The 144,179-nt window shown below is 40.3% G+C and overlaps 1 protein-coding gene across 7 annotated transcripts; it reads right to left on the reverse strand.

The window, feature by feature from the left end:
* Positions 1–21,725: 21,725 nt before the first annotated feature.
* Positions 21,726–116,277, reverse strand: TAB3 (TGF-beta activated kinase 1 (MAP3K7) binding protein 3). Of its 7 annotated transcripts, none has more exons than XM_055437853.2 (11): positions 116,021–116,271; positions 80,307–80,392; positions 79,960–80,081; positions 60,624–60,734; positions 57,208–57,399; positions 49,954–51,415; positions 48,978–49,138; positions 42,960–43,053; positions 39,532–39,615; positions 33,086–33,197; positions 21,726–25,339 (listed from the first exon to the last, which is right to left on the reverse strand). In XM_055437853.2, the coding sequence occupies exons 5-11, from the start codon at positions 57,307–57,309 to the stop codon at positions 25,291–25,293; spliced, it is 2,064 nt and encodes a 687-aa protein (XP_055293828.1). In that variant the 5' UTR covers positions 57,310–57,399; positions 60,624–60,734; positions 79,960–80,081; positions 80,307–80,392; positions 116,021–116,271; the 3' UTR covers positions 21,726–25,290. The 7 variants fall into 7 exon arrangements, with proteins under 7 accessions (XP_055293828.1, XP_055293826.1, XP_088690217.1 ...); XM_055437851.2 differs by having other exon boundaries at positions 33,096–33,197; positions 116,021–116,257; XM_088834091.1 differs by lacking the exon at positions 116,021–116,271 and adding an exon at positions 114,346–114,365 and having other exon boundaries at positions 33,096–33,197.
* Between the last annotated feature and the right edge of the window lie 27,902 nt (positions 116,278–144,179).

The raw sequence follows: 144,179 nt of genomic DNA on the forward strand, positions 1-144,179 counted from the left end.
GACAGGGACCAAGACCATCCCCATGGAAAAGAAATGCAAAAAAGCAAAATGGCTGTCTGAAGAGGCCTTACAAATAGCTGTGAAAAGAAGAGAAGTGAAAAGCAAAGGAGAAAAGGAAAGATATAAGCATCTGAATGCAGAGTTCCAAAGAATAGCAAGGAGAGATAAGAAAGCCTTCTTCAGTAATCAGTGCAATGAAATAGAGGAAAACAACAGAATAGGAAAAACAAGAGATCTCTTCAAGAAAATTAGAGATTCCAAGGGAATATTTTATGCAAAGATGGACTCGATAAAGGACAGAAATGGTATGGACCTAACAGAAGCAGAAGATATTAAGAAGAGGTGGCAAGAATACACAGAAGAACTGTACAAAAAAGATCTTCACGACCAAGATAGTCACGATAACGTGATCGCTGACCTAGAGCCAGACATCTTGGAATGTGAAGTCAAGTGGGCCTTAGAAAGCATCACTACGAACAAAGCTAGTGGAGGTGATGGAATTCCAGTTGAGCTATTTCAAATCTTGAAAGATGATGCTGTGAAAGTGCTGCACTCAATATGCCAGCAAATTTGGAAAACTCAGCAATGGCCACAGGACTGGAAAAGGTCAGTCTTCATTCCAATCCCAAAGAAAGGGAATGCCAAAGAATGCTCAGACGACCGCACAATTCCACTCATCTCACACGCTAGTAAAATCATGCTCAAAATTCTCCAAGCCAGGCTTCAGCAATATGTGAACCGTCAACTTCCAGATGTTCAAGCAGGTTTTAGAAAAGGCAGAGGCACCAGAGATCAAATTGCCAACATCCGCTGGATCATGGAGAAAGCAAGAGAGTTCCAGAAAAACATCTATTTCTGCTTCATTGACTATGCCAAAGCCTTTGACTGTGTGGATCACAATAAACTGTTGAAAATTCTGAAAGAGATGGGAATCCCAGACCACCTGACCTGCCTCTTGAGAAACCTGTATGCAGGTCAGGAAGCAACAGTCAGAACTGTACATGGAACAACAGACTGGTTCCAAATAGGAAAAGGAGTGCGTCAAGGCTGTACCTTGCTTATTTAACTTATATGCAGAGTACATCATGAGGAACGCTGGGCTGGAAGAAGCACAAGCTGGAATCAAGATTGCTGGGAGAAATATTAACAATCTCAGATATGCAGATGACACTACCCTTATGGCAGAAAGTGAAGAGGAACGAAAAAGCCTCTTGATGAAAGTGAAAGAGGAGAGTGAAAAGGTTGGCTTGAAGGTCAACATTCAGAAAACAAAGATCATGGCATCTGGTCCCATCACTTCATGGGAAATAGATGGAAAAACAGTGGAAACAGTGTCATACTTTATATTTTTGGGCTCCAAAATAACTGGAGATGCTGATTTCAGCCATGAAATTAAAAGACGCTTACTCCTTGGAAGGAAAGTTATGACCAGCCTAGATAGCATATTAAAAAGCAGAGACATTACTTTGCCAACAAAGGTCCGTCTAGTCAAGGCTATGGTTTTTCCCGTGGTCATGTATGGATGTGAGAGTTGGACTGTGAAGAAAGCTGATCCCCGAAGAATTGATGCTTTTGAACTGTGGTGCTGGAGAAGACTCTTGAGAGTCCCTTGTACCGCAAGGAGATCCAACCAGTCCATTCTAAGGGAGATTGATCCTGGGTGTTCATTGGAAGGACTGATGCTAAAGCTGAAACTGCAATACTTTGGCTACCTCATGCGACGAGTTGACTCACTGGAAAAGACTCTGATGCTGGGAAAGGTTGGGGGCGGGAGGAGAAGGGGACGACGGAGAATGAGATGGCTGGATGGCATCACCGACTCTGTGGACATGAGTTTGAGTGAGCTCCGGGAGTTGTTGATGGACAGGGTGGCCTGGTGTGCTGTGATTCATGGGGTTGCGGAGAGTCGGACACGACTGAGCGACTGAACTGAACTGAACTGAATAACTAGCTATCAGAAAACAACTGAGCAAAGTAAGCCTGTGTGTGTGGAGGGGTGCGGTTTGTGTATGCGCCTATGTAAATGTTTGAATGAGAGTTCTTTCAATTTGACTTTTGCCAAAAATAGCAGCACAAAATTTGTCAGTTTAAAAAGAAAGTTAATGATATAAGGGTGTGTGTGTGTGTGCTCAGTTGTGTCTGATTCTGCAAACCCATTGACTGTAGCCCTCCAGGCTCCTCTGTCCATGGGATTTCCCAGGCAAGAATACTGGAGCAGCTTGCCATTTCCTTCTCCAGGGGATCGTCCCAACCCAGGTTTTGAACCCACGTATTTTGCGTCTCCTGCATTGGCAGGCAATTCTTTACCACTGTGCCCCAATGTAAGGGTACTTCAAGCCAAATATATTTTGATGAGCATGTGATTGAACCAAGTCTATGACTCACTTCCAATGAGGATATGCTCAGAAGTCTCAGAAGTCAGAGCCCCACTCCCACGAGATTGGCAAAGTTAAATTGTTGAGACACTTGCTTCATGCACATAGGATCTCAGGTATTTCACTGAAGTATGTGGTATGTCAGGAGGACAAAATCCTAGTGCTCGGACATTTTAAAGTAAAGAGGCTGGTCTAGTCCCGTGGTTCTAATCCTTGGCTAGAGATTACCATTGCCTAGGGAACTTTGTTAAAATACTGATTCCATTCTGATTCAGGTGGACTAGGGTGAGGTCTGACTGAGATCTAATCCTGTAGAGCAGCACTGTGCCTTAGAAGGTTGGGAAATAAATTTCTGTCATCCATGTTGGTCTAAAAAGATAATAAAAGGACTAAAACAACAAGCCATCCATCAACTGAAATTCCATAACTCCATCAACCTTAGGGGAACCAATCATCAGGTATCATCCTCCAAGCAAATGTCCTTAAAGAACAAACCAAGGACAAAGGTCATCTGCTCAAAGCTGGGGGTATAAAACTTAATCTCATTGAGTTTCAAAGATAGAGGTGGGCTAGTTCCATCTTGTTGGAGATGAACATAGGGTTCGCTCAGAGGAGACCTAGAGATCAGAAATGAGATCAGCAGGTGCTTTTTTTTTTTTTAAACAAAACTCATTTGTGAGGTATATCACATTAAGGAACATAAAAAAGCAGTCCTTTGAAGAGTCCTAACTTCTTCACATCTTGTGAAGTCATCTGCTGCCAAAGTTTGCCTAATCCTCCTTCCATGAAAAACTATAATGATTTTTAGCTTGGTTTTGAAATTGTGAGCTTCAGTTAAAATTTTGTAAACCTTTTTTTTTTTTTGGGGTGTGTGAAACAATTCAAAAGCCTTAAAAAGTAGACACACTTTAAGTGATAGCATTTTGAGACACACACACACTTTTACACCTACAGTACACGTGGCTTCATTTATTTCATTTCAGCTCCCTGGAGGAGAGAGTATGTGGAACTGATTTCCAATAGGGAAGTAAGGCATGATATGTACGAAATTGTCTTTAGGGCACACATAGTAATTCTGGGGGAAAGTAAAAATGTAAGCAGATAGGGTATATCTTTTTGGTGTCCTATGTTTCTCTATGAGTGGAACAAAGGTGCACGTTCCCAAGAGCACGTGCATGTGTGCTAAGTTGTTTCAGTTCATGTCTGACTCTGTGAAAGCCTATGGACTATAGTCTGCCAGGCTCCTTTGTCCATGGGATTCTCCATGCAAGAATAATTTAACGGATTGCCATGCCCTCCTTCAGGGGATCTTCCTGACCCAGGGATCCAACTCGTGTCTCTTATATCTCCTGCCTTAGCAGGAGAGTTCTTTACCACTAGTGCCACCTGGGAAGCCCTGAGAGCACAAGGTCATGTAATTTTTAAAACTGAAGCAAAATTGGCATACAATGTTACATTAATTTCAGGTGTACCACACAGCAATTTGATGTTTGTGTATGTTGCAGAAGGATCTCTATGATAAGTCTAGGTAACATTCATCACCATACATAGTTACAGGAATTTTTTCCTTGTGATTAGTACTTTTAAGATTGACCTGCTTAGCAACATCCAAATACACAATACAGTACTATTAACTATAGTCACCATATATTACATCCCTATTCTAAAGGAGATTAATCCTGGGTGTTCATTGCAAGGACTGATGCTAAAGCTGAAACTCCAATACTTTGGCCACCTCATGCGACGAGTTGACTCACTGGAAAAGACTCTGATGCTGGGAGGGATTGGGGGTGGGAGGAGAAGGGGACGACAGAGAATGAGGTGGCTGGATGGCATCACCACCTCGATGGACATGAATTTGATGGCTGGATGGCATCACTGACTTGATGGACATGAGTTTGAGTGAACTCCGGGAGTTGGTGATGGACAGGGAGGCCTGGTGTGCTGTGATTCATGGGGTCGCAAAGAGTCGGACACAACTGAGCGACTGAACTGAACTGAACTGATGACTTACTTATGTTATAATGGGAAGTTTGTACCTTTTGACTTCCTTCAACCATTTGGCCCACCCCTATTGCCTCTACCCCTGTCGCTGGCAACCACCAGTATGTTCTCTGTAACTATGAACTTGGTTTGCTTTTTTTTAAATTCTGCAGATATGTAAGATCATACAATATCATCTTTTTCATGATGATAAATGCTTACTTCATTTAGCATAATACCCTCAAGGTCCATCCCTGTTGTTGTAAGTGGCAGAATTTCCTTGTTTATGGTTTAGTATCATTTATGCCACATCTTTACTCATTCACCCATCAAAGGACACATAGTTATTTTCATATCTTGCTGTTGTAAATTTTACTACAATGAACATAGGGGTGCATATATTTTTTCAAAGCAGCATTTTATATTCTTCAGATAAATACCCAGAATTGGACTATCTGGGTCAGAAGGTAGTTCTGTTTTTAATTTTTTAATTCTATACTGTTTTCCATAGTGGCTATACCAATTTATATTCCCACTACCATTGCACAAGTGTTCCCTTTTCTCCACATTTTCACCAGACTTGTTATCTAAAGTCTTTTTGATAATAGCCATTCTAACGGGTATGAGGTGGTGTCTCATTGTGGTTTTAATTTGCACTTCCCTGATGATTAATGATATTGAGCATCTTTTCATGTACCAGTTGGCCATCTGTAGGTTGTCAGTGGGAAAATGTCTAGTGAGATCTTCTGCCGATTTTTAAATTGGATTGCTCCTCGGGGCACAGCGGGGTGGGTTGCTAGTTACATTTATGAGTTCTTTATAGATTTTGGATATTACCCCCTTATCAGGTATATGATTTTCAAATATTTTCTCCCATTCAGTAGGTTGCCTGTTCATTTTTTAAAATAATTTTATTTTTGGCTGTGCTGGGTCTTCGTCGCTGCGTGGCCTTTTCTGAAGTTGGGGTGAGCAGGGCCTACAATTCAGTCATGGTGTCTGGGCTTCTCACTGTAGTGGCTTCTCTTGTTGTGGAGCAAGGGCTCTAGGGCACATGGGCTCAGTGGTTGCAGCACGTGGGGTCTAGAGCACAGGCTCAATAATTGTGGCACACGGACTTAGATGGTCTGCAGCATATGGGATCTTCTCGGATCAGGGTTCGAACCTGTGTCTCCTACACTGCAAGGTGAATTCTTAACCACTGGACAGCAGGGAAACCCCTGCTTTATAATGTTATTGATGGTTCCTTTGCTGTGCAGAAACTTTTTGTTTGTTTGATGTAGTCCGATTTATTTTTACCTTTGCTTTTGGTGTCAGATCCCAAAAAATTATCACCAAGATCAATGTCCAGAAGTTTGCCATTTTGCCTTCTTTTAGGAATCGAGTGGTTTCAGGTCTTAATATTCAAGTGTTTAATCCATTTAGAGAAAATCCTGTGTACAGAGTAGGACAGTGTTCCCATTTCATTCTTTTGCATATGGCTGTCCAGTTTTCTCAATACCATTTATTGAGTATTGAGATTGTCAATCTCAATGAGTATAAGAGATTGTTCTTTTCCCATTGTATATTCTTGGCTCCTTTGTCATAAGTTAATTGATCATGTATGCATGTATTACTTTTTGAGCTTTGTCTTCTGTTGCAGTGATCTGTGTTTTATTTTTCTGTCAGTACCATACTGTTTTGATTAACATAGATTTTTTTTCTTTTATTTATTTATTTTTCAAGTACCACTGGCTTGAATGCAAGGATTACTTAGAAAGAAGAGTGACCTTTTCCATTAATTTTATTTATTTGGCCATGTCGGATCTTAGTTGCCGCGTGCAGGCCCTTAGTTGCGGCATGTGGGATCTAGTTCCCTGACCAGGGATCCATCCCAGGCCCCCTGCATTGGGAGTGCAGAGTCTTAGCCACTGGATCACCAGGAAAATCTATACTATAGATTTTTAAAATAGTTTGAAATCAGGATGTGACAAAGACATATCCCCAACAGAAAAACTACATGCAAATTTTAATGCCATAGATTTAAAAAATGAATTAAGCAGTGTTTCTCTTTTTTTTTGAAAAAAATTTTTACTTATTTTTTATTAAAATATATTTTATATGCGATGTGTCCATTTAAGGGATACAGCATGTAAATTTGATAAATTTATGGATATATATAGTAATATGATTGCCATTTTAGCACTAACTAGCACCCTATCATGTTATATAATTATCCCTTCCTTTTGTGGTTGGAATAATGCCATTGTTTTTGTTTTGTTTTTGCATTTGTTGAGTTATCAGGTAAGCTTTAGAAATTTTTTTTCAGGTGAGTTTTTAATATTCAAGTGTAGTTGTTTTAGAATGTTGGGTTAGTTTCAGGTGTACAGCACAGTGATTCAGTTATGCAACACACATTGTTTTTCAGATTCTTTTCCCTTATAGGTTATTACAAAATACTAAGTATATTCCCTGTGCTATGCAGTAGGTCCTTGTTGGTTATCTATTTTACATATATAGTAATGTATATATATTGACCAAAAACTCCTAATTTATCCCTTCTCCCACTCTCCTTTCCCTTTGGTAACCATAAATTTGTTTTCTACATCTGTGACTGTCTATTTCATAAATAAGTTCATTTGTATCATTTTTTAGCTTCCACAAATAAGTGATATCATATAACATTTGCCTTACTTTGCTTAGTATAATAATCTCTGGGTCCATTCATGTTGCTGCACATGGTATTATTTCATTCTTTTTTATTGAGTAATATTCCACTGGATATATACCACACGTTCTTTATCCATTCATCTCTTGATGGATGTTTAGGTTGTTTCATTGTCTTGGCTATTAAAATAGTGCTGCAATGAATGATAGGGTGTGTGTATTTTGTCAAATGATGGTTATCTCTGGATATATGCCCAGGGATGGGATTGTTGGGTCATATATTAGCTCTACTTTTAGTTTATAGAACCTCCATACTGTTCTCCATAGTGACCGTAAGAATTACATTCCCACCAGTAGTGTAAGAGAGTTCCTTTTTCTCCACACCCTCTCCAACATTTATTATTTGTAGACTTTTGATGATGACTGTTCTGATTGGTCTGAGATGATACCTTATTGTAGTTTTGATTTGCATTTCTTTAATATTTAGTGATGTTCAACATCTTTTCATGGGACTTTTGGCCATCTGTATGTCTTATTTTTGTTCTGAGCTTTTTCTCTTTTGTTACAGTTGATTTACCATGTTGTGTTAGTTTCAGGGGTGCAGCAAAGTGATTCAGTTAGATATATACATGTATCCTTTTTCAGATTATTTTCCCATTTAGGTTATTATAGAATATTAAGTAGTGTTCCCTGTGTGATAAAGTAGGCCCTTGTTGATTACCAGTTTTATATATAGTAGTGTGTATAGTAGTGTGTATATATTAATCCCAAATGCCTAGTTTATCCCTCCTCTTATGTTTTCCTCTTGGTATCATAAGTTTGTTTTCTATATCTGTGAGTCTATTTCTGCTTTGCAAATCAGGTCACTTGTATCGTTTTTTACATTCCACATAAAAGTGATATCATATGATACTTGTCTTTCTCTGTCTGACTTCACATACGTTGATAATCTCTAGGTCTATCCATGGTGCTGCAAATGATATTATTTCATTCTTTTATGGCTGTATAATATTCCATACACACACACACACACACACAGATACATACACACATCATTTTTATGTATTGATCCACTTGTGAAATTTAGGTTGCTTCCATGTCTTGGCTATTGTAAGTAGAGCTATAATGAACATTGGGATTAATGCATTTTTTTGAAATAGTTTTTGTCTTTTCTGGATATATGCCCAAGAGTGGGATTGTGGATCATATGGTAACTCCATTTTTAATTTTTTAAAGGACTTATATATTGTTTTCCATAGCAGCTGCACAAATTGTCATTTGTGTCAACAAATGGAGGAGGATACCCTTTTCTGCACACCTTCTCCTGCTCTTCCTAATTGTAGAGTTTTTGATGGTGACCATTCTGACTGGTGTGATGCTTCCCTGGTGGCTCAGATGGTAAAGAATCCACCTGCAAAGTGGGAGACCTGGGTTCGATCCCCAGGTTGGGAAGATCCCCTGGAGAAGAGCATGGCAACTCACTCCAGTATTCTTACCTGGAAAATCCCCATGGACAGAGGACCCTGGTGGGCTACAGTCCATGGGATCACAAAGAGTCGGACACGATTGAGTGACTAACACAGCACAGATGAGACCAGATGCATTTTGACTGGTGTGAGGTGTTACCTCATTATAGTTTTGATTTGCATTTCTCTAATAATTAGTGATGTTGAATTTCTTTTCATGTGCCCTTTGGCCATAAACATGACTTCCTTTTTTTAGGTTTTTTATTTTCTCCCAGTTTTTAGAAAATTTTATTTTATACTACAGTATAAAATATATACTAGAGTTGATTTATAATACTGTGTTAGTTTCTAGTGTACAGCAAAGTTATTCACTATACATATATATGTATCTTTTCTTTTCAAATTATTTTCCCATTTAGGTTATTATGGAATATTGTGTAGTGTTCTCTGTGTTATTGTTGTTCAGTCGCTCAGTCATGCCCAACTCTTTGCGACCCCATGGACTGCAGCACTCCAGGCTTCCCTGTCCTTCACTATCTCCTGGAGTTTGCTCAAACTCATGTCCATTGAGTCAGTGATGCCATCTAACCATCTCGTCCTTTGTCACCCCTTCTTCTCTTGCCTTCAGTCTTTTCTGGCATCAGGATCTTTTCCAGTGAGTCGGCTCTTCACATCAGGTGGCCACAGTATTGGCGCTTCAGCTTCAGCACCAGTCCTTCCAATGAATATTCAGGGTTGATTTCCTTTAGGATTGACTGCTTTGATCTCCTTGCTGTCCAAGGGACTTTCAAGAGTCTTCTCCAGCACCAGAGTTCAAAAGCATCAATTCTTTGGTGCTCATCCTTGTTTATGGTCCAACTCTCATATCCATCCATGACTACTGTAAAAACCATAAATTTGACTCTATGGTCCTTTGTCAGCAAAGTGATGTCTCTGCTCTTTAATACACTGTCTAGGTTTGTCTTTCTGCTGTATGGTAGGTCTTTGTTGATTCTCTGTTTTACATATACTAGTGTGTATATGTTAACTCCAAATGCCTAAGTAATCCATCCCTTAACCTTTCCCCTTTGGAATCATAAGTGTGTATTCTAAGTCTGTGAGTCTGTTTCTGTTTTGAAATCAATTCATTTATATAATTTTTAAGATTGTACATATAAGTGATATCATATACTTCTTTGACTTTCTTCACATAGTTTATAATCTCTTGGTCCATCTTTGTTGCAGCAAATGGCAGTTTTTTTCTTTTTATGGCTGTATACTGGAAAAGACTCTGATGCTAGGAAAGGTTGCGGGCAGGAGGAGAAGGGGACGACAGAGAATGAGATGGCTGGATGGCATCACCGACTCTGTGGACGTGAGTTTGAGTGAACTCCGGGAGTTGGTGATGGACAGGGAGGCCTGGAGTGCTGTGATTCATGGGGTCGCGGAGAGTCGGACACGACTGAGCGACTGAACTGAATATTCCTATATATATATATGTGTATGTGTGTGTGTGTATATATATATATATGTGGTGTATATATATATATGGTATATATATATATACCATATCTTCTTTATCCATTAATCCATTGACACTTAGGTGGCTTCCATGTCTTGGCTGTCGTTAATAGAGCTACTATGAACATTGGGCTGCGTGTATCTTTTTGAAGTTTTTGTTTACTCTGTATCATATTGTAACTTTAGTTTTTTAAGGGACCTCCATATTGTTTTCAATAGCACCTGAACCAATTTACATTCCTATCAACAGTGTAGGAGAGTTCCTTTCCTCCACAGCCTCCCCAGCACAGTGTTGAAGGGTTCCCCTTTCCCCACACCCTTTCCAGCATTTCTTATTTGTAGGCATTTTTTTTTTTTTGGATGATGGCCATTCTGATCAGTGTAAGGTGATACCTCACTGTAGTTTTGATTTGCACTTCTGTAATAGTAATGTTGGACATATTTGTATGTGTGTTATTGCCAATCCCATGGAAGGAGGAGCCTGGTAGGCTACAGTCCATGGGGTCGCCAAGAGTCAGACACGACTGAGCGACTTCACTTCACTTATGGCCATCCCTATGTCTTTTTTTAAAAGTATTTTTCTCTTTTGTTAGTTTCTTTTTTCTTGTGTTTTTTTTTCCAAAATTTTATTGGAGTATAGTTGATTGACTATGTGTTAGTTTCCCTTGTACAGCAAAGTGATTCAGTTATACACATATGCACTCATTTTTATTTTCATTTGCCACATAAGTCATTACAGAATATTGAGTAGACTTTCCTGTGCTATATAGTAGGTCCTTATTCATTATCTAACTTATTTATAGTAGTGCATATATGTCAATCCCAACCTCCCAATGTATCCCTCTAGTAGTCATAAGTTTGTTTTCTACATCTCTAACTGTAGTTCCGTTTTGAAGAGCAGTTCATTTGTACGGATTTTTAAGATTTCACATATAAGTGATACCACATGATAGTTGTCTTTGTCTGATGTACTTCACTCAGTATGACAATCTCTAGGACCATCCATGTTGCTACAAATGGCATTATTTCATTTTTTATGGTTGAGTAATATATCACATCACTTCATGGGAAATAGATGGGGAAACAGTGGAAACAGTATCAGACTTTATTTTTTAGGGCTCCAAAATCACTGCAGATGGTGATTGCAGCCATGAAATTAAAAGACGCTTACTCCTTAGAAGGAAAGTTATGACCAACCTAGATAGCATATTAAAAAGCAGAGACATTACTTTGCCAACAAAGGTACGTCTAGTCAAGGCTATGGTTTTTCCAGTGGTCATGTATGGATGTGAGAGTTGGACCGTGAAGAAAGCTGGTCACCGAAGAATTGATGCTTTTGAACTGTGGTGCTGGAGAAGACTCTTGAGAGTCCCTTGTACTGCAAGGAGATCCAACCAGTCCATTCTAAAGGAGATCAGTCCTGGGTGCTCATTGGAAGGACTGATGCTAAAGCTGAAACTCCAATATTTTGGCCACCTCATGTGAAGAGTTGACTCAGTGAAAAAGACTCTGATGCTGGGAGGGATTGGGGGCAGGAGGAGAAGGGGACGACAGAGAATGAGGTGGCTGGATGGCATCACCGACTCGATGGACAAGAGTTTGAGTGAACTCCGGGAGTTGGATGGACAGGGAGGCCTGGCGTGCTGCAATTCATGGGATTGCAAAGAATAGGACACAACTGAGCGACTGAACTGACTGAGCATTGGATAGGACTCTGTCTAGGGGCATCTGTGGGCTCAAGGGGTCTTCCAGCAGCCTGTCTGATAGTGGGTATGGCTTTGTGGTCACCTGGCTAGTTGACTGTACTGAGGTTTCTCAATACTGGTGCCTACATGCTAATAGGCAAGGGTAGGGCAGAGTCCTGAGGCTCATAAGGTAGATGGGGGGGATCCCAAAATAGCACTTGCCAGCACCAGTGTCCACATGATAGAACAAGCTCCCCCAAATGGCTGCCACCAGTGTTTATGATCCCAGGTTGAGTGCCACTGGCCTGCTGCCTCTCTGGGAGACTCACTAAAACCAGAAGGTAAGTCTGACCCAGGCTTCTTCAAAATTACTGTTTCTGCTTTGGGTCTCAGAGTGAAAGCATTTTTTGGTCTTTTAAGAGTGGAGTCTCTGTTTCCTACAGCCCTTTGGGGCTCTCATAGGTAAGCCTTTCTGGCATTCAAAGCCAAGTGTTCTAGAGTTTAATATTACTGGTGCAGCACCCTCAGGCTGGGGAGCCTGATGTGGGGCTTTGACCGCTCAGTCCTTGGGGAAAACCTCTGCAATTGTAATTATCCTCTTGATTTGTGGGTCAGCCACCTGGGGTTTGGGTCTTGACCATACTATGGCTCTACTCCTCCTACCCATCTTGTGGTTTCTTCTTTCCATCTTTAGTTGTAGAAGCTCTTTTGCTGGTAGGTTCTACTCTTTTTTTGTTGTTAGGTATTCTTAGATATAATTTTCGTGTGCCTGTGCGAAGAAATGAATTCAAGGTCTTCCTACTCTGCCATCTTGGCCAATTTCTTTTCCTTAGACTTTTCAATACTTGTGATTACAAAATTATTACATGCCCGGGTTTCCCTGGTGGCTCAGCTGATAAAGAATCCAACTGCAATGTAGGAGGCCTGGCTTTGATCCCTGGGTTAGGTAGATCCCCTGGAGAAGGGAACAGCTACTCACTCCAGTATTCTGGCCTAGAGAATTCCATGGACTGTATAGTCCATGGGGTTGCAAAGAGTTGGACACGACTGAGGGACTTTCACTTTCACTTTTCATCATAAAATAAGAACAGTCCAATGATTTTTTTTTTAACTTGCCAGAACTAGACCCACATTCAGTTTTTAATTATTTGTTTTGGGTTGCAGTGGGTCTTTGTTGCTGCATGTGAGCTTTCTCTAGTTGCATTGAGCAGGGGCTTCTGTTTGTGGTGGTGTGTGGGCTTCTCATTCTGATGGCTTCTCTTGCTGGGGAGCACAGTTTCTAGGCTCACAGGGTTAGTAGTTGTGGTGCACAGGCTTAGCTGATCCTTGGCATGTGGGATCTTTCCGGATCAGGGATGAGACCTGTGTCTCCTGCCCTGGCAGGATTGTTTACACTGAGCCACCAAGGAAGTCAACGGACCCACATTTAGACTTAGTTTAAATGTTGCAAACTGATGTCTAGCAGTGTGGGAAGGCCCCCAAGTTCTGGGTATTACATTTTTCATGTATCTACTGTAGTATTTGTTCAAATAGATTACTGTTGAATTCAAGCTATCTTAGATTGATTCTTTTGACCTGGACCTCTAAACAGAGAAAATTACAATTAAAGAAATTGCCACCAATAGAAAATACACTAACTTTATTACAGGTGTAGTTTAAAACTAGGAAATAAATAAACCATAGGTAATGCTGGGCAGAAATAAGAAATACTGTCACTAATGGTTTGGTCAGCAGTATAGGAACTGAATTTGTGGAACTGATCACTTAATGAAGAAAGATCAGGCAGTGAAATGAATCACTGCGGGATCAAAGAATAAAGGGGAAGGGTAATAATTAACACTGGATAATCCTACATTTAAAAAATATCCTTTAAGCAAGAAAAGGGCCCTGTGAAACTATAATAACAAAATGCTATGTTTTAATACATGAAAATTTTTAAATGTACAGCTTTTAGACACTCAAATGTAAAATGAACTTACCTTCTAGTAGCTCAAAATATCATAATTAATTTCTCTTTCTTTATAAAAGATAATGCATTCAATTCAGAAAAAAAGGGATTTCCAATTATGCATTGTTTATATTTAGATTTTAATATGCATTTTAAAAAATGTGTAACAGGTACACCAAGGGATTCTCAAAACATTTCAAAACTCAGTATATTTTCCTTATCTTCATCAAATTAATTGATTAAAAATGAAACAAGTTGAATTTTGAAATTGGCAACATAAAACCACCAGATAGTTATTTAAAATTAATTTTGGAAAATGTCTCAAACCAAAACCAGTGTCTTTGAATTTTCTCTATAATACTGAGTTCTGTACAAGCATATCCATTATACTTCAACAAAACAATGTTAAAACTTATATACTGTTTTGCTTTTTATGAGAAACTTTTCTATTCTAGTTGAATATGTTAAGAAAAATAGCCCAAGTATTTAATTAGAAATGTGAAATTTCATTTTTTCTCCGTTGGTTACATATTGGTCTATTGGGCTTACAAACAGCAACACTCTTGGGTTGAGATTGTTAAGAATTTTGCTTACATTTTGAGGAGAGAAAAAAATTTCCTAGGTCAAAAATGAATCATGAATAGATTTTATGTTGATACCCATAAGATAGATTCTACTTAAATAAATGAAAGGCAATAGTGAATGCAAAATAAAAATGGAATGAAGGCAGCTTGAAAATTAACAAATTAAAAAGTAAAATAGTACTCTATGCAGATGTATTGCCATAGTCATTCATTCCTGAAAAAGCTGTGTGTATAACTAGACTTCAAAAGCAAAACGTCGAAACAAGCATTTCACACTGAAGATGCAGAAAGTTTTACCGGAGATATTTTTGTTTCCTAACACCTAACAGAGACATACAAACAATTTTCTTTTGCTCACAAAGTCAGTTAACTGTGGCCACCACCTCCTCCAAATTAACTCTTATTCCAGCTAACCAAATAAGTATCTGATGAGACTGATTATCATCTGGTTAAGTCATTTCACAAAGCCTCCCAGCTATAGTTTTTTTTTTTTTTTTCAAAAAGCCTCCCAGCTATAGTTTCCAATACTGGATGTTTCCATATGGAATCTAGCACTGGAATATAGAGTTCTGCCTTCACTGGACTTGGATTTTATGATTCTTTCCATTTTTAATAGCTTTGTGTTTCTTCATAACAAATGGCCTTACTCATGAGATCGAAAGTTTTTTTGTGCTGAAATGTTCCCACAGACAACTGGCTATTAGGGTTTTCCCCTGTGCATTTGGAGAGTGTGGGATAGGAGAGCTAGAAAGCACGGGTCTCCTTGAGGCCTGGAAGGCTTTCCCTCAGTAAGCCTGCGACTGTGAGAGGTCAGTCTTCTGGGCTGGGCCAATCTTCGTCCACTCCTATCTTAGACTTACAGCTTCTCTCCTCTATCTGTCCATGTGTGAATCTTGAAATTGCAGAAGCTATAATTGTCGATCACATAAATCACATTTAAAGGGTTTTTTCTTCACCACAATGAATGATGAGTAACGTGGCATTTTTGAGCAAAGCCTCTGTCACATAATTTTCATATGGTTTCTCACCAGTATGAGTTTTCAGCTGGTTACACTGGGTGAATCTCTTCCCACACATGTAGCAGAGGTAGACTTTGAGTCCTTCATGTATACTCACATGCCTTCTCAAGCTGCTGGCTTCTAAAACCACTTCTCCATACATGTTGCACATCAGCTTGCCCTTGGAAAACCTCCAATCCAGCTCTTCCTAAGGATTCTTAACACTGGCTGTATTAGGTACAATGTGTATTTTCTCCTCGAGTACAGTTGAACTGACTTTGCACATTTTGGTTTCACTATTAGTTCGCACAAAGACATCTAATCCTGGAAATGTATTTCATCAACTGAAGTTCTGAATAATTTCTTTGTGCAGCTTGTTCTAAGTGTGGACGATGTATTTGCATCTAGAAATATTTCAGTAGATGCATTTTCTAAAACGTCACTGAGATACCACACTTTTTAATCTGCCATTTTCTGGGAGTTCAAAGCTTGCTTTCAACATAACATCTTTGCCAAAGCCTCTTGTTGAGGCCTGCACTAAATCTGACTTTGTTTTCAATTCTAGTTTTTGGATGAAGAGCTTTAGCTTTTTTCCTTTTATGTTGTTCTTGTTTAGTCGCTCAGTCATGTCCGACTCTTTTGAGACCCCATGGACTGTAGCCCACCAGGCTCCTCTGTCCATGGGATTTCTCAGGCAAGCATACTGGAGTAGGCTGCCATGCCCTCTCCTCCAGGGGATCTTTCCAACCCAGGGATTGAACCTGGGTCTCCCGCATTGCAGGCAGATTTTTTTACCGTCTGAGCCACAGAGTTGACTCAAATTCATGTCCATTGAGTGGCTTGATTTGATTAAGTAAATGTTAAAGCTTTAATGTCTTGTAATCAGAAAAATGTGGCCTGTATAATTATTGTAAAAATTGAGGTTTTCTTGATAAATCTTTTTGTAAATGGTGAACATTGAAAAAACATTCAGTTCACATGAGATAGAAATTTTGATTATATGGAGATTTAATTATACTGATTATAATATGTACTAGTCTGTTCTGCATGTCAAAATTAGGTATGTTCAAGTTTTACCAATTTAGAATTCTGATGCCGCCTTTGTTTATTGCTTATCTTGATAGGTACTGTTTTAAAACCCTCTCATCCCCATGTTTCTTCTGTATTTCCTGCCTCTCCTCTATCTGCCGTGTTTATTCCTTCTGGCATGCCTTATTGTATTTCTTGGATCTAGAAATCACATTTTTTTGTGTGTTAGCTCTGAATTTTGACTCAGTTCTGTGAAGTCTCACTACCTACATTTTTGGTTTAGAACTTCAGAAAACATTTTATTCAAAAACAACCATTCCTGATCTAATTGATACTTTTTGAGAGATATGACATAGCAATAAATTTTGTTTTGAATTGAAATCAGGTATCAAAGTTTGCTCTTCTGCTCTGATTCTGGTTAGAATGAAGTCCCTTTTCCAGGAGACTAAATGTTTTCATCTGTTGACTGATTTTTAAGGAATGTTTAAAAAGATAATGTGGTCATACTGCTTAAATCTTGTAATCCTAAAACAAAGAAAACATTAAGCTTTCTACTTTTTTCTGTAGCTTCTTCTCAGAAATTAGTTGGTTACAGAGTATAGGAAAGACGTGTGCATGCTGTCGCCTCACTCATGTCCTACTCTTGGTGACCCCATAGACCGTAGCCCACTAAGCTCCACTGTCGATGGGATTTCCCAGGCAAGAATACAGGAGTGGGTTGCCATTTCCTCCTCCAGGGGATCTTCCTGACCCAGGGATTGAACTTGAGTCTCTAATGTCTTCTGCATTGTCAGGCAGGTTCTTTACCACTAGCACCACCCGACATACAATGTTTTGCTAAGCATTTGCTTCTAGCTAGTCAATAAGCAATGGAGAAGGCAATGGCAACCCACTCCAGTACCCTTGCCTGGAAAATCCCATGGGCGGAGGAGCCTGGTAGGCTGCAGTCCATGGGGTCGCTAAGAGTTGGACACGACTGAGCGACTTCACTTTCACTCTTCACTTTCATGCATTGGAGAAGGAAATGGCAACCCACTCCAGTGTTCTTGCCTGGAGAATCCCAGGGATGGGGGAGCCTGGTGGGCTGCCATCTATGGGGTTGCACAGAGTCAGACACGACTGAAGCAACTTAGCAGCAGCAGCAGCAGCAGTAGCAGTCAATAAGCAAATGCCAGTGGGTGCTGCTTTTAGGTGTTTACTGCAGGGTTGAAGCTTGCTCCTTGCAATGTTGAGCTAGGCTAAGACTTTCCTCCATATTCATATGGCAGCTTGAAGTGACTGAGTGCCTCAGGCTCCTTAACAACGTGACCCAACAAGTTGCACTAAGTAAACCTTTCTTAGTCAACTGTGGTGCAAGTGAGACAGAAGGCAGTGGCCACAGTCTCCCCACTTTCTGCTCAGCACAGATCCATGTGCTACTCAGAATCTAGGGGTCTTTATAGCCTCCATTTGGGAGCCCCAAAGACTTGATTTATAGGTTAACCTTCACTGGCAGCTGGCACTGTGTGCTGCTAGACACTGGTTGCTAGCACCCTCAGTATAGCCCCCATCTGCATCCTTTGGTCATCTGATGCAAAGAGCCGACTGATTGGAAAAGACCCTGATGCTGGGAAAGATTGAGGGCAGGAAGAAGGGAGCGACAGAGGATGCGATGGTTGGATGGCATCATTGACTCAATGGATATGAGTTTGAGCAAACTCCAGGAGATGGTGAAGGACAGGGAGGCCTGGCATGTTGTGGGTCATTGGGTTGCAAAGAGTTGGGCATAACTGAACAACATCTGCATCTTGTCATTTCCTACCTTGAGTGCAGCCTGCCCTGTTCTCCATCCCTTAAAAATGTTATCATTAGTTATTTCAGTATAATTTGGGAAGAGAAACTCAAATGATACTCTCAAAACAGGAGTACCCCTGCCAGCTGTGACCATTTGATTCATTGTGAAAGTGTACAGAGAATGTAAGATATTTCATTATGCTAATCCAATTTTCTCCTCCCCCAACCTCAAGTGCCTTTTTTTGAGTCATGTACACCCAGACTATTTTTAGTGGCTTAAAATAAATCATAACTGAGGGATGGGATTTAGAAATGGCTGTTAGTGGTTCTTGGTCAAGGGGAACAGGAGGTCCCCTCAAATCAGGTTCAGTTTCCAAGTGAAAAGTTAGTAGTTTATTGTTCCCAAATCACCATATGAAACCGAGTAAGCTAGGCTGCATCACCTGATGTTCCCACATTCTCTTTCTTACCACTAGAATGTCAGGAGAGGCTGGCTAAAAGTACACCCACTGCTTTTCCGAAGGCAGGACAAGTGAGATGGTTTGAACACTGAGTCTGAAACTGTTGAACCCAAATCCCACCCATACATTATATATAATATTAAAACCTTTGAAAGCTCCACCTTGACATACCACCTGGACAGTGTCTTAGGAAAAGGCCTCTTGGTCCAAGTGAAGTCAGGAAGTCTTTGGAAGAATTGGAATGGGAGACACATCCCACATCCAGCAGTCTTCCCCACACTTGTGTGGGAAATGGAACTGGTGAGTACCTGAAGGGAAATCTCTATATGGGTAGTGGGATTATAGGTAGATGGTGGAGGTCTCACAGATGCCTAAGTAGCAGAGTGAGCAACATAAAGAAATGACTATTATGGTATTGAGATTTGAAGTAAGTTTCTATTTCAAAACAGACCGTTTAAAAGGGACAACACAGGATGTGAGAAATGATGAGGGAAAAAAAAAAACCTCACATACTATGTTTAAAGTTATCTTTGATGTTCTATGTGTTACTTTACACTAAGATGTGGTGGAGGGTAACCAAATACTTGATGAGGTAGTTTCTTTATAACTTCTGAGAGGGAACAAAGGTATTCATGCAGGTTAAAGATGTATGATACAGAAGAATCAATTTCAAGTATTCTCAATATTGAAACCCCAATTTAGACATACTTACAAAAAATGGTGAAACCATTAGGGAAATTTCACACTGGATATTATCTTGTAAGATGTTATAACATGCTTATGTTCATTTACAGAGGAGTTGCTGTAATGTCTAGGGTTTGTTTTAAAATAATGGTGGGTGGTGGTGGCTAAGAATGTAGATGAAATGAGATTGCCTATATATGGATAATTTTGGAAATGGGGAAATGAGTAAACAGGGATTATAGGATCCTTCTGTACTTAGTGTTATCTTTTTGCCTTTTCATACTGTTCATGGGGTTCTCAAGGCAAGAATACTGAAGTGATTTGTCATTCCCTTCTCCAGTGGACCACGTTTTGTCAGCACTCTCCACCATGTCCCATCTGTCTTGGGTAGCCCTACACTGCACGGCTCACAGTTTCAGAGTTAGACAAGGCTGTGGTCCATGTGATCAGATTGGTTAGTTTTCTGTGATTGTGGTTTCTACTTCTGCTTTATTGACTATGCCAAAGCCTTGGACTGTGTGGATCAGATGAAACTGTGGAACATTCTGAAAGAGATGGGAATACCAGGCCATCTGATCTGCCTCCTGAGAAATCTGTATGCAGGTCAGGAAGCAACAGTTAGAACTGGACATGGAACAAGAGACTGGTTCCAAATAGGAAAAGGAGTACGTCAAGGTTGTTTATTGTTACCCAGCTTATTTACCTTACATGCAGAGTACATCATGAGAAACACTGGGCTGGAGGAAGCAGAAGCTAGAATCAAGATTGCTGGGAGAAGTATCAATAACCTCAGATATGCAGATGACAGCACCCTTATGGCAGAAAGTAAAGAAGAACTAAAGAGCCTCTTGATGAAAGTGAAAGAGAAGCATGAAAAAGTTGGCTTAAAACTCAACATTCAGAAAATGAAGATAATGGCATCCAGTCCTATCACTTCATGGCAAATCGATGGGGAAACAATGGAAACAGTGACAGACTGGGTTTTCTTTTTTTTTTTTTTTGGACTCCAAAATCACTGCAGATGGTGACTGCTGCTATAAAATTAAAAGAGGCTTGCTCCTTGGAAGAAAAGCTATGACCAGTCTAGACAGCATATTAAAAAGCAAAGAAATTACTTTGTCAACAAAGGTCCGTCTAGTCAAGGCTACGGTTTTTCCAGTAGTCATGTATGGATGTGAGAGCTGGACTATAAAGAAAGCTGAGTGCCGAAGAATTGATGCTTCTGAACTGTGGTGTTGGAGAAGACTCTTGAGAGTCCCTTGGACTGCAAGGAGATCCAACCAGTCCATCCTAAAGGAAATCAGTTCTGAATATACATTGGAAGGACTGATGCTGAAGCTGAAACTCCTATACTTTGGCCACCTGATGTGAAGAAGTGACTCATTGGAAATGACCCTGATGCTGGGAAAGAGTGAAGGCGGGAGGAGAAGGGAACAACAGAGGATGAGATGGTGGGATGGCATCACCAACTCAATGGACATGAGTTAGAGTAAAACCCCAGGAGTTGGTGATGGACAGGGAAGCCTGGCATGCTGCAGTCCATTGGGTCGCAGAATCGGACAAGACTAAGCAACTGAACTGAACTTGTGTATGTATGTCTGCCACTTTTCATATATGTAAAAAATGTAGTGGAAGTGATTCTGACTGTAAATAAGCCTAATCATTGAAAAAGCTATCTTCAAAAATTCATCTGCAATATTCTCTGTGCACAAGTTGGGAAGGGTGACTAGAGATTAGGAGGGTGATTATTTCCCTTTGAAAAACTAACTACAAATGATATAAAGAAAAAGAACCAGTCATTCTTTTGTAAGTAACATGTATTAACGTGGAGTGAAAAATGTAAATTCTTAACATATGCCACCTTTTATATAAAATTTGCTTATTTATACTTTTAACCAATTTCTAAGTTACAGAAATGTACAAATACTTAATACCCCAAATATAACATGACTACATTTTCTAACAGAACAGAGATGTGATGAAAGATGAGGTTTCTGAGACAGCATATTTCAGTCCAGAAATATAAATGTAGGAACTAGACTGGTTTGATGTTATAAATCTTTTCTAGCTACACAGAAAGGATACAGAATGTAGTGTTTGCTTTTACTTTATTAATTTATTTCGCAGGAATCTTTGACTTTCCGAATATGTACTGTTTGGAAGTTTGATGCATGCATAGCCTTTTAAAATGCCTTTGTCTTAATACAGTTTCACCTCAAAATAATTTGATTCACAGCATACACAGAAATCTAAAAGAGACACGGTATTTACAAGATTTAATAAGTTCTTGCTGTTGTAGGCAAGAAATTGATCAGTTCTTTTACAGTAGGGAAAGATGGACATTGGGTCTCATTATAAATAAGAATTCAGAATTGTTCAGTCTCAAAGCAACATTCCATGGCTTTAGAAATTAAAACTGAGTCGTCATCTGTTAATCTCTGAATGCTCAAGCCGTGCAAAACCTACTTGTATTAAATATTTGGGGAAGCAAATAATACAGGAAAAAAAAATACATGTCTGGTGAATGTGAAATCATCAGAATTACCTTTTACAATAAGAAAATACTGTTAATTCTTTCAAAAAGATACAGTAGTGGTGCAACAGACAGTGCCAAATTTATTCTGATTTTAAAGTTACATTTCAATTGTCATTTTTCTCTACAGATATACAGATACACACTGTAATGACTCATTCAAAGTCTGAAGAATGATTACAATATTCAAATAAATCAATTTAAACTATAAGGGGACATCTTCACATTCCAGGGTACATCATTGATATTTTCGAAGGACAATTTTTCTAGGCCTTATATTCTTGCTTTTTGTTTATACTGTCAAAAACATTACAGATACCTTTTAAAATACTATATAAAGTTCAGTTGCCACAGAAAGTTGGAATATGAACCTTAGATAACCGGGACATAGCAATGTCAAAATTTAAGGAAACATTAATTTCTTATAATAATTATAAGTACTGAAGTTGAGACCAGCTCCTTAAAAATTATTATGCTCATCACTCTCCCATTTTTTCAGGGAAATAAACAAATTAGCAACACTTTCCCCACCATCATTAATCTGCTCTAAAACTACCTTTATTACAATGCATTTCTTTTGTTTAAAACACCACGCCTCTAACTCTCTCAAACAAGGTCATTATTTGAAACATTTTACAAGGCTTAGAAAGCTTCTGGCTCCTCTTTTAAAACTTTAAACTTTTAAGACCTACCTCAAAATATAAGGGGCAATGTACTTGGACAAAATGACAAATGTGCTTTCAAAAAACTTAGTTTACAAAACAGTGAAATAATGTAAAATGTATAGTCAGGTCTATGTTACCAGATACATCAAACTGGTTGTAATTTAAAAAAACACCTTTTTACTAGAACAAGAAGTGCACCAACTGATCCAAAAAGCATAGGCACCTCAGCAGCCAGATCCTTCTGAAAAGGCATCTTGAAAGGTGACAGAATTCTTGTTCAAACTGGTCACAAGCCAGAAGTAGTCTATATATGGGACATAGTTAAACATATCAAATGTATCGGTGTCAAGTAATTTTGCTAACTTTAAAAACTGACTACAGCCTATGTTGGTGTAGGAAACGTGTGCAGAACCAGAAATGAACGTATACAAAGCTCCCTTAAACATCAATCTCTGATGTCTGAAACCCCACCCTCTACACCTATCAAATAAGACTGGTATCTCATTTTTCCTGGCAGATGAAAACAATGATTTACTAGATAGGTCACCAAAGGACTGGAACCATGCATCTACTGTGTGATAACAGTTCAATAACCTGGATGTATGTTCATGCAATAGTTTTAAGGTCATCTACATGGTTTTAATAAAGCATCAAACTGTTTTCATACATGCTACCTTCACCCTCAAATGACAACTGCCAAGTTAACTGCTGCCACTTCAGCATATCACTAAGAATACTGGGTAAACCTTTAGCTAGAACATCAAGCAATATATGTATTTTTACCCTATATTGTTACTTAATACCAAGTGGGGTTTACCATCTCTAAAGAGATATGAAACCATACAAAGGCAAAGGCATTAGCATTATTACAGAACAGTAGGATTGATAGACTTACTGGAGATTGACAGACACCAGTGCTACAAAAGCTTTTAGAGAATGAGTGTTATTTTCAGGTTAATGCTTTTAAGCCCATCTGCTTTCTCACCTTTATTTTCACAGTTTTGCCACAGTTGTTATATGAGAGATGTTTTATCAGTGTAATTACATAGCCACGCTGACTCTGTGAGACAAGTACATACTTTCAGGACATTTTCCATGTATGAAAAAAAATGTTTTCAGAGCTGCAGGTACAGTGTGAAATTGTGATTTTGATGGAAAGCTATGATAAGTTATTATGGCTTTGGTTTCATTATGCTATTAAGTGCAGCTTCTTTTTCCAGATCTGCCACAGATTACTGCTAAATAGCATATAATGACAGCTTGAAGCGAGCGTGCGTGCCTGTGTGTGAGTGAGAGAAGGGAGACAGCTGGTATGGGAGAGCAGATACTCCTCAGGTGATAACCTGAGGTAAAATCCTTTAGGATTAGGAAACTTACCAATTTTATTGCTGTTTACATGTACCCAAATAAGGGGAGATTCCAAAATCCAATTTTGAGCTTGGAAGAAACGTCAACCGCCCTAATTCAGTGTCCTATTAATAATTTCCTGGTGGTGCACTTTAGTGAATCAAATGACTTTATATGTCTTCAGTTATTTATACCCTAAGTTTCTAATTTCATAAACAAGGAGTGCTTTAGTATCATCTGAACTATCTGAATAAACTTAGTATCATCTCTGAATACAGTATGGTAAAAATTAAGTTCTTAATTTCAAAGTCCTTTGTATTCACCTTTCTCTTATTTCTTGACTAACCTTTTCTTCCTCCCCAAATAGCGCAGGGTGCAACTTTATGATATTGGCTAACTATAATTTTCCTCACACTGATTTGTTAACATATGTGCAAATATATCTTTATTGAATGAGTAATAGTAATTTTTTTTCAGCTGGATTAGGATTATGGCACAAGTGTTCTCTGTGCTGTAAACATCATGAACTCATCACAAAAGTGGAAGGCGGGGTGGGGTGGGGAGGCTCTACAGACTGCAAACGTTTCTTATAGAACCACAGCTGAGCTCAAGATTCCAAGTGGATTTTGGAATGGATTTACATTTGGCATACATTCACTATGCTATTGGCAAAGCGCAGTTTTACGAGACGGTCATTCATAAAATCAGAATTTATAAGGACTTGGTTATTTTAAAAACCAGTGGCCTAATAAAAGCATGCAGTAACTTAAAAAAATCTACCTATTCTGCGGCATAATTAGGTCTTAGTTACCAGTGTTGATATAGCTTGATGAATCATTGTACAAGCAAAAGGAATCTTATCACCTCTGATTGTACTTTCGAACAAAGGGCACGATATGCCGAATTCCTGACTGCTACAAGTCACATTTTAAAACATCTTGTTTCTGTGTTTGAAATTACCCCTGAAAAAAGCAGCAATTACAAATACCCTTATTGTTTTGCCCCCCACCAAAAACATCCTCTGAGTGCTTCTCCTGTCCTTTTCCTCAGTAGGAAGCAACAGGAAGAAGCCTGGGGAGCCTGGGTTTTCCAGAGATCTGTGACCAGGTAAGTCTGCTCTGGCAATTCACAGTTTGTCTGCATAAACTGTAACATGTTACACCATGAGTCAAAGTTCTAGTTTATAAAATAAGGGTCACTCAGCAGTAACTTGAATGATTGGGGTTTCACAGAAGAGCTCTTCAGTTCTCTGTGTACATTCTTTCAGGAGTGAATCCTTTCCCCATTTCAAGTATCCCTTTCTATCTCTAACTGCACTGAGTTAAGACAGTGGGGGGAAAACCCTCCCCATTTTTTCTTTACTGAGCACAAGTGGCTAAAGTGTCCTTCTCCCCACCCCCCACCCCATGTCATCTGAAATGAAAAGGCTGGGTAGATGAACAAGTTCCCCAGGTTTCCTTTTCTTCTAACGGGTGCTCAAAGTTACACTCTCAACCTAGTGCAGACTCTTGGGAATTCAAGTGTACCGTGGCATCTCACACTGCTCACAGCGATTTAGCGCGGGGTGGTTCAGAAAGGTGCAGCTATCACAATTCCACGGAGCCCCTTCATAGTCTTCATCTCGGGGTTGTGTCCGAGGACTCTGTTTGGAGCCACCTGGGTGCTCTAAGAGAAGTTAGGAATGAAAGAAAGAGAACAGACAATAGACTGAATATTTTTTCGAAGTATAATCCAAATGGAAATTGAAAAGTACACCCCACCAAAAGCAAGGGAAAAGGTTTTGTGAAACGAGAAAGCCAAGTTGTATGCACAGCTGCTAGAAATGCAGAACAGTAAGTTTAGGATACACAATCTAATTTGTTCTCAACAATTTATTTTATTCCTCTTAAGTAGCTAGAAGTCCAGCACAGACTACCTTCCAAGTTTATTGTCTCTAGATAGTGGACAGTTATGCTCTATTCCAGTCAAATGGGAAAAAAAAATTGTTATACAGCATGTTAAATTCTACCTTCTAAGTTCTCCCTCACCACCTCAGCCTGCCAGTGACTCCCACCACCCACAGTACTAGCCAAACTATATCAAACATCTCATAAAACATGTGCCTTCTTCCTTGAGACTTTCAGCTCCAAAATATTCATGTTTTTAACAATAATGGTTTGTCAATGGTGTGACAGTTCATAAAAGTTCCTCCCAGAAAGGTTAAAACAGAAAGATAAAATACTATGGTTTTTCATGAAGCTAAATTCATTCAATATGACTTTTATCCTCAATTCTTCCCTGCCTTTTGCCAATAAATTTAAAGATCTTTCAGATGTGAGTTATTAAACATGTCTATACCTGGCAATATAAAATGCTGGTAGCCTTATGGTGGTCCTCAGGATTTAAAAAAAAAACTTAAAATTTATATTCCTCCTAGGTCCTCATTCTCTCCGGCCTTGTACTCAAAAAGGTTCTTTGCTTTTAGAGTTGCCTTCCATGAACAGTACCTACTGAAAGTGGGGTTAGGGACTAGCAGGCTCCCCAGTTCCAGCTGGAAAACCATCCTGGAATCTGAACAAGGTCAGCAGGCTGGGGAAATCTATCCATACACCTAGAAATCCTCACTAAAAACTGCAAATGGAATTAAGATCTAAGGTAAGCAGCCTTCCTAAGCAGGTTGACAAAAGAAACTCAGATCTGGGGAAGGTTTAAACAGTTACCATCTGGGGTTAAGCACACTGTCCACTGGAAATGCGCTTTATCAGTTGGTGTTTAATGACCAATTGCTGTGTGACTATTCCCCAAGAGGTAACGAGAACTGAGTTTTAGACCCTGAACCTTTTTGCAAGTACAGTAAGGCTCAGGCTCAATCAGGAAGGTGTTCTCAACCTTCCAGTAAAACAGAAAAACACTGGCTTTTCCAGCCTATTTGTGACTATTAAAAGGAGATGGGTTTGTTGACTCTGGCTTCAGCTATTGCTCTTAACTGCCCATTAGTATCCGCCTTGTATCTTTTGGCTAGATGAAGTAATAGTTATATTTTATGGCATGCCCAGAAGAATTTAAACAGAAAATTATTTTCTGCCTGTTTGGGCTTCCTCCTTCCACTTTAGCGTGTACTCTGCATCTGTATCAACCCAACCTCCTTAGGAGATACCATTCCTTCTTAATCTTGTAAAGGGTCAGGATGACCCACTCCTCACTTTGTACATGCAGTTCTGGATTGTATACACTGTTGACACATCATCTGAAGTATAATCCTTTGTAAAACAACTTGCAGAACTGTGCTTGGACTTCTAACAGTCCTCACAGCTTTCTGTCTCCCAGGTTATAATCTTTAGGTCGGTTCAAATAAAATTTTCCATTTCTTTCTCAGATCAACTACTGATTTTTTCATTGATATATGCATAGTGAAGCTGGCAGGATATCAGAGATACCCACGAGGACAGCTGGCATCTACCCTGAATCAGCACTCAACACCAGCATGGGCCCATTAAGCCCCACCAGCTTCTTGGTACTTCTTAGGTATTCCAATGAGTTCTGATATCTGGATCTCATTGCCTTGATAATCCTAAACATTTTATTTGAGCTGTTTTTATTTAAGACTTGGACTCTTAAGAGTCCCACATGCATTTCCTACACAAGGATGGAGGGAATCTTGGGCAGGAGACACAGGGAAACACAGGTGGTTGAGGTTTTGGTAAACTGGCCTAAATAAAGGAAAAAAGTTGCTATATGGCTGGAAAAAAACTTCTGGTAGTAAAACGGGAGACTGCATTATTTAGCTCCTAAGAACACAGGACATTTGCTCCTTTCAGCCATGTGGTGTTCTTGGGTGACTGACAACCTAGCGTTAGTGTCTGAAGGTCAATCCTTGTGACTGGCAGTGGTGGTCCAGCAGGGGAACTCCACTACAACCGTAAATTAAATACTGCTCTTCTAAGGATGCACATGGTAAAGATAAATCATCCAGTGTTCTGATGACCCACAGGCATAGTAGACTGTCAGAGGGAGAAACGGAGCCAAGGGCAACTCTTTGGGGAACTAGAGACAGAAGCAGCATCTATCTGATCCACCACAATGTCCTCAGAAAGTTCAGATCATATGCATATTGAAATTTGACCACTAAATCAATACTGGGAAACTGTGCCTCAGGCCCAACAGCTTCCAGGTGGACAGCAACCTATTGGGATACCAGCTGGGTTTCTGTATGCTCACAAGTACTTACATAATTAGGAATTAAAGGAAATCCCTCCCTGGAATGGCCAAGATGGGATTCTTGGGCACTCCAAAACTGCACTGAGAGAAAGCCTAGCAGAATAGGCTTGTCATGTCACTCTCTCCTGGATCCCTCTACTGGAAATAAAAGTGATGAGTCGTTTTCTTTTCCAAACTGAGGTTGCTGCTGCTGCTGCTAAGTTGCTTCAGTTGTGTCCGACTCTGTGAGACCCCATAGATGGCAGCCCACCAGGCTCCCCAGTCCCTGGGATTCTCCAAGCAAAAATACCGGAGTGGGTTGCCATTTCCCTCTCCAATGCATGGAAGAGAAAAGTGAAAGTGAAGTCGCTCAGTCATGTCCGACTCTTCGTGACCCCATGGACTGCAGCCCACCAGGCTCCTCCGTCCATGGGATTTTTCAGGCAAGAGTACTGGAGTGGGGTGCCATCGCCGCCTCTGAAACTGAGGTTAGCAGGAGAAAATATAGGGCTAGCTCCTTGGATCCTTTAAATTGGTAAGTCTTCTAAATTGTTAACATTTTAGAGAGCTCTCATCCTGAAATACTGTATTAATAGCTATTTTTAATTGGTATGCAGAAGCCCCCAACGGCTTCAAAACTCCCAAAATAACCTCAATGAAAGATTTATTGTTGAAGGCTAAAGATTAATGATATAAAGGTACCTAAACAAAAACTTTATAAGCTGACATAATTATGCTCTCCTGTTCTTTGAGTCCTTGTATTCTAGTAATTCTCTGAGTTACCCTTCCACTCTAAAGAGAGTATTAAATGGTTATTAGAAATGAGACCACCTAAGACTGTATGCAAGCGTCTTCAGATCAAAGGCTGAACTGAGTGCTCTAGGTAAAGAATTTCTTAAACCCAGGGTGGACCCTCAAAAGTTTCTGTAAACAGATAATCAAGATGGGAGGCCACTTCTGACTAAACTGACATGTATCTGATATTCAGAGCCTGATTGGATTTTTTGCCTTCTTCCCAAAGTAAATGGGGCTTTCTCAGGTGGCTGAGTAGCAAAGAATCTGTCTGCCAATACAGGAGACACAAGAGACACAGGTTTGATCCCTTGGTCGGGAAGATCTCCTGGAGAAGGAAATGGCAACCAACTCCAGTATTCTTGTCTGGGAAATCCCATGGACAGAAGAGCTGGGTGGGCTACAGTCCATGGAGTTGCAAAGAGACAGACATGATTGAATGAATGGGCATGCGCGCACACACTAAGTTAAATGAGGAAATGAGAAACATTCTACCAAAGGTGGATGGGCATATCAGTTATTTGATGTCATTAAGGTGGTCATGCACTTCTTTGAGAAATTAAAAAGAGCTGTGCTTGTTTTACAAAACGAGTTTTTACAGAACCAGAGGTGTGGCTCCAGGAACAGTCCAAAGCCCACAATCCTTTAACATGCCCCTAATCCCTTCTCTTTATGTTAAGAGGCTTGTGTTAATAAAAAAAAGAAAGAAACTGGGTTATCGTATATGTCCAGTTTGTCATGCCAGCATTTCCTGATTGGCAAACAGTTCATAATTACTTGTTTCTTAAGTTTTTGCTAGAAACTAAGGTTTCTAATAAGGAAAACATCTTTGTATGCAAGGAAGAAAAAGGTATAAGAAATGAAAATGTGTTCTGTTAATGGAATGGGAAGTAATTTTGTCATAAAGCTGGTTATTTCTAAATGGAAAAGAAAATAAGGAACAAATTAATATGAATATAGAAAGTTGAAAGTTTATGAGAAAAGAATCTTCTATGGGTGGTCAGGACTAAGTAAATTTGAGCATATGAATTTTAATATTAAAGGGAAAAATGGTACAAAACCTGAATTTGGTTTTCAAAATTTTCTTCTAATATTAATCTGCTTCTGATAACATATTGTAAAGTTCCTTCACATTTTAAGCAATCTGTTATACCTTTCTTTATTTGGTTTTGAAGTCTTTGTCATTTTGACTAAGGGAAAATAAGTATTGCTTCACACTAATTGTGAAGCATGATCACGAAGTACTCGTGATCCTGTTTGTGACTAAGTGCTTTGAAACCTTAATATTTTTGACAAAATTCCTTAAGATCACATTCTAAGTGAAATTCTTTTGATTTCTTAGATAACTCTGAGGTTTTTTCCAAAGGGCTCCTGGAACACCTCAAGAGAAATGTGTTTTCTCTACTTATCAAAGAAAAGATAATTAATTAGGCTTATCTGGTATGGGCTTCCCTGGTGGCTCAGAGGTTAAAGCGTCTGCCTCCAATGTGGGAGACCCGGGTTCGATCCCTGGGTCGGGAAGATCCCCTGGAGAAGGAAATGGCAACCCACTCCAGTATTCTTGCCTGGAGAATCCCATGGACAGAGAAGCCTGGTAGGCTACAGTCCACAGGATCGCAAAGAGTCAGACATGACTGAGCGACTGAACGGAACGGAACGGTATGTTAAATTACATGGGAAGCATGGTCAAATGGTGACAAATCTTCTATTATATGGGTTCAGTTTAGTTCAGTTCAGTCGCTCAGTCGTGTCCGACTCTCCGCGACCCCATGAATCACAGCACGCCAGATACTCTAGAAATTATACTGAGCTCCTAAAAACCTGGTACATGGTACACACTAGCAAAATGTTATCAGTCATAATTCTAGTTATTATCATAAATTGTGGTATGCCACAGAAATAGGAAAATTTTTGTTCATTTGCATTGTAGTCAGATCTTTTAAAGATGACTTTTTAAGTCCTGTAGAGATCTTTACTGTTTTATTCTGATGCATTCTGCAAAAAAACAAAAAATGCTTGTTTCTAATAACTTTCAGATCATACCACTGAACTGGGTAAGAAATTATAAGAATGACAAGCCTGATGGCTTCTTAAATCTGATTAACAGAATAACAAGATCAAAGATTAGTCACATAGGAATCACTGAATTGATTAAGTATTTTTCCCTCTGAAATATTTTGGGTTTTAACTTATATTTTCCATATATAAGGCAACCATTCCCTTCAAGCTAATTATAACTTACAGCAACTTTCAAGCACAGTCAACTTAAGAGAGTCTGTATGATAAATTATACTTATGTAAATAATCAGGCCAAGTTTACTGAAGCCAGACTTATTTTGCAAATCTTAATTTGGCAATATTCTATAAAAATGAGGGTAATTTTAGAGGGAAAAATTCTACTAAGGACATTATGTTCTCATGTTGTCTTTAAGGTTTTTGTATTTACTGCCCAAGACTAATTACTGTAAAGGTTGTTTCAGTAATCTATCTTTGGATGAAGATCAAATGCATCATGACCTGCGAGGAGAGTATGCATACTGGAAAATACATTAAATAAAGGATTCTTTACAGCCACACTGGAAGGGGCTGTATCAGGCTCTGCAACTCCTACTTCTGACATCAAAACTGATGAAGACCAGTGGTACCATATCACCAGGATGAGAAGACATGCAGGAAGTAGACAGCTGATCCAAGATTCTGGGCCAGGCCAGTATGCCAATTAATTTAATAATTGTTCACATGTTTGCTTATGAACCCAATGGTGTTCTTATAACTGTGCTTTGACTTCAAATGGATGGAACAGTCCTCAGTACTTTCTGAAAGACTCTCCCACATTATAATTCTCAGGCTGGCTCAAATAAAATTTTTCATTTCTTCTGCAGATCAACTAATTTTTTTTTTTTTGCATCGACAGGCTCACGACTCCTAAAGATGTAAGTGTAATAGTTGTCTCTTTTGTCTTATATGGAGCAATAAAAGACACTTCTGTTGAAGCTTCTATTTGAGGAAAAATGTGCTGTATGCCATTTCCATAAAAGGTCCTCTCTCTATGCTTTTCTAGGGCAGGCAACTTGTTATTTTGTGAAGAATCATAGTCAGAAAAGTTCAGATGTTAAACCCATAAACTGTTATATTCCATCTTTCTGTGCTAACTGCAAACACAGCTTTCAGTTTTAGATTGTGGCAATGCAAATGTTTTTTGATCTCCTTTGTTCTAACCTACAGAAATAACTGGGAAATCTTTTAAACTAATCTAGGATACCTGGGGCTCTCTTCACTGTTTTGACTGTAGGGGAGAAAAATTCTTTTTCCTATACCTTTCTGAGTTCTTGGCTGAGACACCCCTGCAATAAAACACAGATTAAAGTTTATTAACATGTATACTCCTGTATACATGAGTGATACCCAGGAAAACTGAGTAACTTGCTGGGATGGCTGAAATCTTAGCATCTTCAGCTAAGACAAAAGAAGTTGGAGTGTATATGGGAGTTTACCAGCGAAAAACAGCGCCGGCTATAGCTACTGAACCCTATGGGAAATAAGGAATCTGAGAGAGAATATATTAAATATGTTATCAGTATATAAAGTTCTTATTGAGCATATTCTCTGTGTTTGATTCTACCAGATGGAGACAACGATTCAAAAATTTCAAGTTTGGGACCTGCCAGGCTTCTCCGTCTATGGAGTTTTTCAGGCCAGAATACTGGAGTGGATTGCCATTTCCTTCTCCAGGGGATCCTGCTGACCCAGGGATCAAACCTGGGTCTCCCACATTGCAGGCAGACTCTTTATTGTCTGAGCCACCTGGGAAGACTGCTACTGCTGCTAAGTCACTTCAGTCGTGTCCAACTCTGTGTGACCCCATAGACGGAAGCCCACCAGGGTCCCCCGTCTCTGGGATTCTCCAGGCAAGAACACTGGAGTGGGCTGCCATTTCCTTCTCCAATGCATGAAAGTGAAAAGTAAAAGTGAAGTCGCTCAGTCGTGTCCGACTCTTCGCGACCCCATGGACTACAGCCTACCAGGCTCCTCCACCCATGGGATTTTCCAGGCAAGAGTACTGGAGTGGGTTGCCATTGACTTCTCCCCCTGGGAAGACTAGACACTATTATAAGAATCTGTCCAATATGGTGGGCCACTAGCCACTTGATATGCAGTCACTCTGAATTGAGATGTGCTATAAATAGAAAATATATACCAAATTTTGAAAAGTTAGTATGAAATAAAGAAGGTAGAAAAAAAACACTTCACTCTTATAAAACTTTGGCTAACAGAAAATTTTAAATCATGTATGTGGCTCTAATTGTGTTGCTATTGGACTGCACAGCCTTAGAAACTCAGTAAAGAGTAATGTCTTAAAGGAAAAAAAGACTGACCTTTACTTATGATAACTCTATATGGGTTAACACATGTGTTTGGACGCTGCACAAAGTCTAGACATACAAGTACAAACCATCTGTAGCTGCTGCCTGGGTGTCATGGACGTCCTCCTGTACTCTGGAGGTCACGCTAATTCTTCGGGCTTTCCTCTCAATTGTGCAGGGGTCTGATGAGTCTGCATGAGAAGAAGCAAAGCCAGGAAGAAGGGATCAAGCCGTTCATTAGAAGAGAGTGGACAGGCTCTCAAGAATCTTTCACAGGACACATGCAGTATTTCTTCTTTGTGTTACTTGATGCTACCATTAGTTCTCCCAGGAAGGCAAGGGCCATATTTAATACTGCTTTTACAACCTATCCAGAATGGCTCTTAGAAGTTCTTCCATTACTTTGGAATGCATGCCTGATTTCACCAATTTAACAGGTTCGAGTGAGTTAGGGTGCAAACTTAGTGCTAATAATTAAACGTCAGTATGAACACAAAATTTGGGACATTATACTTTAGCAATTCCCTGATTAACCAATAGTTACTAGAAAATTATGGGTTTAAAGTCCACTATCCACATTAAAGGTAACAGTAGACTACAGCATTTTATAAATAAAGAACCAAAATAGTACTTGAAAAATAACCAACTGAAAGTAATATTATGTACTGGTAACACATACTCCCCAGTTTTTCATAAATTCCAGTTACCTATGTGTGCAAAAGTCCAGCAGCCCTCACAACATGGACTACAGGCATACCCATTTCTGGCTAGAATACTATTAATTTTTAGGTAATCAGTAAGCAGTGTTTTGTATTAAGTAAAAACAGTAGAGTCTGGCTGCAATGTGGGAGACCCAGATTTGATTCCTGGGTTGGAAAGATCCCCTGCAGAAGGAAATGGCAACCCACTCCAGTATTCTTGCCTGGAAAATCCTGTGGTCAGAGGAGCCTGGTGGGCTACAGTCCATGGGATCACAAAATGTTGGACACGACTGAGCGACTAACATATACACAAAAGTCAAAAAAGGCAGACTTCATATTATTTAACCTTAAGAAACAAAAATTTAAAATTCTGTAATCTGCTCTGAGCCTATAAGCAGTCCTCTAGTTCAACCAACCTTTGGAGATCAGTGTTTCACAATGTAAGTGTTGTGAAGCAGAGTAAACATCTCCTTTAGGCTCCAAAGAATAAGTTCTATTTCTTAGATTTGTAACCCCTTTTATAGCATCACATACCTCCTTCTCACTGACTCTTATAACAACCCCGTACAGAAGCTAAATATTTGGACTGATCACCTCTATTGGTGTACAAACTGGATATAAACAAGGTCAGGTGGCCAAGACAATCAGAACCAGTGCTAAAGTTGTATGACAGCAAGGTTAGTGCCCTCTCCAGTATAAGTCAAGGTGGGGGGATACTTTCTGAATCAGCTGAAAAGCTTACACACACACATACGTTGCTTAACTGCAAAGTCTAGTCCAAAAAGGTTTCTCTGGTTTTCCTTCTTTCTCTTAAATTATCACACTTATTATTCAGATAAACATCTATATTCCACTTGGATATTCTAAGTCTTGTGCATTTCCATATGAATTTCAGAATCATATTAATGCATACCAAAAAAAGAAAAGTTACAGTTAAAAATGGTATTTCATCAATATGAAAAGAATAGGTATCTTAACAATATTGATTAAAAAAATTCATGGTTTATGACTATTTAGGTATTGTTTGATTTCTTTTGGTAGTGTTTTATCATATTCAATGTACATATCTCTGGTTAAATTTATTAATAAGTGTGTCACTTATTCTAATTGTCATTTCTGGGTATCTCTAGATTTTCTTCATAAATCATCATCATCATCTGGAATGGCTGCTGAATTCTATCAGATGTTTTTTCCTGTATAATGAAATGATTGTATGCTCCTTTACTTTCTGAACATTGCATTCTTGAGCTAAACCCAAGTTGGTCATGATGTAGTATCTATTTTTATATTGTGAATATTTTATTCTTGTTTTTTTTTGGCTTTTATGTTCATGAGGATTTGATCTGTAAGTTTGTTTTGTTTTGGGGAGGTAGGTAATGTGCATCAGGTTTTGGAATCAGAGTCCTACTGGCTTCATAAGAAAATTAGATGCTTTCCTTCCGTCTCTGTTTCCTCAGAGTTTGTATGATTGGTATTCTCTCTTCATTAAATACTTGATTTCTATGGGGATCATTAGTGTAACCATCCAGTTCTTAAGTATTCATTGTGGGGAATCTTTTGATAATGGATTCAATTTCTTTAATTACATACACAACTATTAACAGTTATTTCATCCTATCTTTTCATTTCTGATTTTGGTAATCTGGTTTTTTTCCTGTTTTTTACCCTTCAAAGAGCAAATGTTTGGTTTTGATAACTTTCTCTGTTGTTTTTGTGTCATCAATGGTTCTTGTATTTTCCTTCTTCCACTTAGTTTGGGTCTCTTCTCGATTCTTAGGAAGAACTGTTTGTCACTGATATTAGATCTCCTTATCTTACATGGGCATTTAAAGCTATAACTTTCCTTCTATGCACTACTGTAAAGAATCTGGCCTTGCTCAAAGAGAGATCTAGCTTTGTCCCTAGCTCCTGGAAGATTACCTCTAAAATCTTGAAATTTCCCAAGAGATAGAAGTATTTTTATTAAATATGGTGGGCCCTTCAAACCATAGAATTTATGCTAATGAGGTGGTTCACACTGGATATATCCCTTAAATAGGGTGATTTTTCCATGACAGCCCTTGAATCAATTCACTGGATTACCACTAGGTAATCCAGTAGACACAAATCTGGTATTTGGTAGTCATCCATTAAGATTCTTTTTCACACTGTTTTTAGACAGCAGGCGGCTATTTTAAATTCAGGTCAGTTGAAATATCCATAGTACTATTACACAATGGAAAGAACATGTACTCCATTGCAACCTATAAATGAAATACTTGAAATACTTTGTACTGAGTGTTGCACACAAAGCTGTTCAACCAAAATTTAAGTACTGGAGTGCAGGTAACATTACTTGTGTAGAATTTTCAATTCTGCTTTAAGTTTTGAGATTATAAAATGTTACATCCTTAGGTAATGCATTTTCCAATATCATGTCTTTATGATCAGTCTATCTTGAGTTGCTTAAAGCAAAAAGAGATTAAGCAAAAAAATATTAAGATATGAAATGCATAGTTCATGACATTCTTGAGAATTACTAGAATGGAGAAGAAAATGGTTAATTGGAAGTTCAGTATATCACATAGAAATGATGTAAGAATTATGCAAAAGCGACTCCTCCAAATCTTTGTTATGTAACATTTATTTTGTCCTTGATGAGGAGACACCTAGTGTCAATCTAATTGCTATGCCTACCTGTTAAATACACAAGGATTCTTTTGTGGCCTCTCAAATAATCCTAGATTTACTGTACATCAAGGTTTCCATTTTAAAATAACACTGTTTAAGTTCCCATCATATTGTTAGAACTATCTTTTAGGACTATAGTTTAATTTATAGTGCTGACTACATTTGTAACAGTCACCACCTAACACCCTTGTGCAACTTATTTTCGGGGAAGGGAGACAACACAGCAGAGTAAAGGGACTTGAGCTCACCTCCTCTCACAAAGACACCAAAATCACAAATAACTGCTGAACAACCTGTGACAGTAAAGACTGGAACCTACCAACAAAGATATTCTACATACAAAGACAAAGAAGAAGCCACAACAAGATGGTATGAGGGACACTTTCACAACAGAATAACGTCTCATAACCACCAGGAGGGCAACCCACAAACTGAAAAATAATTGTATTGCTAAGGTTCTCCCACAGTAGTGAGGAAGTGTACGCTGTTAATATAGCAGCTGTGGAAAACAGTATGGAGATTTCTCAAAAAAAAAAAAAAAACAAAACCCCCCAAAAACAGACCTACCATATGATCCAGCAATCCCACTTCAGGACATATATCTGGAATGACTTAAATAAATCATAACTTAATAAAACAGTGCTGGAATGAACACTGGGGTGCATGTGTTTTTAACAGCTAGGATACGGAAGCAACTGAAATGTCCACTGAGAGAGGAATGGATAACGAAGATGTGTACATATATACAATGTAATATTATGTAGCCATTTGCAGCAACATGGATGTACTTAGAGATGATCATACACAGGATATCTCTTATATATGTAGTTAAAAAAAAAAACTGATACAAACCATTTACAAAATGAAAACGGACTCAAAGACTTCCAAACCAAAGATGTGGTTATGAAAGGGGAAAGGTGGGGATAAACTAGGAGGCTGGAGTTAACAGACACACACTACTGTATATAAAGCAGATAACCAACAAAGATCTAGTGCATAGCCCAGAGAATTATACTTTGTAAAGACCTATATGGGAAAAGAATGTGCACAAGAATAGATATGTGTACAACTGAATCACTTTGCTGTATACCTGAAACTAACACACTGTAAAACAACCATATTCCGAACCGGGAGCAGACTGTGGCTCAGATCATGAACTTCTTATTGCCAAATTCAGACTGAAATTGAAGAAAGTAGAGAAAACCACTAGACCATTCGGGTATGACCTAAATCAAACCCCTTATGACTATACAGTGGAAGTGAGAAATAGATTTAAGGGACTAGATCTGATAGACAGAGTGCCTGATGAACTATGGATGGAGGTTCATGACACTGTACGTACGACAGGAATAAAGACCATCCCCAAGAAAAAGAAATGCAAAAAAGCAAAATGGCTGTCTGAGGAGGCCGTACAAATAGCTGTGAAAAGAAAGGAAGCGAAAAGCAAAAGAGAAAAGGAAAGATATAAGCATCTGAATGCAGAGTTCCAAAGGATAGCAAGGAGAGATAAGAAAGCCTTCCTCAGCAATCAATGCAAAGAAACAGAGGAAAAGAACAGAATGGGAAAGACTAGAGATCTCTTCAAGAAAATCAGAGATAACAAGGGAACATTTCATGCTAAGATGCGCTCAATAAAGGACAGAAATGGTATGGACCTAACAGAAGCAGAGGATATCAAGAAGAGGTGGCAAGAATACACAGAAGAACTGTACAAGTACAAAAAAGATCTTCACGACCCAGATAATCATGATGGTGTGATCACTGACCTAGAGCCAGACATCCTGGAATGTGAAGTCAAGTGGGCCTTAGGAAGCATCACTACGAACAAAGCTAGTGGAGGTGATGGAATTCCAGTTGGGCTATTTCAAATCCTGAAAGACGATGCTGTGAAAGTGCTGCACTCCATATGCTGGCAAATTTGGAAAACTCAGCAGTGGCCACAGGACTGGAAAAGGTCAGTTTTCATTCCAATCCCAAAGAAAGGGAATGCCAAAGAATGCTCAAATGACCGCACAATTGCACTCATCTCACACGCTAGTAAAGTGATGCTTAAAATTCTCGAAGCCAGGCTTCAGCAATACATGAACCGTGAACTTCCAGATGTTCAAGGCAGTTTTAGAAAAGGTAGAGGAACCAGAGATCAAATCGCCAACATCCGCTGGATCATGGAAAAAGCAAGAGAGTTCCAGAAAAGCGTCAATTTCAGCTTTATTGACTATGCCAAAGCCTTTGACTGTGTGGATCACAATGAACTGTGGAAAATTCTGAAAGAAATGGGCATACCAGACCACCTGACCTGCCTCTTGAGAAACCTGTATGCAGGTCAGGAAGCAACAGTTAGAACTGGACATGGAACAACAGATGGGTTCCAAATAGGAAAAGGAGTACGTCAAGGTTGTATATTGTCACCCTGCTTATTTAACTTATATGCAGAGTACATCATGAGAAACACTGGGCTGGATGAAGCACAAGCTGGAATCAAGATTGCTGGGAGAAATATCAATAACCTCAGATATGCAGATGCTGCTGCTGCTACTAAGTCGCTTCAGCTATAAAGAAAGCTGAGCGCCGAAGAATTGATGCTTTTGAACTGTGATGTTGGAGAAGACTCTTGAGAGTCCTTTGGACTGCAAGCAGATCCAACCAGTCCATCCTCAAGGAAATCAGTCCTGAATATTCATTGTAAGGACTGATGCTGAAACTCCAATACTCTGGCCACCTGATGTGAAGAGCTGACTCATTGGAAAAGACCCTGATGCAGGGAAAGATTGAGGGCAGGAGGAGAAGGGGATGACAGAGGATGAGATGGTTGGATGGCATCACCGAGTCAATGGACATGGGTTTGGGTGGACTCCGGGAGTTGGTGATGGACAGGGAGGCCTGGTGTTCTGTGGTTCATGGGGTCGCAAAGAGTCAGACACCACTGAGCAACTGAACTGAAAGCTATTTTTAAAAAATAAATTATATATTCCATTTTAGTTACCCTTGACAATAACTCTCAGAGTTAGTTTTTGTAGTTTTTAGAAAGTAAAGTTTATCAATAGCATACCATTTAAAATGCTATCTCTAATGGAAATTTCTTTAGCTTTTTGGATGAACTCCAAAATTGTTTTCACATGCATTTTTGTGACGTCTGTGACATTTTGCTACTCACCTTTTTTAGGCGGCTTGGGTGGTACAACTGGACCAGGTTCTATGTTGTCATAAAAATTATTCATAGCTTTTGGATCAAAGTTTCCTATAAAGAAAATAAGATCAGCAGGCATTTAGGGGTCTTTCTCCTGTTACATGCATTTTTTTGTTAGGGAAAATATAGGAGGAAAAAAATACCTAAAAAGGGGAGCTGGTTTTCCAGGAGTTTATAATTCATTATACTATCTTACTGTTTGTTCTCTCATTGAAAGTGTTTAAGCATTGTGAGAAAAGACCCAAGTGTCTTTCTACAATCTATTACCTACAGGAACATTTTTTAACTATAAAGCTTATCTCTTTTCACAGGATTAAGTATGTGGCACAGCTTAATGAAGAAGAGAAATGAAAGGATGACTGAACTGATTTCCCTGTTTAGATGTTAATAAACAAAACCATGACACAGTTTACATTTGTGTCTGTTTTATTTACCTTAATTTTTTATGCACTATAAATTCAGGTAAAGAAGAAGCTATACATATACATTGACATAGATAATTCAAGTTGTTATGATATCAGCAGCTTAGGGATTCCAATCTTTAAGAAAAGGAGAATCTTAAATGTTGCCTATGCTGCTGCTGCTACTAAGTAGTTTCAGTCGTGTCTGAGTCTGTGTGACCCCATAGACGGCAGCCCACCAGGCTCCTCTGTCCTTGGGATTCTCCAAGCAAGAATACTGGAGTGGGTTGCCATTTCCTTCTCCAAACGTTGCCCACAGACTTATCAATAAAAAAAAAAATGACATGCTGTCAATTTTAGAATAACAGAACAATCTCATCTCTCGCATTTAAACTGTTTACTCCTTGATACAGTCTCTGTTTCAGCTCCTTTTCCTGACATGATTCCTCTAAAGTTGGTTTTGATCCAATGCCAGCTTTGGGTCCTATGTTCACATTTGTGAACCTGTCATTGAAACTTGCCAGTAGTTCTGCACAATTCCAGTTAAGCTTTTAAACTGTATCCATGCTTATTCACAGATGATGTTGTGTGGTACTGATAGCTTAAATATATTGAATCTCCTGAATTTTAAACCCAGTTTTTTCCCCAAGAAAGTTTAGTTCACCAAAAGTAAAAATAAAGCTGCCTTTTATCAAGCCATGTACTGATAACTATCAAATCCAAATGCTTCACCTCAGAAAATGTCTAGAATCTCTAGATGAAATGCTGAGGTTGGAAACTCAGTACACAATTTTCCAGAGGATGTAAGAATGGAGCTTAGTATAAAATAGATATATTTGGACCCCCTTATGAAGGGAGATTAGAATCTGCCTGCAATGCAGCAGACCCAGGTTTGACCCCTGGGTCGGAAAGACCCCCTGGATAAGGAAATGGCAACTCACTCCAGTATCCTTGCCTGGAGAATTCCATGGACAGAGGTGGGCTACAGTCCATGGGGTCATAGTCGGACACCACTGAGCAACTAACACAGCACCAAAAAGATCTCTTTGTGGCCCACTGGAGACCAAAAACACAGGTAGGTCTTTGTTTATAAAACCTTAAGAACGGTTTTCCTTGCAGGTCCTATTATAGAAGTACTTCGATTCCATTCAGACATGCTGTGTTTAATAATTTTCTGAAAACAAATCCCATGATGACTCATGAAAGCCATAATGGTACTTATTAATTATATCTTTTTATGGTTTAAGATGCTGGATATGTTATTTCTTCAATTTCTTGAGTTATAGCTGCTGATTTAATTTCTAGATCCTATAAGGCCTTTACTAAAAATATCCTAATGAAATGTTTCAGGGATTCTTGTTTATCTTCAAAGAACACAGAAACAAAATAATGGATGCAAGCTTCTAATATAGTAACAGTAGTTTGTATAATCTCCCATACAGTGTCTTTCACTGCTTACAGCTACTAGGCTGTAGAGTTCCTAGGCTTCTGAAAATAAGGGTACTCAACCAGAGTGCTCAAGTTTCACATGGAAATGTGCTTCTGTATAATGTACAAAGTTCCATATCTTTTTATTCTCCTGCTTCTACTGTGTAATCTTGCTTTAAAATGGTAATGGGGTACTTGAAAAGAGAGTAGAAGCTCTCTCAGCTGCCATAATTTAGAACAGTAAGTAACGTTGGGTTGGCTGACTTGCACACAGAATTGTTAACAGTTACACAGCAACCTTAAGGATAGAAAAATAGGACCAAAGAAATATTTCAATGTTAGACCAAGACCTTTTCTTTGTGTGCTGGCCAGACTTCTATATTGTCTTTCAGAAATAAACTCTACCTGTAATGATGATCTAAAGTGGGGGTGGGCAAACTTTTACTGTAAAGGGCCAGACAATAAACATTTTAAGCTTTGTAGACCTGAAATACTGTTGTAAGACCTCAACTGTGGTGCTGAAACACAAAAGCAGGCCCAGACAATATGTAGAGAAATGGGTGTGGCTATGTTCCACTGAAACTATTTACAAAAACAGACAGCAGGCTAGTTTGCTACACCGCGATCTATAATTTCCTGTTTTCATTTTAGAATGGAGCAAAAAAAAGACATTTTAAGAACAGTTAATTTGAGACTAGAATCCTATTAGATGTTTATGATTTTCCTTCATATCCCTTTTCAGTTGTTTTCACTATATCTAATTCACAGTCTCTATGTTTTTGTAGTGTCTGCCCTTGAGTCTTTATAAAGCATCTCCCTATCGTTTTAATGGAAAGAGCAGCATTTCTTACATCCATATCCATTTTAAAAACATTATGCCAGTTACCATCCTTTGTAATCTAAGCAGGTTTGAGAATGGGCACAACTGTCTGTTGGTAAGCAGACAATTCAACTGATGGGAGCAATAGTACGTGGACTTGCCAGAATGCAGCCTCATGGCTGGATATTTTACAGAGGAAAATGAAGCATATCTCTAACCTGGTGAGCTGAGTAAATCAAAGTAAACTCAGGGAGCTTTTACTGTAGTAGAATTCAATCAGAAAGCCACAAAAATGAAATCTCTAAGATATAGTTGAATGTTTTCATGTAACAGATAACAAAGAAAACGGCATACAGGTTTTCCTTTTAAACTGAGTAATCTGATGTTCTGAGTTGGGATCCCTGTTTGCACAGACATCTGAGATGACTATCACATAATTCTACTGTGTTTTAGAAATAAAACCCAACAGTTTATGAAATAGTCTATGACTAAAAGAGGATAAATATAGAGTGCCACCATCAAACACTCTAAATGGTAAGAACTTAATGATGAAGTTGTGAAAGTAAAATTATTTTTGATCACCCAAATCTGATCTGACTGTGGGGTGAAGGATGTCTATACCAGGACTGTGATCTTGTAAAAGGTAGTTTTTACCCATTATATCTGTAAAACCAAAATGATTGCTATTGAAGCAGCATAACACACCGCAGTATTACTTATGGTTTACCAAATAATCAAGTCTATACCTCTAGATTGAAGGAGGTCAACTTCTTTCAGTGTACAGTCAACATTTATCTGGAGTTGTCTGTTCATGCTTCTCAATCTTGTCATTTCCTCAGGCTAGTAAGAAAGGACCCAAAATAGCAATTGTGGGAAAGTCATTATCAAGCCCAACATTTAAGAACTGGTATTCATGTTAACTGTTCTGATAGGTTATTACCAAGAAAATGGCCTTAATCCCTTAAAGGGCATGTTTAAGAAGTCTTCATACTACGTTTTCCAAGGAATAGGTGAAATGGTGACATCAATATGGACACATAAAAACAAAATTCTCATATAATGTGGCGGGGCTATCATACTACACTATGTTCTCTCATACAAACACTACCATATATTAATCACAGAGCATTGAGAATATTTTCTTTCTACATTTGCATAGTAAGGGAAAATAAGCATCAACCTTGTAAACAAGCAGCTTCCATGATTTTAGTCTTGTCGAGGCTGGTAAAAACTACAATGGTACTTCTTTTAATGAATAGTTACTGTCAGCACTATGTCCACCAGAAGTCTCTCACTCTTGCCTGAACATAATCTTCCTAGGTAAGTACTGATATCACCCCCAGTGTATATATGATGAAGCTGAGGAACAAATAGGTTATATAATTTTCCCAAGGTTCTTAAAAACTCATAATGGGCAGATCCAGGGTTTATACAGAAGTCTTCTTTAGAAACTTCTCTAGAAATCTTTGCATCTTCTGTTTCTCCTACATAAAAGGACGCTAGTAACATAGTACATGAAAATTGCAGGAACAAATAGATTCCATTCTCCCCCCAAAGTCTGTTTCTTTCTGCCTTGACATGAACATGATACATTGAAATGTGAAGAGAGCCCTATTTTTCGAATAGCTAAAGCTTTTTGGAAGCCTCTACTTCCCCCAATGTTCTGAATGTCTTTACTATTCACATATATGTACAGTAAAAAATGAAGTTAAGAGTTTAGACTCTATAGAGGTAATGAAACTTTCAGCACAGTACAGCTAGGAAACCACTTACTAAGGTGACTGTAACTACATGAAGTAAAAGATAAATATCTGCTATCACAGGAAGACAGAAAAAAATCTTCTTCTACTAAACATGGTGTTTTACTAAAAAGGTAAATATAAAAGTGAAGGAAAATCTGGGAAATGGGTTAATTCCGAATGATGCAAGATACTATCCTGTTAGGACATCTCAGAATATCTGGGAATGTCCATTAAATTAGGTGGTGTCAAAAGTTTTAGAAAAGTGATGTAACAGGCAGTCTATAATAAGTGCAACAATCCCTTGGAATGATAGGGGGACAAAAACGTCATTGAGAAATACTTATGGATTGCTCTTCTCATTCCTATGTTAACATGTAAAATAAATCCTTACACCTTGTCTATATTAACTATTAAAAGTGTAAAACACATCTGAGCATTGTAGTAAAACACTTGTTCAAGGGTTTCAAAAAGTGATGCTGTCTTCCCAGGAATATATGAAAGAATCTAGTCTTTGCTTTGTAGAATTTTGGAGAAAGTCAAGTACCTAAAGGAGCAAATCATTCTAACATGATTTGCAGAGGGGGCTACTTCAGGCATAGTGGTCTTGAGCAGTGAAGCTGTGTAATCAGGTATGGAAATAACTATAATAAATGTTATAGTCAAGAGGTCACTGCACATTTGCTGGTAACAACCAAAAGGCTCTTGTCAACATGCTCATTTTCAAAGACAACAGAACCCTTGGGACTCACTAAGCTACGATTTTTCTGTCAGGTTCCTATGCCTCCTAATAGCTTTGGGGTGAGGGGACAATGGCTGTTTCTGGACCATTACTACTATTTGTTGGAAACAATACTGCATTTTCATGAAGGTGGGGTTTCAAGATGGGTTTGGTATAATTTAACCTTGCTTGTTTGCAAAGTTCCAGAATACATCTGACGTTTCTAAGGAAAAAAATAGCTTGTTGTATAAAACGTGGCAGAAATACCTTAATTCACCTGTTCTATCAGTTGGAGAATATTTGTAGGAGAGAAGAAGGTCGAAGACCAGTGATGTTCTTTCACGGTTTGGCCTTGATTATGCATCCAGGACTGTGGGTTGGTTGATGCCACCACCCAATTAATAAGAAGATCAATGAAGAGAAAAAAAACTTGTGGGATGGAGTAAGTGGAAGTACTGATGAGTAAAATCTTATTTATCCTTCGGGGTATAACTTAAATTTCCCCCTTCTCCATGCAATTGTCACATCTTTGAACTCTAAAAAGTTAGCAAAAAGCTAACAGAGTTCTATCTCAGAACTCTCAAAGTAGTTAATATCATTACCATGTAGTTGGCCAGCACTATTGATTCATTGTTACATTAGCTTTTCTTCCCCGATGTACAGGTTCATGGATCTATGTATGTCTTTTTACATACAGATGTGGTTAAGCGATGACATCTCTCACAGCATTTAATAAAAAGGCTCTGCAAACAACAGCCTGAGAGAAATGATGGCTATTAGGCATTTTTCACTTCAGTCCTCCTTGGAAAGATTATTTTTCTGATCCTCTAAGTTTCTGCAACTGTACCTATAGTTGGTCACAAATATGCATTTCAGTTTGACGAGGCACATGGGTTTCTAACCAGGTTTTCATGCACTACTGGTTAAAGAAGCCATATAAGCATTAGCAATGAGCCTCTAGGAACACAAAGGGAATTCTGACTAAATGCTTTGACATTTGTATGTTTTACAGGTTCCTAAAGTGAAAAGAAAATCAAATATTTTCAAAATATTTCAGATTTGTTTCACATATGATAATATACATGATTCAATGCCATTCTCCCAAATCATCCCGCCCTCGCCCTCTCCCACAGAGTCCAAAAGACTGTTCTATACATCTGTGTCTCTTTTGCTGTCTCGTATACAGGGTTATCGTTATCATCTTTCTAAATTCCATATATATGCGTTAGTATACTGTATTGGTGTTTTTCTTTCTGGCTTACTTCACTCTGTATAATAGGCTCCAGTTTCATCCACCTCATTAGAACTGATTCAAATGTATTTTTTTAATTGCTGAGTAATACTCCATTGCCGGTCCAAGTTCAATGCATGATACAGGATGCTCGGGGCTGGTGTACTCAGATGAACCAGAGGGATGGGATGGGGAGGGAGGTGGGAGGGGGGTTCAAGATGGGGAACATATGTACACCCGGGGCAGATTCATGTCAATGTATGGCAAAACCAATACAATAATGTAAAGTAATTAGCCTCCAATTAAAATAAATTTAAAAAAATATTTCAGATTTAAGCACATTTTTCCACTGTCTTGTAAACCAAAATTATGTAGTCAGAAGACTATTTGTTAGGCATTATATAAACTGTGTAATGTATATTATCTTAAGTTCTTCTGGAAATATAAAAAAATTCTATGAGATAGGTAGTCATAGATATTGTAGAAGAGAAACCAAATATAAAGAAAGTAGCTTATCCAAGGAGGTATAAGTGAAACAGGAGAAGAGGGATTCAAAGTCACATGTGCACTGGGACGGTTTTTTCATCATAAAATTGATTTTGAAGTATGATGAATCATGTTTGCAATCAACTATCTCCTGTCTCCATAGAGGGAGTCTATAGAAGGATAATATGTCAGGTTTGTAATCAATACAACTGTGTCATCGTCTTTCCCTGTCTCCATAGAGGGTTTCTACAGAAGGATAATGAATCAAGCTTGTAATCAATAAAAGGGTGTCATTTCCTGTTTTTTGTCTCCATAGAGGGATTCTATAGAAGGATGATGAATTAGGTGTGTAATAAATAAGTGTCGTCTCCTGTCTCCTTTGTCTGTTGTTGTCAGTCTCCTGTGACTCCTGTCTCCTGAATCACCTGTCTACTGTTGCCTGTGCCTCCTGTCTCGTGTATCCTGTCTATATACACAGATTCTATAGAAGGATACTAAATCAGGTTTGTAATCAATACGGCTCCTGTTACCTGTCTACAAAGAGGGATTCTATAGAAGGATAATGAATCAGGTTTCTAATAAATAAGTCTCCTATCTCCACAGAGGTATTCTATAGACGTATAATGAATCAGGTTTGTAATCAATAAAAGTGTCTCCTGTATCCTGTCTCCATAAAGGGATTCTAAGGAAGGAAAATGAATCAGATTTGTAATCAATAAGTCTCCTGTCTTCTGTATACATAGAGTGCTTCTATAGCAGGATAATGAATGAGGTTTGTACATAATATGCTTACTGTTTCCATAGAGGGTTTCTACAGAAGGATAATGAATGGGGTTTGCAATCCCTAAGTCTCCTGTCTCCAGAGATGGATGCAAGAGAAGGATACTGGATCAGGTGTCAACCCTTAAATCTCCTGTCTCCTGGGATGCTAGAGAAGGACACTGCAACAGGTTCGCAGTCCCCAAGTCTCCTGTGATGATGCTAGAGAAGGATACTGTATCAGGCTTGCCATCCCTAAGTCTCCTGAGATGATTCAGGAGAAGGATACTGCATGCGGTTTGCAATCCCTAAGTCTGCTGTCTCCTGAGACGATGGGAGAGGATAGTGCAAGAGGTTTGACATCCCTAAGTCATCTCAGTCTCCTGAGATGATGCTAGAGAAGGATACTGTATAAGGTTTGTAATGCCTAAGTCTCCTGTCTCCTGAGACAATGCTAGAGAAGGATACGATATCAGGATGGCAGTCCCTAAGTCTCCAGAGATGATGGGAGAGGATAGTGCATGAGGTTTGCCATCCCTTAGGCATATCCTGTCTCCTGATGCTAGAGAAGGGATACTGCATGAGGTTTGTAATCCCTAAGTATCCTGTGATGCTAGAAAAGAATATGGCATCAGGTTGGCAGTCCCCAAGTCTCCTGAGACGATGCGAAAGAAGGATACTGCATGAGGTTTGCAATCCCTAAGTCTCCAGCGATGCTAGAGAAGGATACTGCATCACCTTGGCAGTCCCCAAATCTTATGTCATCTCCGATCAGAGCTAGTGTCTTACTTCCCTAACCAGGAATCAAGCCCATATCCCTTGCCTTCGGAGGCAAAGTCCTAACCACTATACCAGCTAGCAGCTCCCAAACCCTTAGCTTCTCTTTCCCTCCTTTGTCTCTGAACTTAACCTTGGTCAAAAGACGTTAAGAATGCCTTCAGGTAAAAGAACAGAGCAAGTTGATTCCTGAAGAACACACAAGAGTTCTATACAGAGAGCTTCAGAGGACGACTAGTGAGAGCAAAGTACATGGAGGATGCAGATCGACTAGTTGAAGTGACTTCTTGCACGGCCTCACAGATCACTTACCATATATAGTATCAAGTTATTTCTTGAGGGATGGCTCGATTTTTCCCTCTAGTAGGTATACACTAAACTCCTTGCTTTGGACCACACTCATAAGCTGTAAAAATTGCTTGCTAAATCAATGTTGAAGAGTCAAATGATATTTGGGATCCAAAGTTTTTAAGAATTGTTGAACTTACAATTTGTTAACAGTATGTGGCCCAAATCTATGCATGACAGTACTCCTATAACCCCTGTTAAAACTCCTGTTCATACTGTTATCTTAGTTTCTACAATTATCTACACGTCAAAATTACTCTGCTTGATAATGATCTAGAGTCAGCACTTTCCCAAGATGCATACTGATCTTGCTCTAACTCATGTACATGAATGTACTGAGAAAAATAACTGTCTTAAATATATATGTACCTAATACACAAAAGCATAAATGAATACCTGTGAACACTTATAAAGCATTTGGTCAAGTTTTACTTCTCATTTCTATTCTAACAGAAAGCAATCTATAGTGACTGAGCTGCCATACATTAATTATCTTTGAAAATACTCATGAAACTATGGAATTCCCCCAAGAGAACAAAAGAAACTATCCATTTATTTGGCTGAGAACAAAAGGCAAACATCCTTCATGTGCTGCTGACAGAACAAAACTACCGGGAAGAGAACTTAACATCAGAAGAAAAAGCCCAGACAGGCAAAATGCCCCCCTGCCACCACCCAATACATCCTAGTAGATCCTACTTACCGTTGGGATTGCCGTGGTGCAGCTGACCCTTCTGAGCCGCCTCTGCATCAGGTCATGTTCCATACCATTAACTTCTGCCTTCAAGCGCTCGAGCTCCTCTTTCTCAAGTTTCAATTGCTTTGCTAACCTCTCCATCCTTGCTCGCTGATGTAACAGCAAGGCTATAGCATTACAGACAAAGTCATTGCAGAAAATAACATTGAACAAGTGACGGGGACATCTGTACATGCATGGCTAATGTATGAAATACCCATAAAGACCCCTGTCATTCAACTTCAGTTGACATTTATTCTAAAGTCTTGCTAATGTGATCTGGCCTTCCTATGTGCTTTAATTTGGATCCGGTTCCTTCTGCCAAAATAATATCATCTATACATTCCTCCTCTTCTATTGTCCTTAATTTCCCTAAGATTCTCTTCACTGATCCCTGGGTGTCGTTTCACATATACTTAAAGAATAGTCAATTCTCCCCTATCTTTTAACAAACTTTTAAGATACTTTCTTCTCTTTATGTTGAGTTAGGTCCACTGTGAACTACTCCAATAATGTTCTTCATTACCAACCCTACTTCCTATAAATACACAATACTTAAAACTTCCTCACCCCCTTCAGTCCATCTGCTTAAAAAATATTCAAATTTTTCCCTGTGATAAACTTTAGGTCACCCTCTATGAGTCCCTTTTTCCCACTCTGTAGTTGGCGTTTTGGACCATGTTGATTTCACTGGCCTATGATTTTCTCCCAATGAATGCACTTCTTAACATACAGTCTTTGAAGGCACTCTTACCATGACTGCATTTTTCTATTTTAAAGTAATCTGTAGATGATTCTGAAGTGCTAACCCTATTCTTAATAGCAATGCTACTGCCGAATATTTAATACATAGTACATTAATTAAACACCTAATATCTTTACTTTTGAGTAGGAGACTACCATCACCCCACAAAGACATGTCATATAAAAGGGCTGAAATTACCTTGTGTATAGGCATAGTCATCAGATCCAGAACTGGAACTTCTCTGATATTTATGGCTTCCCTTTTCTCCCCCAGAGCCTGGTATCACTGAAATGGGCTGAATAGGTTCTGGGGCTGCAGAACGTTCTTCTTGGTCCACTAAATTTAACAGATTTTCAGTTGTGGCTCGGCCTACAGTGATTTTAAAAACGGTCGTTGGGTTTGGTATCATCCGAGGAGATGGTGATGGAACACAGGAAGGTCCAGTGGGCTGTGTATATGTAATATACACAGGATTGACAGTAAACGGAGGTTTCGGTTGACTGGATATCCCTCTGGAAGGAGAACTTGATGGTGGTGTGGTGGCTGTGTACAATGAGTGCTGATTCCGTGGAGATGGCTGGTTACTGATAGGTGAAGGACTCCTATTCATAGCTGTTCCAGATCTCTGAGAGGGTTCGACTGTAATTTCTATCTTCTTCATGGATCCTTTGGGTAAGCTAGATGTTGTATATGGGAGATAGGCTACCGAATGGCTTCCCTGTTTCTGATAGCTAGGAGGTCCCTGTTGATATGGATGGGGTGGCGTTGTTGAAGGACTAGGTGGCATAAAGACATGAGAACTGGGGTGGCCCAACGGAGACGGTTGTACTTGATGCTGAGGAGAGCTGAAGGGTGAAGGACATTGAGAAGGAGGTGGTGAATGGTAAGCAGGTTGAGGGATCTGCTGTTGTTTGGGAGAATACTGAGAAGGTGGATAGTTTTGTTGATGTGGATACACAGGTAAAGGACGCTGGCTATAATGAGGCACTGGGCCCTGTGGTGAGGACTGCCATGGCGTATTCTGAGGAGTCTGTCTTCCTGATGAACTCTGAGATGTCTGTCTAATATAAATAGAACCAGGAGACCCATACAGATTGCTCGGAATTTGTGGAAGAATTTGTAAAGCTCTTGGTACAGTCTGTCCAGAAGGGAGGTTTTGGGATACTGTAACAGTAATTGGATTGGTACTATACCGAGGTATGTGCATGTAGGAAGGAGGTGGCGGCGGTGGTGGTGAAGGCCCTTGCATAGCAGATGGAGTCATTCCTGTTTGCATGGAAGATGGCTGTTGAGGTGGCTGTGAAGGAGGAGTAGCTGCACTTCTGTTCTGTTCATTCATAAAAAAAGGATTGTAGTTGGGAGTAGCAGCGACAACAGCTGGAGCTGAGTGTGGTTCCTGAACTAAACATATAAGCTGTTTACCTGCTGCATGCTGTGGATCAATATGTCCATCACTTGAGCTATGTACCAGTGTTCGACCACCATTAAGTTGCACGCCATCTCCTGGGTGGTAGCTACTAGGAGAATGAATACCCAGGTTAATATGCAAAAGGCGGTTTCTATTCATCCTGCTGTCATCTGGACTATGGTATTCCATATATAAGTATTTGCTACTCTCCTGGGAAAGGGCTCGGCAACAGGCTTCCAGATTGTTGTTATTCTAGGGGAAAAAAATGGTACACAGAACATTGGCAACATTAACAGATCCTAATAGCGGACTGAAGCTTTGCCACAGATTTATGTAAACACAACTGTCAGAAAATAAGTAGACAACAATATTTTTACACACAAAAAGCTTCACGGTCATCGATCCTGAAAGGCAGATCCCAAACTATTTGTATTATTTTACAGACATTTAGCTTACAGAACGAGTACTACCGCTACTGCTACTGCTACAGAAACGTACAGTACCTACTAATGAACCTTGTGACTCAACCCCAACTTTTCTGACTCCAAATCCAGGACTCATCTTATACTTGTTGCATCTCAACAAATTACAATGTTGGGCTAATCTTGGATTCACCACACTTGCTGTAATCTACAAGTATAAGTCATATCCATTATTAATATTTACACTGATACACAGGAAAATAACCACGCGTTAGTTTTCAAAAGGCAAACAAACCCCAAAGTGAAAAAAACAACAATAAAACTCCTAAAGATTCCAAACAGTAAAAATTCTCAAGCAGCCTATACTTTTTATTTCACCACAGTTATCCCTATATCACTTCAACTGTCTCAGTATGAAAGATTAAGTTAACAGAAGAAATCAGTAAAACAAACAAACAAAAACAACAAATCCACTCTTTGAATTATGTTTCCAGGAGTCTGCCAAACTTACAGTAATTTAACACAAAACCCACCCAGTCTTGACTGCCTTAATGAAATTCATTCACATTCCCACAGTCTCAAAAGTTTTTACTTGCTCAGAAGTAGCTTGGTAAACTTTCAAAATTTCAATTTTTAGAATTACATACACACAAAGATGGTAATAACAAACTGCCATTTTAGATGTTCCAATCAACAGCAATAAAGCAGTATTCCATTAAATAGAATTCAGAACTATTGTATTAGTCTAAAACACATGTATTCATGGCTTTTGAAGTAATCTGTTAAAAGTTTCTCAATTATCATGACCATCTTTGTATTTCATAAATATATATACAAATATGCACATATACACGTATTACTGTACTTTAGGGAGAAGTACATTTTATTGAAAGCAATAAAAGCAAACACTTCACTTCTGCTGAGAACTGAATACAGCTAAATAAAAAGCATGACATAAAATGCTTTAATTTTAGAGGGAGGACTCTTAGGGTTTACTGACTCCAACTTAACTCATTCCCAGATGAAAAAAGACATGCCTGGGAAGTTCCAAGACTTGACAACAAGTACTTAACTAGTTAGCTGGAGAGCCAGTTCTAGATTCTTCGTTTCCAGACACCCAGTGCTCTTTCCATTGTCATACAGTAATTTCAGGGGCTAGTGTATGATGCCAAAAGTACATTGCTATACTGAAATTTTAGGGAGTGAAAGAAAATTCAGTCAAGCAAACCTGTGTAAGATGAATTCTCAGAAATACAACAAATTGGCTTTATCAAAACGCCACAGTAACTTTTCTCTTTTTCCTTCTATAAAACTTTTGATACTAAAATTCAAATACTTTTTACAATATTACCCGAGCCAAGGAAAAAAGGAATTGTTGACATTGAAAAAGAAAAGAAGTACATTTGGGCTTTTTCTTATCCTGCTTTAAATCCTGCTGATCAAGGGCGGAGAGGACACAGATATTAAGGTAGAAGATAGACATTGTTAGATATTCAGTGAATTTGGAGCCAAAAGATTCAAACTGGTTGCCAACTAGACAACACCACTGACAGATACATGAAAGGAAGAAAAAAGAAAGAAAATAAAATAGCTCCTTCAAGGTTTGTATAAATCTATGGATTAAAAGGAGAACAAAATCTAGAGTTTTATTTGAAATCTAAAGCAGTTACAGCCACTTTACTAAATATTTGACATTTTTTAATTAATTAACCTAAAATTTCATGTTTTCTACACTGAATAAGTTTCCACAAAAAAGAACCAAATTCCAATGATACAAAGTTGGAAGTAGTCAGCCTACTCATACACATGTCTATAAGTGACAGGCTGAGTATATTTTCTTAAGAAGAAAAATTTAAAACCATAAATAAAAGATGGTTAAGTGTTTTCTTTACGGAAATATTTTAATAATAATAACACAACAGATTCAAACATTGTATCAGACCTGCTAAATGTTTTAAAAAGAAAAAAATAATTTATCAAACAGTAAATATGAATTAAAAATGATAATCTGTTTAGCCAGACAAAGAGGTCAGAACTTTTAAGAAAACATAAATGAACACTCCTGAAAGGACTGAGGCAATAAGGCATCATTTCCCACAAAACTGACCCTCCATTGGGGGATGACAGCCTAGAGGGATGCTTTAAAGCTTGTATATTAAATTCAAACCACTGGAGAAAGAGGGAGGGAGGGAAGAAGGAATATGTTTAGTTTGGGATAAAACAGATAAACAAGGACCTACTGTATAGCACAGGGAACTATCTTACAGTCAACATCTTTAATAATTTATAATGGAAAATAATCTGAAAAACAAGGGATATATATATATATATATCAATTCAGTCGCTCAGTCGTGTCCAACTCTTTACAACCTCATGGACTGCAGCACGCCAGGTGTCCCTGTCCATCACCAACTCCTGAAGCTTGCTCAAACTCATGTCCACTGAGTCAGTGATGCCATCCAACCATTTCATCCTCTGTTGTCCCATTCTCCTCCCGCCTTCAATCCTTCCCAGAATCAGGGTCTTTTCCAATGAGTCAGTTCTTCATGTCAGGTGGTCAAAGTATTGGAGTTTCAGCTTCAGCACCAGTCCTTCCAATGAACATTCAGGATGGATTTTCTTTAGGATGGACTGGTTGGATCTCCTTGCAGTCCAAGGGAATCTCAAGAGTCTTCTTCAACACTACAGTTCAAAAGCATCAATTCTTCGGTGCTCAGCTTTCTTTATAGTCCAACTCTCACATCCATACATGACTACTGGAAAAACCATAGCTTTGACTAGACGGAACTTTGTCAGCAAAGTAATGTCTCTGCTTTTCAAAAGGCTGTCTACATCGGTCATAGCTTTTCTTCCAAGAGACAAGCGTCTTTTAATTTCATGGCTGCAGTCACCACCTGCAGTGATTTTGGAACCCCCCAAAATAAAGTCTGTCACTGTTTCCATTGTTTCCCCATCTACTTGCCATGAAGTGATGGAACTGGATACCATGATCTTAGTATTCTGAATGTTGAGCTTTAAGCCAACTTTCTCACTCTCCTCTTTCACTCTCCTCAAGAGGCTCTTTAATTCCTTTTCGCTTTCTGCCATAAGGGTGGAGTCATCTGCATATCTAAGGTTATTGATATTTCTCCTGGCAATCTTGATTCCAGCTTCTACTTCATCCAGCCCGGCATTTCACATAATGTATTCTGCATATAAGTTAAATAAGCAGGGTGACAATATACAGCCTTGACATACTCCTTTCCCGATTTGGAACCAGTCTGTTGTTCCATGTCCAGTTCTAACTGTTGCTTCTTGACCTGCATACAGATTTCTCAGGAGGCAGGTCAGGTGGTCTGGTATTCCCATATCTTGAAGAATTTTCCAGTTTGTGGTGATCCACACAGTCAAAGGCTTTGGCATAGTCAATAAAGCAGAAGTAGATGTTTTTCTGGAACTCTTGTGCTTTTTTGATGATCCAGTGGATACTGGCAATTTGATCTCTGGTTCCTCTGCCTTTTCTACAACCAGCTTGAACATGTGGAAGATCATGGTTCATGTACTGCTGAAGCTTGACTTGGAGAATTTTGAGCATTACTTTGCTGGCATGTGAGATGAGTGCAATTGTGCGGTAGTTTGAACATTCTTTGGCATTGCCTTTCTTTGGGATTGGAATGAAGCTGACCTTTTCCAGTCCTGTGGTCACTGCTGAGTTTTCCAAATTTACTGGCACACTGAGTGCAGCACTTTCACAGCATCATCTTTTAGGATTTGAAATAGCTCAACTGGAATACCATCGCCTCCACTAGCTGTGTTGGTAGTGATGCTTCCTAAGGCCCACTTGACTTCACATTCCAGGATGTCTGGCTCTAGGTGAATGATCACACTGTCGTGATTATCTGGGTCGTAAAGCTCTTTTTTGTACAGTTCTTCTGTCTGTTGTTGCCACCTCTTCTTAATATCTTCTGCTTCTGTTAGGTCCATACCATTTCTGACTTTAATTGTGCCCATCTTTGCATGAAGTGTTCCCTTGGTATCACTAATTTTCTTGACGAGATCTCTAGTCTTTCCCATTCTATTGTTTTCCTCTATTTTTTGCACTGATCACTGAAGAAGGCTTTATATATGTGTGTGTTTATATATATAAAAGCTGTATCATTTTTCTGTGCACTGGAAACTAACACAACATTGTAAATCAACTGTACTACAATTAAAGGGAAAAAAGGTAAACTACTGTGTCTTATATATATTACCCACAAACAGAAATTTTCCAGAAAAAGTAGGTGATAAGTCTCCATACTGATAAACAACAGAAATCCCAGATGAAGAAAAGACTAAAAAACTGACGACAATGTAAGTTATCAATACATCTTCACTGAGCTGAGTTTAAAGTTCCATTCTTTCAACTTAGTAAAATGAAAACAAGCCATGAATAGACTACAGATAATAAAGGGATAAATTAAATTGTATTAAAAACAAGGTCAGACCTAGGTGGGGCCCTAGGTAAGTTAGGAACCTGACTGCTAGGAAGTGGTTTACACCACAAGGATTTCACTCCAGAAACCAAAATTGGGCTAAAGAGTGGAAATTCACACTGGAATTGTACGTGTGAGAAAATAAAGACAAGCTCTAACACAGAAACAAGACCTAGCAAAAGGGCTTGCAAACAAAGGAAGCACCTCTGTTACCACCACTGATCTGGGAGTCTCTAGCCTCAAATAACCTCAGCTACATCTAAATTTATATTATATCCTGGGAAACTCACATTGTAAGGGAGAGCTTGCAGATTATATACAGTAAGGTGGAGTTTGAACTGGTCGAGTAAGGAAATTCAGTGGGGAGGGTAGAAATGCTGCTCTCAAAGCTCAACCAACTAGGGAAATGCTACAACCCCAAACACACTGAGATTCTGTGAAGGATGATGCAAAACTCAATAGGTGGAGTGTTAGGCCTATTTCTCTGCTGCCCCTTGAGTGGGAAGACACGTTCTATCAGAGATGAAAGATTTATTTCAATAGAAGACAATAAGACAAAACTAATGTGATTAAAGAAAGAAGTCTTATAGTTAAAATTGGATATTAGGGGGCATTTATCAACTAGAAAAACAGGGCAAAAAATGGCAGGGGGCAAGAATGCTCTAAAAACTTCAAAAAATAGGCTTAAAAAGGTATATGGTCTATGAAGTTATAACGATAATCTTACAATCCAAATTTCAGTTCTAAGGACTTGGGGACTGATGACACAAAGCTGAAAATATAAGAAGTGAAACGCATGAAAACTCTTTTCTTCTTTTTGCTACATGCCTTTGCTCTTTTCTCTACATCACTGGTTGTCAATGGGAAAGATTTTGCCTCCTGTGGAACATGGAGATTTTGTCTGCCATGTAAACATTTTTGGTTATCACAAGTGCAGGGATACTAATGGCATTTAGCGGGTCCTATACATCCTACAATGCACCAGGCAGATCCCTACAACAGACACTATATCTAGCCCACAATCTCGACTGTGCCATGGTTGAGAAATCCTCCTCCAGATGTCTCCCCAACATAAACGAGAAAACCGAGTTCTTCTTACTACAATACAAAGCCAGCTCTAATAAGGAAAACTGTCATGTAATATCACTATCATTGGTGGGAAATCTACCTGTAACATGCACTGAGATACCACACCCTCTGGAATCTCAGGGAAACGTTGTCGGAGGTCATGGAGAACCTGCATATCAAGCTGTTGACTGCTTTGCGCCATGCCAGAGCAAATGGAGGTCAAGTTTCTCTTAGGAAATGGATGCTAACCGGCCTTCCAATAGTAATGGTCTTCCAATACTGCAGTCATTTTCTATTAAAAAAATTAAAGTATGGTTAAATTTATTCACATTTCACTTTACTTCAAAAGAAATCATCAATACCATAAAATAGAGAGATCTACATATTCTAAGTATACCAAATTCTACAGCTGAGACATTGACAAATTCTACTTAGCCAAAGATTTTTCTGATGTAATATATAGCTAATCACTGGTTTCAAAACAATAACAAAAAAGTCCCAAAACTTCAGTTCCATTTTAATAGTTAAAAACTGAAAAAAGCAGCAGCTACATTAAAAAATATAGAGTATTACTGTTTGGTGACCATATTTTTCTAAGTCTTGACAAGTCCTACTTACATATTATCCCTCATGTTTTCCTAAGGCCTATAACATCAGTCACTGCTCTAAAGGGGGTTAATTATTTTGAGTGTCTGAAGTAATACAATCAGGGAAGAGGAATTGATAATAACACCACAAATCAAACACGTCCTGTTTGCCTTACATTCTTCCTGTACTTTGAAGTCAAAAGGTTTGAATTTGCAGTTTGAGTAAAGGAAAGTCAATGTCTAAATGAAACTAATGAACAAACAAACATGGGCATGTAGAATCCTTTGTTTTCAAAGACAATGCTGGTGGCCCGTCAGTAGCCCGACGTGCCTAGCTATGCTCTCACCTAGTTATGGTACAACTGGCACAGGTGCTCAGATGCCAGGATTTGAGGGCACACTTTGAGTAGAGGCAAGTGACCCCCAATCTCACTTGTACAAGTGAGGTACCCAGGTAATAAAGGCAACTTGTGAACTTAATAATGAAACCATAAATCAAGTGGCACCATCAAATATCATTAACTGATCCCTTTTTTAGTCTTTGTTTTCCATTTTTATAAGGGGAAAACTGTTCAGTGTATACCACACAATCTCATAGTATTTCTGCTATGATCACTCATGATAGGGTTAAATATTTCTAGGACTGAGAAGCATCTTCCTAAGATGCATGGAAATCATGACTAACATACAAGGCTGAACAACACACACAAGGGAGGGTTCATCTCACACCAAATCTGTCTCTTGCGCACAGGTCCCCCCTAAACTTTAAATAATACCATTGTCTGGGGCACTATAGAAACTACAGAGAATATTTTACAACTTTAAAATGCTAAAGGAAAATACTGAATTACTTTTGCTGATTTATAATAAGTATATAATAAGTATATAATTAAAAATAAATACCATTAATTATCGTTTGATTAAAAATAAATTTAAGAAAAAAGAAAAAAATACCATGTAAACTCTAATTTGACTTTAATTATAAGCAATGACCTTCATTCTGCATGCAATCTGCTGACTTTTACTGGGCATCAAGCTCTTTCTTTTTTTCCTTCTAAGCCAAGACTGTCAAGAGTAATCTACACTCTGTATCTATGAGGTGGCAACAAAACCCTATGTGTAAGACTCTGCCTAACCATAGGTAAAAATAGCTATTAGGACCACTTTAATGACGTCCAACATCAACATGGAGGCTACTTAGTGAACCTAAAAAAAATACAAATATGGGAAAAGAATACAGATACAGATAACACGTACATGCACAGATTTAGGCTTTCTGGCCTCCCTGTGCAATTCTGCTCCCTGCAGTAAGTCTGCTCTGTGTGTTAGTCGCTCAGTCGTGCCCGACTCTTTGGGACCCCATGGACTGCAGCCCACCAGGCTCCTCTGTCCATGAGATTTTCCAGGCAAGGATACTGAAGTGGGCTGCCATTGCCTTCTCCAGGGGACCTTCCCAACTCAGGGATCAAACCTGGGTCTCCTGAACTGCAGGCAGATTCTTAACCATCTGAGCTACAAGTAAGTCTGCTCTAATCTGGCTCAAATCACTGATCCCCCTAACCTTTGCAGCATCTGACACTACTGATCAAACCTTTTTTTTTTCCTCTCAGTCTCTATAACATCACAATAGCCTGTTTTCCGAAACCCATCTTTCTGGTCACATTAATGCTTGCCTGGATTTTGCCCTATTCTCACTCTACATCTTTGTGCCCAGTAATGGCACCCACTACTAATGTTTCAAAAACATTTAAACGTGATGGTTACCAAATTGCTATCTTAAGTACCATGTGAGCTGCCTCTAGGACTCCAGACACAGAGTTTACTGCCTATACACAGCACCACCTGGATATTTGCAAAGATATTAGTCAGCATGTACAAAAAGGAACTCCTGACCACAATCCTTCCCCAAACAGTGTTCTATAAATACTGCTACTATTCAGTTAACATAACCAGAAACCAGAGTGTGCTCCTTGACTTCCCATTCTTGCACAACCAACTAAACAGAAATAGTAAATCAAGTGGGTGATGGTATATACCCTGGTTCTGCCATTTAGTAGTATCTAGGAAAGAGACTCCAGCTTTATGCCTTTAAAGCTTCATATTTAAATTGGAAATAGTTGGAGGGTTGTAGCAAAATTTAAATACCAAACAGTAATAAGTCAGGAAGCATTAGTTACTATTATTTAGGGCATGTCTGAATACTGTTCTCATAAACATTACACCAGCAACTTCCTGCTGCTCTTCCTGTCTCAGGTCTTGCCTTCCCCCACATCACAGCCAGATTATCTGTTTTCTACTCTCAACCAAACAGAGGAGCTATGTGTGATCCTGCGCATGGCTGCCTCACACTGCCTCCTCTCAGGGCATTAGCCCATGATATTCCATCTGCCTGAGATGCTTTTCTATCTTCCTCCCTCTTCAATGCTTCTCCAAGCCATACTGATGCTGCAAAAGTCGGTATTGGTGGCTCGTCCTCCTCTAAGGAGGCTTCCATTGACAACCACCCTCCCACAACTTAGTCCTGCTGCTATAACTCTCCTCCTCCTACACTGGGCTAAAGGACCCTCCACTATACTGCCACAGCAGGCTGTGCTAATCCTCATAGGACAGCCAAACACAATACACTGAAACCATGCATATATGACGTTCTTGCATATGGAAGTGTAGCTCCACCTAGAATATGTTATTCCAGAGAGATGGGAAGTACTCAAATGATATTGGAGCTGGTTATAAGGACCCGAGAGTCAGCTTGAAAAGGTTCCCATGGCCAACTCTGTGACAGTTTGAGCACCAATAATGGAAAATAATGAATTATAGACCTGTATGAAAGAGGAACCCATGAGTCCTAATACATAGCTACATAGCCCAATAATAAACAGTTAAATACACACATGCACAAATAGAAGGAGAAGGGAGGGCTTTTGCTTACAGTGGAATCCAACTGGCAAATATGTGCAGGAAGCACTGGAGCTGGAGAAATCATCATTTTGCAGCCATCACAGTACAGACTACTTCAAGAAATCACCAATGGATGCTGCACCTAAGGGGAAATTTGGATGAAGTTAGGCTATATTAATGGTCTTAAAGTGTCTCCCCAGAGAACTGCTTATTAGCTAGCTTCAAGGGGGACATTTACCTATACAATGGAGAAACTAAACAACATCTTGGGTAATCAAAAGTAACATCACCAATGAGGGACAGATGGACAGCATATACCACCAGATATGATTTCCCGAGAAGAACGTATCACTTTATAATATTTCAGCTAGGAATACGTCATCTAAAACTATTCATGAAAAACAGACAAATCCAAAATGAGAAACATTCTATTAAAAATAAAACCCAGGGAGTGGGAAGGTGAGAATGTCAGGTTAAAAAAGTGCCAATGTCCTAAGAGACAAAGGCTAGAAAAATCAAAGATTAAAGACAATACTAGAATCATGACAACTAAATGTAATATCTGATCCCAGACTGCATCCTATAGTAAATGGAGAAAATGTTATAAAAGAAATGAATGGATCAATGGACAAAACTGAAATGTGGACAATACATTAGGAAAAGTATTCTACCAGCGTCAAGGCTATATATTGTCATCCTGCTTATTTAATTTATATGCAGAGTACATCATGAGAACTGTTGGGCTGGAAGAAGCACAAGCTGGAATCAAGATTGCCGGGAGAAATATCAATAACCTCAGATATACAGATGACAAAACCCTTATGGCAGAAAGTGAAGAAGAAGTAAAGAGCCTCTGATCAAACTGAAAGAGGAGAGTGAAAAAGCTGGCTTAAAGCTCTCAGAAAACAAAGATCACGGCATCTGGTCCCATCACTTCATGGCAAATAGATGGAGAAACAGTGGAAACAGTGGCAGACTTTATTTTTCTGGGCTCCAAAATCACTGCAGATGGTGACTGCAGCCATGAAACAAAAAGACACTTACTCCTTGGAAGAAAAGTTATGACCAACGTAGATAAGCATATTAAAAAGCAGAGACATTACTTTGCCAACAAAGGTCCATCTAGTGAAGGCTATGTTTTTTCCAGTGGTCATGTATGGATGTGAGAGTTGGACTGTGAAGAAAGCCAAGTGCCGAAGAATTGATGCTTTTGAACTGTGCTGTTGGAGAAGAAAGACTCTTGAGAGTCCCTTTGACTGCAAGGAGATCCAACCAGTCCATCCTAAAGGAAATCCATCTCATTGGAATGATGTTGAAGCTGAAACTCCAATACTTTGGCCACCTGATGCGAACAGCTGACTCATTCGAAAAGACCCTGATGTTGGGAAAGATTGAAGGCGTGAGGAGAAGGGGACAACAGAGGATGAGATGGCTGGATGGCATCACCGATTCAATGAACATGAGTTCGAGTAAACTCTGGAAGTTGGTGATAGACAGGGATGCCAGGTGTGCTGCAGTCCATGGGCTTGCAAAGAGTCGGACACGACTGAGTGACTGAACTTAACAAATTTACTGACTTGATAATTGTGCTGTGGTTATATACAAGAGTATCCGTATTTTTAGGAACCAGGCAATTAGGAGTAATGCACAAGACATAAACACCTTACTTTCAAATGCTCTGTGAAAAAAAAAAATCCAACATATGTATCAGTACAGTTCAGTTCAGTCACTCAGTCGTGTCTGACTCTTTGCCACCCCATGAATCACAGCACGCCAGGCCTCCCTGTCCATCACCAACTCCTGAAGTTCACTCAAACTCATGTCCCTCGAGTTGGTGATGCCATCCAGCCATCTCATTCTCTGTCACCCCCTATTCCTCCTGCCCCCAATCCCTCCCAGTATCAGAGTCTTTTCCAGTGAGTCAACTCGTCGCATGAGGAGGCCAAAGTATTGAAGCTTCAGCTTTAGCATCAGTCCTTCCAATGAACACCCAGGACTGATCTCCTTTAGAATGGACTGGCTGGATCTCCTTGCAGCCCAAGGGACTCTCAAGAATCTTCTCCAGCACCACAGTTCAAAATATATCTGCATATACACATCATGCATGCACACACATGTACACAGAGAGAGGGAGCAAGTTACAAAGCACATGGGGAAAGGACGTAAAACAATATGGCAGAGGAGGAAGACCCTGAGCTCACCTCCTCTCATGGGCACACCAAAATCACAACTATTTACAGAGCAACTATTGAGAGTCAACAATCTACCAGAAAAGATCTACAACTAAAGACATAAAGAAGGAACCACACAGATGAGAAGAAGAGATAGTTGTAGTACACTCAAGACCCAAAACCCCAGGTGGGAAATCCACAAACAGGAGGATCATTACAACTGCAGAGGTTCTCCCCAAGTAGGAAGGGATATGAGCCCCATATGAGGCTCCCCAGCTCTGGCGTCCTGCAGCAGGAAGACAAGCCCCCAGAATATTTGGTTTTGATGGTTCTCACCCTCAGAAGAACCAAGGGCAGTGGAAAAGAGAGACTCCACTCTCTTAAAGTCACACATAAAATCTCACAAGCTCCCATAAACCATGACAGAAAAAGAAATTGGGAAGGAGCCTGGGTCAGTCACACCCACTGACCTTAAGAGACTCTCCCAGAGGAAACTGGCGGCCGCCATTTTGGGAAGCTTCTTCTATTATATACACACTGGGGCTGGCATGTGCCATTTTGGAATCCTCCATCTAGCTTATAAGCCTCAGGATCCCACTCTGTCCCTTCCACCAGTCTATAGGCATCAGTACACGTCTCAGGACAAGCAACTAGCCAGGTGGGGACCAGCCCCACCTACCAGCAGAGCAGCAGTACCCACAAGACCAGTCCCATCCCCATCCACCACCAGGCCCAGACCAGCTCTGAGACACCTTGCGTCCATCAGACAGCCACCCTGGGATCCAGCCCCACTCACCAGTGGGCCAGCATCAGCTTTGAACACCATGGAACCCACAGCCAGTCGAGTGGAGAACCAACTCTAATAACCAGCAGGCCGACAAAAGAGCAGGAAACCCCAGCCCCATAACTACCCACCTTTGAACATGTGTCTGCCTACACCAGTGAGCCACCACTAGCCCGAGGACACCTGGCAATCCACAGCCAGTTGCCTGCTGATCCAGCCCACCCACCCAACGTCTGCACAAAGCAGGGCCTGGTGCCCAACTAGACCAGGGGCCAGACACACCTCCAAAACAACATAGTCCGCCTGCCACAAGAGAAGGACCCATACAATCCACATAGGGAGCTCTCCCCAGAGAATATAAGTGATGACCAGAGGGGAGTGTGCTGCTAAAACATGTAGAATGTCTCTTACAAAAGGCCATTTTCCCAAGGCTAGAAAATATAACCAATCTACCAGATACACAGAAATAAAAAGGGCAAATTAGAAACACTGAGTCAACAGAGTAACATGCTCCAATCAAAGGAACAAGATAAAACCTAGTAAGAAGAACTAAATGAAGTGGAAATAAACCTAATAAAGAATTCAAGGCAATAAACTACAGCTGATCAAAGAATTGAGAGAAGAATGAACACAGTGAGAAGTTTAACAGAATACATAAAGAAGAATCAAACAGAAATGAAGACTATAGTAAGTGAAATGAAAATTATGCTAGAAGGAACCAACAGTAGACTAAATGACACAGAGGAATGAATCAGTGAGTTGAAGAGAGGATAGTGGAAATCACTGAGCTGACCAAATGTAAAAAAAAAAAAAAAAAGAAGACATGATGACAGTTTAAAAGGACCTCTAAGATACTGTCACAGAGAAGGCAATGGCAAGCCACTCCAGTACTCTTGCCTAGAAAATCCCATGGATGGAGGAGCCTGGTAGGCTGCAGTCCGTGGGGTCGCTAAGGGTCGGACACAACTGAGCGACTTCACTTTTACTTTTCACTTTCCACTTTCACACATTGGAGAAGGAAATGGCAACCCACTCCAGTGTTCTTGCCTGGAGAATCCCAGGGACAGGGGAGCCTGGTGGGCTTCCGTCTATGGGGTCACACAGAGTCGGACACGACTGAAGTGACTTAGCAGCAGCAGCAAGATACTGTCAAGTATACTAACATTCAACTTATAAACATCCCAGAAGGATAAGGCAGAGCCAAAGGGGCACAGAACATATTTGAAGACATAATAGCTGAAAACTTCCCTAACCCAGGAAAGGAAATAGACATCCAGGTCTAGGAAGCAAAGACTCTCCAACTATATGAAACTAAAGAGGTCACACCCAGATAAATGTAATTAAACTCACAAAAAATAAAGACAAGGACAGAATATTAAAAGCAGCAAGGAAAAAGCAAGTAGTTATGTATATGGAAACTTCAATAAAGCTATCAGCTGGGAGCTCTGTCGGCCAAAACCAAGTGGCATGATCTTTTTTAAAGTGAGGAAAGGGAAAAAACAACAACCAAGAATACTCTGACCAGCAAGCCTCTCATCCACGTTTGATGGAGAAATCAAAACTTCTACAGAAGAGTTCAAAACCAGAAAGACTTCAATACTACTGAACCAGCTTTACAAGAATGTTAAAGGGTTTTTTCTAAGAAAAAGAAAAGGCCACATCTAGAAACATGAAAAATATGAAAGACAAGACAGGATCAAGATGGCAGAGGAGAAGGACATGGACCTCACCTAAGAACAAACACATCAAAAATACACCTACATGAGGAATTATTATCACAGAACATGTACTCAATGCAGACAGGGCAAGAAAATCTCCATATAACTAGACAGGACAAAAGAAAAAAAAGAAATTTGGAGGGCTCCTTAGCCTGTAGGAGGAAGCTGTGAAAAAGAAAAAGTTTTTACACACTGGGAAGATCTCTCAGAGGTAAGAAGATCATCTGGGACAGAGAGGGAGCTTCGGAGCCTCTGAGTACAAGGCAGAAACCAGTCTGTAGAGGGCAAAGCAGAGTGAGACCTGTAAAGATGGATGGTCTGGACACCCAGCACTTTCCAGCCTGAGACGCTTGTCCCCTGGGGCAGTCAGGGTCTGGGTGCTGAGGCTCGAGCTCTGGAGGTCAGAACCGGGCAGAGGACTGCACTTGGCTGCGTGGAGATAGCCTGACGGAGCTAGGGGGTGGTACACCACACTGAGGGAGTACTGGAAGAAGACTGGGCCCGCCACAGAGGAAGGTGCCATCGCTGTGGGGTGCACAAGCAAAGAGGAGGGATCGCCATAGTAGTTTCTTTCTCTGCATGTGCTCGCAGGCAACAGGGCACCACCTACACAAGCTCTGGTGTGGGCATGAGCCACCACTGCCATCTCCCAAGGCAATAGAAATAAAAACAAAAAATAAACAGGGAACTTCCCTAGTGGTTCAGTGGCTAAGACTCCACGTTCCCAAGGCAGGGGACCCAGGTTTGATCTCTGGTCGAGGAACTAGATTCCACTGAGCAATTAAGTGGTCTCATGCCACAACTAAAGATCCCTCATGCTGCAATGAAGATCAAATATCACTGCAACTAAGACCCAGTACAGCCAAATAGGTATTTTTAAAATAATAAATAAAAATAAATAGGACCTAATCATGCTTACAGAAACAATAAAAAAAATGAAAAGACAACCTATGGAATGGGAAAAAATACTTGCAAATGATGCAATGGACAAGGGCTTCATCTCCAAAACATACAAACAGTTCATATAACTCAACAACACAAGAACCAACCCAATCGGAAAAAAAAGCAGAAGACTTTAACTGACATTTCTCGAAAGAAGACATATAGATGGCCAGTACGCACATGAAAAGATGCTCAACATCACTCATTATTAGAGAAACACAAATGAAAACTACAATGAGGTACCACGTCACACCACTGAGCATGGCCATTATTAAAAAGTCTACAAAGAACAAATAGTGGAAAGGGTGTAGAGAAAGGGGACTCTCCGACACTACTGGCAGGAATGTAACTTGGTGCAGCCACTGTGAAAAACAGTATGGTGATTCTTTACCAAATGAAAAACAAAATTAGCATATGATACAGAAACCCCACTCCTAGGCATATACCCAGATAAAACTGTAATTCAAAAAGATACATGCACCCCTATGTTCACAGCAGCACTATTCCCAATAGCCAAGACATGGAAACAACCTAGGTGTCCATCAACAGACAAACAGATAAAGAAGATGTGTTACATATAAAAAATGGAATACTACTCAGCCATAAAAAAGAATGAAACAATGCCATTTGCAGTGACATGGATCCAACTATAGATTATCATACTAACTGAAATAAGTCAGGAAAGACAGGTACCATATGATATCACTTAGACATGGAATCTAAAATATGGCACAAATGAACCTATCTACAAAATAAGAAGAGACTCAAACAGAATACAGGCCCATGGTTGCCAAGAGGGAATGGGGGAGGGAGAGGGATGGACTGAGAGTTAGGGGTTAGTAGATGCAAACTATTACATTGAAAGTGAAAGTTACTCAGTCGTGTCCAAGTCTTTGTGATCCCATGGACTATACATCCATGAAATTCTCCAAGCCAGAATACTGGTGTGGGTAGCCGTTCCCTTCTCCAGGGGATCTTTCCAACCCAGGGACCGAACCCCCAGGTCTCCTGCATTGCAGGCAGATTCTTTACCAGCTGAGCCACAAGCGAAGCCCAAGAATACTGGAGTGGGTAGCCTATTCTTTCTCCAGTGGATCTTCCTGGCCTAGGAATCGAACCAGGGTCTCCCGAATTGTTGGCATATTCTTTAACAACTTTGCTATCAGGGAAGCCCAAACTATTACATTGAGAATGGATAAATAACACTGTCATACTGTACAGCAGAGGGAACTATATCTAATCCCTAGGGATAAACCATAATGAAAAAGAATATAAAAAAGAATGAATATATGCTTATAAGTGAGTCACTTTGCTGTACAGCAATTAGCACAACATTGTAGATCAACTATTCTTCAATAAAAAATTATGAAAATAAAAAATTCATTAGTAAAGGCAAATACATAGTAAGGGTAGCAAATCAACCAAGTACAAAACTAGTAGGAAGTTCGTAAGACAAAAGCAGTAAAATCATCTGTATCCTCATTAAGGGATACAAAAACAAAAAGACATAAAATACTATGTCCAAAACAGTAATTTTAGGGGGACTGGAGTAAAAATAAAAGTTGATGTAATGCATTTGAAATAAGAGATCAGCAACTTGAAACAATCATGTATATATATAGATGACTACATATCAGTTCAGTTCAGTCGCTCAGTCGTGTCCGACTCTCCGCGACCCCATGAATCACAGCACGCCAGGCCTCCCTGTCCATCACCAACTCCCGGAGTACACTCAAACTCATGTCCACAGAGTCGGTGATGCCATCCAGCCATCTCATTCTCCGTCGTCCCCTTCTCCTCCCGCCCCCAACCTTTCCCAGCATCAGTCTTTTCCAGTGAGTCAACTCGTCGCATGAGATGGCCAAAGTATTGCAGTTTCAGCTTTAGCATCAGTCCTTCCAATGAACACCCAGGATCGATCTCCCTCAGAATGGACTGGTTGGATCTCCATATAAACCTCATGAAAATCACAAACCAAAAAATTTGCAACAGAAAAGAAAAACGAGAAAGGAATCTAAACATAACACTGAATTTAGTCATCAGTGGAAGAAAAAAAAAGAAAGAACAACAAAAAACAGAAAAATACCCCCCAAACAACTTACAAAATGGCAATAAGTACATATCAATAACTATCAATAATTACTTTAGGACTTTCCTGGGAGTCCAGTAATTAAGAATATGCCTGGCAGTGTAGGGGACACAGGTTCCATCCCCGGTCTGGGAAAATTCCACATGCCATGGAGCAAACAAACCCTTGCACCACAACTACTAAGTCGGAGCTCTAGAGCCCATGCACTGCAACTGTTGAAGCCCATGGGCCCTAGAGTCCACGCTCCTGAACAAGAGAAGCCAACACAATGGGAAGCGCATGCACTACAATTGGAGAGTAGCCCCTGCTCATGGCAGCTAGAGAAAGCCCAAGTACAGCAAGGAAGACTCAGCAAAGCCAAAAATAATAAAGCTAACTAAAAATAAATAAATACATAAAGCCAACCTTATTATTTTAAATAATACTTTAAATGTAAATAGATTAAATGCACCAATCAAAAGACATAGAATGGCTGAACAGATACAAAAACCATATTTATACTGCCTATAAGAGACTCACTTCAGATTTAAAGACACACATAAGGGGACTTCCTTGGTAGTCCAGTGGTTAAGAATTTGCCTTGAAATACAAGGGACGCGGTTTTTTGTTTTTTCAGTTCTGCCAGTTTATTGCTACCAACCCATCTCCCTCCATCCTTCTCATGCATGCGTGCTCACTCATGTAACACCATGAACTGTAGCCCGCCAGAACCCTCTGTCCATGGACTTTTCTAAGCAAGAACACTGGAATGGGTTGCCATTTCCTTCTCCAATATGCGGTTTTGATCCCTGTTCAGGGAACCAAGATCCAACATGCCACGGAGCAACTAGGCCTGCGTGCCACAACTATGACAGCGCAGCCAAAACTAACAAACTAAATAAATAAATATTTAAAAACAAACAAACAAAAACACACAGACTGAAAGAGAGAGACTGGAAAACAGTATTCCAAACAAATGAAAAACAAGAGAGCCAGGGCAGCAATAGACATACCTATCAACAGAACAGAGAGCCCACAAATAAACCACATATGGTCATTTAATCTATGACAAAGGAGAATGTATAGTTTCTTCAATAAGTATACTGGGAAAACTGGTATTTACAAATAAAGGAATGAAATTTGAACATTTTCTTACACCATACATAAAAACAAACACAAAATTGATTAAAGACCGAAATATAAGACTGAAAACCATAAAACTCCTAGAGTAAACCGTAAAGTAGAACACTCCTTGACCTAAATCATAGCAACATTTTTTTGGAATTTGTCTCCTAAGACAAAAGAAATAAAACCAAAAAGAAACAAATGGGACATAATTAAACTTAAAGCTTTTGCACAGCAAAGAAAGCCACTGCTAAAAGAAAAAGACCTACTGAATGGAAGAAAATATTTGCAAGTGATATGACCAATAAGGAGTTCTTAATAATATCCAAAATATATAAACCACTCATATAACTAGATTAAAAAATGAGCAGACATCCTAAGTAGACAATTTTCCAAAGAAGACATATAGACATGTCAATCCAAAGATTGACAGGCACATGAAAAGATGCTCAACACTGCTAATCATCAAAGAAATGTAAATAAAAACCACAATGAGACATCACCTTACACCTCTCAGAATGGCTATCATCAAAAAGACCACAAATAACCAATGTGGGCAAGACTGAAGAAAAGGCATCACTTGTACACTGCTAGCAGGAAGGTATATTTGCACAGCCACTGGGGAAAACAGTATGGAGGTTCCTCAGAAAACTGAAGATAAGAGTTACCATATGATCCAGCAATTGCATTCCTGGATATATATCCAACGAAAACAAAAACACCACTTTGAAAAGGTACGTGCACCCCAATGTTCACAGCAGCATTACTGACAAGAGCCAAGATATGGAAGCATCCCAAGTGTTCGTCAAGAGATGAATGGATAAAAATGTTCTGTGTGTCTGTGTATAAAGGAATACTATTCAACCATAAAAAAAAGAAAATTTCCCACTTGCAACAACATAGATGGTGAACCTAGAGGGTATGATACTTAGTGAAATAAGTCAGAAAAAGGCATATGTATGTTATTTATATGTGGAGTCTAAAAAATAAAACTAATTACTATAACAAGACAGACTCACAGATAAAGATAGCAAAGCAGTGGCTACCAATGGGGAAAGGAAAGCGGGGAGGGGCAAAGTAGGGGCAGGGGATAAGAAGTGTAACAAACTACTAGGTATACGTAAGTTCAATTCAGTTCAGTTCAGTTCAGTCGCTCAGTCGTGTCCGACTCTCTGCGACCCCATGAATCACAGCACGCCAGGCCTCCCTGTCTATCACCAACTCCCGGAGTTCACTCAAACTCATGTCCACAGAGTCGGTGATGCCATCCAGCCATATCATTCTCTGTCGTCCCCTTCTCCTCCCTCCCCAAACAAGGATATATTTTACAGGACAGGGAATAGAGCCAATATTTTATAATAACTATACATGGAGTATAATATATAAAAATGTGAATAACTATCATACATCTGAAACTAATATAATATTGTAAATCAACTATAAGTCAGTTTTTTTAAAAAGCTAACAGCAACAAATGTTAACAATACATAAGTCTGTGTAAAGAGCATACAACATTCTTTGTACCATATTAATTCTTGCAACTTCTCTAGAATTATTTCCCAAAACCAAAGCCAAAACAAGACAAAACCGAAACGAAAGCCTGTAGTTCTATTCAGGGATTATTCCTCAATCACCACTGAATTCCAGAGTCTGACCTGCTGCTGCTGCTGCTGCTAAGTCACTTCAGTCGTGTCCGACTCTGTGTGACCCCATAGACGGAAGCCCACCAGGCTCCCCCGTCCCTGGGATTCTCCAGACAAGAACACTGGAGTGGGTTGCCATTTCCTTCTCCAATGTGTGAAAGTGAAAAGTGAAAGTTAAGTCGCTTAGTCATGTCCAACCCTTAGCGACCTCATGGATTGCAGCCTTCCAGGCTCCTCCATCCATGGGATTTTCTAGGCAAGAGTACTGGAGTGGCTTGCCATTGTCTTCTCCGGAGTCTGACCTAGTACCTGCTCAAATGTTTCCTACATAATGAAGAATGAATTTCACAATACTAAAGCAATCTAGCTAGTAAGATAAGAAAAATATATAGATAAACCTTGCCCCCTACCTTCTGTACACTCCATCTCCCAATAAAAAACTGGGGGATCAGGGATCACCTATGTAATGACTTTAGGCTACTAAATCATTGGGTACAGTTTCTAGTTTGCCCCTTTTAAAGCATCCCAGATCTGAAATGCTAAGAGATTCTACCAGTTTAAGCTTTAATTTAAAATGTAAGTATTTATACAACGGAATATTACTCAGCTATTAAAAAGAATACATCTGAATCAGTTTTAATGAGGTGGATGAAACTGGAGCCTATTATACAGAGTGAAGTAAGCCAGAAAGAAAAACACCAATACAGTATACTAACACATATATATGGAATTTAGAAACATGGTAATGATAACCCTATATGCGAGACAGCAAAAGAGACACAGATGTATAGAACAGTCTTTTGGACTCTGTGGGAGAGGGTGAGGGTGGGATGATTTGGGAGAATGGCATTGAAACAAGTATATTATCCTATGTGAAATAGATCTCTAGTCCAGGTGTGATGCATGAGACAAGGCGCTCAGGGCTGGCACACTGGGATGACCCTGAGGGATGGGATGGGAAGAGAGGTGGGGGCATTCAGGATGGGGAACACATGTACACCTGGGGTGGATTCATGTCAATGTATGGCAAAACCAATATAATACTGTAATTAGCCTCCAATTAAAATAAATTAAAAATAAAATAAAATGTACGTATTTAAAGTCTTTAGTGTTTAACTTTCTTTTCAGAAATAAGGTTTGAATTTTCCACCTTTTTGATCAAAATAAACACTACCTGCCATTTTCACAGTAAGATAATCTATACCTTGCACTAGCCACAGGAGTCCTAACTGGATGAGTAACCTTGCCAAGTCACTGAAGCACGAACACAGTATAGTCCAATTAAACTATAATGCTACTCCTTTTAATTGTCCTAGGAGTTACATTAAGTAAAAAGAAACAGGTGAAATTATTAATAATTCTAATATATTTAATCCAAGACAGCAAAAAGACTATTGTTTTTAACATAAATTCAATATAAACATCACTGATATTTTACAAATTTTTTTTCAAACTAAGTCTTGGGAGTGCAGTGTATACTTTATATTTATAACACATTTCAAGTGCTCAGTATCCATCTGAAGTTACTACCCTCTTCCAACAACAAAAGAGAAGACTCTACACATGGACATCACCAGATGGCAATACCGAAATCAGATTGATTATATTCTTTGCAGCCAAAGATGAATAAGCTCTATAGAGTCAGCAAAAACAAGACTGGGAGCTGACTGTGGCTCAGATCATGAACTCCTTATTGCCAAATTCAGACTTAAATTGAAGAAAGTAGGAAAAACCACTACACTATTCAGGTATGACCTACATCAAATCCCTTATGATTATACAGTGGAAGTGAGAAATAGATTCAAGGGATTGGATCTGATAGACAGAGTGCCTGAAAAACTGGACGGAGGTTCGTGACACTGTACAGGAGACAGGGATCAAGATCATCCCCAAGAAAAAGAAATGCAACAAAGCAAAATGGTTGCCTCAGGAGGGCTTACAGATAGCTGTGAAAGGAAGAGAAGCAAAAAGCAAAGGAGAAAAGGAAAGATATAAGCATCTGAATGCAGAGTTCCAAAGAACAGCAAGGAGAGATAAGAAAGCCTTCCTCAGTGATCAATGCAAAGAAATAGAGGAAAACAACAGAATAGGAAAAACAAGAGATCTCTTCAAGAAAATTAGAGATTCCAAGGGAACATTTCATGCAAAGATGGGCTTGATAAAGGACAGAGAAGGTATGGACATAAGATATGTAGAAGATATTAAGAAGAGGTGGCAACAACACACAGAAGAACTGTACAAAAAGATCTTCATGACCCAGATAATCATGATGATGTGATCACTCACCTAGATCCAGACATCCTGGAATGCAAACTCAAGTGGGCCTTACGAAGCATCACTATGAACAAACCTAGTGGAGGGAACAGAATTCCAGTTGAGCGGTTTCAAATCCTAAAAGATGATGCTGTGAAAGTGCTGCACTCAACATGTCGGCAAACTTGGAAAACTCAGCAGTGGCCACAGGACTGGAAAAGGTCAGTTTCATTCCAATCCCAAAGAAAGGCAATGCCAAAGAAAGTTCAAACTACCACACAATTGCACTCACTCAAACGCTAGCAATGTAATGTTCAAAATTCTCCAAGTTAGGCTTCAACAGTACATAAAGTGTGAACTTCCAGATGTTTAAGTTGATGTTTAGAAAAGACTGAGGAACCAGAGATCAAATTGCCAACATCCGTCGGATCATCAAAAAAGCAAGAGAGTTTCAGAAAAACATCTACTTCTGTTTTATTGACCATGCCAAAGCCTTTGACCGTGTGGATCACAACAAACTGTGGAAAATTCTTCAAGAGATGGGAATAACAGACCACCCAATTTGCCTCCTGAGAGATCTGTATGCAGGTCAGGAAGCAACAGTTAGAACTTGACATGGAACAACAGACTGGTTCCAAATTGGGAAAGGAGTACATCAAGGCTGTATATTGTCACCCTGCTTATTTAACTTATATGCAGAATACATCATGTGAAATGCTGGGCTGGATGAAGCACAAGCTGGAATCAAGATTTCTGGGAGAAATATCAATAACCTCAGATACACAGATGACACCATCCTTATGTCAAGAAGCTAAGAAAAACTAAAGAGCCTTTTGAGAGTGAGAGAGGAGAGTGAGAAAGCTGGCTTAAAACTCAACATTCAAAAAACAAAGATCATGGCATCCAGTCCCATCACTTCATGGCAAATAGATGGCGAAACAATGGAAACAGTGACAGACTTTATTTTGGGGGGATCCAAAATCACTGCAAATGGTGACTGCAGTCATGAAATTAAAAGACGCTTGCTCTTTGGAAGGAAAGATATGACCAACGTAGACAGCATATTAAAAAGCAGAGACATTACTTTGCCAACAAAGGTCCATCTAGTGAAGGCTATGGTTTTTCCAGTAGTCATTTAAGTTAGACTATAAAGAAAGCTGAGAGCTGAAGAATCGATGCTTTTGAACTGTGGTGTTGGAGAAGACTCTTGACAGTCCCATGGACTGCAAGGAGATCCAGCCAGTCCATCCTAAAGGAAATCCGTCCTGAATATTCATTGGAAGGACTGATGCTGAAGCTGAAGCTCCAATACTTTGGCGACCTGATGTGAAGAACTGACTCATTAGAAAAGAGCCTGATTCTGGGAAAGATTGAAGGCAGGAAGAGAAGGGGACAACAGAGGATGAGATGGTTGAACAGCATCACGGACTCCGTGGACATGAGTTTGTGCAAGCTCCGAGAGCTGGTGTGCACAGGGACGCCTGGCATGCTGCAATCCATGGGGTCACAAAGAGTCAGACACAACTGAGCAACTGAACTGACTGACCTTACTGGTCAGTGCAACTCTAAGGCCTTTGGATTTTGATTTTAAATTATTACAGGCTAAGAGCTACAATTTTTAAGATTCCCCAAATCAGTATCTTCTTTAAGAGTATACAACTGACTGGGCACAGGGCCTAGCACAGAGGAGGTGTTCAATATTTCTTAGGTGAAATGAACAAAATGCAATTCATTACATTTAATGATAGGAATGACTTTATGGTCTTCTCTCATAACTCAGTTGGTAAAGAATCTGCCTGCAATGCAGGAGACTCTGGTTCAATTCCTGGGCCAGGAAGATCCACTGGCGAAGTGATAGGCTACCCACTCCAGTAATCTTGGGCTTCCCTTGTGGCTCAGCTGGTAAAGAATCCACCTGCAATATGGAAGAACTGGGTTCGATCCCTGGGTTGGGAAGATCCCTTGGAGAAGGGAAAGGCTACCCACTCCAGTATTCTGGTCTGGAGAATTCCAATACAACTGCCTTTTTATAAGAAAGAAAGACAAAGGTCAATAAAAACAAGGATATTTCAGATGTCAAGAGCCTGGGATCCACAGACTACTTCAGACCTCTTCAGGGTTTCTAGCTCCTGGCTAGCTTTATTACCATTCAGAACCTCAGGTGCACTGAGACCAAAGTTACTACTGCCTTTATCACCTTTATTTATCAGCTACCATTTACTGAACAACCATGGTATGCCCTGAAAAGTAGTTATAATTACCTCCACTTTACAAATAGGAAATCTAACTCAGAGAATAGGCACATGGCAGATTCGTGGCTCAAACCCAAGCCTGCCTTCTTCAACGTCTTTCTTTCCACAATGTTACTGGTAGCTATCAAGGATGTTCCCAGCTGAGTGACGACAAGCACTCTTCTTTCACTAGCTCGTAGGGGAGGAAAGAAAGCAAACTCTCACCAATTTATCATCCCAATAGCAGGGTACAGGTGTGTAGGATGTGGAAGGCAGAGATGGCAAGAAAGAATCCTGCAAATAAGCTGTTTTCAGACATACAAGAAACGGCTGAAGAGGAAAAGCTGCCGTTTTCTTTTTTAAGGATTACAAATACTTGCCTTCGAAAAAACATTAAAATGCATCTTTACAATCGAGGCCAACAGCTTGCTAACCCACAAAGATGGCTACCATCTGAAAAGATGATTAATAGTAGACCTACTTTTCACAAGGAGTAGGAATCTAAACTGATAAAAGCTCATTCTCTTCTATTGTGAAGAGATTGTGTCAATAATCTTAAATGTGACAAGTAGTCTGCTCTGTACAAACATTCACTCACATAAGCAGTAACTAATGTGAATAATCATTACGTATTTCACAATATATAACATTCTCAAATAAACTTGACTTTTGGGGATGATAAAATACTGAAATACTTTTTAAAAAGCTATTTCCTTTCTGCTCAGAGTGAGGTTAAGCCAACAGTTTACAAACAGAAAATATTCCAACCAATAAGATCAACCAATTTCTTAAAAAAACAAAGTTTTATAGTAAAGTAGTACACTGGATTTGTGTATTTAATCTCACAGAATACAAGTAAAATTATACACTGTCATACAGGATCTCATATTATAGATTTGAATGATTTAGATTAAAACATACAATTGATTCCTGCTCATATATATTACAGTATTCAAGAACTATGCAAAACACATACAGACTTTATTACTTAACAATATTATAATGGGCTGCTACTTTTCATATCATATTAAAATGAGTCATGATGTGACACCAGCCAGAAGATGAAAGTAGTATTTGAATTGTACTAGGACATGACCAAACTCCTGGGACACCCCTCAAACACCCCAACTACACCACAGATGGCCACAGCTGTGGACTGTGGAGCTGTGTAGGCAGTAACCCTAGATCAAGAAGGAACAAATACCGAAGGCATAAACCCTACGAATGTCACACAGTTCCAAAGCCACATAAACCAGGAGATTCTGTAGCACTGAGCCTTTGTTGCCTGCAAGCTTTGCAGGATTCCTTATTTCTTAAGGCACTACAGCAACTGGAGGGCTGGGATGGTATGCTTATCTAAGGCTTCCTCCAGCGATGCAGAATTTCTCTCAACAGAATTCCCCCTTCCAACCAGAGAGGAAGTTTCCCCAGAGCTCTACTCCTATGCCACAATTCTCTACACTATAGAAGATGACTTCAACACCTAGCGCTTTGTCTCCACAGCCTTTTCTGAGCTCAGCAAATATTGAGGGCTGTGATGACCCTGACGATTTACCTCTGCCAAAATTTTAGCTCACTTTCTAAGATAACTACATCACAAGTTATAACCCAATGGTCTGTGGCCAAAACCAGCCCACCAATCTGTTGGGCTTGGCCTTGGCGTGATAAAAAGAAAAAAAGTTGAGCCACAGTTTAGGACAATTTTACATAAAACCTTGGGTATCTAGGTTTTGTCCGAAAAGTCAGATCTACCAGTAGTCAACAACCAGCTGAAGCTAAGGACACATACTCTCTAGTGTGCCTAATCCCTACATTCCCCTCACGTGTCCCAGACAGAGGCCATGCCTTGGTCCATTGACTGACATACTTGTTGGGTCTCTTGACAGCTGAAATGTGTTCAATAGAGAAGCTGAAAGGTAGTACTACATGTATTAGTCTGCCTAGTGTGTCTCAGCAGTATGCTATTGATGTGGTAACGTGAGGCACAATGATTCATCATGCAAGTCCATTGCATGTGACACAAGGTGTTTGGCATCCTGGTCTCCCCCTGTAAAACCCCAATAGCACCTCCAAATGGGCCCAGGAAAGGTAACAATATCTCTGGCTGACAATCACTGCTAGCATGTTAAGTTTAGTGAGGTGAGCATTTCCCAGGTTTGAAAAAAAGCCTTATTGTGAGAGAACTTTTAAGATAATCTTTCAGTGGAAGGCTAAGAGGATTTTTCATACATATACCTGTAAGGATGCTACCAAAAAACAAGTGAGAAATAGGAATGCTGCTGAGTCACTTCAGTCGTGTCCGACTCTGTGTGACCCCATAGACGGAAGCCCACCAGGCTCCCCCGTCCCTGGGATTCTCCAGGCAAGAACACTGGAGTGGGTTCCTATTCCTGAAATAGGAATAGGATAGTTATTATTTCCCCTAAATAAGCCTTCCAAATAATTTCTAAAACTACTATCCTACGGGATTTTCATTCATATTAGAAACTATTTTGACATAGTCACATATTCACTGCACTGCATCTATCTCAAATTGTTATATTCTCAAGAGACTATAGACCAAAGTAATATTCATATTCAAAGATTCATCAAAGCCATTTTCAAGTTAAATATAAATCCCCAGAAAGAAACAGAAGCATATTCAGATTAAATTGAAGCTTAACGCCCCTCCCCATGAGTATCTATTTGCCAGCTGCCACCTATACAGGACATACCATACATGCCACTGCCTGTCTTCCCCCACCAATCTCCCCTACAGAAATAAAAATAAAGGTACTTGGTATTTCCTCCCAATTCCGAGGCTGGTAACAAAGAGTTAGGATATTAAAAGATAAACAAAGCTTAATAACCTTATATAGTGGTAATGGATAAAAGAAATGGGCAAGCCTTGATTCTTACTTATTAGAAATATTTTGTTCAATTAAGAATGAGTTGGTGGTAGAGGAGAAAATTGTATCTCAGTTAGAGAAATCAAAGATTTCCTTTATAAAGTGACTTCAAAAATATTTCAAGAACATTCTAGAAAAGGCAAAACAATAGAAGACAGTAAGAAGACCAACAGTTGCCAGAGGTTTCTGGGGAGGATAGGAGGGCTCATAGGTGAAACATAAGAGATTTTTAGGACAGTGAAATAATTCTGCATCACACTGTAATGGGAGGTACATGACAGTATGCACTTGTCAAAACCCATAGAACTTTTTAACACAAAGAACCAACCTTAAAGTACACAAATTTTTAAAAATCTTTTAGAAAGTCAGGGAGTCCCAGGAAGGAATGGAGACCATATGACAAAATCTAACTGTATTACTAGTACACGAGCAGGGGATGGGGGAAAGCTGCCAATCTAAATAACTTTGGAGTAGTCTGTAAAGCTAAAGACAAAAGAAACTGTACATGAGTAATGTATTCCAGCTGATCAAGCTGCCACAGGGGTACAGTTAACAAAACTGATACACAACTATGCATGCACAATGGGATTAAACAACTAAATAAATGGATGGTGAATGGTGGGAGCCAGATTTCTCACTGTTGGAGTGGGAGGTTGCAGAAAAGTAAGGGGAGGAGGCTAGAATGACCTATGTGGAAATGGATTAGACTTGGAGACATCGATATGAACTCATGTTTACCTACCACAGAGAGAGAGAGAGAAAGAGAAATGAATACACAGAAATACTTATAGAGATGCAAAAATATACAGGTAATATATACACAGGATTTCAGCTAAGAGGGCCTAGAAGCAGGAAAACCCTAGTAGCCACACACACACCTAGCACCTAGAACTTCATTTCCAATAGCATTCTCTAATAAAAGAAACCTGGTCTTTTAGTACCAGATAGTAAGGACGTGTTCCAAAAAAAAAAAAGAAAAACCAAGAAACACATGAAGATGGGGGCATGCCAGAGTGTAACAGGAGCCAACCAAGAGAGTTCCTAATAGCCAAAACATAAAAAATTTGAGCAACAAAATAAATAAGGTGGCATTGGATTATGACCCACCATAGAAAAGAAATAAGCCCGAACTGATAAACAAATGACTGAATAAATAAATAAATAAATCTCTCATGTAGAATTCCCAGTAATTTATGTGGGTGGAACACCCTCAAGAAGAGAGCAAACTTCCCACTTCTTAGGACTAAGATAGGACTACACTTAGTGACTTATTTCCAAACAACACAGCATGAACAGAGTTTTTACAAAAAAAAAAAAAAAAAGTTAACTTTAGAGCAGAGAAACTTGACAAACATATTCTTAGCCAGGTTACAGAGTAAACAATAACAGTGATAAATCTTGATGACAGCATGTACCCTTTATATAACATAATGAGAATGGTACTTTACCTCTATGATCTTCCTCCCCCAAACCCATAATAACCCCAGTCTAACCATGAGAAAAACATCAGATCAACCCTAATTGAGGGACATTCTACAAAATACCTGATCAATTATCTTCAAAACTGACAAGGTCATCAAAACAAGCAAAGTCTGAGAAACTGTCACAGCCAAGAGGAGCCTAAAAAGACATGACGATAACTGAAATAGGGTACCCTGGTGGGATCCTGAAAGAGAAAAAATACATTAGGTTAAAAACTAAGGAAATCTGCAGAAAATATAAATTTTAGTTAATAACAGTTTTAATATTGGGTAATTAATTGTAACAAGTATACCATGCTACTGAAAGTTATTAGTAACAAAGGAAATCGAGTGCAGGGAGTCTATTAACTTTTCAATTTTTCTGAAAAATTAAAACTGTTCTAAAAAATAAACTTTGGTTTTTAAATTACCTCAAAATGGTTTATGAGCCGTTGGCACAGGACTCTTATTCACATCTCCAGCTCTCAAAGCACATTCTTTTCAGTAGACTGGAAATCTGACAAAATGAGGAGATAAGTTGTCCTTTTATTAACTTCCTAACTCAATACAGTGACTTAAGCAGACAGGGTGCTAGACCACACTTTTGGGGCAAGCGGTTCTTTCCCAAGTATCATCACAATCAGACACTTCTTTTCCTTTCAGTTCAGTCCTGTTCAGTCGCTCAGTCGTGTCCGACTCTGCGACCCCATGAATCACAGCACGCCAGGCCTCCCTGTCCATCACCAACTCCCGGAGTTCACTCAAACTCATGTCCATCGAGTCGGTGATGCCATCCAGCCATCTCATTCTCTGTCGCCCCCGTCTCCTCCCGCCCTCAATCACTTCCATCATCAGAGTCTTTTCCAGTGAGTCAACTCGTCGCATGAGGTGGCCAAAGTATTGGAGTTTCAGTTTTAGCGTCAGTCCTCCCAATGAACACCCAGGATTGATCTCCTCTAGAATGGACTGATTGGATCTCCCTGAAGTCCAAGGGACTCTCAAGAGTCTTCTCCAGCATCACAGTTCAAAAGCATCAATTCTTCGGCGATCAGCTTTCTTCACAGTCCAACTCTCACATCCATACATTAGGTCACAAATATCTTCTACAGTAAATTCTACATTATCCCACAGAATAGAGCAGTTGTGAAAGACAAAAAGTCCACTGGCTATTTTCTCCTAGATTCTACTACTGGTGGCTCAGAGGTTAAAGCGTCTGCCTACAATGCGGGAGACCCGGGTTCGATCCCTGGGTCGGGGAGATCCCTGGAGAAGGAAATGGCAACCCACTCCAGTATTCTTGCCTGGAGAAGCCCATGGAGGGAGGAGCCCGGTAGGCTACAGTCCACGGGGTCACAAAAAGTCAGACACAGAATAGAGCAGTTCAGAAAGATAAAAAGTCCACTGCCTGTTTTCTCATAAGGCTTGTGTAACACACCTGGCTATGATTTACCACTTTGAGCTCCCCATTCCATCAAGAGTAGACAGGATGAAGTCTAGGCCTATCAAGCATGTACAAAATTTTCAATTGCACAGGCAAAATAGTATATAACTTAAAACAATGCTACTGTATAACCCATTTCTGCTCCACGAAGAACAATTTTTATATGCAGTAGTGATCTTACTGGCTTATTTTGACAGATGAGCATTCTCTCTCTCCATCATTTAGAATTTATATTCATTCTTAGTAAATCTAATAATTCAATGTTAACCTTATCATTCTAGGGCAAATACTGGCTTGTATTATATATCAGAGCCATCATGCATATAAGTTTCCAATTAATCTACTGACTCAACCTCCTTATAACCACAGCAGAGATAAAATAACATTTCCTGTTTATAATGTGTTTTTTTCAGTGTTTTACTATATATATTTTATTTTTTTAATTTCTCAGGTTTTTTTATCTTAAATAGTACCTGAAAACTTAACTTCAAGTATGAACAAGAAGTGCTTATACCTACAGGAAGGCTGTTTTCTACCATGTGAAATAGCTTTTTCAGATCTCTGATATGACAAAAATCCACCCCACATTCATGTTAACCTTATCCCCATCGACTTTAATCAAAACAGTTTTCTCTCCTTTCTAAATGACTATAAAAGCTATTGTGTGTTTGTTACCATATTGTGCACCTGAAATAATGTTTATCAACTTTTTATTTTCCTCTGGGTTTTATAACGGTAAACCTTGAGAATGAGAACCAAACATGTTCTTTGACCTACAGTGCCTTGTGCACACTAAATAAATAAATGTATAAAGTTCCAAATAAGTGCAAATCTAATTTGCTTTGGTTGAGGTGTTCCAAGGTCTTCATTAGGTCAATTATTAAAAGACATCATCTAAAAAGACACAGGACAACCTACTGGTAACCTACACAAGAGGCAAATCATCTTGACATTTTATTACTTCAAGAGTTTACTTTAAACAGTGTTTTACAAATGGTGGGCTGTGACAGTAAACTGTATAAGAAATTTACTAGGTGATTAGTATTTAGGGAAATAAAAACAAATATAATAGAAAATATCAGAGTGCTTCAAACTTGGGGCTTCCCAAGTTTGATCCCTATGTCAGGAAGATCCCTTGGAGAAGAAAATGGCAACCCAATCCAGTGTTCTCACCTGGAGAATCCCATGGACAGAGAAGTCTGGCAGGTTACAGTCCATGGGGTAGCAAAGAGTCAGACATGGCTTCACACTTAGTTCAGTAAATACTGACTCAAAAAACTGGTATGTGCGTACTAGATCAAGATTAAAATGTATTTCTTACTATGGGCTGCTTTGAGAAATACTGGCTTAGACTACGAACTATGATGAAATATTCTAGGTTCTGTAGGAAAATTATTTACTACCTTTCTTTTTTTCTATTATCTGATAGATGGCACCTTTCTAATCAACAAAGTGGAGTAATTTGAAATACATCTGGATATGACGGTTGGAACAATTCTATTATGAATTTTCATGAAACTTTTTCGCAAAAGCAACCTCAATTTGTTTTGTGTAGCTCCCACAAACACTTTAGGAGACTCCTACCTTTCTTAAAGAAGTGTGACTTGTCAATCTCACTAACCCAGAAATTAAAGATCAGAAACTGTGGCAATTTCTGATTGGAAAGATTTGAAAGATTAACCAAAAAAGAAAAAAAAAGCCATTTTAATCATTTATTTTACAATGTCTAACCTTCAATACTCCTGAATCCACTGTTCATTCATTTAATAAAATCAGAGCACTCAACTTGGAGATAAAGAAGGCCCATGCCCTCAAAGTGAGAGAAATGCACTGAGAGAGACAACAGAGTGAGGTTGCTGCTGCTGCTGAGTCACTTCAGTCGTGTCCGACTCTGTGTGACCCCATAGACGGAAGCCTACCAGGCTCCCCCGTCCCTGGGATTCTCCAGGCAAGAACACTGGAGTGGGTTGCCATTTCCTTCTCCAATGTGTGAAAGTGAAAGTGAAGTTGCTCAGTCATGTCCGACTCATAGCGATACCATGGACTGCAGCCTACCAGGCTCCTCCATCCATGGGATTTTCTAGGCAAGAGTACTGGAGTGGCTTGCCATTGCCTTCTCTGACAGAGTGAGGTTAAGTCCTATAATTTGCCAGTAAAAGAATTAACTAAGAACCAAAAAAAAGGGGGGGTCTGGGGCAAAGCTTCAAGGAGATGACGACATTTAAACTGGGTTTCAAAGAGCAGGATTTTTAAAAATAAAAACCATAGAATTATAAAGCTGGAAAGAAATCTACACATCATCTACCACAGTGTTTCTCAACTGTGGATGATTCTGCCTCACAAGGCACATTTGGCAATGTCTAGAGACATTTCTGTTTGCCATACTGGGGAAGGTTGCTGCTGGGATGTGGTGGGCACAGGCCAGGGATACTGCTCATCATTCTACAGTAAACAGGACAACCCCTGTCAACAAAGGATCCTCTAGCCCAGTATGTCAAGAGTTCCAAGGCTGAGAAATCCTGAGGCCAACCTCCATGCAATGTTCTTGTTTTACACAAGAAGATAACTGAAGGCTAGAGGGATTTAAAAACTTGCTAGAAAGCTAAGACAAAACAGGTCTCATAACCTCTCCAGTGTTTAATTCACAACACACACCCACATGTTATTATACTAGAAAACACATGTTAAAAAGAATAGGAACATTATTATAAGGAAGAAAAATAAACTATCCATAGACATCAAAGCTGACACTGTTATACTGCTGTCATTTAGTCACTCAGTCGTGTCCAACTCTGCAACCCCATGGACTGCAGCACATCAGGCTTCCCTTCACCATCTTCCTGAGCTTGCTCAAATTCATGTGCGTTGAGTCAGTGATGCCATCCAACCATCTTGTCCTCGGTCGTGTCCTTCTCCTGCCTTCAAGCTTTCCCAGCATCAGGGTCTTTTCTAATAAGTCAGCTCTTTGCATCAGGTGGGCAAGGTATTGGAGCTTCAGCATCAGTGCTTCCAATGAATATTCACAGTTGATGTCCTTTAGGATGGACTGGTTTGACCTCCTCGCAGTCCAAGGGACTCTCAAGAGTCTTCTCCAACACCACAGTTCGAAAGTATCAATTCTTCAGTGCTCAGCCTTCTTTATGGTCCAACTATCACATCCATGTATGACCATGAGAAAAACCAGAGCTTTGACTAGACCTTTGTTGGCAAAGTAATGTCTCTGCCTTTTAATATGCTGTCTAGGTTGGTCATAGCTTTTCTTCCAAGGAGCAAGCATCTTTTAATTTCATGGGTAGGATTAGTCTTCTTTATTGGAGGGAGGTGAGGGGGGTTCAGGAAGAGGAACTCATGTACACCCAGGGCGGATTCATGTCAATGTATGGCAAAACCAACCAATATAATATTGTAAAATAAAATAAAAAAGGAAATGCAGATAAAAAAAAACCCACAAAATCAACGGCTAAGTTACTCTTTCATTTGCTGATGAAGTTTCTAATAGCAAATGAAATGGACAAAGAACTTGCTCTGGGTCCTGATTTAGGGCCTAATTTTTAACATATGAACCTATCTGGACATCTATCTTTTATTTTTTCATACTTGTTATTAAATGTACAAAAGGGATGGGGGCAAGGAGATAGAGTAGACAAACATTTTGACAGCAATACAGGTTAGTTTTCAAAAAACTTTTCTGCTCCAATATGATTACAAAAATATACAAACACAGATAACACATTCCTTATCTTCAATGTTTGAACTGGTGAAACTTCAACTAAAACACCTTGTCCAGTTTGACATGCAACAACAATTCAGGGTAAAAAAAAAAATATAGAAAATGCTGAAGACACTGTCCAAAACAAATGAAAGACTGAAGAGGTATGATTCTAACTATGAAAGACTTAGGAAGGCTACATGAGCAAGCGATACAGTATACAAATAAAAGATCAAGAAAAAGGAAAGCAGCCATTTGCACATATTTATTACCTGAAATTTCAATGAATGATGTTTATATTCAATCAGTAACAAAATGTTCATCTGACTGCCTGAGCCACTCTGATCCCCTTCCCAGTCAGTCACCTCTAGTGCCTAAGGCACAGCTCACAACAGCTGAAGGAACGGCCAAAGCTTTTCTGAGGTTTCTGCTTCATCCCTGGCAGACCAGCAGGGGTCCTTGCAGCACTGCATGATATACTAGTTATTAAATTTTGATGTGTTTGATTACAAAACTGTGCTAAGACAGTTTAAAGGCCAGAGATCTTTAAATGACTCTATATGAGTCTATACAGACTCTATATTGAGTCTAATTCATTCTCTGGGAAAGTAGAAGAATGTTTAAAAATTTCCATACCTCAAGTGAGCACCACACCCTCAGCACAATACCCAACAGTGAAGAGGGTATGTTTGGGTTTTTTTTCCCCTTTGTCTCCCCATCCCCCACACCCCACTATACCTTAAGAGAACTGCGACTGCTCACTCAGGACTGGGAGGCCCTCCCAATAATCCAATCCACAAAATCATTAATCATCCATTCAAGAATAACTTTTAACTTCCTCAGGAAGGAAGAAAAGTACTTTATTATAAGCCTTAGTGAAATAATATAAAGTCTTAGCTAAAAAAGAAAGCAGTCTTCTTTCCCCACAGAGGATATTAACAACTCAAGAACTACCAAGATATTTTAGGTTAACCAACTAGTCTAAGTGAATGAGTAAAAAGTTCTTTGAGATAAAAGTTTCAGCTAATAATGGCAGAAGTGACTAATTTACAACAGTATTTTGCAATTTTTAATTTAAAAACTAATCCAAACAATTGTAGGGCTTCCTTCTGTGGTGGTTCAGCGGTAAAGAATCCACCCGCCAAGTAGGAGACTAGGGTTTGATCCCTGAATCAGGAAGATCCCCTGGAGAAGGAAATGGCAACACATTCCAGTATTCTTGCCAGGAAAATCCCATGGACAGAGGAGCCCCGTGAGCTACTGTCCATGGGGTCGCAAAGAGTCGGCCATGAGTTAGCAACTAAACAGCAACCACCACCACAATGCAATTGCAGATAATGAATTGTAAAAGCATTAGGTGAAAACTGGGGCTTCGTGAAGGGATCAGGCTGTCAACATCTGAACCTTCTCATGAATCAAACAAACTGACTACAAAAAGAAATTTTTTTTGGTAACTAGGAAAACTTGAACATGGATTAGTAGTGTTAATAGTGTAGTAGTAGTGTTAGTTGCTCAGTCGTGTCTGACTCTTTGCAACCCCATGGACTGTAGCTCGCCAGTCTCCTCTGTCCATGGGATTTTCCAGGCAAGAATACTGGGGTGGATTGCCATTCCCTTCTCCAGAGGATCTTCCTGACTCAGGAATTGAACCGTGGTCTCCTGCATTGCAGGCGAACTCTCAACCCTTTGAGCTACAGGGAAGACCTGAACATGGATTCAGTTCAGTTCAGTTGCTCAGTCGTGTCCGACTCTCCGCAACCCCATGAACCACAGCACGCCAGGCCTCCTTGTCCATCACCAACTCCCTGAGTTCACTCAAACTCATGTCCACAGAGTCGGTGATGCCATCCAGCCATCTCATTCTCAGTCGTCCCCTTCTTCTCCCGCCCCCAACCTTTCCCAGCATCAGAGTCTTTTCCAGTGAGTCAACTCGTCGCATGAGGTAGCCAAAGTATTGCAGTTTCAGCTTCAGCATCAGTCCCTCCAATGAATACCCAGGATCGATCTCCCTTAGAATGGACTGGTTGGATCTCCTTGCAGTACAAGGGACTCTCAAGAGTCTTCTCCAACACCACAGTTCAAAAGCATCAATTCTTCAGCGATCAGCTTTCTTCACAGTCCAACTCTCACATCCATAAATGACCACGGGAAAAACCATAGCCTTGACTAGACGGACCTTTGTTGGCAAAGTAATGTCTCTACTTTTTAATATATTATCAAGGTTGGTCATAACTTTCCTTCCAAGGAGTAAGTGTCTTTTAATTTCATGGCTGCAATCAGCATCTGCAGTGATTTTGGAGCCCAAAATAATAAAGTCTGACACTGTTTCCACTGTTTTTCCATCTATTTCCCATGAAGTGATGGGACCAGATGCCATGATCTTTGTTTCTGAATGTTGAGCTTCAAGCCAACCTTTTCACTCTCCTCTTTCACTTTCATCAAGAGGCTTTTGAGTTCCTCTTCACTTTATGCCATAAGGGTAGTGTCATCTGCATATCTGAGGTTATTGATATTTCTCCCAGCAATCTTGATTCCAGCTTGTGCTTCTTCCAGCCCAGCGTTCCTCATGATGTACTCTGCATATAAGTTAAATAAGCAAGGTGACAATATACAGCCTTGACGCACTCCTTTTCCTATTTGGAACCAGTCTGTTGTTCCATGTACAGTTCTGACTGAACATTCTGAAAGAGATGGGAATACCAGACCACCTGACCTGCCTCTTGAGAACATGGATTAAGAAGTATTATATATGCCAATTAAGGAATCACTATCAAATGTGTTATATATGACAACACATTGCAGTCATGTACGAAAATGTGTTGTTTTACATACATGTTACCTAAGGATGAAATAATGTCATGGATATGGCATAAATTCTCAGCAAAAAAGGGGGTAAGGCCACCTCATGCGATGAGTTGACTCAATGGAAAAGACTCTGATGCTGGGAGGGATTGTGGGCAGGAGGAGAAGGGGACGACAGAGAATGAGATGGCTGGATGGACAACCACCGACTCGATGGACATGAGTTTGAGTGAACTCCGGGAGTTGGTGATGGACAGGGAGGCCTGACGTGCTGTGATTCGTGGGGTCACAAAGAGTCGGACATGACTGAGCGACTGAACTGACCTGAAGGGGACTATGGCACAACTATGGTGAAATGTTGATGAATGCAGCATAGATGTTCACTGAACTTTTTTTCCTGTACATTTCAAAATGTCCCAAATAAAAATTTAAAAAGAAAATGATCAACTGAAGGTCACTACAAAGTCCTTTAAGGAAGGAAAAAACAATGTCTTCAAAATAATACTTAAAAGCTGATGATTTTCATTCTTTTGTATAGAGATCACATAAAAAGAAGCTAAAAATATAAAACTACTGAAAGGATTCTTAAGGCAGTCCAGAGATGATAAATCCTTAAAGAGACAAAACCATTATATTTAAAGTCAGTTAATATTACCTAATATTATGACTAATCATTATATTAATCAGAAATTATAAGCATAGTTTATAATTATGTTAAATTCAAACTTCTAAATATTTGTTGAATCTTATTACATGCAAGGCCCTGCAATAAATAAGTGATAAGGCAAAATGGTGAAGCCCATGCCCTTTTTATTTTTTTTAAGCTGCCCATGTCATGTCTTAAAGCTTACTCTTGAGCTGGTGAAAAATAACATACACACTCTGAACCCTGATAACAGAGTTCAGAGAAAGGAGAGAAGGATTCAAGTAAATCAAGTATACTGAAGAAAAATAAAGTAGACAACAGAAAAGAGACAGGATTAAAAGATAAGGATGAGGGAAAAGTGCAAAGGTCTGAAATAGGACATTCAAAAGATACTGGAACCAATCACAGTTCTATCAACATTTTAAAGCATGACAGTTTTGTGAATGAGATGGGGAAGAAAACCAATGAATGAACTTCCAAGAAAAGAAACTTTGGATAGGTAGAGGGAGAGCCTCCCTGGTAGCATAGACTCTAAAGAATCTGCCTGCAGTATGGGAGACATGGGTTTGATCCCTGGGTTGGGAAGATCCCCTGCAGAAGGAAATGGCAACTCGCTCCAGTATTTTGCCTGGAGAATCCCATGGACAGAGGAGCCTAGTGGGCTACAGCCCCTGGTGTTGCAAAGAGTTGAATTGACTTAGCAGAAGCAGCAGAAAGACTGATTCATGTTGATGCTTGGAAGAAACCAACACAGTAAAGTAACTGTCCTTCAGTTAAAAATATAAATTTAATTAATCATTAAAAAAAAGAATCTTTGGATAGGAACAAAAAAATTAGTGACAACAGTTCTCAAGAGAAAATGGAGTAGTACTAAATTTGAGGAGGATGCATCCTCATACCTGTAAACAAGTAGTAACTGAACACTATGTAAATGAAAAAGCTTCACGTAACCAAGGGCATTTGACGTTCACAGTTGGATGGCATTAGTGATTCAATGGACATGAACTTGGGCAAACTCCGGGAGATGTTGAGGGATGGGGAGGACTGGTGTGCTACAATCCATGAGGTCGCAAAGAGTCAGACACAACTTGGTGACTGAGCAAGAACAAAAATGTAAGATAACTGTTCAAGGCTTTCATTATAAGGATGCTGAAAATAAGATGTGAGCACCATTCAGAAACAGAAGCACCACCAGACATATAGAAACACTGACACTAATGCTAGGAAAAGCTTCTGAGGCATAAAAGCTTTTTGCTTTCCGTAAGATTCAGAGGATCAAAACAAGTAAGATTTAGGCTAAGATCACATAAACATTGATTAGAAAAGAAAGGAAAGCTCACAGAAAATACCCAGTAAGGTTAGAGACTCTGAAGTTAACCATGAGAGTGACAAGAAAGATGACAAGTACATTGGAAACAAAAGAGGCATCTTTTTTAGAATTAGAAAAACTGAGGCATGAGTAAACAGGGAATGGGATTAACTATACATGTGGGGTGATAAAGGATTAGTGACAAAGCAAACTTTACAACAGGGCAGAGGGGTTGGCAAATTCTAGTGTATGACCATATTCTAGAAACGGGGTAAGGTGAGAGGCAGTGAGGATGGGATATGAAGGAATAATGTTCCAATTATCTGTCTTTAAGACACAAGTCATGAGATCATTATATTACACAGTGCACAGAAAAAGAAAGCATAATATGACAAAACTGGGAAATCAGTGACATCTATAGACAAGCGTTCAGTTCAGTTCAGTTCAGTTGCTTACTCGTGTCCGACTCTTTGCGACCCCATGAACCACAGCACGCCAGGCCTCCCTGTCCATCACCAACTCCCGGAGTTCACTCAAACTCATGTCCATCGAGTCGGTGATGCCATCCAGCCATCTCATTCTCTGCCGTCCCCGTCTCCTCCTACCCCCAATCCCTCCTAGCATCAGACTCTTTTCCAGTGAGTCAACTCGTCGCATGAGGTGGCCAAAGTACTGGAGTTTCAGCTTTAGCATAAGTCCTTCCAATGAACACCCAGGATTGATCTCCTTTAGAATGGACTGGTTGGATTTCCTTGCAGTCCAAGGGACTCTCAAGAGTCTTCTCCAGCACCACAGTTCAAAAGCATCAATTCTTCGGCGATCAGCTTTCTTCACAGTCCAACTCTCACATCCATACATGACCATGGGAAAAACCATAGCCTTGACTAGACGGACCTTGGTTGGCAAAATAATGTCTCTGCTTTTTAATATACTATCAAGGTTGGTCATAACTTTCCTTCCAAGGAGTAAGCGTCTTTTAATTTCATGGCTGCAATCAGCATCTGCAGTGATTTTGGAGCCCCAAAAAATAAAGTCTGACACGGTTTCCACTGTTTTTCCATCTATTTCCCATGAAGTGATGGGACCAGATGCCATGATCTTCATTTTCTGAATGTTGAGCTTCAAGCCAACCTTTAAGCGTTAACTGGCCACAATAGCTGAAATGAAACACTGTAATAGTCACAGATGACATAAACCACTGACCAGCTGTGAGGCCACAGACAAGTTTCTTAATCTCTGTTAGCCCCTGTTTCCAAACCCTTTGCTTAATACCATACCTCACAAGATGTTGTAGAAATTAGTTTTACACAGAAAGAAAATGTCTGTAATGTAAAGCACCATATTCACTCAAGAGGATGCTTGCTGCTGCTTCTGCTAAGTCACGTCAGTCGTGTCCGACTCTGTGCAACCCCACAGGCGGCAGCCCACCATGCTCCCCCATCCCTGGGATTCTCCAGGCAAGAACACTGGAGTGGGTTGCCATTTCCTTCCCAATGCATGACAGTGAAAAGAGAAAGTGAAGTTGCTCAGTTGTGTCCGACTCTTAGCGACCCCATGGACTGCAGCCTGCCAGGCTCCTCCGTCCATGGGATTTTCCAGGCAAGAATACTGGAGTGGGGTGCCACTGCCTTCTCCGAGAGGATGCTTGAGACCTTTAATAATGCAGCAAACAACAATCTCAACAGAACTGCCTCCTTTTTTCTATTTCACCAAGACAAACGCATATTATGTTTACAAATGGGCACACTAAAACAGAAGTCATAATGGTAATAGTAGAACCAGAAAACCATTCTTATCAACAAGCAGGGAAAAAAACTTAATTGATATTGTATACCCCAATTTCAATATCAATTAAAAGGGACTTCATGTTCTGTCATTCCAGAGACTTATTTTTAGCTGAAACTTTAATTTGTCCATTGTCAAGGACTAGAAACTGCCTAGGCAGAAGGGACTAAAATTCTGCTGAGTATTCAGGCAACAACTTATTTATAATCACACTCAGACACAAATGGATTGTAACCTTTTAATTAAAATGAACAAAGTTAACCAAGTGACTACAGTTACATAAATTAAAATTTAACGAAAACAAGGGTCTGAGTGTGACCTAGAAAATAAGACAAAATCATGTTCTGTCATAAGAGGCAATGGGAAGGCTCCTTCTCTTGGTTATGGCATATTAGTTAATTTGAACCAAACTTCCCACTAAAGACAAATAATAAAGTTGGACAAAATATAAAAAATGACTTTCTTAAAGGATCAAAGAACAAATGGGATAGTGCTTTCTGATCCATTAAAGGACTGGAATTCAGAGAGATGAAACCAGCAATTCAGAAGAAACTGAAAGTTAAATTGTACATTACAGCTAGGTAGACCCAGAGGGACAACAGGAAAATCCTCTTCACTAACCTCAGATTAGAAACCTGAAGGGAGCTTAAAAATATAGGTGAGCCAGAAATTAAACAGTCCATAAATTGAAAGCAATATGGCCCTGAGTCATCTGGTTAGGCCAAAAATATCTTGAGAGCAGAGATTTGTCTAAGTAATCCTCGATTCCTTCAAGCAGATGCCACTACCCCTGATCCCCCCCAAATAAAACCCTTCCTGGAAGATATCATCTGTGGTTCATGATTTCTCAAGTAATTTTTCCAACTTCAATGCATTTCTCAAGTAATTTTTCCAACTTCAACGCCCAGTAAACAATGACAACCAAGCACGTGGGGAAACAAGACACGTAAGATCAAAAGCAACAGAAACATAAAATAATAAAAAGAGGCTCACAGAGATTCCAAATAATAGAATTAACAAAGACTTTATATTATACTTAACATGTTCAAGAAGAAGAAAACTTTAAAATCTCAACAATGAACGTGAAACCATAAAACCTGATATACCAGATTTTCATTAGGAGCAAATAATTATTTTGTTGAAAAATAAAAAAATGAAATTAACCATTCAATGAACAGGTTTAACAGTCAATGGACACAGCTGAGAGAGTGAGTCAGAGAAGGACTGGTAAAAAAAAGGGGGGGGGCTGGAAAAAAGCTCAGAATAAAGACAGAAAGAAACATGGTGAAATGGTGCAAAGATCTAACATACAATACAGTTAACTGGAATTCCAGAAGGAAAGGAGAGAGTATGGGGTAGAAGCAACATTTTAATGGCTGAAAATTTCCAAAATTGATCAAAGATGTCAAACCACAAATTTAAGAATATCAATGAGTTGTTAGCTGAAAATGAACTAAGAAAAAGCCACTAAGGCATCCTAAGGTGGAAAGATGATTACTTTGAAAGAAGCAACAATGCTTAATTCCCAATGATAAAGATGGATACTAAAAACATGAGTAATGGAATCTCTAAGTAGCAAAAAGAAAAACAACTGCCAACCTAGTATTCATTCCCATGCAGAGAAAATACCAATCAAGAGTGAAAAGTAAGGGGAGGGAGACACAATGGCTGAGCAGAAGAAAAAGAGTTGACCTCTTCTTATGAAAAGATCAAAACCGCAACTAACTGCTGAATGACCATTGACCAAACAAACAAACACTGGAACCTTCCAAAATGATATTCCACATCCAAAGACAAAGAAGAAGTCACAAGATGGTAGGAGGAATGCAATCATGATAAAATCAAATCCCGTAACGGCCAGGTAGACAATCCACAAATTAGAGAAAAATGATACCACAGAAGCTCTCCAACCGACAGGATAGGTCTGAGCCTCAAGTCAGGCTCCCCAGCCTGAGAGTAGGGCAACAGGAGAAGAACACCCAGAGAATCTAGCTCTGAAGGCCAGAGGGCTTTGACTGTAGGAATTCCACCAGACTGGGAGAAACAGAAACTCCCAGAGGAGGGTTAATACAAGATCTTGTGCACACCAGGACCCAGGGCAAAAAAGCAGTGACTCATAAGAGCCTGAGCTGGACTTACCTGCTGGTATTTTAAGGCCTTCTATGGAGGCAGGGGGTGGCTGTGGCTCACTGCAGAGACATAGACACTGGCGGCAGTAGTTCTGGAGAGTACTCATTGACATGGGCCCTCTTGGAGGTAGCCATCTTCTCACCAAGACCTGGCCCCACCCAACAACCTACAGGCTCCAGTGCTGGGATGCCTCAGGCCAAACAGGGCGGGAACACAGCCCCACCCATCTGCAGACAGGCTGTTTATAAAGTTTTCTGGAGCCCACAGCTGCCTGATAAGCACAACACCTGACAGGACCCTGCCCACCAGAGGGACAAGACCCAGCTGCACCCACCAATGGGCAGGAACAAGTCCCTCCCACCAGGAAGCCTGCAGAAGCATCTAAGACAGCCTCATTCACCAAAGACAACAGCAGAAGCAAGAACCACAACTCTGCAGCCTGCAGAATAGAAACTACTACCATAGAAAGTGAAGACAAAATGAGATGGTAGATTAGTATGTCCCAAATGGAGGAATAAGATAAAACCCTAGGCTTCTGGTTCAACATGGTGGAGTAGAAAGAAGTACACTCATCTCCTCCCATGAGAGCACCAAAATCGCAACTAGCTGTTGAACAACCATTGACAGGATGCTGGAACCCACCAAAAAAAAAGATACTCCCACATCCAAAGACTAAGAAGAAGCCCCAGCAAGACGGTAGGAGGGGCATGCTGTTAAGTCACTTCAGTCGTGTCCAACTCTGTGTGACCCCATAGACGGAAGCCCACCAGGCTCCCCTGTCCCTGGGATTCTCCAGGCAAGAACACTGGAGTGGGTTGTCATTTCCTTCTCCAATGTGTGAAAGTGGAAAGTGAAAAGTGAAAGTGAAGTCGCTCAGTCGTGTCCGACCCCCAGCGACCCCACGGACTGCAGCCAACCAGGCCCCTCCATCCATGGGATTCTCCAGGCAAGAGCACTGGAGTGGCTTGCCATTGCCTTCTCCGAGGAGGGGCATAATCACGATTAAAAATTAAATCCCATTCCCACCAAGCGGGTGACCCACAAACTGGAGAAAATAATACCAAATAACTTCTCCTACTGTTGTGATGGTTCTGAATCACATGTAAGGCTTCCCAGCCTGGGAATCTGACAAAGGGACTGGGAATCCCCAGGGAATCTGACCTTGAAGGCCAGTTGGGTTTGATTATAATACTTCCACAGGATTGGGGGAAACAGAGACTCCAGTCTTGGAGGGCAAATATAAAACCTTGCATGCATCAAGACTCAGAAGAAAGGAGCAGTGACCCCATAGGAGACTGAGCCAAAACTACCTGCTAGTGTTGGAGGGTCTCCTGTGGAGGCATGGGTCAACAGGGGCTCACCACAGGGATGGGGAAACTGGCAGCTGCAATCCTGGAAGACTCCTCTTGGTGTTAACACTCTTAGGGGTCGCCATTACCCCAAAAATGGAGCCCACAGACCATAAGCCCATAGGGCTCCGTTGTCTCAGGCCAAAAAAACTACCAGGGAGGGAGCACAACCCCACCCACCAGCAGATAATTGGATTAAAGCTTTACTGAGCAAGGTCCTGTCCACCAGAGCAAGTTCCAGTTATTCCCACCACCAGTCCCTCCCATCTTATACAAGCCTCTGAGCCTCCTCCTCCGTTAGAGGGCAGACAGAAGAAGCAAGAACCACAGCCCCAGAGAGACTAAAAGAAAAGCCACATTACAGAAAATTAATCAGCATGAAAAAGCAGAAAATTATGTCTCAGATGAAGGGACAAGATGAAACACCTGAAAAATAATTAAATGAAGTGGAGATAGGCAACCTTCCAGAAAAAGAATTCAGAAAAATGATAAGTGAAGATGATTCAGGATCTCAGAAAAAGAATGGAGGCAAAGACTGAGAAGATGCAAGAAATGTTTACTAAAGACCTACAAGAACTAAAGAACAGACAGAGAGATGAATAATGTACTAGAAGGAATCCATAGCAGAATAACTGAGGCAGAAGAATGGATAAATGACCTGGAGGACAGAATGGTGGAAATCACTGCCACAGAACAGAATATAGAAAATAGAATGAAAAGAAATGAAGACAGCCTAAGAGACCTTTGGGAGAACATTAAACACACCAACCTTCGCATTATAAGGGTCCCAGAAAGAAGAGAGAAAGAGAAAGGACCTGAGAAAATATTTGAAGAGATAATAGCTGAAATTTCCCTAATGTGGGAAAGGAAATAGCCTACCAAGTCTAGGAAGCACAGAGAGTCCCAGGCAGGATAAACACAGGGAGGAACACACTGTGACACATAGTAATCAAACTGACAAAAATTAAAGACACTGAGAAAATACTAAAGCAACAAGGGAAAAATGACAACATGTAAGGGAACTCCCATCAGGCTATCAGCTGATTTCTCAACAGAAACTATAAGCCAGAAGGGAATGGCATGATATATTTAAAGTGATGAAAGGCAAGAACCTACAGCCAAGAATACTCTACCCAGCAAGACTCTCCTTCAGATCTGATGGCGAAATCAAAAGCTTTCTAGATAAGCAAAAGTTAAAGAGAATTCAGCACTACCAAACCAGCTTTATAACAAATGCTAAAGGAACTTTTCTAGGCAGGAAACAAGAGAAGGAAAAGACTTAGCTACAGAAAATAAACACAAAACAATTAAGAAAAACGGTAATAGGCTCATACATATCGATAATTACTTTAAATGTAAATGGATTAAATGCACCAACCAAAAGACATAGACTGGCTGAGAAGAAGAAAACATGTGTATTTATGAACTTCCACTTACCATATCGCTCTTGCATGACCCCTGAAATTGTATGTAATTATTTTATATTGTTAGGTTAATCATGTTCCTATTATGGCTTGCAGTTGTAATTATCTTTTATTTTTTGTCTGGCTATTGATTGTGAAAACTAATAAACATCTTTTACTATTGTGATTATGTAACTATTACTCACTTAACGCCATTGTATCATGACTGGTCAACAGAAAAATAACAGAATTCTGTATCACCAAACCACCATTCAATAGAAAAATCTGTAATCACTTTTTAAAACAAGATGCATACCAGAATTACCATGGAATTTTTTTAAAAATACAAATGCCCAGGTATTGCTTTTTTTCACCAGAGCTCCAGATACGTTTCTAGTGAGCAGTCATGTTTAAAAACGACTATATAAGGATCTTTCACTTTTATCTAGTTTGTTTCACTTTATCTATTTCATATTCAATGCTCCCATTTCACTTAGTTTATGTTTTCCAATTTCTCCATCTCTTTTGTTTTGATGTTCTTTCTCAAGCCTTTTAGGGCTTCTCTGATAGCTCAGTTGGTAAAGAATCCACCTGCGATGCAGGAGACCCCAGTTCAATTCCTGGGTCAGAAGATCCCCTGGAGAAGGGATAGGCTACCCACTCCAGCATTCTTGAGCTTCCCTGGTGGCTCAGCTGGTAAAGAATCTGCCTGCAATGTGGGAGACCTGGGTTTGATTCTGGGTTGGGAAGATCGCCTGGAGAAGGGAACGGCTACCCATTCTGGTATTCTGGCCTGGAGAATTCCATGGAGAGAGGAACCTGGCAGGCTACAGCACATGGGGTCACAAAGAGTCAGACATGACTGAGCAACTTTCACGTTTTCTTTCTCTAGCCTTTATTAAGCATAGTAGAAAAGCTTTTGTATACATATATAAATAATGAATTTTTGCCTAAAAAATTCATGACATTTTGATTCCACCTGTTTCAATTATTACCAGAATGCTAGATTTCTAATTTAAAAATTAAATATGCACCAAACAACAAAGATTTACTGTATAACACAGGGAATTATAGTCAATATCTTGTAATAACATATAATGGAAAATGATTTCAAAAATAATATATGTGTATACTGGATACTGGATAGTCACTTCAGTCGTGTCCGACTCTGTGCAACCCCATAGACGGCAGCCCACCAGGCTCCGCCATCCCTGGGATTCTCCAGGCAAGAACACTGGAGTGGGTTGCCATTTCCTTCTCCAATGTGTGAAAGTGAAAAGTGAAAGTGAAGTCGCTCAGTCGTGTCCGACTAGGAGCGACCCCATGGACTGTAGCCCACCAGGCTACTCTGTACATGAGATCTTCTAGGCAAGAGTACTGGAGTGGCTTGCCATTGCCTTTATACATATAACTAAATCACACAGAAAAAGAATTCTACTTTTTGAAATTTAGGAGTGTTTATCTTTTTGCCAGTTTTTCCAAATGTCCTGTGGAAATCTAGTAACAAGGAATGAGATACAATATTTTAAATATATTTGTGTAGGACAGAAGATTAATATAAATTGATGTAAATACAAATTTATTATATTTAAATTATTAATGACATAATTTAAGATGCTCTGATTCTTATTTTTTCTGCACTTGATAAAATATTCTCAGAGGAATGTTAATATGTCTCAGTATAATTATATATATTTTTTCTTTTCCCTTATATTTCTTCTGATTTTTGCTTTATGTACCTTTCTTAGTTATAAGGTGTCCAAAGGTTTATGAGGTCTATCTTCTTTGTGAATTGTACCTTTTATCATTAAAAATGTTCATCTTTGTTTCACTTAAAAATAAAAAGAAAAAAGATAAAAGAAGAACAACTAAGTGGAGACAGGCAAACTACCCAAAGAAGAATCTGGAGTCATGATAGTAAAGATGATCCAAGGTCTTGGAAAAAGAATGGATGCACAGATTGAGAAGATACAAGAAATGCTTGACAAAGACCTAGGAGAACTAAAGAACACACAAAACGAATAATACAAATACCTGAAATAAAAAATATATTAGAAGCAACCAACAGCAAAATAAGTGAAGGATATGTGATCTAGAAGACAGAATGGTGGAAATCACTGCTACATGATAAAGAAAAAAGAATGAAAAAAAATGAAGACCATCTAAGAGACCTCTGTGTTGTTGTTCAGTTCCTAAGTCGTGTCTGACTCTTTGTGACCCCATGGACTGCAGCACACCAGGATTCCCTGTTCTTCACCATCTCCCGGAGCTTGCTCAAACTCATGACCATCGAGTCGGTGATGCCATCCAACCATCTCATCCTCTGTCACCTGTTCTCCTGCCCTCAATCTTTCCCAGAATCAGGATCTTTTCCAATGAGTTGGCTCTTTGCATCAGGAGGCCAAAGTATTGGTGGTTCAGCTTCAGTCCTTTCAATGTATTTAGGGTTGATTTCCTTTAGGACTGATTGGTTTGATAAAACCAGCCAAGCAGCCAAGAGTACCTCTTATAGAACATTAAATGTACCAACAACTGCATTATAGGAGTCACAGAAGGAGAAGAGAGAGGGAAAGGACCTGAGCAAATATTTGAAGAGATAACAGCTGAAAACTTCCCTATCACGGGAAGGAAACAATTACCCAAGTCCAGGAAGTACAGAGAGTTCCAGGCAGGATAAGCCTAAGGTGAAGCATGCAGAGGCACGCAGTAATCAGATTGACAAAAAATAAAGACAAAAGAAAAAAATTAAAAGCAACAAAGGGAAAAGCAACAAATAGCTATAAGAGAATTACCACAAGATTATCAGTTGATTTATTGGCAGAACTCTGCAGACCAGATGGAGAAGGCAATGGCACCAGACTCCAGTACTCTCGCCTGGAAAATCCCATGGATGAAGGAGCCTGGTAGGCTGCAGTCCATGGGGTCGCTAAGAGTCGGACACGACTGAGCAACTTCCCTTTCACTTTTCACTTTCATGCACTGGAGAAGGAAATGGCAACCCACTCCAGTGTTCTTACCTGGAGAATCCCAGGGATGGGGGAGCCTGGTGGGCTGCCGCCTATGGGGTTTCATAGAGTTGGACACGACTGAAGCGACTTAGCAGCAGCAGTTGCAGACCAGAATGGAGTGGCAGGATACATTCAAAGGCTGAAAGGGAAGAACCTGCAAGCAATACTGTACCCAGCAAGGCTCTCACTGAGATTTGATGGAGAAATCAAAAGCTTTACAGACAAGCAAAAACTAAAAGAATTCTGCACCACTAGAACAGTTTTGCAAAATACTAAAGGAACTTCTCTAGGTGGGAAAAAAAGGGGTGGGGGGACAACTGCAAACAAGAATAGTACGAACAGGAAAGCTCACTTGTAAAGGAAAGCATAAAGATAGGACAGCATCCACGCATAAATGTGGTATCAAAACGGCAATCATGAGGAGAATACAAACTCAGATAATAGGAAACTTAAAATGATCTTGTTTATATATACAGACCGCTATATCAGAATCCATGGGAAGCACAAACCAAAAATCTACAGCAGATACACACACACACACAGAGTCCAGTTAATTTGACTCTGCACTCCCCACTGCAGGGAGCATGGGTTTGATCCCTGGTCAGGGAACTAACATCCTGCAATGAGGGAGAAGGAGAGGGAGAGAAAGCAATACAACACAACATTAAATGTAGTCATGAAATCACGAACAAAAGAGGAAGGGGAGAAAAAAGACCTAAAAAGACAAATCCAAAGCAATTAACAAAATAGACATCAGTAATTAACCTTAAATGTAAACGGTTACTCATTCTGTGAGGCCACCACCACCCTGACACCAAAACTAGACAAAGATACTACAAAAAAAAAAAAAAGAAAGAAAATTACATGCCAATATCACTGATGAACAAAGGCACAAAAATCCTCAACAAAATACCTTCAAATCGAATCCAACAGCACATTTAAAGGATCATACACCATGATCAAGTAGAATTTATCCAAGGGATGCAAAGATTTTTCAATATTCACAAATCAGTGTGATACAACACATCAATAAATTGAAGAATAAAAATGGAATGATCATCTCAATAGATGCTGGAAAAGCGTTTGACAAAATCCAACACCCATTTATGATTAAAAGAAAAACAAACTCTGGAAAGGTGGCATAGAGAGAACATACTTCAACATCATAAAGGCCATATATGACAAACCAACCGCAAACATCATACTCATTTCCTCTAAGATCATGAACAAAACAAGGATGTCCACTCTTGCCACTTTTATTCAACAAACTTTGTAGCCATGGTAATCACAGAATAAAAATATAAAAGGAATACAAACTGGAAAAAAAAGTAAAACTGTCACTCTTTACAGATAACATGATACTGTACATGTACGTGCATTCATGTTCTGTCATGTCTGACTTTCTGCGACCTCGTGGACTATAGTCCACCAGGCTCCTCTGTCCATGGAATTTTCCAGGCAAGAATACTGGAGTGGGTTGCCTTTTCCTATTCCAGGGGATCTTCCAGACCAGGGATTGAACTCACATCTCTTGAGTCTCCCGCATTGGTAGGAGGATTTTTTACCACTGAGCCACCCGGAAAGCCCTGAAAATTGTAAAGATGCTACCAGAAAATTACTAGAGCTCATCGATGAATTCAATAAAGTTGCAAGATACAGAATTTATATACAGAGATCTCTTGCATATCAACAGACTAGCAACAAAAGATCAGAAAGACAAATTAAGCAAACAATCCCATTTACCATCACATCAAAAAGAAGAAAATACCTAGGGATCACACCTACCTAAGGAGGCAAAACATTGATACTCTGAAAACCGTAAGACAAAGATGAATGAAATCTAACATGACATAGAAAGATGGATAGATAGATCATATTCTTGGATAGGAAGAATTAATAGTCAAATGAGTATACCACCCAAAGCAATATACAGATTCAATGTAATCCCTATCAAATTACCAATAGTATTTTTCACAGAACTAGAACAAAAATCTTAAAATTTGTACAAAGATACAAAAGAACCAAAGCAGTCTTGAAAAAGAAAACGGATCTGGAAGAAGCAGGCTCCCTGACTTCAGGCTATACTATAAAGCTATAGTCATCAAATCAGTATTATGGTACTGGCACAAAAAGAGAAATACAGATCAATGGAACAAGACAGAAAACCCAGAAATAAACCCACCTACCTATGGTCAATTAATCTACAACAAAGGAGGCAAGAATATACAATGGAGGTCTCTTCTATAAGTGGTGCTGAGAAAATGTGACAGCTACATGTAAAAGAATTAAATTAGAAGAGTCTTGGGACTTCCCTGCTGGTCCAATGGTTACAAATCTGCCTGCCAATGCAGGCAACATGGGTTTGATCCCTGGTCCAAGAAGATCCCACATGCCTCAGGGCAACTAGGCCCATGCATCACAACTACTCAACTAAGCCCACACTCTAGATCCCATGAGCTGTACATAATGAAGCCTGCACACCTAGAGTCCGTGCTCCACAATAAGAGAAGCTACTGCAATGAGAAGCCCACACACAGCAATGAAGAGTAGCCCTTGCTCACACCAACTGGAGAAACTCCATACGTGACAAAGACCCAACACAGCCATAAATCTGTCAATCAATAAATGAATAAAAATAATAAACTGGAACATTCTTTGTCATTTACAATAATAAACTCAAAATGAATCAAAGACCTAAATATAAGACCTGATACTATAAAACTCTTAGACGAAAACATATGAAGAACAACACACTTTAACACAAATCACAGCAGTATCTTTCTCAATCTGTCTACTAGAGTAATGGAAATAAACACAAAAATAAACAAATGGGACTTCAGTTCAGTTGCTCAGTCATGTCCGATTCTTTGCAACCCCATGAATCACAGCACGCCAGGCTTCCCTGTCCATCACCAACTCCCGGAGTTCACTCAAACTCATGTCCATCGAGTCAGTGATGCCATCCAGCCATCTCACTCTCTGTTGTCCCCTTCTCCTCCCACCCCCAATCCCTCCCAGCATCAGAGTCTTTTCCAGTGAGTCAACTCGTCGCATGAGGTGGCCAAAGTATTGGAGTTTCAGCTTTAGCATCAGTCCTTCCAATGAACACCCAGGACTGATCTCCTTTAGAATGGACTGGTTGGATCTCCTTGCAGTCCAAGGGACTCTCAAGAGTCTTCTCCAACACCACAGTTCAAAAGCATCAAGTCTTTGGTGATCAGCTTTCTTCACAGTCCAACTCTCACATCCATACATGACCACTGGAAAAACCATAGCCTTGACTGGACGGACCTTGGTTGGCAAAGTATACTCAAAAGCCTTTGCGAAGGCAACCATAAACAAAATGAAAAGACAACACACAGAATGGCAGAAAATATTTGCAAACTATGTGACCAACAAGGGATAAACCTCCAAATCTACAAACAGCTCATGCAGCTCAATACCAAAAAAAAAAAACTCAATCAAAACATGAGTGGAAGACCTAGATATTTCTCCAAAGAAGACACACAGATGATCAAGAGAAACATGAAAAGATGCTCAACATTACTAATTATTAGAGAAATGCAAATCACAACTACAATGAGGTATCACCTCACACCACTCAGAACGGCCATCATCAAAAAGTCTACAAATAAATGTTGGAGAGGGTGTGGAGAAAAAGGAACCCTCCAACACTGTTAGTGGGAATGTAAAATGGTACAGCCACTATGGAGAACAGTACGGACATTCTTTAAACTAAAAATAAAGCCATATGACACCGCAATCCCACTCTTGGGCATATATCTGGAGAAAAACATGGTCTGAGAGGAAACATCCATCCCAATGTTTACTGCAGCACAGTTATTATCAATAACTATGACATGGAAGCAATCTAAATGTCCATCAACAGAGGAATGGGTAAAGAAGATGTGGTACATAAACACAATGGAATATTTCTTAGTCATCAAAAATAATTAAATAATGCCATTTGCAGCAATGTAGATGAACTTAGAGATTGTTACACTGAGTGAAGTTAAGTCAGAGAAGGATAAATATCATCAGACATCCCTTATGTGCAAAATCTAAAAAGAAAATGATGCAAATGAACTTATTTACAAAACTGAAACAGACTCACAAACTTAGAGAATGAACTTATGGTTACGAAGGGAAGGGTCGGGGGAAGGGATAGTTAGGGAGTTAGGACTGACATGTACACATTGCTATATTTAAAATGGATAACCGACAAACTCCTACTGTATAGGACAGGGAACCCTGCTGAGTGTAATGTGGCAGCCTGGATGGGAAGGGAGCTTGGGAGAGAACAGATAACATGTATGGCTAAGTCCCTTAGCTGTCCACCTGAAATTATCACAACCTATTGTTAAGTGGCTATATTCCAATGTAAAATAAAGTTTAAAAAAAAAAGAGGGAGGGAAAAAAAAGGTAATATACACAGTATCAAGAATGAAAAAGGTTCGAGAAAAATGAATACATATATCTACCCAAAAACCTGTCCATGAATATTCATGGCAGCATTATTCCTACTAGCCAAAAAGCAGAAACAACTCAAATGTCCATCCACTGATGAATGATTAAATGAAATATGGTATATCCATACAGCATAATATTATCTGGCAGTAAAAAGAAACAAAGTACAGTTGACCCTTGAACAACACAAGGATTAAGATTACTAACCCTTCACACAGTTGAAAATCTGAGTATAATTTATAGTTGGTCCTCCATATACACGGTTCCTCTATATTCACTGGTCCATATTTGCAGATTAAACCAAATGTGGATTGTATAGTACTGCAGCATTTTCTACTGATAGAAGTCCCAAGTAAGTGGACCCACACAACTCAAACTCCTATTGTTCCAGAGTCAACTGTACTGATATATGCTACAACATAAATGAACTTTGAAACCATTATGCTAAGTCAAAGAAGCCAGCACCAAAGGACCACAAATTGCATGATTCCATTTATATGAAAATTATAGAAAAAAACAAATCTATACAGGCAAAAAGATTTGTGACTGCCTAGGGCTGACAGGGCAAGAAGCAGCTTGTGGGAAATGGGGAGTGACTGCTAATGGGTGCAACATATCTTTTTGTCCTGAAATTGATTATGCTGATGGTTGTAGAAATCTGTGAATGTTATAAAAACCACTGAAAGGGGAAGCTGTATGATTATACCTCAAGGCCATTTAAAAAAAAGAATAAAAGGAGGGATCTTCACTGAGGAATCTGAAGACAAACAAATGATAAAAGTATATTAAAGCTGATACACTGAAAATTCAGATTAAAAGGACACATTTTTAAAAATATAACTTACTAAACAGTTTTACGAAGAAATAAACCCATATCAAGCATCTTTCCCAAACATGGTATAAATCAGAAATCAATCACAAGAGGAAAACTGAAAAATTCACTAACATGTGGAGATTAAACAACATGTTACTGAACAACTAATAGGTCAACAGAGAAATCCCTGGTGGCTCAGATGATAAAGAATCTGCCTGCAATGCAGGAGACCTGGGTTCAATTCCTGGGTTGGGAAGATTCCCCTGGAGAAGGAAATGGCTACCAACTGTAATATTCTTGCCTGGAGAATTCCATGAACAGAAGAACCTGGTGGGCTACAGGCCATGGGGATGCAAAGAGTCAGACACGATTGAGCAACTAACACACACATGAAAAAAATACCTTGAGACAGATGAAAATAAAATACACCAAAATTATGAGATTCAACAAAGCAGTTCTAAGAGGGAAGTTCATAGTAACAAAGGCCTACCTGAAGAAACAATAAAGACGCAAATAAACAATAGAACATTACACTTCAAGGAACTAGAAGAAAGAAGGAAGTACAAAGTTAGTAGAATGAAGGATATAACAAAGATCAGAGTGGAAATGAATGAAAAAGAAACCAAAATGACAACAGAAAAGATCAATGAAACTAAGAGCTGGTTCTTTGAAAAAGTAGACAAAACTGACAAACCTTTACAAGGGATACCACAGAAATACAAAAGATCATAAGAGACCACAATGAACAATACCAATAAAGTGGACAATCTGCAAGAAATGAATAAATTCCTACAAACAATCTTCCAAGAGTGAATAATGAAGAAATAGGAAATGTGAATAGATTAATTACTATTAGGGAGACTGAATCAGTAACCAAAAAATCTCCCAACAAAGAAGAGTCGAGGATCTGAGAGTTCCATTGGTGAAGTCTACCAAACAGTCAAAGAAGAATTAATACAAATCCCTCCCAAACTCTTTCCAAAACACAGAAGAGAGAAAAAACAACAACAACAAAAAATGGAAGAGGACACTTCCAAACTCATTTTAAAAGGCCAGAATTGGGCCGATACTAAAACTAGACAAGGATACCAAAACAAAGAAAACTACAGTACAATATCCTTGATGAACAAAGAGGAAAAATTCTCAACAAAATAGTAGCAAATGAAAATCAAGAGTACATTAAAAGAACCATATACTATAATCAAACGGTTTATTCCAGGGAGGCAAGGATGGTGCAAGACCTGCAAATCAGTCAATACGATGTACTACATTAACAAGATAAAGGATAAAAATCATATGATCATCTTAATAGATGCAGAAAAAACATTTGACAAAATTCAACATTCATTCATGATTAAAATTCTCAAGAAAGTGGGTACAGAGGGAGTGGAAAGATATATGTACAGGTCTACCGCTAACATCATATTCAAAAGTATAAAGCTGAAAGCTTTTCCTCTATGATCAGGAACAAGCTAAAAATGTCCACTCTCATCACTTTTATTCAGTGTAGCATTGGAAGACCTAGCCAAAAAATTAGGCAAGAAATAAAAAGCATTCAAACTGGAAACAAAGAACTATCAATATTTGCAGATGACATGGTATCATATATAGAAAACTCTTTAAGACTCCATCAAAAAACTGTTAACAACCAATAAACGAATTCAATAAAATTAAAAGATACAAAGTCAATACACAAAAAACTTTTGTTATACTAATAAAATGATGGCTCAGTCAGTAAAGAATCCGCCTGCAATGCAGGAGACCTGGGTTAGATCCCTGAGTCAGGAAGATCCCCTGGAGGAGGGCATGGCAATCCACTCCAGTATTCTTGCCTGGAGAATCCCCATGGACAGAGGAGCCAAGTGGGCTATATTATAGTCCATGGGGTCACAAAGAGTAAGACATGACTGACCGACTAAGTACAGCACAGCACAGAGAAATTAAGAAGACAATCCCATTTACAACCACATCAAAAAGAATAAACTACCAAGGAATAAATCTAATGAAGGAGGGTAAAGATTTATATACTGAAAACTATAAGACACTGTTGAAACAAACTGAAGACACAAAAAAAGATAGTACATGCCCATGAATTGAAAGAATTAATGTTGTTAAAATGTCCATACTACCTAAAGAAATCCACAGATTCAATGAAATTCCTATCAAAATTCCAATGGTATTTTTCACAAAAAGAGAACAAACAATCCTAAAATTTATATGCAACCACCAAAGACCTCCAATAATCAATGCAATCGTGAGAAATAAAAATGCTGGAAGCATCATGCTTCCTGGTCTCAAACTATATTACAAAGCTATACTAATCAAAACAGTATGGAGTTGGCATCAGTTCAGTTCAGTTGCTCAGTCCTGTCCGACTCTCCGCGACCCCATGAATCACAGCACGCCAGGCCTCCCTGTCCATCACCAACTCCCGGAGTTCACTCAAACTCATGTCCATCGAGTCGGTGATGCCATCCAGCCATCTCATTCTCCGTCGTCCCCTTCTCCTCCCGCCCCCAACCTTTCCCAGCATCAGTCTTTTCCAGTGAGTCAACTCGTCGCATGAGGTGACCAAAGTATTGCAGTTTCAGTTTTAGCATCAGTCCTTCCAATAAACACCCAGGATTGATCTCCTTTAGAATGGACTGGCTGGATCTCCTTGCAGTACAAGGGACTCTCAAGAGTCTTCTCCAACATCACAGTTCAAAAGCATCAATTCTTCGGCGATCAGCTTTCTTCACAGTCCAACTCTCACATCCATACATGACCACGGTGGAGTTGGCATAAATACAGACATATAGATCAATGGAACAGATAGACAGTCCATTACAACACAGAAGCCAAGAATATACATTGGGAAAATGACAGTGGTTCTTTCGAATCTTAGAAATGAACAGACTGACACATCTAGTCAAATCTCCTAAATTCACAAACGAAGAAACTAAGGTCCTTTGAAATTGGGTGATTTGTCCAAGGTCATAAGCAGCTCTTGATAAGTAGAAACAACTGAAGCTATTTAAGTTCTCCCCTCTCCCAGTTTTCTATAAGTTCTGCTGCTGCTAAGTCACTTTAGTCGTGTCCGACTCTGTGTGACCCCATAGACGGCAGCCCACCAGGCTCCTCTGTCCCTGGGATTCTCCAGGCAAGAACACTGGAGTGGGTTGCCATTTCCTTCTCCAATGCATGAAAGTGAAAGTGAAGTCGCTCAGTTTGTGTCCGACTCCTAGCGACCCCATGGACTGCAGCCTACCAGGCTCCTCCGTCCATGAGATTTTCCAGGCAAGAGTACTGGAGTGGGTTGTCATTTCCTTCTCCTTCTATAAGTTCTAGGGGACTTCAACCCACCAAGGGTTTGTTTATTGGCAGGGTCCCTCAATACATACCACATTCAATGAGAACATTTTCATCCAAATGTTACCAACCCAAAATTAATTTGTTTGCCATCCATGACTAATAGCCAAATACTATTTCTGGGGAAGAAAAGATAAGACTTTCTAAATTTCATGACGTGCAACCTAACAGATAACTTTCTGTTTACACTAAATGATGATTGTGACATCAAATGTAAGGCATAAGTGATAATTTAGAATGACAATGGCACCCATAGCATACAGTACTCCTGAAAAAGACAAAATAAGATCAATCATGACCTCACACTGAGGTCAATACATATAAATAAACAAACGTGCTAAATTAGCAACAAGTTATTGTACAAACCTAATATATTTTTCAACCAGAATTACAAGTACTTTCTGCAATTCATTCCAGTTAACTTCCATACCTAATATGAAGTATGTCTTTTACATATCTTTAACGATTTAAAAAGATGTCCTGTCATTCTGAAGCTAAATCCATCGAAAGAGAACAAACAGTACATGAAATAACCCGTTTAGTCCAACATATTTCTAAATTATAAAAATGCTTTAGTCTCCACCCTAACACCACAGCATTCTTTCCTCTATCGTAGGATTCTTCTTTTATTTCAAACTATAAAGTTCACTGCCAAGATGAATCCTTGAACTAGACATCCCCAGGGGAAACACCTGGCCTTTTGAGGACCTGCAGAAAGATTAAGTCAGAAAATGGTTTTATGGCCACAGAAACGTATCCCCTAAAGATTAAAAATGACCTAGTAACTAAATGCAACATGGTACCTTCTGCTGCTGCTAAGTTGCTTCAGTCGTGTTCAACTCTGTGCGACCCCATAGACGGCAGCCCACCAGGATCCCCCATCCCTGGGATTCTCCAGGCAAGAACACCGGAGTGGGTTGCCATTTCCTTCTCCAATGCATGAAAGTGAAAAGTGAAAGTGAAGTCACTCAGTCGTCTCCGACTCTTCACGACCCCATGGACTGCAGCCTACCAGGCTCCTCCATCCATGGGATTTTCCAGGCAAGTGTACTGGAGTGGGGTGCCATTGCCCTCTCCGCTAGTACCCTCAAATGGATCCTAAAACATAACAGGACAGTAGTGGGAAAAATAGTGAAATCAAATAAATCTCAGTTTAGCTAATAATAATATACCAATGTTAGTGTCTTAGTTTTGACAAACGTACCACTGCTACATATACCTGGATGAAGAGTATATGGGAACTCTGTTCTATTTTCGCCTATTTTTAAAAAAATGACTTAGCAAGAACTACCAGAAATCAAAAAATTTATACCTCAATTCTGATCCACAGTCAGTATTTTCAGGCAATGCATCTCTACATCCCTACAAGGCCTAAAACAGGGATGAGGAGATACACACAGAAGGGACTCTACTTAAAGAGTAAAGAGTCACCTATTTCTCCATTAATATTATAAAATAAACTCCCAGAAAAGCCTCAAACAAAAACAAAAACACGATACTTATTTTAGGCAGGGATGAAAATGAAAAGCTATGAAAGTATTTCTCAGTGGAAAGGGAGAATAATCCTATTTAACTACAACAGCTATGTACAATGAACAGCCGAAGCTTAATAATACTTATACACAAACACACACACATATATATATAACATTTCTCATGTACTCACCAATGGGCCAGGTGCTGTTTTAACTGCTTTATATGTATTAACACATTTAACACTGCCCCAAACCTTGTTAAGTAAGCAGTACTTACATCTACATTTTACATGAGAGGTTCCGTGACAGAACAGAAATTTGATGGCAACCACTAGGCATGCTGCAATCCATGGGGTCACAAAGATTCAGACATAACTTAGCGACTGAACAACAACAACTACACTACACAGCTTTTTGAAGAGGCAAGCCAAGAAAAACCTCCTGCCTTCTAGAGACCAGGTCCCACTACTTACCCTGTGCTTAGCTTCCACCAGAAAAGAAGCTCTCTGCCCAAGACTTGGGAATCCTCACTAGAATTGTGAACGAATGTGACCCCAACACTCCATCTTCAAGATTGTGTTCATAATCTCTCTGTACCCGATGAACTCAGTGCATATTCTTGTTGAGACATTGTTATACATAGAAGTTCGTTTTTATACTACTATCAGTCCTCAAATTCAGATATGCTGGGCTGGCCTGGAAAACTGAAGGCCACATGGGACATTATTTCTGTGGGAAATTGGTGCTGATTTTCAAAAAGTAATACTTATAAATGAACCATTTAGAAATTAAGGCTCTATCTACACAGACTCTGGCCTTAGACAAAATTTAATAAAGACTCTGAGGTTACTCAAATAACCCCAGTTTTGCTCATAATGTCAAAGTGGCACAGTTCCTTTTATCTAACATAATAGAAAGTGTTAATTGGAAAAAATTAGTTTAATATTTTATGGATTTTCTGCGCTGTGGCCGATTTTGGATGTACCCAACAATGAATATACTGCTCTCCCTGCCACTCCAAGTTTTGCATTAAAAAACTATTACAGAATAAACAAATATATCTTACACATACACACAAACTCCCAGAACAGAAGGGGAATCATATCAGAAGGTAGCTAAAGTAGTAATAGCAGCAGTAATAATGATGATGATAAAGTAATAACAGAACTAACTCTTTTTGAGCATTTACCATTGCCAGGCATGTTCTAAATACTACGCATCCTCTGGCTCATTTAACCTTCACGAAAATCCTGTGAGGTAGATATTGCATTATCCCAATTTCAAAAATGAGGAAACAGGTCAGAGATTAAGCAACTTGCCCAAGATCACAGAGCTAGTTAGTGTGAAAAGTAAGATTTGAATATCTGAGCATTTTAACCACGGCAATCTGTGTGTAATTAAATAATTTGGTAAACTCTTAAACAAAGGGCATTAGAGTGTGCTCGGTGGCTCAGTCATGTCCAACTCTTTGTGACTCCATGGACTGTAGCCTGTCAGGCTCCTCTGACCATGGGATTCTCCAGGCAAGAATACTGGAGTGGGTTGCCATGCGCTCCTCCAGCGGATCTTCCTGACCCAGGGATCAAACCGGTGTCTCCTGTGTCTCCAGCACTGGCTGGTGGATTCTTCACCACCTTCAACAAAGGGCACTTAACTCTAATTCATTTTTAAAATGAGTGGCTTGGAGGGCCCATCTTGCCTTTTAGTAGGAGTAAGTGAAAGTCATGTCTGACTCTTTGCAACCCCATGGACTATACAGTCCATGGAATTCTCCAGGCCAGAATACTGGACTGGGTGGCCCATCCCTTCTCCAGTGGATCTTCCCAACCCAGGAATTGAACTGGGGTCTCCTGAATTGCAGGTGGATTCTTTACCAACTGAGCTATCAGGGAAGCACTTACTAGCAATATGTCCTTCAAACAAGCTAAGACTGAACACATTTAAGGATAATAAAATTTAAATGTATTTTGCTTTGCTTTTATCACTTTGAAATTCCTTACTTGTTTGAACAATACAAACGGTGGTAACAGCATGCAACTTCAACAACAAACTAGTAAAACTTAAAACACACTGTCCATGTTTATCACTAAGTAAAGAAACTTGGGTAAAAACTGCCATAGTTCCAATACCCTTGAAAAGTTTCAGAATAGCAGCAAGAAATAGTGGGAACAAGATATTCTTTTATGATAAAGAAAAACTGTTCTTTCCACAACACTGTAACATCTGCTCCAAGGACAAACATTAATCCTGGATAGACTGAACTTCAATTGTATTTCAAAACACATGTCTAAATTCAGAAATTCTCCACTGACCATCTAAAAAGACTATCAGCTTATCTCTGCAAAGAGCCACCTGATCCCCCTAACATGTAATTTTGGATAGCTATACATCTGCTCCCTACCATTCCACTGAGTAACAAAAAGCACACCACCCCAAACAACTTCTGGAGCACAAGTTGGTTTTTTCAGTCATCTACTTGAGCCTCAAACTTGCCTCCTGAGGAAACAAAGATCCAATGTGCCAAGCTTCTAAGACAGTCCACTAAAGCTTAAATAACCATAAGAATACAGAAGTATAATAAAATACTGAAGCTTCATGAGCAATGTTTCTATCAAAAAATTCATTTAGCAGTCAAGAATAAAAGAATATCCCTGCCCCACTAAACCTTGGAAGTAAAAAAGAATTCTTCCCTCCTCTTAACTGAGTCAGCTCCCCTAGAACCACAGGCCTAGGATTCCATGATCAAGGCCAAGTAGGAGGAAAGGTATAAAAGAGGGTAGTAGACAGTGTACTAGGCTTCAGAGTGTGGTGGAAGGAAATCCTGGGATGAGAAGGCAACACCTACTTGGGAGTAAAGGAAGAAGGGTGGGATGGCAGCTAAAAGGAGCAAAGCAAAGCCTGTGAGGGTTGGGCTGGCCTGCAAAGGACAATGAGGGAACAGTGGCTACTCCCACAGCAGATGGGCTGTTACAAGCTTTCCCCCTTAATGCTTAGGAGAGACAAGGAAAAGAAACCACAGGGAAGAGTCTTGACAAAGACTCCCTCTTTCTGGCTACTCTTATTCTCCTGTGCAATAAAGAATGCAGTGAGTTAAGGGGTCTTGTCCGGGTCCCTCTTGACCTCATAGAGCACATGCATACGGAGAAGGGGAGTGGACCTAGAAGAGTTTCATTGCCCTCTTTGTCATCATCCATTCTGCTGAGGACCTCAGTGTCAACTGAGAACTAAGGGAAAACTCCAGGTACCAACAAAAACAGGGTCAGAAAGAGAGGAAGGAAAGTAAGGATAGAAATTTGAAGCAGAGGGGAAGTTAAGATATTGGAGGGTCAGACAAATAAATTAACAGAACTGCCAGTGAATCAAAGTATCATATATGTTCTTAAATATTCAGAATTCATTTTGACAGTTTCAAATATTGCATCAGGACCATTTCACTTTCCGACAGGAATATTTGTGGTCATGGTAATAAACTGAGGCTTATTATGAAGAAGGTATGAAGCTAAACTTCTAAATACATGAGACAATTTCCTGGTATCTTTTTTTAATACAGTGGCAATATAAATCATTTCAGAAAGGCTTTTTTATTTACTTGGTGAGCACTCACTTACATTATCATTTATTGACTTTTTTTGGCCCAGTAGCCCAAATATCATGAGCAATTAAACTTCACAAATAAGGAATTTATTTAACCTGTTCTTGGGAGTGTACCTATTAAGAAAAACTTGCTCAATCATTACCAAATATGACCCATGAAGACTTCAAGATATTATAAGCAAAGCTCCAAATTCCATAAAACATAAACAGATGCGTCCTGAGGAGCACAGGACTTCTTTTTCCTCCACCCTCTTATACCCATGTTTCCAGAACTTCCAGCCTGGGTTAATTAATTTGACAGGTAAACTTAACCAAATGGCCTGCTAGAAGATGAGTGCCAGCACTTAGAATTTGTTTTCTTTCCTTCTTTTTTTTTAATTTCAGCTTTCAGTGGCTACTTTTCCAGTTGAACTCTCTCTTGAGCAGAGATAACGGTCAGGTAGGCAAGTTCAGCATTGTGACAAACATGCAAGAGCAGAGACCAGTGGGGGACAAAAGTGAACAATGGGCCACACACTGGGAAGATGTTTCTACTGTTTCACCAACATCTCAGATGGTCTTTCACTCCCTAGCCCCGTAAAAGATTATGCTGGATCCCAGAACAGCTGCTGTATTTTTCTGCAAAATACAAACTCAGTCCAAAACCTCTGTACTAAATTAAAGAGAAGAAAAACAGCATCTGCTATCAAGTACTTCACTTGCTGGAGAAGGTAGGTGGTTGGGTGAGTAGGTGGGTGGATATGTGTGTGTGAACATCCATGTTATGATAAAGCAAAAATCCTTATAAATAGTTTATATTTTATTTTAGTCATATAATTTCAAAAACTACTCAGGACCAGAATAAACAAGATATTTGATCTCTGAAGTATCTTTGGCACGCTGAAACTTAAGGCAAAGTTACTGAAAACATCTGAATTTCAGATGGGTCACTACCGGCTACTAGGAATTCTCACTAATCAGCAGGCTTGTGCTAAAATGTTACCCTGGCTAGAAAATTGACACATACGAAAAGGAAAAAAAATAGACAATTTTCAACCAAGGACACCAACTGCTTTCAAGATTACCAACAGAACTGAAAGATTTCTTTATAACAAAAATTTCCATTTTCCCAAAATGTGTATTAGTCAGTACATATACTTATGCAGAGTACAGTAGAAAAAGCACATATTCTAGAATTAGACACACACCAGTTTGAGCTCTAGCTCCACAATTTACCAGCTATATGACCTACTCAGGAAAGTTACTGAAGAATACTGGAGGTTAGTGTCCTTATCTGTAAAACAAAGATAATATTATTACCTTTAGCACACGGTAGCTATGAGGATTAAATGCAAACATACATAACCCACCAAGCCCAGTGTCTGATTACTCAATGTTTGCTCCCTTTGCTCCAATACAAACTTTACAGAGTGTGTTGACAGTGTCAAAGAAACATGTGGAAGAAAATTCAGAGTGACAGAACACAGATTATTACGTCCTGTCAAATGTAAAGATAAAAATCACATATGTAATATTTACCTTCACTAAAGTCTGTTGATCAAGAAGGCTGTAAGGGAGAACGCACTAAAATTTAAACACTTCCTATCATAGAGGCACTTAAAATTATGTATGTATATATGCTTGCATTCTTCAGGTATTCATAAAAGATACCATCACAAAACTTACCATGGCTAACACAACACTGTAAATTATCTACACTACAATAAAAAAATTTTAGGTACATTTAAAAAAAAAAAAAAACACCTTACCAGCGGTCGTGCCTATGGTACTGCTTTTAAAAGCTAGGATGATGCCTTTAAAAGCGAATACTGTGAAACATTAAACTCTCCTCTCAAAAGCCCTTTCTTAATAGAAATGTTTCTTTCTTCTTACAAATGTTCTGGTATATTATTGCAAAATATCTGCAAAGACATAAACTAAATCCCCTTATCGTTCCAAAAGGAAAAAGTGTTTAAAAGAAACTAAGTTTGTCAAGTTGTTCTTTTCCCATTCATTCTTGTTCTTCTACAAACCAGAATACATGACAAGCCAAAATTATCGTCTGATTGACGAATGTCACTGAGGAACTCATGGAATTGACAAGCCGTGTCTGGACCAAAGATGACAAGTTTTCTTAAGCAATTTAAAATAAATTACATTTCAGTAAGGACAAAAATGCTTTGTATCAACGATATGAACTTTTGACTTTACATGCAGCTTACTTTTTAACCCACCTTGTCCCCCATTCCCTCCCCACAAGTCCTGCGTTTATTTAGGCACTTTAATGAGCTGCCACACAGCACTAAACTATAGAACTCCAACTGGGAATAACTCTGTTTTGGACCTCAGAGGACTGCTTGTGTGATCTTCTTTAAAAGAACGTCGACAGTATGTTCGCCTTACTCCACACCTGCCAACAATCACTGACAAACGTCTTTTCGAACAATTAACTCCTATCGCTACTAGTCTTCCCCAGGTTCTCTCAACACCCTCAACAACCCCAATCTTGCTAGTCCTCGTTCCCAAACACTTTTGAGGGGCTTGAAGCCAGGACACAGAGGTTCACTCTTTGCAATGCCCAGGCTCCGGCGAGGAAGGACATCCTCCCCTCTGCTGGGGGGCGAAGGCCAACCCAGGCCCCCGGCCACTCCCTCTCTTCTCGGCCTCCCGGGGCGTCCCGGGCGGGCGTGCCAGGCCCTGCGCAGACCTCCGGCAGCCCTGCAGTGCTCCGAGTCCGCCGCAGCCCCAGGCGGAGACGAGTCCCCGGGACACCCGCAGACCAGCACACGCCCACCGCCCGGGAGCGGGGTCACCGAGACGACCCCGGGGCCACTCCCGACGCCCCGGCTCAGGCAGGTGCCGGGCCTCCTCGCGGACACTCACCCGCAGCTGCTGCTCCCTGTTCGCCGCTGCCGCCGCCTCGCCCTCACACCAGTCGCCAGCTCCCGCGGGGGGTCCGGGCCCGGCGCCGCTTCCCCGCCCGACCCCCCCTTGGGTGCGCGCCGAGCGGGGCCCGAGTCCGGTGAGAGCCGCCGCCGCCCCCTTTCCTCCCTCCTCCTTCAGTGCGTCCCTCCCACCGAGGCCCGCCTCGTATTTCCTGGATCCGGTCTCGGCGAGAGCTTGGCAAGCGAACCTCCAGCTTCAAGGCTCGCGTTGAGCGCCGTCGCTCGCCAGGCACAAAGATGGCGCCGCTGGGGACGGCCGATGGCGATCTCGCGAGGCTTCCCACACACACAGACACACACGGGAGGGCGGGGACCCACGGGAAAGGCGGTCGATGAGGGTAGCCTGAACTGACTTCAAACGCTACCCCGAATTGGAAACGGGCAGCACCAGACGAAAGTTACTGCGCCTGCGCGCGGAACGACGAAGACGCATGCCCAAAACAACTCCTGAGCTACTACCCAGTTCTCCGTGTTTTACCTGTTTCCTCCGGAGGCGCGGGGCAGAGACAGAGGGGGCGGAGTAACCTGAACTGAAACCCCGGCAAGGACTGGGCGGGACCCAGGCGAAGTGAGCGACGTCACTTAAGGCTTGGTCATCCCTCGAGCCCCCTCCAGTGTTCTTGCCTGGAGAATCCCAGGGATGGGGGAGCCTAGTGGGCTTCCGTCTATGGGGTCACACAGAGTCGGACACGGCTGAAGTGACTTAGCAGCAGCAGCAGCAGCATCCCTCGAGAGCTCAAACAACCTGCATGCTTTGGAGGCTCTGGGAATCCTCCAACCCTTTCCTCTCCCTACTCTCCCTGTCACCGAGTATTCTTTGCAAAAAGCTTCAGCTTCCACTTCATCCTGTTCTCGGTTCGCTTGCTTTGTGCAGCCACAGTCCTCCTGTTTCCCACGGCACCATCTAACTTTCTCTTTCATTTTGGCGCTACAGGAGTCTTCCAAATCTCATACTAAAACAGCTGCTTTTGTTCCTGTTTTATTTTCCCTCGCTCTTTCATTAATTTATTCATTCAAACTCAGTGTTTTTCAGTTTTTCCTATGTGCCAGTCACTGAGGAAACATGTGCTCTGACCTCAGGGATTTGTTGGCCTAGGATGGAGACGGGCAAGGAAAAAAACTATGATAGTTCAGCAGTGAATTATATGATAGAAATGAGGAGAGACAGATACTGGGGGCAAGAGAATTCTTGGGTGTCTCACAGTCATGGGATTTAGTCCAGTGAATTAGTCGGGGAGATGTCAGGAAACAAACCATCCCGATTATTTTCACGGAGAGAATTTACAGAATTGATCATTAGATGACTGAAAAGGCAAGAGAACCCTTTTAATATATTGTTGATGTAGCAACTGCGTAGAAGCAGCTCCTATGCCTAGAGCTGGTGGAACCAAGGAAAGCGGTTAGGATTATTCCAGTCATTATAATTTGGATATTTAGACCAGGGGCATTGTGGAGCTGAAACCTCTGAGCTGGAAGCAGCATCTCCTGATGCTGGAATCTCTGAGGGAGGTTTGGGATGCTGTGTCTGCAAGTGGGAAAACGGCAAACGGCTTCCAACTGCTGCTATGGGAAGGAGCCACTGTCCTGAGAGCTTCCAATCTTGCAGCCTGGGAATGAAAATGAGACACATAGTGCAAAGCTGAACCTGATCCATGTTCTGAAGCAGAGCAGCTGCACTGTTGAGAACCACTTATTTTGGAAGCTGGGTGTGGTCAGAAAGGGGGCCATTCAGTCAGGTCACACACCCACACATAGTGGGAACCAGTGTGTTGAAACATTTGTAGCAAACCTGCTTCAAGTTCAAGGATTCATACCAAACAACTGCCCCAACCAACTCACAAAACCATGAGTGAGCAATAAACGTGTATTATAGTACAGCACTGAGGCTTTTGTTTATTACATGCCATAAGAGGACTAATACAGCAGCTCTGTCCCACAGAGTAAGCAAGAGTTGCATGCTAAGTCACTTCAGTTGTGTCCAACTCTTTGCGACCCTATGGACTTGGGCCCACCAGGCTCCTCTGTCCATGGAATTTTCCAGGCAAGAATACTGGAGTGGGTTGCCTTGCCCTCTTCCAGGGGATCTTCTCGACCCAGGGATCTCTTACGTCTCCTGCGTTGGCAGGTGGGTTCTTTAGCACTAGCGCCATCTGGGAAGCACTGAGCAAGAGTTAGTTTCCTTCTATCCTGTTCCTTCACCATCCCTAGACTGCTATCCTAGTATATTTGGTCCAGTATGGCTGAGCACCACATGACATTCTTGTCATTAGGAAAAGGAAGGCCTCCCCATTTCCTTTAAGGCCACTGCCGTGGGTTATTACCATCACTTAACCATGTTATTTTATCTACATGCAGGGTAGACTGGAAAATGGGGTCTTATTCTAAGCAGTCTTATGACTTTAGAAAAAAGGTTGGGAACACAACCAGCAGCTCCTTAAAATGATCAAAACTCAGACCTTGATTTAAAATTGTTTCTTCTCTCTCCAGTTCGGTCCTACCCTCAGTGAGGAGCTTAAAGTCAAAGAAGCAGGTATAAGCCTTATCTTTCTGTTCCTTAGGCTTCTATTTCTCCCCTTGGTTTGCTAACCACAGCCTTTTCTAGGGAAGAGAGTGGCAATCAAGATGGTAAATTATCGCTTTACAGGTACAATCATAGGATAGCTTTGTCCTCTCTGGACATAACAGGTGTCTAAAATTAGCTCTTTCTCTGTTTCATTTGGGGGTTCTTCTCAGGCTCCCACTGAGAAGATGTGATAGCTCATCCTAGGATATAAATGATGCTCTTTCTTCTATTTGGCCTCTCTCTCCTCAGCCCCTTGTCTCTTTTACTTTTTGATGCTATTTTAAGTCCTCTCTAGGCTGTCAGTTTCTTCTATGTGACAGGCATCCAAATGCTGGCCCTCTCATGGGGTGAGTATGATTCTTCAGCACCTTCCTTGTGGCTCAGTTCTTTGATATGAATCAAGCTTTTCTAATTTCCCACTGTCTGCCTCCTGTAGAATACCCACAACTTCTTACTTCCGGTATCCCCTCATCCACTGGCAGGGCACAAGCAAGAGGCTCAGCCTTTTTTGCTTTCTGTGAAAGTCACTAGGTCTGTGAGAAACTCACATATCCTGGCCATGCTGAAAAACAGACATGGTACCCTGTCACTGCTGCTCAGCAAGCTTCCAGCCTTCAGAATTCTTCTGGCAAGAAGCAGGCAGTATTGTCTATGTTGCCACAGGTCTCCAAACCCCAAAGATACGTGGTTGACTCTCCCTAAAATTCTCTCTAGATTGGACCTATAGGTATTAACAGCTGCAGTTCAGTAACCAAGCAGCTGGACAATGATACATCTTGAAGACATTTCTCGCTCAGCTCGCGAAGTCCCCTCGCTTAGCTTTGCCTTCCCCGATGGGAGAGAAAATCTACAGCACTCTCAAAGGTGATAACTAATAAAAATTTCCCTTCTAGTCTTCTCTCATTTAAGCTACAGGAAGTGTTTAAGTTATACATAGTCACAGAACCAGTTTTGCCACCTCTTGATGAGCCTTTAGGGAAGGGCCTAGAAGCTCTCTCCCCAGTGTTCATTGTAGCACTATTTACAATAGCCAGGACATGGAAGCAGCCTAACCTGGAGAAGGGCATGGCAACCCACTCCAGTATTCTTGCCTGGAGAATCCCATGGACAGAGGACCCTGGCAGGCTACGGTCCACAGGGTTGCAAAGAGTCGGACACCACTGAAGCAACTTAGCAGCAGCAGCAGGAAGCAACCTAAATGTCCATCGACAGAGGAATGGATAAAAGTTTTGGTACATATGTACAATGGAGTATTACTCAGCCATAAAAATGAAAGAAATAGTGCCATTTGCAGAAATGTGGGTACACCTAGAGATTATCATACAGAGTGAAGTAAGTCAGAGGAAGAAAAACAAATATGGCTTGTATGTGGAAGCTAGAAAAATGGTACAAGTAAACTTATTTGCAGGGCAGGAATAGAGTCACAGACATAGACAACAAATGTATGGTTACCAAGACGGGAAGCAGAATGAATTGGGAGACTGAGATTGACATATATGCACTACTCTGTATAAAATAAGTAACTATTCCCTGGTGGCTCAGATGATAAAGAATCCGCCTGCACTAGAGGAGACCCGGGTTCAATCTCTGAGTCAGGAAGATCCCCCAGAGAAGGAAATGGCAATCCACTACAGCGTTCTTGCCTGGAGAATTCCATGGACAGAGGAGCCTGGCGGGCTACAGTCCATAGGGTCACAAACGGTTGGACGCAACTAAGTGAGTAAGCAGAGAATGAGAACCTACTGTATAGCATGGGGAACTCTGCTCAGTGCTCTGTAGTGACCTAAATGGGAATGAAATCTAAAAAAGAGTAGATAGGCATTTCTCTGGTGGTCCATGGTTAAGAATCTGCCTGTCAATGCGGGGGACACAGGTTTGATCCCTGGTCTGGGAAGATCCCACACTTTACTAGAAGCAACAGTTAGAACTGGACATGGAACAACAGACTGGTTCCAAATCGGAAAAGGAGTACGTCAAGGCTGTGTATTGTCACCCTGCTTATTTAACTTATATGCAGAGTACATCATGAGGAACGCTGGGCTGGAAGAAGCACAAGCTGGAATCAAGATTGCTGGGAGAAAATGCAGATGATACCACCCTTATGGCAGAAAGTGAAGAAGAACTAAAGAGCTTCTTGATGAAAGTGAAAGAGAAGAGTGAAAAGTTGGCTTAAAACTCAACATTCACAAAACTAAGATCATGGCATCTGGTCCCATCACTTCATGGCAAATCAGTTCAGTTCAGTTCAGTCGCTCAGTCGTGTCCGACTCTCCGCGACCCCATGAATCACAGCACGCCAGGCCTCCCTGTCCATCACCAACTCCCGGAGTTCACTCAAACTCATATCCACAGAGTTGGTGATGCCATCCAGCCATCTCATTCTCCGTCGTCCGCTTCTCCTCCCGCCCCCAACCTTTCCCAGCATCAGACTCTTTTCCAGTGAGTCAACTCGTCGCATGAGGTGGCCAAAGTATTGCAGTTTCAGCTTTAGCATTAGTCCTTCCAATGAACACCCAGGATCGATCTCCCTTAGAATGGACTGGTTGGATCTCCTTGCGGTACAAGGGACTCTCAAGAGTCTTCTCCAACACCACAATTCAAAAGCATCAATTCTTCAGCGATCAGCTTTCTTCACAGTCCAACTCTCACATCCATACATGACCACGGGAAAAAGCATAGCCTTGATTAGATGGACCTTTGTTGGCAAAGTAATGTCTCTGCTTTTTAACATACTATCAAGGTTGGTCATAACTTTCCTTCCAAGGAGTAAGCGTCTTTTAATTTCATGGCTGCAATCACCATCTTCAGTGATTTTGGAGCCCCAACAAATAAAGTCTGACACTGTTTCCACTGTTTTTCCATCTATTTCCCATGAAGTGATGGGACCAGATGCCATGATCTTTGTTTTCTGAATGTTGAGCTTCAAGCCAACCTTTTCACTCTCCTCTTTCACTTTCATCAAGAGGCTTTTGAGTTCCTCTTCACTTTCTGCCATAAGGGTAGTGTCATCTGCATATCTGAGATTATTGATATTTCTCCCAGCAATCTTGATTCCAGCTTGTGCTTCTTCCAGCCCAGCGTTCCTCATGATGTACTCTGCATATAAGTTAAATAAGCAAGGTGACAATATACAGCCTTGACGCACTAATAGATGGGGAAATAATGGAAACAGTGACAGACTTTATTTTTGGGGGCTCCAAAATCACTGCAGATGGTGATTGCAGCCATGAAATTAAAAGACGCTTGCTCCTTGGGAGAAAAGTTATGACCAATCTAGACAGCATATTAAAAAGCAGAAACATTACTTTGCCAACAAAGGTCTGTCTAGTCAAAGCTATGGTTTTTCCAGTAGTCATGTATGGATGTGAGAGTTGGACTATAAAGAAAGCTGAGCACTAAAGAATTGATTCTTTTGAATTGTGGTGTTGGAGAAGACTCTTGACAGTCCCTTGGACTGCAAGGAGATCCAGCCAGTCCATCCTAAAGGAAATCAGTCCTGAATATTCATTGGAAGCACTGATGCTGAAGCTGAAGCTCCAATACTTTGGCCACCTGATGTGAAGAGGTGACTCATTGGAAAAGACCCTAATGCTGGGAAAGATTGAAGGCAGGAGGAGAAGGAGATGACAGAGGATGAGATGGCTGGATGGCATCACCGACTCAATGGACATGAGTTTGACTAAACTCTGGGAGTTGGTGATGGACAGGGAGGCCTGGCATACTGCAGTCCATGGGGTTGCAAAGAGTCGGACATGACTGAGCGACTGAACTGAACTGGGAAGGTCTCACATGCCACAGAGCAAATAAGCCTGTGTGCCACAACTACTGAGCCTGGTTCTAGAGCCCATGCTGTACAACAAGAGAAGCCACTGTAATGAGAAGTCCACCCACCACAACTAGAGAGTAGCCTCTGCTTGCTGCAACTTGAGAAAGCTCACACATAGCAACAAAGACCCAGCCTAGCCAAAAATAATAATACATAATAAAAAAAAAACAGAGTGTATATATGTATAACTGATTTACTTTGCTGCACACCAGAATGCAATACAACATTGTAAAGCAACTATACTCCCATAAAAACTAATTTTAAAAAAGAATGTGATAGAGTTTGCAATATATCCTCTTCAGTTGTTTCAGAGACATGTACCATTTAAGATATTTTTGGCTTCATTTGTTGAATTAATAAACTATTGCCATGTAACCAAAGCACTCTAAAACATAATAGGTTTGAATAATAACCATTTTATTTGCTCATTATGCAATATATTTGCAATTTGGGTTGGGCTCAACTGGCAGCGCTTCTTCTGGTCTCACCCAAGGTCACTTAGGGTGATAAGAATAGAGGCAATTCATGGTACCGACAAGGGCTCCCTCTCACCAAGTCACCCCAACTCTACAAAGTATGGTCTAAAAGCTAAAAAAGTTAGTTGGGCCTTTAATGGGCCATTTCATTAGGCTGTCTGAGGTATGTGATGAGACCAGTGATTCTGGTGGTCATGTGCAACTTCTTTGCAGTTAATATGGGTCCATTGCTTTTAAGCAATGTGATGTGGGAGACCACATCAATAGGTGGCCGTTCTGTAAACTCTTCAATGGTGGTGCTGCTTGGGGAACTGTGAATAGGAAAGGCAAACTCATAATGAGAGTATGAATCAGTTCTGGAAAGAATGAATTTCTGCCCCACAGTCACACACACACACACACACACACACACACACACACACACACACCCATGTGGAAGGGATCCAAAGCAATCAATTTGCTCAAGTGGCTGGCTTGTGTCCTTGAGAAACGGTGCCATAATATGGCTCAGTGTTGGTTTCTGCAGGTGGTGGGTTGGGCCAGCAGTGGCTAATTGTGCCTGAGTGAGAGGGAACCCTTGTCGAACCTGAAGAGCCAGCCTGTATTCTGTTGACAGGATCACTGGCTCTGCGTCCTTGTAGAGCAAGCCTATGAGGAAACATTGGTGATAGGCGGCTGGGTGCCAGGAAATCTGGATTTGGAGTGCCAGCTGCATAGAGGCATTGTCTGGGACTCTGAGGCTGAAGAGATGTGACAGTCCTCCTGTGAGAGAAGGAAGTCCCATGGGAAACTGAGCTCCGGTGCAACCCACCCCTCTGGGAGAAGGGCAGCTCTCTGGTTCCAGTTAGCTTTGTGCCTGAAACCCAGCATGGATTTTTTTGTTTGTTTGTTTTACATTTACTTATGTTTTTAATTGTGTTTTGCAGTATAATGATTTCAACAGTAAGAAAAATAAATCACAAAGAAAAATAAAAAATAAACAACTGTTACTACAACTTCTGCTACCACAAGAGGCAACCACCAGTTAAAAATCTGTTAGGTTCTACTCCCAGTTAATTTAATTCTTCTTTTTTTTAACATTTTCTAATGTGTGTTTTTTGTTTATTTATTTTTTATTGGAGGCTAATTGCTTTATAATATTATATTGGTTGGTTTTCCCATACTTTGACATGAATCCGCCCCAGGTGTACATGTGTTCCCCTTCTTGAACCCCCCTCCCATCTCCCTCCTCCCCTTATCCTCCCTCTGGGTCATCCCTGTGCACCAGCCCCAAGCATCCTGTATCATGCGTCAAACCTGGACTGGTGATTCGTTTCACATATGATAATATGCATGTTTCAATGCCATTCTCCCAAATCATCCCACCCTCACCCTCTCCTACAGAGTCCCAAAGACTGTTCTATACACCTGTGTCTCTTTTGCTGTCTTGTATACGGGGTTAAGTTTACCCTCTTTCTAAATTCCATATATATGCGTTAGTATACTGTATTGATGTTTTTCTTTCTGGCTTACTTCACTCTGTATAATAGGCTCCAGTTTCATCCACCTCATTAGAACTGATTCAAGTGTATTCTTTTTAATGGCTGAGTAATACTCCATTGTGTATATGTACCAAAGCTTTCTTATCCATTCGTCTGCAGATAGACATCCAGGTTGCTTCCATGTCCTCGCTATTATAAACAGTGCTGCGATGAACATTGGAGTACATGTGTCTCTTTCAATTCTGGTTTCCTCAGTGTGTACGCCCAGGAGTGTGATTGCTGAATCATATGGCAGTTCTATTTCCAGTTTTTTAAGGAATTTCCACACTGTTTTCCATAGTGACTGTACTAGTTTGCATTCCCACCAACAGTGTAAGAGGGTTCCCTTTTCTCCACACCCTCTCCAGCATTTATTGCATGTGGACTTTTGGATAGCAGCCATTCTGACTGGTGTGAAATGGTATCTCATTGTGGTTTTGATTTTCATTTCTCTGATTATGAGGGATGTTGAACATTTTTTCATGTGTTTGTTAGCCATCTGTATGTCTTCTTTGGAGAAATGTCTGTTTAGTTCTTTGGCCCATTTTTTGATTGGGTCGTTTATTTTTCTGGAATTGAGCTGCAGGAGCTGCTTGTATATTTTGGAGATTAATTCTTTGTCAGTTGTTTCATTTGCTATTATTATCTCCCATTCTGAAGGCTGTCTTTTCACTTTGCTTATAGTTTCCTTTGCTGTGCAGAAGCTTTTAATTTTAATTAGGTCCCATTTGTTTATTTTTGCTTTTATTTCAGGATAATTACAATACTGTGTTGGTTTCTGCCATACACCAATGTGGATCAGCCATAGGTATACATATGTCCTCTCATAGCATGAATTTTCAGGATCACTTTCAGACAAATTTGTATTCAAAGTACTGTATTTAAATAATGTTAATTTTCACTTCTGTGTAGGCCCTTGATTTACTTTTACCTTCTGATTTGGTGGTTCTCAATGAGAAAGGGATTCCTTATAATCTAAAATTTCCACTATAATCTACTTTGCTTCCCACCTAAGCCTCATTTAGCACTTCCCTCGGTATTGGCCAGCATCCTAATAGTGAGGGTGTCAGAATGCTTTCTGAGCTTGCCAAAAGAACTAAAGGTAGCCTGTGCTTACTTTTCCTATCATAACCACAATGAACAACAAAATTGAGCCTTTTTATAACAAGACACCTAAAGAGGGGAAAAATTATTAATGAAGTGCAAAATATAAAGAACGAAGAGACACCAGTTGCCCATCACCCCCACCCTTTTACCCATGATCCCAGGGCAGAATGTACTCATTGTTTCAAAATTCTCTAACTTGCCAGTTGTGTATCTGGGGATGGATAGTGGGTTAGTGCTCCTCCTGGAACGTGACTCACCTACACTCACCAGGACTATTTTTGGAACAACCCAGAGGAATACAGTTGGGTCTCAGGCTGTGACCTGAGCTGGATGCCTACAGTAGAGCAATCTCAGCAACTTCAGCTGGTGATTAGGCTCAATCCTTTCACATTTCTCCCTTTCTCTGCTAGCCCCCATTTCTAAACACCAATGCTCCTATCCAGCAGTCAATTCCTCACTGGATCATCTCTACCAAGGCAGTCATCTCAGCAGTGATAACGTTTCTCTCAGAAGAAAGAGTCTCATTAAAATTGGCTCATCATTTTTTCTTGTCTGGAGTCAAAAGTCAATTAATAATAGGAATAAAAACATTTAGGGAGTCAGTTCTCTAAACCAGTACAAAGTTATCTCTAATTTTGTTTCCCTAAAGTCCATTTCAAATAGAATATATGCTCTATATTTACTCCTAAATAAATGTATTGTGACTTTCCTTCATGCTAGATCAGCTCAATGATGCTGTAAGAGAATCCTCATACACAGGCTGAGAGAGCTCACTTTCCCCAACTGTTCAGTTCAGTTCAGTCGCTCAGTTGTGTCCGACTCTCCGCGACCCCATGAATCACAGCACGCCAGGCCTCCCTGTCCATCACCAACTCCCGGAGTTCACTCAAACTCATGTCCATCGAGTCGGTGATGCCATCCAGCCATCTCATTCCCTGTCGTCCCCTTCTCCTCCCGCCCCCAATCCCTCCCAGCATCAGAGTCTTTTCCAGTGAGTCAACTCATCGCATGAGGTGGCCAAAGTATTGGAGTTTCAGCTTTAGCATCAGTCCTTCCAATGAACACCCAGGATTGATCTCCTTTAGAATGGACTGGTTGGATCTCCTTGCAGTCAGGTTGAAAGAATCACAAATAGATTAAAAAAAAAAATCTCTTCTCTACAAAGCCAGCAAGGTAGGTTTGCTACAGATCTAGTGGGTTGATAAATGGTGTACAGGACCCTTCCTAGACAGGAGAGGAAAACACCATTTCTGACTAGGCAGGTAGAAGAGAATGAATGGATAGGTAAATTAGGAAGAATTTCATATGGAGTGACCTCACTAAGATTACAGCAATGGTACAGAACATATGTAGTGAATACTGTGATGCCACCAAGATCACCTCTTCAGGGCAATGTATTTGTTCCTGAGTTACTGGAGCTACTGGTTTCCAACAGCTTACATCTATGTCTCGTGCTGGGAATTACCTGCCTCCTGAGAAATCTTCATGCAGGTCAAGAAGCAACAGTTAGAACTGGACATGGAACAACAGACTGGTTCCAAATTGGGAAAGGAGTACGTCAAGGCTGTATATTGTCACCCTGCTCATTTAACTTATATGCAGAGTATATCATGAGAAATGCTTGGCTGAATGAAGCACAAGCTGGAATCAAGATTGCTGGGAGAAATATCAATAACCTCAGATATGCAGATGACACCACCCTTATGGCAGAAAGCAAAGAAGAACTAAAGAGTTTCTTGATGAAAGTGGAAGAGAAGAGTGAAAAAGTTGGCTTGAAGCTCAACATTCAGAGGACAAAGATCATGGCACCTGGTCCCATCACTTCATGGCAAATAGATGGAGAAACAATGGAAACAGTGACAGACTTTATTTTCTTGGGCTCCAAAATCACTGCAGATGGTGATTGCAGCCATGAAATTAAAAGACGCTTGCTCTTTGGAAGAAAAGCTATGACCAACGTAGACAGCATATTAAAAAGCAGAGACATTACTTTGCCAACAAAGGTCTGTCTAGTCAAAGCTATGGTTTTTCCGGTGGTCATGTATGGATTTGAAAGTTGGACCATAAAGAAAGCTGAGGGCCAAAGAATTGATTCTTTTGAACTGTGGTGTTGGAGAAGACTCTTGACAGTCCCTTGGACTTCAAGGAGATGCAACCAGTCCATCCTAAAGGAAATCAGTCCTGAATATTCATTGGAAGCACTCATGCTGAGGCTGAAGCTCCAATACTTTGGCCACCTGATGTGAAGAGCTGACTCATTGGAAAAGATCCTGATGCTGGGAAAGATTGAAGGCAGGAGAAGGGGATGACAGAGGATGAGATGGTTGGATGGCATCACCGATTCAATGGACGTGAGTTTGAGCAAGCTCCAGGAATTGGTGATGGACAGGGATGCCTGGCGTGCTGCAGTCCATGAGTCGCAGAGCTGGACACAACTGGGGGACTGAATTTAACTGAAGACGAAGTTTCTGGCTTAGAGGTATTTTACAGCCTTTTGGAGAAAAATGTCACATCAACAAATAACTATAAAGAAAGTGAAAGTTTCTCAGTTGTCGTGTCTGACTCTTTGTGACCCCATGGACTATATAGTCCATGGAATTCTCCAGGCCAGAATACTAAAGTGGATAGCCTTTCCCTTCTCCAGGGGATCTTCCCAACCCAGGGATTGAACCCAGGTCTCCAGCATTGCAGGCAGATTCTTTACCAGCTGAGCCACAAGGGAAGCCCAATAAACGTAATGGAGTGTAGAAAATGAAGCCATCAGTTCAGTTCAGTTCAGTCGCTCAGCGTGTCCGACTCTTTGCGACCCCATGAATCACAGCATGCCAGGCCTCCCTGTCCATCACCAACTCCTGGAGTTCACTCAAACTCATGTCCATCGAGTCGGTGATGCCATCCAGCCATCTCATTCTCTGTCATCCCCGTCTCCTTCTGCCCCCAATCCTTCCCAGCATCAGAGTCTTTTCCAGTGAGTCAACTCGTCGCATGAGGTGGCCAAAGTATTGGAGTTTCAGCTTTAGCATCAGTCCTTCCAATGAACACCCAGGATTGATCTCCTTTAGAATGGACTGATTGGATCTCCTTGCAGTCCAAGGGACTGTCAAGAGTCTTCTCCAGCACCACATCATGCCTTTGGTGTTCTATAAACTATGGGTCTGGAGAAAGTGTTTGGGAGAGGGAAAATTGGGAAAAGTTACAGGAAGAAGACATTTGGGGAGATTGTCTTGAAAGAGGTCATGTGTAAACTCAAAATAAGTAAATATATGCTCAGTTCTTATAAATTAAACAATAAATATTCAGTTAAAGTATATTGTTATTTTAATTTTACCAAGGAGAAATTACATGGAGAATTTTTTAGAATATGTCCTTTTCATACCTAGAAAGATCACTGATTGTCTCTCAAATCCTATGTTCCCAATCAGAGGGAACGCTTCCTTAACTTCTCACTGTATAATCTTCTGACCTGTGGTCACTGGCATACCAAATTGGGAGGCGATAGCTGGGAGATGATAAATCAGGGTATATGAGAGTGAGTTCTTGTGATATTGTGATTGTTAAAAAGGGAACAATGGGCCTAAAATGGAGTCATTTGTGCTAAGCTCACAACACCAAACTGAGACTTAATATCTAAATTGCAGTTTCAACCTCTTTCAGAAATGGAACCTTAAACCAGTCAATCTAGAATTACCTGGTCAGTAATAGTGAGGTAATCTGTCTGATAGATCCCCTTCTGTCCCCCAAAGAAAGGTGACCTGGCTTGAAACAATCAGCTCTTTGCTAGAATAACTTCCTTGTCCTGCATCTTTCTGCCTATAAGTCTTCCACTTTTTATAGCATTCTGTAGCACCTTTCTATCTGCTAGATGGGATGTTGCCCAAGGCATGCCTTGTTTTCTTTTTCCTTTTGGCCATGCCACAGCATACTGGATCTTAGTTCCCCAGTCGGGGATTGAATCCGTACCCCCTACTTTGGAAGTGTGGAGTAACCACTGGACCACCAGGGAAATCCCCCATAAATTGTTGAATAAAGACAATTTTACTCAGTTGAATTTTGTTTGTTAATTTACCCCTACATATTTTATTCTTTCTGATGCTTCTGGTGTCTTTTTTTGGGGGGGTACACTGCATGGCATTCAGAATTTTCCAGGCCAGGGATCAAACCCAGGCTCCCTATAATGGAAGCTCATAGTCTAAACCACTGAAACACCAGGGACGTCCTAAATTTTATATTTTTTTAATTTGTTAGCTAATATCTGTTCATTTTTTAAAAATTATTTATTTGGCTGTACTGAGTCTTACTCATGGCTGCATGTGAAATCTTCCCAGACCAGGGACTGAACCCATGTCCCGTGCACTACAAGGCAGATTCTTTACCACTGAGCCACCAGTGTGTGTGTCAATTGCTTAGTTGTGTCCGACTCTTTTGTGACTCCATGAACTGTAGCCCACCAGGCTCCTCTGTCCATGGTATTCTCCAGGAAAGAGTACTAGAGTGGGTGTCCATTTCCTTCTCCAGGGGATCTCCTGGACCCAGGGATCAAACCCTGGTCTCCTGCCTTGCAGGAAGAGTCTTCACTGTCAGAGACACCAGGGAAGCCCTGGGAAGTCCTCAAATTTTATTTTTTAACGCAATTTATAATAAGGAATATATGTGGTCTTTGTCCCCACTCTTGGCACAGAACTCTAAAACCACTGGAATTTAAGTGAAGCTCCTAATCACTAGGGCTGGTTCCCAAGGGAACCAACAACAGCGATTAGAGGGTTGGAAGTTTCAGTCCCATCCCCCAACTTGTGTTGTTGTTCAGTCACTCAGTCGTGTCTGACTCTTTGTGACCCCATGGACTGCAGCATACCAGGATTCCCTGTCCTTCACTATCTCCTGGAGTTTGCTCAAGCTCATGTCCATTGAGTTGATGATACTATCCAACTGTCTCATCTTCTGTCACCCCCTTTTCCTCGTGCCCTCAATTTTTCCCAGCAGCAGGGGCTTTTCCAATCAGCTCTTCACATCAGGTGCCCAAAGTACTGGAACTTAGCTTCAGCATCTGTCCTCCCAATGAATGTTCAGGTTGATTTCCTTCAGGATTGACTGGTTTGATCTCCTTGCTGTCCAAGGGGCTCTCAAGCATTTTCTCCAGGATCACAATTCAAAAGCATCAGTTCTTTGGTGCTCAGCCTTCTTTATGGTCCAACTCTTAACATCCACACATGACTACTGGAAAAACCATAGCTTTGACTAGATGGACCTTTGTCGGCAAAGTGATGTCTCTGCTTTTTAATACATTGTCTAGGTTTGTCATAGCTTTTCTTCCAAGGAGCAAGCGTCTTTTAATTTCATGGCTGCAGTCACTGTCCACAGTGATTTTGGAGCTGAGGGGAGAAGGACTGGAGGTTGAATTAATCACTAACATCCAGTGATTCCATCAACCATGCCAACTTAATTCAGTCTCCATAAAACACCAAAAAGGACAGGGTTGGCAGAACTTCCAGGTTGGTAAACACATGGAGGTTCTGGAAGGATGGTGTGCCCTGAAAGGGTAGAGAAGCCCAGTGCCCTTTCCTGATACCTTGCCCTAGGCATCTTTACCATATGGCTGTTTCTGAGTTATATCCATTTATAGTACACAGGTAGTCTAGTAAATAAATTGTCTCCCTAAATTCTGTGATCTATTCTAGCAAAATTAATCACACCCGAGGAGGGGGTTATGAGAACTTCCAGTTCATAGTTATTCAGAAGCATAGGTGATAACCTGGACTTTGAATCAGTATCTGAAGTGGAAAGGGATGCGGTGGGATCTAACACTATCTCCAGGTAGATGGTGTCATTGACTAGACAGTCCAGTGGGATCTAACACCATCTCCAGGTAGATGGTGTCATTGACTAGAACTTAGTCATATGACACCTAACTTCATATGCCCATGAAGCAGGTTTGAATGGATTTTAGTCATTATATCAAACATTTTCTGTGTTATTTTCAGTCTTCATTATCATGGAAGATGTTATTATTTCTGAAAATATTTGTTATCCTTTTCCTCTGGGGCCATCGCTAACAGAACCAGTTCCTGGTGGGCCTCCCTGTAGTAGTGACATGGAGTCTGCCCATTGATATGAGGCTTGGTCATGTGACTTGCCTTGGTCAGTGGAATCTGACATATCCCACATCTGAGCATAAGCTTTCGCTCTTAAATTATTAAATTCTTATTAAATTATTGTACTAATCTGTCCTTGCTCTTTCTTCACTGCCTTGAGACCAATATGGAACTACTCCTTCCAACTGGGTTCTGGGATGAAGCAGAGTTGCAACTGAATTGCAAAGGATAGGTAACTGAGTGAGAGATAACTGTGATAAATCACCGAGATTTGGGGATTATCTGCTACTGCAGCAAAATCTAGCAAAAGCTGACTGGTACAATAAGAACTGCATATTATTCCATTGTGTTATGTACCCTGATTTTTTTAGTCCACTCTTCCAATATTGGACATTTAGGTGGTTTCCAATGTTCTGATACTGTATTATTAATATAAATAATGCTGAAATGGACACCTATGTACAATTTTTGTTGTTGTTTCTCTTCAGTTATTTCCTTAGGAAACAGTTTTCAGCACAGAAAACTGGATCAGCATGTATGAATATCATTATGGCTCTTATTCCCCAAATGGGTATATTGTCTGTGTATTGAGTCACACTTCAGCAAAAGCCATGAAAACCACTCTAATACTTTTAAAAGAGGGAAAATAAAGCAGAAAATTGGCTTTATAAGTAATGGAGAAGCTAAGAAGTCAAGAGTGAAATAACCCAGAGATTGGCGATAGCAGAAAGATTCTGCCAACCTTAGGGATGGAGGGAACACTTGGATGAGCTGGTATTACCGGGGGCAGAAACCAGGACCATCTAAACAGAAATAGAACTATGATGGAGTCTGTCTGGTCAGACTCTCCATTAGAAGCTGGGATCTTCAAGGAAGGTATGGTTTGGGAAAAGGTGGACCCATGGAAGATATGCCGTAGAAAAGAAAAAGTGACAGAGAAAAATACTTTGGACTCTTCCATCTTCTTGCTCTCCAATCTTCTGCAAGTATTGTCCGTTGAGCAAACCTACTCTGAAACCAGAGAACAAAGGAACTTGGAAAATATAGTTTTCTATGACACAGAGGGCAAGAGAAGGGCAGTGAGGTGTCTGAAAGCAAACTGGACAGTAGTGGATGAGTAAACCACTTAACCAGTCTTTCCAGCATTGTGCATTATCATTGTTATAAATGTTGCTATCGTGGCATGAGATGCAATGTAATTTAGTAGTTGAGAGTACCAACACTAAAGTCACTCTTGGATTTGAAACCTGCTCAAAGTTTTTCCTAGTTACATGACCTTGGGTGATTTAAACATCAGATTCTCTTATATAAAATTGTTGTGAAGGAACTTCCCTGGCAGTTCCATGGTTAAGACTCCATGCTTCCACTGCAAGTGGCATGGGTTCAATCCCTGGATGGGGATCTAAGATCCTGCATGCCACGTGGCATGGCCAAAAAAAAAAAAAGGAAAATATTGTGAAGATGGGAACTTCCTCGTGTCCAGTAATTAGGACTATATGCTTGCACTGCAGGATTCGATTCCTCGTTAGGGAACTAAGATCCTGCAAGCCGTGTGGCCTGGCCAGAAAACAAGATGTGAAGACTAAATACATGAATATAAATATAAAACACTTAGCATAATGTGTAGCATGAGATATGTCGTTTGCTCAGGCCACACAAGATAGCTATTCTCTTGCTCTCTGTACATCCCCTGGCTGACCACTGTGCCTGCTTCACTTCTACCCTACACACAAGACTGACCTTCTTCTGTATTGATACTTGCCCCAGGCCGCAGGTAATGATTGTTCTTACGCTATCTTATCATCTTTGGTGTGCCCCTCTGTTCGTTTCCCTGGTAACTAATAATGAACCCACCTGATGTCAGTTCCCCTATAACTGGTATTCCCCCTCCCTCTCACAGACCATTGGCCAGAACTTAGTTCCATGACCACATATAAGTACAATGGAGACTAGGAAATGAAGTTTTTATTTTAGGTGGCCATCTACTCAGTTCAAACTTCTATTATGATAATAGAAGTGGCAAATAGGTATGGGGGGGGGAACTACTGGCCTCTCCCATTCTGCTATTCTGGCCATGCAAACATTTATGAATGCTCTTCTTCCCATATGTATTAATGCAAGGTATCCATTGCCAAGGGAAACTCTCAAGTACAATTCCATTTGACTGAAGCGGAGCAACATTTGCTACCCCCCAAATATGATTGTCTTAAGCTAGTTAGTTCAAGTAGGAAAAGATAGGAGAAGCTCTGAAAACAGAGTAGAAGTTACTCTTTTGTAAGAGATATTTACATTTATAAGGGAAATCTTCATTTGCAAGGGTTTTTCTCTCTCTGTACCAGGAAAAGGAAGGTGACTAAAGCTTTAGTCTTCTAGTGGAGAAGGCAAAAACTTAGATCTGCCTCACAACTTTACCCACGATTACTTTGCTTTTCCTGGTCACCTCCCGTAACTGGCCTCCCTGTTCCCCCAACATTCTTCTTTTGTTTTTAACTGAAAATGCTGGTGTCTTGGACCATTTCAGGGAATTACTCAGTTTTCCTAGGTCTCATCCATATCTACAGGAGGTATCCAAGTTATTGAACTTCTATTTTTCTCCTGCTAATCTGTCTTTTATTCAGGGAGGTGGATGTTCAGCCAAGCACCTAGAATGAGAGAGGGAAAGTGATTTTTCCTCCCCTAAACTACATACAGCTCAAAATCCAGGACCTCTGAGTGATATGTGACCGCCAATGTCAGGATCAGATGTGTTTCCTTGTGATCCTGAAATCTCTAGAAACTCTATAAAAAATAAGATAGTGATGTGCCCATTCATATCATCATGGTGGAATAGGAGCAAGGTGACAAATACAGAAACACCAACGGAAAGGGAGAAGTGGAACCACTCAGCAGTAATCTGTTCATGGAAATTATTGAGTCCTGGTTTGGAAATGCAAAAGCTGCTTGTCCTAGCATTGGATTAAATCCCTTAATTACTCATCTGATAATCTTTAGCTTTACTCTCTTAAAGGAATGCCATGTCTGTTTTCCTCTATCCTTGTCTTTGCCCTCTGGAAGTTTCATTTCTATTGGTTATTATGGCTACATCTGAAGTGGGTCTTTCTTGGGGATTGTTCAGTTTTCACACCCTGTTTCCTGCTGAGCAGTTTGGGGGTCTTAACACTGCTTGGAGGTAAAGCATGCGTGCTCAGTCATGTCCAACTCTTTGCGACTCCCTGGACCACAGCCTGCCAGGCTCTTCTATGCATGGGATTTTCCAGGCAACAATATTGGAGTGAGTTGCCATTTCCTACTCCAGGGGATCTTCCTGACCCAGGGATTGAACCCACATCTCTTGTGTCTCCTGCATTGGCAGGTAGATTCTTTACCACTAGCACCACCTGGGAAGCTTGGAGATAAAGGGGAACAGAATTTACCATCCTGAAATATGTCTCTTTGGCATAAGGATTATTTTCAGTTGATTGTTTTCAAGAAACAGCAGATACAGGAAAAATTCTGAAAACCAAGTAGAAGTCATTTACCCTTTTTAAAGAGATACTTACGTTTGTAAGGGAAAGCTCCATTTGTAGGGGTGTCTCCCGCTCTGTGGGCTTCCCAGGTGGCACAGTGGTAAAGAATCTGCCTGCCATGCAGAAGAGGAAAGAGTTGTGGATTCAATCTCTCGGTCAGGAAGATCCCCTGGAGGAGGACATGGAAACCCACTCCAATATTCTTGCCTGGAAAATTCCATAGACAGAGAAGCCTGGTGGGCTACTGTTTATGGGGTTGCAAAGAGCCAGACATGATGAAGCACGCACACACATACACATACACACACTCCCTCTCTGTACTAGGACAAGGAGAATGACTCTAAATATCTGGAAACTGTAATCAAGGGAGAAGGCAATGACCTATATCTATATACCCACCATACCCTTATTCACTCTGCTTTGCCTGGTAAACTCACCAATCTGACTGCCCCTGCTCTGTCCCCCGTGCACCTACCCCAGCCCCATCTTCTTTTGTCGTTAGCTGACGATGGTATTTAAGTGATGGTTCAGGTCATTTGGGGGGAGTTACTCAGTTTTCCTGGGTATCTCAAATGTAAACAGGGAAGTACACATGTTGCTAAACTTCCAGTTTTCTCCCATCAACCTGTCTTTTATTACAGGAGGGTCTCAGCCAAGAACCAGAAAGTTAGAGGGAAAATGACTTTTCCTCCCCTACAGGGACTCTTAATAATAATCATGGTCATTTGCCAGGTTTCTGGTTTCTTTGGCTTTCAAATTCCTTTACTACTTAATAGGCTTCTGTTTTATTTGCTGCTTGTGGATTACATATAGAAGTAAGGAGCTGCTAGGCAGCAGAAGTCTGTCTTGACCATGAACTTCTCTGGATGAAGGAGGCAGAAGGAAGTAAGGGCCCAGGGATAAATGGGCTCGCAGTCCCCAGGAACTAGACCACGAGGTGCAAGTGCCCAAGGCCCGGTCCTATGACCTGTCATGGCCCTCTGGAGCTGTGCTTCCAATGGAGCCAAAGCCATCCTGCCCTCGGCACCCTCCTACAGCTGTCCCAGTTCTGCAGCTTCTCAGCTGAAGATGTGTAGCAATGAGTGGACACCAAGGGGAAATAGTGGCCCACCCTGTAGCCGGGGGACCCCAGCACCGGCTCTCATCTGGGCCAGTCTGGGTCTGGATCTGATTGATACCCTTGGTAATCCCACAGGCTGCGCTCTGGATGCTTGCTTATAGCACATTGTGGCAGCACTGGCCATCCATCCTGCTCAAAGGCCCGTCCTGCTGGGGAAGATGCATCCACCTCACCTCAGCGCTCTCCGGGGATCATGGTGTCATCAGTGGCATGCAGCCAAACTGCGAAGTGGCCGTGTTCATTAATGGGCCCTTGGCCCTGGCAGATTAAATACCCTTCTTCCTCTCCATTAGTGTGGTGATCCTGATTCCAGGGAATGCTAATGCCTTCCTGTTTCCCAAGTATTTCCAGAAGGCACTGCAGCTATGCCTTATGTCAAAGCCTCTCTCCTTGACTGGTAACGAGTAGACAGTGTCAGCGTGGCCCCAAGCGCAGCTCCAGAGGGTAAAGGTTGATCCAACAATAACATATTCATTTAAAAAAAAAAATGTAAAAAGATAATAAAAAAAGAAAAGTTAAAGAAAAAGGAAGAAAAAGTGACCACAGCCCAAGATCTCTTCCAGGCAAATTCTAACTGCTCCACTCTTCTCTGTGGTGACTCATCTTCCTCTCCTTCAACTCGATGGCTGCTTCCTTAAGCTCTTCTTAATAGGTTTGGGTGGGAAATTGACATCCTTAATACAGTTGTCCCTCAGTACCTTAGGGAGATTGGTTCCAGGATCCCCGTGATATGCAAAGCTACGGATGCTTACATCCCTTATATAAAATGGCATAGTATTTGCATGTAACCCATACACATTCTCCCATATGCTTTAAATCATCTCTACATTACTTATGATATCGAATATAATGCAAATGCTATGGAAATAGTTACAAATACAATGTAAAATGCTACATAAATATTTGCCAGTGTCGTAAATTTAAATTTTGCTTTTTGGAACTTTCTGGAATTTTTTTTTTTCTTGAAAATTTTCTATCCTACATTGTTTGAATCCACGGATGCAGATCCTGCAGATACAGAGAGTTGAGGTATGGTCTTTACCTCTGCTCCAGCTCTCATTTACTGGTTGAGAGGGAAGGTCCTTGGGGAGCCACAGTATTATCTCTGGCCAAGTCTGCCTCTGCAGCAGCCCCTTTAAATGGCTTCACTGTGGAGTTGCAGAAAGCAGTTGACTTTTTCAATTGTGTGGGGCTCTGAAATCACAGGCCACATGCAAAGAATGACTCCTGACCGAGCTAGGTTTTCTTCCATTTTGGGTTGCTGTCCAGCTAGCTCTGACTGGGGTCCATCCCTCTATAGGATGTTGCTAAAAGTAGGAAGAAGCCACAGACTATTCAGCTTGTAAATCTTTTCTTATTTACCCCAATGCTATTGCTTCTCATGCCTGTGAGCTGCTTTCCAAGATCTTGAAAACCATGGTAAATGCTGTGCCCAGCTAAGATTCTATTTCCTTAAAGAAAGAGAAAATACATGCTGAGGGAGAACTAGCACTTTCTGCCACAAATGCCGATTGATTCAGACAGGTTCTTAATTCTACCCCATAAAGTGAGTCAGCAACTTGCAGAAGGCACAGGGGCCAGGAAAATAGAAAACTGGCACCCATAGATTGCCATATCATACAGTAGCAAAGGACTCACTTTCAAAATGGAAATAGCTCCTCCCACAGAGTCGGACACGACTGAAGTGACTTAGCAGCAGCAGCAGCAGCAGCGACAAAAACAAAAACAAAAAAAAGACTGCAGCTAAACTTTTGCTAGTTTTGGTATGATTGGTATAAATGCTCAAATTGTGTCTCATAACTAGCAATGAAGCTGACTTTCTGGGCTCTGTCAAAAACTTGATTTTGAAAGTTGAGTAAAACAGCAACACAGTGACTTCAATAACTGTTAACACGAGAAAAACATGCACCGTTATCAGTTTTTAATATGCTTGTCAGACCACTGATGTTACTTCCCAAAACTGTCTTATTCTCTTTCAAATATATTTAATGTGAATTTGGAGCTTGGAACATATTCCAAGTACCTGATAGTGATTCCTCCCTTCTTATAAAATAAACCTTTAAAAAGGATGACAAATTAATGATTGTCACAAAGAGATTTTTCTTTCTCTTCTCAGCACATTCATTTTTATTAAGTTATTTTGTTGATGTTCATTTTGTATGCTAAATCTATCCCAGATTCCTTTATCTCTTCTAGTACTATAGATAGCTTCATCAATTTGCACTGTCTAAATACAAATTAAATACCGATTTTATTTGAGAATGGAGACAATGACCATTCTAAAAGGAAGTTCTGGAACAAAGTCAACAGATTTTAAGACATTTGTATTATTATAGCTTTTTTAAAAAAATTTTATTTAATAAATGGTACAAAGCACAATGCCAAAAACATTAACAGTTAAAATTTCACCAAATGAAAAAATACTATAGAATACACAGTTGTAAAAAGCTACACAGTTGTAAAAAGCTAAAAGTTATTTTACAACTGCCTCAGGCTGCAAAAAGAAAAAAAAAACCCAATGCCATACCTAAGTTATCCCTCTCTCAAAATAATGCCATTTATGTTATAAACCATGAGCACCCCATCAAAAGACGGGAACTGCTTTTGTTAATTCATATGTATATATATATGACTGTATCACTTTGCTATACACCTGAAACAAACACAACACTGTAAATGAAATATAGTACAATATAAAATAAAAATAAGTAACAGACCTTTGGGGCTTCACACAGAGTTAGAGCTCCTATCAGAGGGATAACAGCACCACAGCCGTACTGAATCCTCATGAAGGAGGCACATGAATGACTGGATTACAAGAGTTACAGGAATGAGAGCTGCTCACTTCCCAGAAACTACAGCTCACAGAAAACCAACAAAGGCACGAGATACAGACCACTTACTTATGAATGTGTAAAACTCAAGAAAGTCCATATTATTCCTAAAACATGTTGATATATTATAGCTATTTATACTGGTATGACATATAAGGGTCTACTTGGTCTATTTTGCTCACTGCTCTATACCTGGTACCTATAACATTATTTGGTGGACACTCAATAAATTTTTATTTGGTTAATGAATTAATGTATTTTCGTTTTAATAATCTTAAAATATACTGGGATATATTTAACCAAAGTAGTTGCAATAGAGTTGGATCTTTCCTAGTCTAACAAGGAGAAGGCATGGTGGAATTATATAATTCAGACTATTAAAATTCATGAAAGCAGTCACAATGTGTAAAAAGACATTTAACCTCACTTTAATGTCTCTGAATATTCAACCAAGAGAGAGGACTAAGGATACAAACTGTGGAAACACAATTATGTGATTCAGTGTCTCAGTTCTGTATCTCTGGTGGGAGACAGTGGCTGAGAAGACACCAGACCAAATGACTGGCAACATTAATATGACAATTAACATTTTTATGCTCTTCATACAGTCTCCTGGGCTCACAACAAATTGGAGAAGTGCTTTCTATTACTATTCTATCCATATTTACAAAAATGAGCTTCACACAGGCGAATAACTTGCCTGAAGTCCCATAGCTCATGATTGGTAGAGCCACGATCCAAAGGTCTTTAACAACCAAGTGCATGTTTGATAAAATTCATGCTTTTGCTCCACTGGCATGCAGCTACTCTATGATTCTCTCTTTGCCCCTCACCCACTTCTGCAGCATACCTCCCTTTCTTCTTGTTAAGAATATTGTATTAACGTTGTAATGTCATTATGTGCTCTAAGTTAATAAAGAGCTTCTTTCCTCTTAGTGTCCAAAGTGACACACAGTATTTGATGAGTCTTCAAGAAGGAAATAATGATGATGGGAGCCAAAGCCCCAGAATTCCCCACAAGCAATCTGCGATGTTACACATTTCTGGGAAAGCTGTTTAGTAGGAACACTCTATTACAGATTGAAGGTTTGTCTCCCTCTTCACCGCTGGTACTATTTTTCTCCCTGAAATTTACTTTAATATTAACATAATTGAGCTTCCCTGGTAACTCAGCAGTAAAAAACCTGCCTGCCAATGCAGGAGATGTGAGTTCTATCCCTGAGTCAGAAAGATCCCCTGGAGAAGGAAATGACAACTCACTTCAGTATTTCTGCCTGGAAAATCCTGTGAAAATCCTGTGAACAGAGGAACCTGGTGGGCTACAGTCCGTGAGGAAGCAAAAGAGTCGGATATGACTTAGCAACTAAACAACAACAATTAATATAACCACTGTAGCTTTATTTTGATGTTATTTTGATATGGTATATATTTCTCTATGCTTTGCTTACACTTTTAACTTATTTGAATCTTTAAATCCAGTCAGTCCTAAAGGAAATCAACCCTGAATATTCATTTGAAGGACTGAGATGCTGAAGCTGAAACTCCAATACTTTGGCTATCGGATGTGAAGAGCTGACTCATTGGAAAACACCCTGGTCCTGGGAAAGATGGAGGGCAGGAGAAGGGACGACAGGGGATGAGATGGTTGGATGGCATCACCAACTCGACGGACATGAATTTGAGCAAGCTCGAGGAGTTGGTGATGGACAGGGAAGCCTGCTGTGCTGCAGTCCATGGGGTCACAAAGAATCAGACATGACTGAGCGACTGAACAGCAACAAAAATAATCTTTAAATCCAAACTGGGGTTTTGAAGACCACATATTTGGATCTTGCTTTTGCATCCAATCTGATGACCTCAAAAATTGTTAGAAGTTCTACACATGCTTATTTTCTATTTCAAGCGTTTAAAAATTCTTTACTGTGTTTCTGTGCCTAAGTATATATTTTATAAAGGGACACATACAGACACACATATATATTAGAGAGTGTGATCAAAAATCTTTTTAGTAATAGGGTAAACAATCAAAAATTTATGGAGGGACTTCCCTGGTGGTCTAGAGGTTAAGAATCTACCTGCCAATGCAGGGAACATGGATTCCATCCCTGGTTCGGGGAGATCCCACATGCTATGGAGCAACTAAGCCCGCATACCACAATTACTGAGCTACCCTCTAGAGCCCATGAGAAGGCGCCGCAATGAGAAGCCTGAGCACCATAATGAAGAGTAGCCCCTGCTGGCCACAACTAGAGAAAGCCTGTGGACTAAAACAAAGACCTAGTGCAACCAAAAATAATTTTTAAAAATTAAATATTAAAAAAATTCATGGAAGCCATGGCTTTAAAGGCAATGTGAACAAGTGATCCATTTCAAATGCACAGAAATAGAACTGGAGGGTAAGGCAGGGTCTACACAGCATATAGCTCTAACTGAATGGCACCCTTTGGATCAAGTCTGTGAATGATGCTCCCCAGAATTGTGCTAAGCTATGGATCCATTTGGAGGGAAGAATTAGAGTCACACATGAAAAAGGCTGTGAGGGATCTGTTCCAAAGTGGACACAGGCAAAGCAACCTGTCCCAATTCACATCATTGTGCATATAGAGGAAGAAAACTAATTTTCCTTCTAGCCTTCCAGGTTCTTGTCTGAGAACCCCTCTGTAAATAAAAGATTAACAGGAGAAAAACAAACATAAATTTAGTAACATATCTTCCTCCTGTATACATGGGAGAGACCTTGGAAAAGTGAGTAACTCCCTGAAATGGCTTAAGCCACCACCTTAAATACCACCTCCAAGCCAAGAGAAAGGAGGATGTTGGGGGGATGGGAGGGCAGCCAGTTATGAGAGGCTATCTGGAATCAATGGTAAGGAATCAAGGGTAAGGTTGTTCTGCAGATTTAAGCCCCTGCCTTCTCCATTGATGACAGGTTCTAGAGACTTCAAAGTCATCCTCCTCTTTCTGAAGCAAAGAAAAAGGAGCCCTGACACATGGAGATTTCCTTTATACATGTAAATGTTTCTTACAAAAGTGCATCTTCTCTGTTTTCAGAGATTCTCCTGTCTGAAGTCTCTCAAAAATATTCAGCTCTCAGACGGTAAAGCGTCTGCCTCCAATGCGGGAGACCCCGGTTCGATCCCTGGGTCGGGAAGATCCCCTGGAGAAGGAAATGGCAACCCACTCCAGTACTCTTGCCTGGAAAATCCCATGGATGGAGGAGCCTGGTAGACTACAGTCCATGGGGTCGCTACGAGTCGGACACGACTGAGCGACTTCACTTTCACTTTACTAAGGATGCAGATTTCATTCAGCTCAGCTCCCTAAATGGCATGACTACTTTTAAGGGCTCCCAGGTTGGTCCTACTCTGAAGCTTCAAGTAAAAGGACGAATCGCTAAGAATCAGTTTTCTTCTAAGGGGATGGGGACTTCCCAAGGTTCTGAGCTGGGGAAGGACACATTCGAAGTTGCTTTTAAAACCAACTGGTAGAAAAGAGATGGGCAGGAAGGAGACGCCAGAGGAGGTGACTGCGACCACCCAGGCATGGGCCAGTTTGTACTGGTTGGTGGAGCTGGACTGGAGAGAACTGGTTGGATCCAGGTATGTTCTCACCAGCCACTATTTAAGTCAGGTGGTGAGAGATAAAGGACTGAACCTAGAATTTGCCTGAGCAGCTATAATCCTGTTTTTCCCTTTGAGATAAAGGGCACAGGACACAGAGGTTGGCAGATGGGAGCAGGAACCTAGTTTTGGACATCTTCAGTTTGAAGTCTAAGTCAAAAGCTGAATAGCCAGGTGAGAATGAGAACTGAGGCCATACATCTAGAAAGGTAACCTTTGCAGGATTCCTTAGAAGAAATAAGGCTCATACTGACCCTTACCTCGGCTGATGGTCGTGTTTTTTACCCCAGAATAAAGGAAGTTTATGAAATAAGAAAAAATAATAATAATCAGCTCCCCAAAATCAATATGCCGAAGAGGCATATGTTGGGGTGGCATATGCCTTTCACCCATGAATCCAGAAAAATTGTCCAGGGACTTCACTAGCTGTCCAGTGGTTAGGACTCTGAGCTTCCACTGCAGGGGGCATGGGTTTGTGCGTGTCATGCAGCCAAAAATAAAAAACAACACCAAAAAATCAAAGCCAGAAAGACTGTCCAGTGGAGGAAGATGTGTATGCTGGGCAGAGTACTAGAAGGCACTAGACAGAAAAGATCCATAAACCCACATGGGGTCCCTTTGAAGTCTGAATACTAAGCTGTGTGCATGCAGGATTTAAATATATAGTGTGTCAAGAGTTGTGAAGGCAAAAGTTTAAAGTATTCCCTCTGAAAAGGAGACAGTCTATAAAAGCTAATGCTTATAAAACATACTCTCCAAATAGTTTACTTGGGTAAAAAGGTACATTCTGTTGAAAAATATTGGTAATCACCTATTTTAAAATGATAGTTTTAAAGACTAAATGTGTGTAGACTCACTAAAGCTTATCTCACTCAATATCAGGCTTCTTGAATTTACTTTGTGAACTTTTTTCCAAAACCAATCTAAAGCTTGGTATTTTGCAAGTTGGGGATTGAAGGTACGAATTTCTTTCAGCCCTTGTAAGGAAGCACTTTTGAATTCATTTCACTGACATGAGATTGCTCTCCCCAAAGCAATTTTGGAGGGAACATTAAGTGCTATAGAACTAGAATTGGAGAAATGTGCCCCAGAAAACGTTTTTAATCAGGGCTGTGTGGGAGCCTATTTAATCACTGGACAATGGAAGACGTTAAAGGAACAATACTTTGTTTAAGGGACTTATCGACTGAGAAGTTCATTTAAACTAGGTCTTCTCTTTTCTGGCTTCTCATTTTGGAACTGTTTGGCCAGGCTTGAACTCAATCTTTCTGGTAGCTGCATCTTCATCCTTTGACCTATAAATGGAAATTCACATGTTTCAGTTTTTGTCTTTGCAAATTATAGTTGTCTCTGACAATTCCCTTTGCATTTGAGAAAAGCCAGAGTGGTGCTGGATATTTTCATTCATATTCTCTCTGGTATCAAATGTCACAGCT

The sequence above is a fragment of the Moschus berezovskii genome, chromosome X (genome assembly GCF_049115385.1).
Source record: "Moschus berezovskii isolate FMDL1 chromosome X, NW_MosBer_1.0, whole genome shotgun sequence".
In the NCBI taxonomy this organism is placed as follows: Eukaryota; Metazoa; Chordata; class Mammalia; order Artiodactyla; family Moschidae; genus Moschus; species Moschus berezovskii.

Coding starts and splice junctions, on each gene's coding strand:
- TAB3 (XM_055437852.2), bottom strand. CDS start 57,309: ATGGCGCAAAGCAGTCAACAGCTTGATATGCAGGTTCTCCATGACCTC. Junction 51,416..57,207: donor TATCTCAGTGCATGTTACAG/GTAGATTTCCCA, acceptor TTTTTCCCCTAG/AATAACAACAATCTGGAAGC. Junction 49,139..49,953: donor TGACTATGCCTATACACAAG/GTAATTTCAGCC, acceptor GTAATGCTATAG/CCTTGCTGTTACATCAGCGA.